At 33.0% G+C, this 129,191-nt stretch overlaps 1 protein-coding gene across 3 annotated transcripts; it reads left to right on the top strand.

Annotated features, from left to right (window-relative positions):
• The first annotated feature begins 8,800 nt into the window (after positions 1 to 8,800).
• CALCRL (calcitonin receptor like receptor) lies at positions 8,801 to 115,059 on the top strand. 3 transcript variants are annotated; one of them, XM_009443842.5, is made up of 16 exons: positions 8,867 to 9,141; positions 26,571 to 26,638; positions 70,215 to 70,305; positions 70,478 to 70,642; positions 72,384 to 72,470; positions 74,707 to 74,839; positions 77,228 to 77,338; positions 77,438 to 77,550; positions 78,982 to 79,073; positions 93,813 to 93,939; positions 96,569 to 96,722; positions 98,050 to 98,110; positions 98,193 to 98,259; positions 105,000 to 105,218; positions 105,371 to 105,412; positions 110,625 to 115,059. In XM_009443842.5, the coding sequence occupies exons 5-16, from the start codon at positions 72,387 to 72,389 to the stop codon at positions 110,838 to 110,840; spliced, it is 1,419 nt and encodes a 472-aa protein (XP_009442117.1). In that variant the 5' UTR covers positions 8,867 to 9,141; positions 26,571 to 26,638; positions 70,215 to 70,305; positions 70,478 to 70,642; positions 72,384 to 72,386; the 3' UTR covers positions 110,841 to 115,059. The 3 variants fall into 3 exon arrangements, with proteins under 3 accessions (XP_515970.3, XP_009442117.1, XP_063646698.1); XM_515970.8 differs by lacking the exon at positions 26,571 to 26,638 and having other exon boundaries at positions 8,801 to 9,141; XM_063790628.1 differs by lacking the exons at positions 8,867 to 9,141; positions 26,571 to 26,638; positions 70,478 to 70,642 and having other exon boundaries at positions 70,227 to 70,305; positions 110,625 to 113,903.
• Positions 115,060 to 129,191: the final 14,132 nt, after the last annotated feature.

Below are 129,191 nucleotides of genomic sequence, written 5' to 3'. Positions count from 1 at the left end.
TCAGAAGAAGGACAATCCAGAAGAAGGCATTGTTTATCATCAGAGATGACAGCTCCATGCATATTATTGCCCCTAAAGACCTTCCAGTAGGACAGGATGTGAGGGTAGAAGACAGTGATATTGATGATCCTGACCATGTGTAGGCCTAGGCTAATGCATGTGTTTGTGTTTCCATTCTTAACAAAAACTTTAAAAAGTAAAAACAAATAAATTTTAAAAACAGAAAAAACCTTATGGAGAAAAAATATTTTGTATAGCTGTACAACGTGTTTGTGTTTTGCTAAGTTTGTGTTTTGCTAAGTTGTGTTAAGCTAAGTGTTATTACAAAAGAGCTCAAAAAATTTAAATTAAAACTTTTAAAATCAAATTTGACTTTTTATAAATTAAAAAGTTTATTGAGTAAAAGACACACAATAAGCTAAGGTTAGCTTATTGTTTCAAAAAATATATATATTTTTACAAATTTATTGTAGCCTAAGAGAACACTATTCACAAAGTCTACAGTAGTATGAAGCAATGTCCTAGGCCTTCACATTCACTCTCCACTCACTCACTCAGAGCAGCTTCTAGTCCTGCAAGCTCCATTTGTGATAAGTGCCCTATACAGTATTCAGTACAGCGACATGCTGTACAGGTTTGTAGCCTAGAAGCAATAGGCTATACCATATACCCTACGGGTGTAGTAGGCTATGCCATCTAGGTTTGTGTAAGTACACACTATGAGGTTCACACAATGATGAACTCACCTAACAACCCATTTCTCAAAATATGTCCCGATTATTAAGTGACATATGACTGTAGAATAGTTGACATAATCCAAAATCAAATTTATTTTTATGCTTCCTTACAATTAATCCAAAAAAGAGAGCCTTTTAATTGTAGCATTTTTATTTTCTGAAGCTAAAAATGCCATGAGAAATGAATTTTAAGAGTATCACATATAAAGGACTGTGATTAAAACTAAGGATATTAACTTCAACTAATACTTTGTAGAAAGTCATAAAAAAAAAATCTAGAAAAAGTTTTTGTAGTTTTCTCCTGACCCAAACCTCATCCAGACCCACCAGCATGTTCCTAAAACATGCTTTGGATTATATGACCCCTTGCACATGGAGTAAAATACAAATTCCTTACCCCAATCAACATGGCCCTACATTCTCTGTCCTCATGTACACATATGTGTCTCTCTTCTTGCTCACTGGTCTCCAAGCTCTAGGAGCAATCCAAGTATAGCACTTGAGCAAGTTTTGCCTACCTGCAACAGCCTTTGTAGTAGACTCTGTTTTGATGCCTCTTCCACATATTTAAAAAATTGTTATATAATAGTCACACATTTTATGGGGTACGTATGGTCTTTTGTTAGGTGCACAGAATGTGTAACAATCAAGTCAGGGTATTTAAAGTATCTACCACCTGAGTACTTACCATTTTCCTATATTGGGAACATTTCAAGTCCTCCCTTCTAGCCATTTAAAAATATATGATACATTGTTGTTAACTCTAGTCACTCTACTTTGCCCTTGAACACTGGAACCTATTCCTTGTATTTAAGTGTATGTTTGTAACCACTACCCAATCTTTTTTTTTTATCCCCCACCCACCCTTCCCAGACTCTGGTAACTATTATTCTAGTCTCTATCACCAGGAGATCAAATTTTTAACCTTTCACATATGAGAGAGAACAGGCAATATTTGACTTTTTGTGCCTGGCTTATTTTACTTAACATAATTATTTCCGGTTCTATTTCCGGTTCTATTCATGTTGCTACAAGTGACAAGATTTCATTCTTTTTATGGCCAAGTAGTATTCCATTGTGTAGGTAAACCAAATTTTCTTTATCTAGTCATCCACTGATGGACACTTACAATGATTAAATATCTTGGCTATTATGAATAGTGCTGCAATAAACATAGGGTGCAGATATCTCTTTGATAAACTGATTTCCTTTCCTGTGAATACTGTGGGATTGCTGGATCATATGGTAGTTCTGTTTTTAAGTTTTTAAATAAATCTCCATACTGTTTTTTATCATGGCTATGCTAATTTACATTCCCACCGACAATATATAAGCTTTTTTTTTCTCTCCACATCCTCACCGACATCTATTGTGTTTTGTCTTTTTAATAGTAACCATTCTAACTGGAGTAAGATGATATCCCATTGTGGTTTTGATTTTCATTCCCCTGATGATCAGTGATAATAAGCATTTTAAAAATATATCTGTTGACTATTTGTATGTCATCTATTGAAAAATGTCTATTCATGTTCTTTGCCTACTTGTTAATTGAGTTGTTAGCTTTTGCTGTTATTAGTCCCTTGTCAGATGAAAAGGTAGCAAATATTTTCCCCCATTCGACAGGTTATTTCTTTATCCTGTTGATTGTTGCCTTTGCTATACAGAAGTTTTTTAATTTAGTATAGTATCATTTGTTTATTTTTGTTTTATTGCCTCTGCCTTCTTATACATAAAATCTTTAACTAGATCAATGTGTCTCCTATTTTTTTCTAGTAGTTTTACAGTTTTGAGACTTATATTTTGGTCTTTAATCCACTTTGAGTTGACTTTTATATATGATACGAGATAGGGGTCTAGTTTCATTCTTCTGCATATGGTAATCCAGTTTTCTGGATACTGGTACTATTTATTGAATTGGTTGTCCACTCCCAATGTAGGTGCTTGGTGCCTTCGTTGAAAACTAGATGGTAGTTTGATATGTAAATATATTTCTGGGTTCTCTATTTTTTTCCATTGAACTGGCTTTCATAGGGGAAGACTTTTTCCTGAAGACATATCTATGGTATTGGTTGGGTAGGACACTTTAGCTTTGATTTTGAGAATGTAGTCTCTGTAATATCTGCAGCTACAAATAACATCAGTGGTGTTTGTGATTTCCTCAGTGGCTTAGGCTGCAGTTGTTATTGCAGGCTGTGGTGAGATTTTGCTGGGAACAGGGACTCTGCTTGGGACCTCAGGACCCAGTGGATGCAGTGGTGGGCCAAGTGTTCCTGTCCTTGGGTCTCTGGTTAGCCTACATGGACATCAATGTTAGCAGGTGCAAACAGGCTAATTTGGGGGCTTTCAAGCAACTCTCCTCAGGTAGTGGCAGAGATAATATTGGGCAAGGCAGGTGGGTGGGCTTTTAGTCCCCTGGGAATCATGTGTGGCATGGGCAATGGCAGTAGCAGTAGTGAGACAACCCTTAGGCTTCAAAATAGTATGCACTGGTGTTAGCAGGAGCTACATCATACTAGGTGGGCCAGTTCCCATGCCCTCAGGTGGCAAATGCAAGTAGGTACTGGCTATGGCAATGTTAGCAGGGTGGGAGTCATTAAGCCAGAGCAGGATCATAGTGAATTAATGATTGATTTTGTTTCCAACAGATAGTGGTGGAACAAATGCTTTCCATGCTTTAACATAGTGAGAGCCTTGTTTATCAGACATGAGAGACATTTATCACTCTGTTGTTAATTTTCAATGATTTGATTTGTATTCCTGATCAGATATGTAGGAGTTAGTCTTCTTTGGCCTAGCCATCTCTAGCTTTGAATCGTGAATACAGATGGAGTGATAAATACATAGAAAGACAAAAGAAGGTATGCCATCTTAATTTGTAATTTTAAAATTACATTGTGATTTAACATTTATTACATCATTGTTTTCCTTTGCACTTAAAATTCGATAAAATACATATTCTCCATCGACTATATGGGCTTTAATTTGTATAGTCTACATTAAGTACCTGCCCCTTGTAACTATATTTAATCAAGTACATAGACTGTTTTCTTAGAAATCTTCCCTAGTTGTTGAGATTTTTTTCATTAGAGAAAAAGCAATAGAATTTCATTTTTATTCTGATCAGAGAACAACTTTTTGTAATTTGAGAATGTCTAACACTAGATGGCAGGACGACACTATAGATTCCTCAAAACTGTAAAAAGAAAGATGTGACACTTTCTCAGAGGTGTTAAGGGTTCCTAGGCAAATCCATCATACATTTCAATATATGCATTACATACAGTTCCATAGTCATTAATATTTCAAGTCTCACTGTATGTTATTGACTAACATTAAATATGAATAAGCTTTTAAAGAAAATAAAAATATAAGTTGTTAATGTTTTTACAAGTTATATAAATATGATGATAGCTGAAGAAAATAGTTCGTTAATACTGGAAAGACATGAATACTATTTGGCATCTTTAGAACTTAATGATTAAATTATTTATGTAAAATATAGGGATTGGTCATTTAATCAAATACTACTTAAGTCGAAATGCCTAAATACAAATATAAATAAACCTTTTATTTTCACAATCAAGATTGATATTTAGCAAATAAGAGGGATTTCAGAATAAATCCACATTAAATGCATATCCAGAATTAAAAAGGGCATCTTTTTTGATGCCAACTAAAACCATCCTAGAAATAGTAAGAACTATTTTAAACTCTTCTGGGAAAGAAGGTTTGGGTTTCCCAAATAAATTACTCACACACTCTTAGTATTTATGTGCTACTTGTCATTGCTCTATTGATAAGTATGGCTAAGTTCACCATATACTGTATAATATTTTTTTCTTCAAACCAGAGCATTTTTGAGCCTGAAATTATGAATTGGGACTGCCCCAGAAAACTAGGACATATGATCACTCTATTGAAGGTATTTCCCCTCAGAAAGTTCATTGTGTGCTCCCATTTAAAGTAAGCATTTATAATTTTGTTGGATTTAAAAATCCATTTGAATTAGTCCATGACATAGCTCACTAGCCAGTACTAGCACTTTATTCTAGCAATAGCCACCCCTCCAACACTTATGAATATCTGTAAGAAAATACTAAGTTCCCAGGAAGATCTAAATCCATCAGGATATAAGAATTTTTAAAATAGGCAAATGTTTGGCCAATTATTTTTTATGTTACTTAGCTTTCTTGAGAAAATACATTATTAAATACTAAAAGAAACTCTACATATAGGCTATAAAATAGTTTTATTTATCTGTATATTAATCTGGTATACATTTCTGTATATCTGACCTGATATATATACTGTTCATTTCAAACATAGTTTTCTGCACCTTCCAAATTCTTATTCATAGTAACTATTTTTAAAAGAATATTGTAATCTTCTTTAAAATGATAGCTATGTGCCCAATTAAAGTGAAAAACGGCCCTTTGGTTTTAGTAATAGATAATAGCATATTCACTCTCATGTCCCAGACATTGTACCCAGACTCTTTTACTAAATGCAATTTATTTTTGCTTTGAAAAGCAACTTGAAAAGTGCTAACAGCAATTGCTAGGTAAAATAATAAAAGGTTGGGTCAACTTATTTCCTTGCTAGAAGTAGTTTTTTAATGTAAAGCTTTTAAACATATAAGCTTCTGATGTAAAGTTTATGTGTTTCTCCTCAAATTATTGGTGCATTTATCATAAGGCAAGCTATATATAATATTGCTGACTGCATAAATTATCACCAAGTATAAGTAATTGCTTTCAGACAATTAAGAACACAGAATTATTATTAACATAAAATAATAACTTCTAAAACTTCAGAATAATTATTTTAAAAGTCTTTCTTTTGACTTATTCTTGCACTCTCACTAGGGAAAGTCTGTCCTTAATATATTTCCTGTAAAAGTGTTCTGCTTTATTTTGTTTGTTCTTGTGGCAAGAATTATGCTCCAAGGCAGTATCCATACAAATTCAAAATAAGTGGTCAGTTTGGTCAGTAGAAAATTAAATTTGTCAAACCACATTTTGGTCTGGTTTAACTAACATATTCAATATAAACAGTAGCCCAGAAACTTGGAGTTAGCCTACTCCTAATTTTGAGTCAACTTGCATTTCACATAGTAACTAGTATCCACTGTTGGAAGAAAAGGTCGCTTGTGAGCCTTATGTGTGAGCACAAATAAAAGCACAAATTCTGCATGTAGGATGCTAAAATGAAAATGTGTGACTGTCCATCATTACATGTATATATTTCTACACTTATACACCATTCCTCACTTCTACAGAAAACCTTATTGCAGTGCTCTGCATCATTACCTCTAGATTCTATGTTAGTAGCATCAGTTGCTAATTTCACAGAATTTGGCCCTTGACTTCTCATGTGCTAGTCAATCTGTTCATTAAAGGACTAGATAGCAGGGAACATTCTATTTTTACTTATCTCACTAAAACACAGTTAGCACATTACCTAGCTCAAAGTACAAATTTGGTCACTACTAATTAAATTATTGCAAGTGGCTTTAATGTCTTCTGAAGAAAGATTATAATATATAAATCCATATAATGCCACGTTGGCTCAAAATCGCTTCATTGATTATTGAAATGTTTTCATTTACCTCTGCTACAGTTGTCCAAACATTTGCCTTCATGTTTCAGTAGGTATTAGAGAAGTTTTTATGATCTATCTTATTACTTGCTGCTACATAACTTTGAATACCCTGAATGCCTTCCTGGAAGTCCTTGTACCATTTATTTTTTCTGAAGTTTATAAAATGGCAGCTCTTGAGGATTACTAGGATGCAATTTTCCTGTTATGTCTAAATAAGAATTAAATATATTAATAAAATTTATCAAGGAGTCTTCATGGACTACAGCCATGGGCCCATGTGTCCATCAACTTAAATATAAATGATACAACTTCTATTAGACACCCCATAAAGTATAGCACTTGATAGAGAGTAGAAGAGAAAGAGCATTGGATTAAGGGTCTCATGACCTGAGCTCAAAACATGAATTTTTTTCCTTCAGTAGACCTTACTAGTATTGGGCAAATGAAATCAATGAATCTCACCAGGCGCAGGGGCTCATGTCTGTAATCCCAGCACTTTGGGAGACCAAGGTGGGCGGGTCACCTTAGGTCAGGAGTTTGAGACCAGTCTGGCCAACATAGTGAAACCCTGTCTCTTCAAAAAAATACAAAAAGTTAGCTGGGTGTGGTGGCGGGCGCCTGTAATCCCAGCTACTTGGGAGGTTGAGGCAGGAGAATTGCTTGAACCCGGGAGATGGAGGTTGCAGTGAGCTGAGATTGCATCATTGCACTCCAGCCTGTGCAACAAGAGCAAAAACTCCATCAAGAAAGAAAGAAGGAAGGAAGGAAGGAAGGAAGGAAGGAAGGAAGGAAGGAAGGAAGGAAAGAAAGAAAGAAAAATGAATCTTTGGAAAGACAAAAATATTAATGCTTTTATAAACATATTGGGAAAAGTTTTAGTTTTCCATGATTTAATTAAATTCAAAAACTATGTATTAATCTCTTTATAGGATTCATATATTACACTTAGCATGGAAGATGAGAAGACATGACCCATTATTACTTTCATATTAAATCTAGTATTTGTTTTTCTCTGAATTTCAAGATGGGAACATGAAGCCTAAAAAGCTTTGTCAAGATCACACCAGACAGTATCAGAACCGGTTCACCAGTGTAACTCAGTTTCTTACAAGTCTTTTCTATTAACCATAATTATAGAGATAAAAGTATATCTATTTTTTATATGTCTGTATTTTTTTAATCAATATTGATCTTACTGGTCTTAAAATCAAAGATTGTATAAACATTTTCTTCCACTAATTCAGACAATAAAGATGTCAACATGAGCACCCTGCTTTAAAAACATGATATTCCTGAATTTATTTTGCCTTTACCTCCTTTGTCTGCCTACAAGGTGTATGGGCACCTCATTTTACCCCGGAATTGCACTAACAATTTACTAAGAGTTGAATGATCCTCACCATATCTTATCTATTTCAAAATGTTATGAAATTTGTCAATTCAAAGCCTTAGAGATAAAATCTATCTCTTCTAGTTTATAGATGAGAAAATGTATGCCCTGATAAATTAAGTGACTTTTAGTGCTGTTTAGGTTACAGGGATTATAATTATTGCTTCATATCGAACATTTACCAAATTATAAAAATGATAAAAGCATTTCAAATTTACATTTTCCCCTGATCATATCCAATGATGTATTAAACATATTCAGGAAAAACTATGCTTTGAGATGAAATTTTGTCTGAGAAATAAAGTATCCTTTGTATTTATATTATTTTATAATATTATGTTTACAACATCTATATTTTCTTTAAGATTATATTGACTTACAAATATTGTATAAATTATTTTTATATTATAAATAACATAATTATACCAAATATTTTTAAATGTGTGCAATAATTTTAAAATTATGAATTATTCAAAAGGCTATTTTGTCAAATATATATACTTATATATTATAAAAGAAACACTATACACACACATACACAAGTTGAATTTATAACACATACACTCATGTTCTTATGAAGAAGGTAAAGGAAAAAATAAAAGATTTAAAAACTGCAGGATAAAGTTTCTTGATCTAATTAACTGATTAGGAACTGCACTTAGGAACTGATGAGGAACAGCACCCAATTAGCAGAGCTCCAAATTAAGAAGAGCCAAATCACAAAACCAGTTATGATGAATACAGTTAATTTTTTTTCTGTGTTGTGCTATGAACACAGATTTGTTAGATTTTTTTTCCTGGATACTTTGTAAGCTATAATTCGACACACACACACACACACACACACACACACACGCCTAACTCCTTTGATTCTTTGAGCAGAATACTATATTCAGATTTCCTTCAAATCACAAGTAGCTTGTTTGGCAAGTTCTAACAGAACTCAGTCAAGGTGAAAGCCAGCCAGCTTTTTACTGGTAACAATGTATTCACACAGCCTATGATCTCTCTCTGTTCAGGCTGCTTCTTGCTCTTGTCTCACAATAAGAAAGGAGTGCTGCTTTCCTGGGGTATGCTATTTGAGAAAGAAAGTAACCTAACACTAACTGCAGGCGGGGTCAGAGTGATGTAACAGGAAGCTCTGATGTTTCCCTTCTGCTGCTGATCACTTACAATCTGACAACACTTACAATCTACTCAGAACAACCTCTCTCTCTCCAGCAGAGAGTGTCACCTCCTGCTTTAGGACCATCAAGCTCTGCTAACTGAATCTCATCCTAATTGCAGGATCACATTGCAAAGCTTTCACTCTTTCCCACCTTGCTTGTGGGTAAATCTCTTCTGCGGAATCTCAGAAAGTAAAGTTCCATCCTAAGAATATTTCACAAAGAATTTCCTTAAGAGCTGGACTGGGTAAGTGCACATTCAAAATAAATATATTTATTCTAAGTAGTATTCTCATATAGTTTGACAATGTTTCTATTATAGAATTTAGTAGATAGCATTGAAATAATGTTGAAACATATTCTCACTTATTTCACATGCTAGAGAAAATACAGCCTACTACCCCAACATGAATACAAAATCTAATACTACTAGATAATATTGTTTACCATGGTATTCTAGAAAATAAATTTAGAAAGTATTAAAAATCTAAATGGATTAAAAGACATATTTCTGAACAAATACCTTAATCCCAGAACAATGTCTTTTAAAATTAGCTCTAATATTAGCTAAGCTTGAATCTTGACAACTGGAAAACATTTCTCCCCCCGGAAGGGTCTTTAAACTTTCCATGTTATCAGCTGTAAGAAAGAGGTGAAAGAATAACTACTTAATGGGTCTCGGAGTCTCACTTACTCTGTGGTTGATCATAATACAGAGTTTTGAAAAGTAATCACTTTGCATTTATTACATTTGCTTTTATTTGCCTTTCACCTTTATTTACACATATATCTGTAACTACTGAACTAATTTTTGTGTTCATTGTTGCCAGATGTGTTTAAATCTCTCTTCTGCTAACCCTGAACTGTTTGCTCTTTATTTGGATCATGGTGTCGGCTACAAAGAAAAAAAAAACCTAGAGTTTAGGAAATGTAGATTTTTAAAACAATTCTTAATTTTGAAATCTTTAAGAGAATACTTCAACTTGACTGGTTCCCCTCTGCAAGATTTTGGAGGGGGGTGTGATACCACGATATCTGTGGATAAAGAAACGTGACAGCTTTCCCAAAGAAGTATATTAGACGATTAAACAAAGAAATTAAAGTATTTATTAAAAAAGAATTTCCAGGATGGAACTTACTGAAATGTTGAGATAAAACATCTGTTAATGCTCATTCCGATAGTACAGACTGTCCTGAACAATTTAAGAAACTAATGTCTGCTTAATAAATTGTTTGTGTAGATATATCACAAATTTGTTGCTGGAGAAAGTTTGATGTCAAATTTTAAATGATGTTGATAGATATGATTTTTAAGTTATATATTTTCTTACCTAAATGCAATTATACTTTCCAAGATGTCCTACATTGGAAGCATCCTGTACTTAATCACTTATATCTGGCACATTAATAATAGACTACAAACATCCTGAGTAACTCCTCAGTAATTTACAACTCAATTTTTCCACAAATTCCTCAATATAATGAAAATTTAAATTAATTCTTAGATTTGTGATTCTTTAAGAGTATCATGGCTGATTTCTCTCTCTTTTCAATCTTCAGTTGTACTGAGTTCCCTGACACATGTGTAGAAATGGGAAAAGTGTTTTTAGAATGTGACTTTAGCCATTATATAAATGGGGGAGAAAGTGGAAACAACACATTTACTAACCCAATGCCGTAGGTTAGTAACAAAAATTAAAATAACATTATTTTTAATTCAGATTATTTTCTTAGGAGGTATTACGTTATGATCATATTTTATAATGAGAAACTCTCCAAACTTCCTTAATTTTTGTTTAATTGCTAGTCCCAAACCCATAATGTTCTTGTATAATTTGATTAAATTTTTATGAGTTTACTAACAGTATGGTTTATAATCTTTGTTTTCCAAAAATACTTTTGAAAAACACTAGGCGATGAACATTGAAGGTCATTAGCCAAAGGAAATATTTGAGGACATAACTGGAAGTTTGAAATAAAAATTCATATTATTGTATTCAAAATGTGCTTTCTTTAATGATAAGAAAATATCAGAATATCAATGCATGCTTTTAGCCATAAAGAAATGAATTTACTTTGCTAGAAGATGTTTCCTTGTAGCATCATAAAATCAATGCATTGAGCCTACAGTCAATTCTAAATATGTAAAATGAAACATAGAATTGAAATATTATGTGAATAATGTGAGCTGAAATATGTTTTACCTGAAATATTCTATTTCTTAAAGAGATAATGTTTTTGGTTATTGTTACAAGATTTTTTTTCTATCTTACATACCAAAGCATTATACTAAAAGTTAAAATATGTAGATTTTTATAATATATGAAACTGTTCATTCACTTTGAAAAATTGGAATAACAAAAACATTGTTTAAAATAATACTGGGTCTGTAATTTTAAAAAATATTTTAAATGAATGGGCAAGATGTATATGCTTTTCTCACTGGTGACTCCGAACATGTAATGAATTTTAAATGAAGACAATACTTAGCATATTTGTAAGAACATTTATGTTCACCTGCACATATTATACTATTTTTTCATGCATAACAGAAATAAAATTTCATAAAAAATTGAAAATAATATAAAGGTAAAATGATTACCTTGTTTGCTTTACAGATTAATGTGGACAAAGTATTTGATAAACACATAAACACTAACTGAATTTCAGTTAATAGCATCATTATATATTTCTAACTAGATCATATTTGGAAACATTGTAAAAATATTTTGCTACCAATTTTATCTACATGGCAAAAGTTTGATAGTAACTTAATTTTAAAAGATTGTTCTAGATCTTTATAGAAAAATATAATAATCTTTAAAGGATCAAAAACGTATTCACTAAACAAAATTTATTTCATACTCTACATATGACTTTGAATACAGCTTTAACAAATAATTCTGGTTTTGGAGATATAATGATTACAGTATCGACTTTTCAGAATACAAATATGTTCAAGAAATAGTATTTAAAATCTTTTGCTTTATTGCATATCTTATGCTTGGCATTCAGAGAAGCTATTAAACCATAAACACAAGCTCTATCATTGCAAGGGTATTAATGAAAGACGCTCTTATGAGAGTCAAGTGTGTAACGTATCTTAGTTTTGACTTAATCAGAATATTGGAGAATACGCTTAAGATAGACAAATGGTACACAGCTATTTAAAACATTTATCTGTACCTGGTTTTCAAATCCATGGGTAAACTATAAACATTCATAATTTCTCAGGTATGTTCTATTTTTCTGACAAAGTACATGTACCATACTGGATTACAAATTATTTCAAGACATCTTCTCATTTAATATACAAAAATATTATGATGCAAATAGGTGGAAAATAAAAACTTACCAGAAATACAAGCTAAAGTCTACATTCTAACCAGATGGATCTATCCTTTTCCCATTTATTCACATGGACCATGTAAATTAGATTAGGTCAATTAATCTCTGCATTTTTCCTTATTGGAATAATCTTAAAATCAAATTAATTTAATTATAATAAGCTATATTACAAAAAAGAGAAGAAATGTATTCGATTTTTAAGGACATAATAAGGTCTTACTTCTTCTTACAAAAATATAAAATAGTATCACTGCCTGTGAACTGAGTTAGGGTCTATGTTTCCTAGGTTACTAGAATTATTATCAGGTAATAAGTTGCAAATATTTTCCTAAAACACATTTCTTCCATTTTTTTCTTCAATTAGTTTGTTTACTTAAGAGACAGTATTATTCAAAACTAATACACCAAAATATTATTGTTTGCAAAAATGGCCCAAATAGTGTATTTACTTTTGAAATGTTAAGCAAGTTTTATTTTTTAATGTTTTCATGGTTTAAATTAAATGTGTTATACACCTTTTCCATTACTAAAAATTAAAAAGACAAAAATCCCAACCCAGTTCAATCTAGCATAAGCCAAAATGAATACATAAATAACCCCTATGGTATTGGAGCTATAGTTTTATATTTTATTAACACTGCTGGATGGAGCCCAATTTTCAGACAAATCTTATTTCCCTTAACATGGAACATAACTTTTTGAATTAAAAATGTTAATATGACATAAACTTTTGTATAAAACTGTAGTTATTTCTCTATTCAGGCTTAGGCTAACCTAAGCTCATTTATGTTTCTCATGAAATTATGGTGAATTTTGAGCATATCATTTGGTATGTTAAATTGCAATGATTTAGTTACATAGAAACTAGATGGTTTATAAGTGCCCATCTCCTTACAGCGTAGTCACATGGAGGATCAATAGCATATTCGTGAGCACACAGGTTTGGTTTTCTTAACCAAAATGAAGATAAATTTTTCTTGTATCCAACTACCAAATTCATAAATTTTACAAATGAGTGTTAATTTGAACCCGCATTCACTAATTAAACTGAGACCAATGATTACACAGATATTTTGCATATGCACCTCAATTTTGCCTTTCTTCCAAGGATAATTTGAAGGAAAAATAGAAACTTTGGTAAGTATCAGAGAGCAATAAATAACATTATAATAGAAAAAGAGAGTTAAAACCATGGGAAAAGAATGTCATCAATACAAAACTGTGATTTTTATTTTGTACTTAGTAATGGAAACAATATTAGAGTAACATGTTTATTGTTTTATTACTCAATGTGCATATGTCTTTAAAATTTTACTTTTAATGATATATTTTGTTCTGTCTTTTCTACAAATATACCAATATACTTTATAAATTAAGAAAAAATATGCATTTATTTTAGAAATTTAGGTATATGGTATTTATAGAAGTGCACTGTGATGCACTTTGGATTTAGATCATCCACATAAGAACCCAAAATTTACCACTTATTAGTTCCCCTTTCTCATCCATAAAGTGGAAGTGATAATCATACTGCTTTATAAGGTTTTGTAAGTAATCCATGAATTAACACGTGGAAATTTTTTAGCACTTGGCATTTAGTACATATTCAATAAATTTTCATGTTCACCTTAAGTCTGTTGTGAATGAGACTGAGGACATAATTTGTTTCTATGCAAAATTTTATTCCAAACAATCAACACCCATACGGATAGACAGAATGCAATCTATCTGTAAGACAGGAAGAGTGAACAAGTGTGATTTATCATTACAGTTGTTAGAGTGACCATCCTTTTGCCATTATACAATACATGCCAGAACCTAATGAAATTGATATTGATAATTACTATCTCCATAGAACTTGAGCACTTAAAAATACCTGCATATTAACAATTTAAAAAGGTATATTAAACAAAAATCATTGTGTTTCTTTACACATGAAACTCAATGAAACCCAAAGTTGCACAATCCTCATTGACAAAACTCTGGTTTTATCCTACATATATTATGAATCTAAATCCTAAATATTTCATTATACTACTGTGTATTATCTATTATTAGACCTCTCATTACTGAAGTTGTGCAAAGTTGAATAGTGATATGATTCACCAAATCCAAACTGAATCTCTTCTAACCCAAGATAATAAAAGTAAATTTATTTACACAAATTTGTTTGCTACTTGTGTGACTATACTACAGTAGAGATAAATGTAGACATCTGTTGGAAAATTTTAGATTTGATTACTATAGCAGCTCCACAATCTCAAAATGAGAACATTAAGAAGGACCCAATAAATTCAGTTTTTAGGATTCCAAGTTGTTTTTGACTTTTTTTTAAAGTTCTTATTATAGGAACTTATTACTGCCACCTAATGGAAGACACTTATATTTTCTTATTTATTATATTTCAAAAATAGAAAGAGTGCCTGTGCAATAGGATGGCAAAAAAAATTTAGGTTTTGGCTTAACATAATTCATTTTAAGAATTTATCATTGAATATTTTATAAATTAAGACCCACATTGAGAATGTAATGAAACCAAAAACTTTTTTTCCATGAATTAAGAAAAAATACATTCAAGGGGATTCTCATTTTGCTTACAGTTGCATGAGTTTCATAGGATCTCCTTTTTGTTAGCTATGTTAAGAGTTCTTCAACTCTCAGTTTAAACACCCATGTTTCAGGTAGTTCACGTGACAGTTACTCTTATAAAATAAGGTAATATATATATGTATATATACACATATATACACACATATATGTGTGCATATATGTGTGTGTGTGTGTATGTATGTATGTGTGTGTATGTATATGTGTGTGTGTATATATATATATAAAATGTTTTTAAGCCACCTCAGATACTTTTATAGATCAAAGAGTAAGGAACAGAATTCAAAAGACAGACATGGACATCAGAAACAAATGGCCAAGAGTTTTCCCAGCAGACAGACAGCATGACTTGCAGGGCGTTAGGAAAAACTATACAGTAAGTACAATCTGCAGTTGGTAATTTTCCATCTGTCTTTTGGTATCCCTCTCCTTCCACTAAGTTTTCTCACTTAGCCTGTCTAACGTTCACTTTTTTCCAAACCATATGCCCAATAGCTGCATTCTGGCCTCAAGTGGTCAAGAGTAGCATATTTTCCTGTATGCTAAAATTGCTCTTTTTCTAAACAAATTAAAATCTGGTAATATTGCAGTATATTTCATTTGGGGGAAGGAAGCAGACTGATTTTTCATCCCAGAGTTTATTTCTGTCAAAGAATATTTATATTTTAACTCATATGACTATACATTTATTTCCTTTAGGGGATACTAGGATTAAACAATATGGTCCATAGAAGTACCTCATAAGAGGTACTTACGAGGTGCCTGGCCCTATGCTAGGTGTCAAAGGCCAACAAGACAGGTCTCCTGCTCTGGACAACAACACCACCACTTCCATGTTATGTAAAGACAATTCCAATCAAAGTGTAAAGTCTTAATCCATACTGGCTGCCACTCTATTTTTCATCTTGTCACAAGATCAAGACTCAATATCTTAACTAGAGTGTTTTCTAAAATGACAAAACCTGGTAAATCAGATCTCTTAATGTCTGATAAATTAGATAAATCAAATACATATAATAAATATGTATATATTTATTATCGTAGCAAACCTTCAGTTATTGATGAAACATCAAAAAACCTGAAATAAACAACAACCAGATTCACTGTGTTCGCAATTTTATGTTTTCCTTGGTTAAGATATTCTGAAATATCTCCCTTTCAATTGCTTCTAATATAATTTTTTACCTTTCTTACTTTGACAAAAAATATTTTTTTGTGTCTAATTCCATTGCAAATACCAAGGTTAAAGAAAGTGATATTCCTAAGAATAAAGCTTTGATGAATATTTGTCTTCATTAATTTGGATAGGAAGGCCTTCAAATGAGATATGAGCAAATATTAAGGTCTGGAACAACCTGGCAGGAGTGAAATTCATATAATGATTTTCCTAAATATTGTTTAATTTTTTAATTAATTGAATTTCTAACAATAGCTAACTTCCTTAATTATGCACTTTCCAAAAGGATTTCCTGTTCTATGTTCCATGTTATCAGTGTGAAAGTCGTTTTGATCATAAAATTAATATATGTTTATATTTAATGAACCAAATTCCAGTCTACTTCCTTCAAAGTAAATACACACCAAAATTAACAAAGACTTTATATTTGAGTTTAGATATAACACAAGCATTCTTCAAAAACATCCATTAAATGTGTAATTTTCCATACTAATCCTGAAAGCTAAGTTCGTTCAGCAAGTTCTCAACTTTCCTGACTCCAGTACCATAAAAGACTGCATATGTTCAAAACCTTAAATATAACTTGTGGCTTCCTAAGCTAGAGGTCTGAATAAGTTAAATAAATTTAGTTAATGGATTCCTAACTTAGAAAAGGGAGACTCCATCTCAATGTTTCATTAAATCTAACTATGGTGTAGGTCTTGAAATGGCATGTGCTTTTTTGAAAGAAATAAAAGATGTTAGATGTTTACACTCCGACAACATTCTACCCCTAATTACTCAAAATAGTTTAGACTTCAAGGCTTGTCCTACATTCTGGTCTACATTTTTCCTTACAGAAATAGTTGCGTGATGTTATCAACATGGAAGGGAAACAGTCTTTATAACAGACATGCTTTTTTTTTTCGTCTGGACATTTTAGTTCAACCTAATATGCATATGGACATCAGTTACTACAGTATATCCATTCCAGTTTAAAAACTATTTGCAATGAAATTAAATTTTTGGTAAGGAACAAAGATCATTGTGCATCATATAATTTTATTGATATAAGATTATAATAGTAATATAATAATAGTATGAGGGAGTATTTATTTGAATAATTTCTAAGTTTATTATTTGTCTTTTTCTCTACATTACATAAGCATCACATTAGCATCTGAGTATGAAAAGAATGCTAATCTTCCTTACTTATGGACCTATAGATCTTGTATTCCAGCTTTAAATGTCTCTTCTTCCATTTATCAAGTCCTTCACCTCTAGACAAGTTTACTTACTGCCAGTACTTCTGATTTCATTTGCCACCAATTTAAAGAAAGATACGCACATTTTCTAAAGGAGAATTAAGAATTACCTGTGGGTTTCTTTCAACTAGCATAAAATGTTCTTATTCCAGATATCCATATACCTAAGTCCCTCACCACCCTGCAATCTTGCTCCAATGCGAACTCTTCTAAAGAGCTTACATCGATAATTATTTAAAATCAACCTACGTCTATACTACCACAGACCTCTTTTCTTTTTCATCTATTTTAGTTTGTCCTTTTTTCCTGTAATACTAATCATCTTGCACCAATCTACTATAATTTACATATTTACTGTTTTTTTTGTTTGTTGGTTTTTTGTTTGTTTGTTTTGTTTAGTTTAGTATTTAGTTAGTTATTTGAAACACAGTCTTGCTCTGTTGCCCAGGCTGGAGTGCAGGGGCATGATCTTGGCTCACTGCAATCTCTGCCTCCTGGGTGTGAGCAATTCTCCTACCTCAGCGTGACCACACCCAGCTAATTTTTGTATTTTTAGTAGAGATGGGGTTTCGCCATGTTGGCCAGGCTGGTCTCAAACTCCTGGCCTCAAGTGATCCGCCCAGTCTGGCCTCCCAAAATGCTGGGATTACAGGTGTGAGCCACTGCACCCAAACTTGCTATTATTTTTTATTTTCCAGCCACCCACTAACACGTAAGCTCCAGTGCAAGGATTTCTGCCTGATTTTCATTTCACTAATATATATGAAGCACCTAGATAAGTGCCTGTATATTAGGTGCCCCAAAACTGTTTACTAAATATTTAAATGAATAAATGAATGAATGTTTCTTTATACTAGAGTCTAAATCACAGAAAACTGGATATTGGCTTCATGTGAGTTTATATATTATTCAAGAGATGCCAGAGTAAAATTACTGAAGGTGTTAGAATCACTGTATATTTCCAAAAAGAAAATATTCAAAAATTAGTTTTCTTTTTTTTATTCTTACTTCAACCTAATATGTATTTCTTCACTGACTTTGAAAGGAAAAAAGTTAGTAAAGATGCTTCCTGTAATATACTTAGTGTTCAGATTTTACTAAATTCCAAGGAATGACCTTTCACATTAGGGTAAATGAGAAGATTGCTCAGTATTTTAACATAAAATGTTGAAGCCTTTCCCCAAATGGCCACACAATGGCTAAAACTGGCAGAATTCTTGTTGAAACTGGCTGACTTGCCAACTCTTGCCTCCCAACAAAAGCCTTATTCCGTTACTTATTGCCTTTCTGGACAATAGCACTAAAGAGCCTATACAAGGAGGAAAAAAAAAAACAACTTAGCAATGAAATTGAGGGAAAGAAAATTAATCTTTTCTAAAAACGTCTATAGCAGAATACAAATTCTGTTTAATTGCCAAAAAGTTTTACGTCTGTTTGGTAAACAGACATGTTTGTCAGTCTGTAATTTATTAAGCTTTTCAGTGTTGATGTATAAATACAGATAACTCTGAAAACAATGCCAACTGTCAATGACCTTACCTCATTGTATTGTTATGGAAGTTTTCTAAACTTACAGCCAAAGGACTCTTTTATAAATTGAAATACATATTTGTGATTAAATAAATCATAATTTGTTTGAAAGCCTCATTATGGATCTTTACACAAGTTATATTCTGAATGGACCCAACTCATATTATAATAATACATCTTTTATTTTCCCATTTAGATTCCCCATTTGTTTGAGATTCAGTGTTAACTTTATTGTTTTCTTTTAAAACAGAATTCTAATTATTCATTTACCAGAAATGTCACTATTAAGGTTTTCTTTCTTCTGAGTTCAAATATGTATGTCATTCAGTAAAACAATAACTTTACTTTGAGAAAAATACTGATTGTCAACATACATCCATAGTATTCAGATAAAATATGTATATAAAATGTGTCAAAGTTGTAATTTTACTGTTTTTCTACATATTCTCTTATCACACTACTGACTGGATTTTAAATCATAAGCAACACACTGGTTTGGATTAAATAACTCTCTGTCTTAGATGAACTATTACTCAAAACATTTTTTAAAATTGTCAAATGGCTTCTTCCTACCACTATCCTTTCCTGTTTCTTAACTCTTATCCCTAAACTTTCTGACTTTATTTGATAGTCATTATCAAACAACATATTTTTGAGAAAGTTATTATTACAAAACATAAACTATATTTTGTTTTTAAAATTAGTCAATTTGTTCTGATAAGTTTATATATGGCAAGATAACTCAGTATTCTACAACACATTTTCTTTATTCTAAGGAGCTTAAAATAGAAAAAAAAATAGGGCTGTCTTTACAAAGACAAGAGAGTGGAAATTTCTAATTTGAATAGGCTTGATGAAATAATGTAAAAGGCACTTAAGATAAACTTTACATAAATAAAAGCCTTGAAAGAAATTTGAATTTGTATACTTTGCCCTTAAAATTTGAGTGCAAAGATGACTAATTTTTCACAGTAAAGAGGCACTTCACACTTTCTCAAGCTAGTACCAGTCCCTGCAATAACAAATGGTTACTCCCAATATTCTTGTTTAGAAAAAGGCCGTGCCAAAATACTTGTTCACTCTCATCTAGATTCAGTGGGGACACCAAATATCCTTGAGAGCCTTTTCCAACAAAATACTACTTGTAGATTGAATTAAGGTTATTTTGAAGTCTGAATAATTGTTTGATCCTAAATTAGATGTAAAAACATTTTCTATAAATTTTAAATAGTTTTGCTAATTATTACAATTTACTCTTTGTTGCAGAGTGGACTTTAGGGTATGTATAAAATTCAAACCTTTTTTAGTAGTGTTTTTTTTTTTAGCTCTCTGTTATGTTGGAGTGCCTTGACTGTGTTAAGTATGTCTATTCCAGAGATTGATAGTAACACCAGTGACATAACCGGCTAGTCTACAGCATGAAATAGAACCTTAAATCAATTTTATAATTCATGATGTAGTTTACAAACAAATGTTATTAAGACTTCTCTGATAAGTCCTGTTTTAATTAATTCCTATTGCTAACTAGTTCTTCACTTCAGATGTTTCTAAAGTAGATGTGCTCTCCATGTTTATATGTATGTATCTCAGCTTTTTTTTTTTTTTTTTTTTGAGACGGAGTCTCGCTCTTTGGCCCAGGCCGGAGTGCAGTGGCGCCATCTCGGCTCACTGCAAGCTCCGCCTCCCAGGTTCACGCCATTCTCCTGCCTCAGCCTCCCGAGTAGCTGGAACTACAGGCGCCCGCCATCACGCCCGGCTAATTTTTTGTATTTTTAATAGAGACTGGGTTTCACTGTATTAGCCAGGATGGTCTTGATTTCCTGATCTCGTGATCAGCCTGCCTCGGCCTCCCAAAGTGCTGCAATTACAGGCGTGAGCCACAGTGCCCGGCCTATATGTATCTGAGTTTTAAATATGTTTTTAAAATTGAATTTAACATTTTAAAATGTTGCACATCCTAAACTTTGCTCTTTTTGAGTAAATCCAGAGCAATGCATTTTGTTTCAGGTCTGGTGACAGTGGCTTTTACAAATGCAATGTGAAGGCTTGGGAGATTGACCAAAAATTAATGAAATTTGAAATGGAAGGAACAAGATTAAAGAGTGAAAAGCCAACCAGAACAAAGTATATCCAAACAAAATTCTCATCTAAAGAATAGAAAGATATGACTTTAAGAACAAAATTAACTTAGTAATTATTGCTCACCAAGTTAAAAGATCAGAGGGAGGCTTGAAATTTGAAAGTAAGAGAAACCTTAAAAGAAAAGGGGAGCACATAGAATAAAGACAAGAAAAGAAAGAGAAGATAAAAGGAGAGGCTGTAAAAGAAGACAAATTAGTCCATTAAGACATTTGATTTGCTAGATTTATATAATTTGTTAGATTATAAAAATCCAGTGCTGAATCACATAAATTGAGATGCTTTGGCCTACATGGCCATGGACAATGGGCATGTCAGTGGGTACCATTTTTAGTTGACATGCAAATATCTTCCAGGTGCTTGGTCTAAACTTTTGGATGGTAAAGCCTTATCTGCCTTTTCGATTGGGACATGGTGTTAAGTCTCAGGGTTATTACTTCTGATCAGAGCTGAAAAGTATTTATTTAAAAAGTTGTGAAAAGTAAATACCACCTCCTGGGTGGTAATAACTGACTTGTGTTTCAGGATTGAACCCAATTGGTCGAGATAATTACTCTGCTTTTAAGTGGAGGGGTCATAAAATCTGTCTCAGTCTCTCAGGACCTCTACAGGTTGGGCTACACTGATCATACCACATTTAAAGCAGCAGTGCTGTTTGGTAAAGTGAAAATCTCTCTGCTTATTCTGAACCTACCAAATTAGTCTGGGATGGCTCAATGGACAGATGGAGATGATGCTTAAATGATGCATGTGTGCCCTGACATAGTGTTCTCTTTTCTGTATTTTGGATGTTGTATGAATAGGGCATAATAACACAATAGAGTCAAACTAACAATAACAAAATAAGTCAGTAAATAGGACGCATGTTTAAATCAAGTGATTGTCTTTACAAATAACTAAATAATAACTATAAATATATATTGAACTACCAATAAATAACAAGAAGTATGTAATACTTCCCATTTTAATTCTGGGCTGAGAATGATTAGTTCTGTGAGTTTGTGTCACATTTTTCCTGTCTGAATCATTCTAACTTAAAAATCTTAGGAACTTGGTAATAATCCAAATTACAAATTTGTAGATGCTTTTCACCTTCATCAGATTCAGGGGTAAATACACACACACACACACATGCACAAACACACACACCTTGATTCAAGGGTTAGTCATTATTGCTGTTCCAAAATTCCTTTGTATATATAATAATAAACTTGAAATCATATATAATTTATACATTTAAATCACATAATAAACTTTCAAATAGGATCAGTACTGTATAAGGCAGCTCCATCTCCAATCCAGATCCCTTGACCTTTCCCTAATAAATTGCATTTCATATATTTTGATACATAGATTCATAACAAATACATCATTCCTTAGGAGAGAATTATACTCTGCATACTTTTCTACAAAAACCTTTATAATTAAGAACATTTCTTGTATGTAGAATATTATGTATACCATACTGATATAGTTTAGATGTTTGTCCTCTCCAAATCTCATATGAAGGTTGAATATTGAAATGTGATTCCCCAGTGTTGGAGGTGGGACCTGGTGGAAGGAGACTGAATCATGGGGATGGCTCCCTTGTGAATGACCTAGCACCATCCCCTTGGTGATAAGTGAGTTCTCGCTTAGTTAGTTCACACAAAGTCTGGTTGTTTGAAAGAGTATAGGACCTTTCTGCTCCCTCTCTTGCTCCCTCTGTTGCCACGAGATAGGAGATATGAGGATATGTCAGCTCCCCTTTTGTCATGATTGTAGACTTCCTGAGGCTCTGCCAGAAACAGATGCTGGAGCCATGCTTATACAGCCTGCAGAACCGTGAGCCAATTCAACCTATTTTCTTTATAAATTACCCAGCCTCAGGTATTTCTTTATAGCAAAACAAGGACATTAACACATACACATATACTGTTTAAATAAATAAACTCCTGTATGCCTAGACCCAAGATTGTCCATCATGTTCTTCCCTGATTGACTCACACGGACATCCTCAGAAGTAAACCTTTATCCTAAGCTTGTACTAATCATTTCCTTGTTTTACTTTATGACTTTACCACATATGGTTTCTGGGCAAACTATTACTTTATTTTTCTGCTTTTATTTTTACTTTAATGAAAGTGGAGTTATCTTGAATACATTCTTTGAAGACTTGCTTCTTCCATTCAGCATTATGTTCTTGAGATAAATCATTGTTAATGGGTATAGCTGTGGTTCTTTCCTTTCACTATTACAGTGTTCCATTGTATGAATGTAACACAATGTATTTATCCTTTTTCCTGCTGAGGAACATCTGGATTGCTTCCACAGTTTTGCTATTACAAACAATGAGGCTATGAACATTTTGTTAACATATCTCCTGGTACACATATGTCCATGATTTTTTGAGGATATATTTTTCTGTGAGATTTCAGGATCCTAGCAATTCAAAATGCTTATGCCAATTTATACTCCCACCAACAGTGTATGAGGTTTCCATTGCGTCATATCTTTTCTAATGCTGTGTATTATTGTCAAACTTTTTAATTGTTGCTAGTCTGCTGAGTGTAACATAGCATCTCATTGTGGTTTTAATCTGCATTTTCCTTATTATGAGTCACAATGAATTTGTAAGCTAAATGAATTAAAATTTTCCTCTGAAACATTTGTTTCTAATTGAATGGCAGTGACTTAATGTTGCAGGGTTATAATTAAGTCACTTTTTGCTCGTAACTATTTAAGAGAAGGATTAAGTATCTCTCTTTGGTTAGGTGGTCCAGGGAAAGCAAAAATATGTTTTATTGCTTTTAAAATTGGATATGTATGAATAACATTTCTCATGAACAAGAACACAGATAGAAAATGTCTTGAATCTTAGCTCTAACTTTCTATTTCTCTTTATTCAAAAACTTTATCTAATATCTATCAAAATCTCCTTTGAAAAATAAAGAGAGGAAGAAAATGAATAATTCTATTCAGGGTGTGTATGTCTTTTTTAAAAATTGGTTGCACATTTACAATAATTTATGAAGCTTACATATCTCCTGAGAGTGATTGTGTCTCTCTACCTATTGTAAAAAATTATTTCTTATGCGTCAAAACATCATAGAAAGCATTGAAGTTTGTGTTTTTCACATAATTCATCATTTTTTAATTCACTTGATTGCCTTTATAGCCATCAGCTGAATTTAACCAGTATATTTCTTCAAGGTTCTGATTTTCTCTTCATAAATATACTTAGGTTTATATATTTTTTCTTCAGCTAAGTTGTTATATTTCACCATGGCAACATTATATCAAGAAAGTATAGGTGTTATCCCTATTTGCTGTATTTCTTTTCTGTGTTTTCCAGATTTAGTTGATTAGGATTTTATTGTCCAACCATTTCAGCCAGTTTTGCTACTTGAACAAAATTAGCTCTTTCTTTTGAGTTTTCTCTGGGTATTTTTATCTTTCACATTGGGGCTTAATAATGTTTTCTTTTTGTCCTTTCTTCTTGCCTATCAATCCATTTTAGTACATAATTTAATACCACAGATAACTGATATTTTTCAGAAGAAAGAGGTAGTAAATACATGTTCACACATACATTGTAATTTTATTAATATATGCAACATGTTTATTAACCAAAATTAACTCATCAATACATTTTCTGATAGCCAGAAGTGACCATTTTCATGTCCCAAACACCAAAAAGCTGGAAAGATTCTTTCATAGCATTTTTGGCTGGGATGAGAAAAGAACCATGCAGAAAAAAAATAATGCTTCTGAGTATTTCTACTTCTAGTGGTATTTTCTAGCAAGTTGGGAAAATACTCAAAATAAACTTCAACTTTGAACTGGGTAAATTCCATATGTATGCCAATAAAGGCTGAGACTAATAGGAACTTTTATTTTTTCTGAAATAGCTTTTAGAAATCCAGATTCTAAATACAGTCAGGTGTCACTTAAGGATTGGGATATGTCCTGAGAAATGTGTCATTAGGCAAGTTTGTCATTGTGCGAACATTACAGAGGGTACTTACAGAAACCTAGATAGGATAGCCTACTACACACCTAGGCTGTATGGTGAAGCTTATTGCTCCTAGAATGCGAATCTGTATCACTGTACTAAATATTTTAGGCAACTGTAACACACTGGTAAGTCTTTGTGTATTTAAACACACCAAAACATAGAAAGTACAGTAAAAATACAGTATGAAAATCTTATGGTACCACAGTCATATATGTGGACCATCTTTGACTGCAACATCCTAATGCAGTGTGTTGACTGTATATGCAGACTTTTTGCCAATGTACAAATACACATCTAATTAATATGACCACATGATTCTAATTATAAAATGTGTTAATTTTTAGTGATATATAATATGTTTTTAAAACACATGAAGGAGTAAACATTTACAAGGTAATTTTTCAAAATAATTGGAAGTGATTTTTGATTTACAAAAGACTCAGTTGCAGAGATTACTTTTAATAATAAGCTTTCTGAATATTTTTGAGGGTTTACATTTTGAGGGTCAACATCTCTGTTGACTTTAAAGAAATTATTGGCAATAGATCTGATTATTGTTGGGTATAGTAGAAAATTGATGCTCCATAAGCACAAGGTCATTAAAAGCCTTTCAAATGTCATTATGACTTAATTAAGATAAATAATTCACAAAATGCAATTCTGACATTTTTCAAGTTCTTAAAATTCAAACAGCGTGTAAATGCAAAGCAAGGTAAACTAGCTATGTCTTGCTTTCAACATTAGTTTGAGCCTGAAAGGATGTATGTAAACTACATTTATGTAACTTCAATATTTGTTTGACAGGGAATGAATTTAACTTGTTAGTAACATCCTGTTTATGGAGATTTAAAACTCATTACTGACAAGATTTGGCCTCTGGTTCCCTCTTTGACCAAGTTCTTGAATGCTCTTTGCCCTTATTCACTCCACTATGACCATATTGACTCTCTTTCTGTGCTTTGAACTAGCCAAGTCATTCCTGCCTTAGAACCATTGACTCAGTCATCCTTTCTTCTAAAAATGACCATTCTCCTGAACATTCCTTGGTATGCTCTCTTACTTCAGGTCCACTGCTCATATACCACCTCTTCAGAGATGCTTTTTGTGACTATTCTATCTAGTATACCACCATCATACATTTCTCATTTCTCCCTATTCTCCCTTAGCTTGCTTTACTATCCTTCATACCACTTATCAAAACTGGCCATTTTAATATTTATTTGTTTCTTTTTTTTTTCTCCTTGTAATATAAGCTCCATGAGAGCAGGGACTACCATATCCCCAGCCCGTAGACCAGAGCCATTCATACATAGATTACACATCTTCCTAGGGCCAAGACCTTAAACAACAGGCACTATCTGCCTCCATGTTTGTGCCTGTTGGAGTTCCTATTCTTAGGACATATGATGCCAACAACAAAGTTACTGATTACTTTCAGGTTAGCATGGTGACAACCTCAATATACCTGGTATGTCTCCTCCCAACTTTCCATTGAAAAGTATCATTTGAAATATATATGTTTATGGTTTTAACAAAGAAACACACTAGTATTTAACTTGAGTTTAAATTCTGAGAAATCCCACCATCCACTCATAATATTACCAAATTCACAGGAATGTTCTCTTGTCATCTAGGGTCCTACGATGATACACCAACCACTTGTGCTACCACCTGTCAAAACTTTGGATGGCCCTACTTTCAGGTATTGCATATATTACAAAAGAACATTCATGACCTAATAAAAGTAACATGTTGCATTTCCAGTAAAGCTGAGGATAAGACCATGTTAACAATAGTAAGAAATATTTCACGGAAAGGTATATAGTTAACTTTAGAATAAAAGAGAACCTTGAAAGGCAATCTAACAAAATATTAATAAAGATGGAATTATGGACATCTGTCAAACTTACAAAATTATTTCCTTGGCACCTTGGCAGTGGACTTAGTCTCCCTATTGCTGTTCTCTTGGCCAGACTACCAGGAGTGTTAAATTAATTTGAATGTGTCCTATTAGATTTATTAATATTAGTTATTTTGTAAAATTAGCCACAGACATCATATATTATATGTACATATACTATATAAAACATATAACCATAATTATATGGATATATACAAAAAATTATGTTTAACATTATAAAACAGGGCTAATTTGCTCATTTGAACTAAATTCCTTTTCTCTATAGAGTTCTTTATTTTCTATTCACATTGTCACTGTTATATTCCTATGAATGGATGTAAAACTTTTTCATAATTGGAACATAAGATGATAACCTTATTTATAAGCGAAGAAAAAACTTTAAATGACTCTAAATATTATTTTTAGAACTCCCTGGCCACTCTGAGAGTCTCGTTTTCAATCCTGGGCATTAACTACAGGCTTTTGGGGCATTGGTGCTTCCAGAAAGACTACTGTTCCAGATGTGTTTGTCTTGTTATTTATGTTTGGCATTATAGTACCATGGCAAATAAAATATTAATTATGCAATTAATGTTACACCTCATAGCTGCCTTTCCTACAAAATTAAATGTCCTGCATTAACTTGTTTTTAGACTGCAAACATTTGACAATTCAATAATGTATCATCGTAATAAATGGTAATAACCTAAATTAAAACTAAAGGCTACTAAATTATTTTCTCCTAAATTTAAAGCTGGGTGACATCATTCCTCCTTCTGTACTTAAGCTGTGATTTTTAAATTCCCAGTTCATACTGCTGGACCCAAAAATAGATCCTCTATAATTGTTCTTTCTCCCACAGCATGTCTTTGGGAACTCATCATTGTTGTTCTGTCCTTTCATGTGTCAGCTTCCTTTGCACATTTCATTTCACATGACTCACTGTTCCTTAGAGCAAGGTTTGAATGCTCAAAATGCCTACTTATATCTGACAGATGGATTTTTCTTCCTGATGGTTTTTATGTGAAGTAATATCAGATCAACTTTCAAAAGGCCCAAAGTTTGCTTAATAAAGGTATATAGGAAAGAGAGCACAATGGGAGAAAATTCACTTACTAGGGAAGAACTGGATTTGGCCTCCACTATCTGTGTGTATCAGTCATGTCTTCATGTGAACACTGAGAGGAATACACTATATTTTTTCCAAGTGTGTTTTTCAACTTATAAATTATAACATATGTTTGAGAGTTTGAAGAAGATAAATTGGAAGTAGCTGATAATGAAAGGTCCAAGTTTAAAGGTGCATTCTCTTCATTAGCCTGGTCTCACAGAACTTGTAGAGCATTGCAAAGATTTTCTGTGAGAAGTTAATGGCTGCCTTTTGAGTTGTTTTTGTTCTAATAGTGCAGTTTAAGGTGTAAATTCACTTCAATTCCAGCAAGAAAGAGGTAGAAAAAATTATCTTTATGGAGATTAAAAATGTAAATGAGAACTATGATTGCAGTTTGCCATCATATTAGTTTGAATTATATATGTTTCCATTTTAACATAATAAAAGGAGTACAGAACAGACACTTAGGAGAGGGGGCTCCCAGTCTTAGCTCATCTACCACTGCCGTGGAATATAAAGCAAATCACAAAACCCTCCTGAACTCCTAATTTCTGTCTCTAAACTGAGAAGATTTTTCTGTGAGATTTCTCAGGTCCATCCCAGCTCTGAATTTCTGAAATAGCTGCCTGTAACTCTCTGACCTAAAGATAATAGCTAGAAATAAAATACCATCTGAAGTTCTTTGTAACCAACTATGTGATTTATAGTAGTTCAATTCCTCTAACTACAAGGGTTTTTTTTTTGTATGGTTTTATTTATATAATCATACAGCTGACCAAAACTTGACAGATGGGTAAGAAGTGGGAAATAAAAAAAAATAAAGGGAAATGTCTCTGGCTAGTTTGAATTTTGGCAACAGAAGCATCTATTTCTAGTTATCAGTAAAGTTTAGTAATCTTGTGGAAAGTTCTTTCAGACTCCAAAATAGTAAAGATATTAACTTATAAATTTCTAATCATTTAATAGATCAATTTTTGCATTTAAATTTTAATCCAGCTAAAATTGAAGCAATATTTATCATATTATATAAACTAAAAATATATTTGTAAATTATATGAAAATACTCCAGAAAAGTTATGCTTACAGTATTTTTTTTTTTTTTTTTTGAGGTGGAGTCTTGCTCTGTCGCCCAGGCTGGAGTGCAGTGGCGTGACCTCGGCTCACTGCAAGCTCCACCTCCCGGGTTCACGCCATTCTCCTGCCTCAGCCTCCCGAGTAGCTGGGACTACAGGCACCCACCACCACGCCCAGCTAATTTTTTGTATTTTTAGTAGAGATGGGGTTTCTCCGTGTTAGCCAGGATGGTCTCAATCTCCCGACCTCGTGATCCGCCCGCCTTGGCCTCCCAAAGTGCTGGGATTACAGGCGTGAGCCAATGTACCCGGCTGCTTATAGTATTTTGAAGTGTTGCTTAATGAATCAATTTTATGAATGATCATCTTATCATCTCTTTAAAATTTTATAGCACACTGTCCTATTTCTCAGAGTTCAAATTAGGTATACTCCCATGTGTATGAGAGACACAATTAATGACTTGTAGGTCATAATTAAAGATTCAAAAGATTCATTTTTGTTAATAGAATGTTTACAAATACTTATTCTCATTTTGCTGTATAATGAGCAGTGTCTCCAATTAAAGTAATTAAAATTCAACCAAATGAGGTCAGTGTGACTTGTCATTTATGTTAACTTACATGTTCCACAGCAAAATAAAGCTGGGACTTAAATATGACACTGGCTTAAATAAGTACTGGTAATCGTCCTTGATCATGTGCCTTGAGGGTCTCATCTTAAGTGCCATGAAAGTCTACCAGTACTTCTTCATCACTAAAAGATTTTCATATTATTATTATTTCTGTAAAATGGTGGAATCCCTCATGAATATGCTTCCCTGAATGTCCTTGTTAATTTGCCCTTAATCAGACTCTTCTTTAGTGCATATAGTTGTTCTGCTTTGCATTGATCCCTGAAACAGCCCTGGTGTTGATCTCTGTAAAAAATTTCACTCACACAGACAGTAGACTTCATTAAAGATTTACATGATAGCAGATATGGGAGAGGTTCACATACTACCAATGCAAACAACTTCAAATCAAATAGTAGAAATGACCATTTTTAGGTGTCACTTATTTCTCCCAATAATCTATTTTGGCCTCTCTCTATCTTTTTGACTTCATTGTGTCTTTACCCCATTCTTTCTTTTTGTCCCTCATTTTCCAGCTTCTGTTGCATGAGTAAAAGTAACGCATTTTCTAATTTGATTCATGGAGAGGAGAATTCTTCCCCTGATATTTGAGCACCTGATAACATTTATGACCAAGAGTCTGCTCTACTCTAAGTGGATTTTTAATTTCTTTTATCAGAAAGAACAGTTCCTCTCATAAGAGGAATTATGATACCAATGTAATAGCAATTATTTAATATGGTAGGTAAACATAAACTGCCATTGAAATTTAGTAGAAAGCATATTATATGCAGTGACGATAATACCTTCATGAAATTCTTTACTTATCATTTTTTCTTTTCAAATTTGTTTTACATTAAATTAGGATGAATGTCTTATCCTTTTTACTACATTGCCCACCATAATGGTTCTCAAATGCAACAACATTTTCATTTTTGATAGAACTGAGTTTCATCATTTACTTTGTGTTACACTTTTCCCTAGACCAAGGATCTATGAAGTGAGTTATCCATACCCTTACCACATAGGCAGAAACAGCTTGTTTTACAGAAATCAATTTCCTGATTCTCAAACTCGATTTGATCTCCTTCCTAAAACTGATCTGCCAGAGAAAACTTCGAAGCTACAAGCTTCCAGCTAGTTATCCTTTTCCACTTCTCTTTTCACAATCTTCCTTTTCCTCTTTTACCTACGTCTCCCTCCCCACACAAAAAACACAAGTGTTGTATCACCCATTCTGAATCTTACTAGAGAGCATTTTTGGAAGGTGTAACAATCTCTTAGGCCACAAACAAGGGGACAGGGATGGTCGATACATTGATGTTTGCCAAGCCTCCTTTCAAAAGGACATGTGAGCTTCCCCTTTCTTCATCTCATTAAATAATATAGGGTAAATAAAATTTTACTTTTGTTTAAGATGAATTATGAATCAAAATATATATCAAAGTCTATAATGCATTTTGATCTTGAGTGTAAACTTTAAAACCAGCCTGCCTGATTCAACTCTTGAATTAATCAATTTTTAATCACATGTTAAAGTTAATAAACTGACTGAGCTTCAGGTCCCTTATAGGTAAAGCTGGGTTAAGCATAGTACCTACCTTACATGATTGTTGTAAGGTGATCATAACTCTAGAAAATCAAATATTACTTTTTGAAAGTATTACAATCTAATATATATCAGTGAATCATTTATTATATATCATTTGTGTTTCCAGACCTGGTGGACACTCTATATAAATAGCTAGCTACAAGTAGAGGTATAAATAGGTAATGTATAGATTCGTGCTTGAAGCTTAGTAAGCCTTCCAGACGTGTTAGCCACTATTATTATCAACATGATAATTATTGCCATTATTTTTTATAAAAGTTGTAGTGATAATGCAATCTGGAAGAACTTTTTAAAAACATTCATTTGCCGCCATTTGGACAGGATTCTTTCAAAATAAAATGTTAATCTGTGTACAAATTTTGTTGCAAAACATTTTAGAGCAGGGTAAAGATTTTCACGAGAAAAGATTAGAAGAGATTTACATCACAGCAATGCACACATCTGCAAAAAAAAAAAAAAAAAAAAAATGACAGACACCATAACTTCACAGATTTTAAAGTGTTACCTGCTCATCTAATGATCTATTTCCCTGTCACTTTATCTTCTTTCTTGCTCCGTGCTACCTTTATTCCTTTTTTTTTCTATATAATGAGTTTTCCTGGCTCTCTTTCAGGGTATCACTAAAAATAATTTAAAGTATAAAAATACATTTTAATAGAATAAAATTCTATAAGAGGAAGGGTGGGTAGTGGACTGGGATATGATTTCAAGGAGAGAAAGAAATGAAGTACCATTTCCAACTGCTGTGAAGAACTCATTTATTTTAAATGAATGTGGTAGATATTGAATTGCTTTTATATTTATGTTTCATTGTGAATTTTTAAAAATGATATAACAGTTATACTTTAGAATGTCAACATTTAAAATGTGCCAAAAGTTACATGCTTTACAACTGATCTGTCAGTTGAAATGGCTGAAGTTCTTTCAAAATTATTTTACACAAGGTGTCAACAGAAAAACTTGAAGCACACTGCTCTTTACTAGAGTGTTTCATTCATCTTTGCACTTCCCGCACTATAAGGAATACACTTCAAATACGTTTATCAACAAATATGCATACTTTTTTCTTATCATGAAAATATAGTGAGTTATAATGTCATGCTTTTCATTGTACAATGCATTTGTGACTAGAACAACTAACCTTATTTCATAAACTTCACTTACAGAAGGAATAATTGGATCTAGAATAATGCAACCTAATATTACATGTGTCAGATGGAAATGTACTACTAATAAGCAAATAAATATAAGACTTTCAAGCTATGGGTGGAAGACACCAAATGGGTTTCTCTTGTGTTTTAAAATGATAATAAATTATAAGGAAGTTAAGAAAGGTCCATTGCAACTGGGACTGTATAATTCTTTGTATAATAATTATATTTGTGACATGACTATTAGCAAATAGCTTGCTTTTGTTTTTGTTTTTGATAATGAATAACACTATACATTAACAAAAACATAAGTTGTCAACATTTATGTTGTCATAAAATGTGAGAAAAATCTATAATCTTTTTCCAAAATGAATTGACCTTTGAAACAAGCAATCAGTTAAATAGAGAGTATCTGAAGAGATTTTATTAGATTCCAAAACATTGTTCTTTGAGACAAATTCAGGTCTACCATTAATAATCTGACCCCTCAGTCCAAATTTCAGGAATAGTCCATTAGACCCCCAAACTAATTCTAATAGTCAATGCAGTGTTGATTTCCCTTATGTAGACATTATAAAAAACTTTATTTTTTAAAAAATGACATTATAAAAAACCTTATTGCACTTAAATATTATTATTGTTACATTTGTTGTCCATTTTGTCTCCCAGGCCTTCCTTAAGCTTCCCTGCAAAGTATGTTAGTTATATTTTATGGGATATATCAGTTTTGACAAAATATTTCTTCTTCCCAAATTATGTAGACTCCAGTATGAATATGATGAAGTACAATTTTTAATCAGGCCATACCACAATTCATTTATACCTATCACGGTTTCAAATCTGCCATTTCTCCTTAATTTTCAGCCAGCTCTTTGTAAACTGCACATCTTCATACTTTTCCAAGGTTATCCAATTTTTTTGTCTATATTACTCCATCAGTCACAATACTTAGGAATGGCCAGATGCCTTTTGACTTGTTGCATTAAGCTATAGGGTCCTGCTAATATAATTAACAATATATTACTGCTATTTCTACTAGTTAATGAAAACAAATGAAATAATATTTGCATTTATTGATTTTTGTTAAAGTGAACACATTTCTATGTAAAGTATTTGAGAAATGCCTAGGAAGGGTGTGGCTTATAAGAAAAGCACAGTCATTTACTGTGATTTTATGGGAAGTTCCTGCTGTGGCTAAATGTACTCGCTCTCTCACATTGCTGTAGATAGCTCACAAAGGAAAACCCAACACAAATATTTGCAGCTTTTAATATGCTGAATCTAAAACATTCCTGCCAAGGAGAAACAGCCCCTCATTTAAAGGAGGGTAAAGCTTGATTCAATAAGCCTGGCAAATGGGCCTGCCAACCATTAGTTAACTCAAGCAAGCCTTTTAAACCATTCTTATTTTTTTTAGGCTGTTTTATATGACACCTATCTCCAGATGGGAATTTGAAACTCCTTCCAAATGTTTTGTCTATATGGCATCAAATATCCATTAAACTTTAAATAAGAGAAATTGGGTAACCAACACCTAACCAGCGATTCCCATTGTGAAGAACTACCTCATTGGGCATATCTATATTTTGAAATCAGATGTGGCTATGTTAATCAGACTTTAAGCATGAGAGCCCCTTATCTATAAAGAAAAAATTATGGTCATGCTGCAGTTTTTTATTTTTTGTATCACACAGGGTAAACTTGTTTATCACATTTACTGTGTAACTAATAATAAAGTCTAACTTCAAATCATTTGGGATTCTATTGCATGGAGTAATCTTAGTTATTTATTTCTGAAAAAGTTCATTATTCTCTATTTATCCTAAGTTTTTTCCCAAGCCTTTGGATATGCCAATAAATAATCCAGAAAACAATGCCTTGACACATAGGTTTCCAGGATACATAGGTTTCCCTGTCACTTCAAACACTATCACACACACAATTGCAAAATACTTTAGAGTAAATTTTGCCGTCCAAGAGTAAGTTTTCTAAATCTTGGGAAACCTTAGAATTTATAACCAGATAATTAAAATATTCCTCAATAATATCCTATTAAGGTCAATTTTGTGTTTCCTTTATGAGGAAAATATGATTTTGAATGCTTTTATAACATCTCAGATTCTACATATTTGATACCATATTTGGTGGGAAATTGTAGACATATGTACAGTTGGTGAAAAAAAAAACCATACATACATGTAACTTTGAAGCACATTGGTTTAACTTCAAAGGCATTCCAAGTAAAAATTTATGCAATGAAAATGAGGAAGAAGTATGCTTGTTCACATAGATATATTAAATTAAAAACAATATAGACCATACATTCTGGTTTGCATTTTGAAGTGACTGTTGGGAAAGGTCTATTTCTTTGCAGTCAGAACAATTTTTCTATTATGTTCTATTATTATTGTTCAGACATATCTTTGAAGGTCAAATTTGTCTGAAATTTTAAACGAGAAATAAGGAAGAGCTATTTATTTCTCTTACAGTCCTATCTAAATACTGTAATATGAATTGTAATTCCTTTTCTCTATTGGAACTTTATTACTTTGATGCCATTTCTGAACACAGAGCTTTCAAAATCCCTATATTTATATCTTCTAGTAGACTATCTTCCTAGCTTCTTAGGATTACAAAGATCCTTTTATCTTTTTAATATACCCCCCTCATATTTTACATTAAAAATTGAGAAGCAAGAAAGTTAAAAGAAACAGAATAGTAATCTAGTGTCACAATCAGAATTATACCATTTCTCTTCAATACATTTGTACTGACTATTCCATAAATGTCCACAAACAACCTAATCTTGTCTCTTAGAAGTTATCAGCAACACAATGTTGCTGATAATTTCTAAAAGACAAGATTAGGTAATGTCTTCTGGACATTAATGTGTTCTTCTGGACATTTTCTTATGTGTTGAACTTCAAATTTAACAAAGCATTCTGTGATATTTACTATAAGAGCCTCACTATTATTAGACAAATTTGAGAAACCTTCTCTTGCACAATGCCCCAAAGCAAATTGCCACATACAGTTAAGTCTGGGCTTCAGGAAACTGCCTCATTTTAGATTCATATCCAATCCATTGTCCATTGAATTAGTCAAGTTAGTTTCTAATTTAAGAAACTGAGCAGATAGTAAATGGAAATGAATTCAGAAAAAATATATTCTATTGTACTAGATGAAGCTGGATTTGTTAGCAGGGCTATCAAGCCGGACTTGTTATTAGAGACATCAAGCTGGCACATTAGTAAAGCAAAAAAAAACAAAACAAAACCATAAAGCACTCTGTTCATTAAATGTAATTTTTAAAACTCATTGATTTTTTAATCTGCCTGAACTCAGATACAAATATCTATTTTCTAGAAACACTAATTTTTTATTGGAATTTTAGTAATAAAAACACTTGCCTTGTGGATACAATTGGGTGTCAGTCCTTTATCTTATTTCCTGCTAGCTACCTTTGATCTCTTGGTAATAGATTTTTTAATGCTACATCAGTGAATTCCTGAAAATGTCTACTTTCCTTTTATTCATAAGGTGGAGCCAGGATAAAATACTTGGTCCAAATATCTTTCCTTTTGTCCACTTCCTATTACACTCCCACCAGCATCTGTATGCTTGAAATAATGTGCCAAGAAGCTTTGAATTTTGTTGAAGAGGGAAAAGAAATTTGGATGGTTTTCTTTTGTTTGGGAGATCCAACTTGTGACGATGAGAATGTAAAGGCTCAAAGGGTGGCATGGTGTCTATGCTTACTGGACACTGAACTGGTTTGGAGCATCTAGACAGCTGAAGATGAAAATGGTGTTTTTATGAGGGAATTAATAAAACACTTGACAGGAATTGTGCTGCCGTAGGGCCCAGATAGCAACACAGCAGAGGGTAAAATTGAAGGCCATTTTTCACCAGTTGTGCACAGAATGTAGCAGGACTCTGGCAGCCCAAGAGTTGATGACTTTGAGAGCATCAGGAGATAGTGTCAGCATAAAATAGTACATAGTAGCAAGAGTAAAGGCATTCCAGTTGACTATAAAGGCAGAAGTCATGGACAAATTAAATCGGACTGTTAGAGAAAGAATGGCCTATGGTGGTCCTATGAAAGAGGCTGGCTTGCAAACCATCCCTTTAGAGAGTTTAAGAAACACCTTGAACTTTCCAGGGTGCTGGAAGTCTCATGTTCTGAGGTGCAAATAAAAGTAGGAATTTATGAGTTATTTTGATATCCAGAGGCTTCTGAGGCCTAACAAGGTTTCAATCACAAGAGTAATTATGGAAGAGATTATTTAGATATAATTAAGATAAACATTTACTTACCAACAGTAAGTTTCAAAGTGTTTGAAAATAGTGCATGAACTATAGGATTATGTAGCTGATTTCAGTTATCTTGTACTTTCCTATGAGTCACCTGGCTGGCAATAAGAAGATATGTGATATTTTCTAATAAAGTTATTTTCAGATGACAAAGATGAATATAGCTACTTCCACGTGGGAGGTCTTGCTGCCGATCTATGTAACCATAAGGATTAATCTATTCCTGGCACATACAGTTCCAGCTAAGAAAGGCAACACGTAAATTATTGTAAATCAGCCATGATATAATAAGCCAGTATTCACAGATACCCTTTAGTGTGTTCAAAGGAAATTCTCAAATGGCTTTGAAACCTTTAACTCAATCTTTTCACAAAACTCATGCAAAGTATCCAATATTCAGATATGTTAAATCTATTTGAAAGTAAAACTCTAGATATGGATTATTACTGTATTTGTCTATCAATAAACCAAGACTAGATATTAAAAATTTACTCTTTCTTCCTCTGTTCTGAACCTAGTGTTCCCTACACCTCTACTCTCAGAAGAGTACATCTCTTACATGCATATTTCAAAATTATTATTTTTTCACTCACAAAGCACTTGAACATATATTTTTCTGAAATGTAAATTCATATTATAATATTTACCATCAATTTTGGACTTCCAAATAAGTTGCATGAGGCCCTACTGATTTATTGTTTTTCCTGGCAGTAGTGGACAAGAATTTATAACTGGTTTTAATGCATTCTTTTAAAAAACTTTTAAAAAATTGTTTTCTTTTGAAAAAAAATCAAAGAAGAAGAAATCTAAGTATAACTATTAGCCTATATAAGTTATACCTTCGATGAGCTTTACCATAATGTTTTTCCTATTCTTTGAAAAAAAACAGTGGTTCAGTAAATAAGAGATTTTTCTAAGATATTATTATGTCATAATCTTATAAAAGACCTTTGACTTCTTCCAGATCTAGTTCATTAAATGATTATTTTAATCAAAATAATACTTGATATGAAAGACAGAAACCTCTCTTTTAAAGATACTCACTGGCTGGGAAAGCTGTGATCGCTTAAGCACATGAAATACCAGCAGATTTGATTTACTTCAAGCACTACATGAAAATGATTTTTTAATGTTCTTGTCCTGAAGGCTTTCTTGAAATGTTAGCATCTGTTTCATTTCCTAGGTTTTGGAGTAATTTCTGTTAGGAATTTGTAGTTCAATGTGACAATAGCAACTAGGGGTTGAATTATTAGTAGGGCAAACAGAGGTTGTCAGTATATGAGCCAGCTTCTGCTTCCACAAAGATTAGCATATGACTCCAGAACTAACAGTTATTAATCATATCATTTAAAACTGCTATTTATAATGGCATAATATGCTATTTATATTCATTATGCTATCATAGAACGTTTAGAGACAGATTTATGCTTCTAGCTAAAATAATTTAAGGGAGGCTCTTTTAACACATTTTACTTAAACTTCATATTCAGTAAGCATTTTCTTCAGTTAACGTAAGTTGCTCTTCTGCAAATTAAAATATATTTCTTTGTTTTTATCTTTGAAAAAAATGAAATGGCCTACTCAATAATAAGGAAGTGTCTAAAATTAGATAATTTTAAAAATTCCACTTATAAAATTTTCGAAATTTTTGCCAGCTTTCACTTTGGAGTTAAGTTCTGTGAGCTGGCCCAAGCTAACTGTATTAATTTGCAAAGGCTGCCATAATGAAAGCCATAGACTAGAAGGTTAGACAACTGAAATTTATCTTGTAACAGTTCTGGAAACTGGAAGTCCAAGATCAAGGTGTTGGCAGGTGTGGATTCTCCTCAGGCCTCTCTTCTCTATTTGCAGAGGGTCACCTTCTTATTGCATCCTCACAGGGGTGTTTGCATATCCCTGACATCTCTTCCTCTTCTTGGGAAGACATCAGTCATATTAGATTAGGGATACGCATTTATTACTTCATTAACCGTAATCACTTTTTAAAGGTGTCATGCCCAAATATAACCATATTGAGGGTTAGAACTTAAATATATAATTTGGGGGCAGACACAATTTAGTCCATAATATCAGCAGGGCCTGGTGGCTCATGCCTGTAATCCCAGCACTTTGTAAGTCCGAGGCGGGTGGATCATGAGGTCAGGAGATTGAGACCATCCTGGCCAACATGGTGAAACCCGTCTCTACTAAAATACCAAAAAAAAAAAAAAAAAATTAGCCAGACGTGGTGGCGCGTGCCTGTAATCCCACCTACTCGGGAGGCTGAGGCAGGGGAAATAGCTCGAACCTGGGAGGCGGAGGTTGCAGTGAGCCGAGATCACGCCACTGCACCCCAGCCTGGTGACAGAGCAAGACTCCATCTAAAAAAAAAAAAAAAGAAAAAAAGAAAAAATAACACAAGTTTCTAAGAAATTATTATGAAGAAGGTGAAATTTTCTAGAATATAGGAAAAGCTGAATAAAGATAAAGAACACATCTCAGAACCTTAATAATATGTAATATTGACAGAATACACAAATATAATTCAGCTTTGCAAAGGTTGGTAAATTACTTAAACAATTGTATTCTACGTCATTTAAATAGCAATTTAACCAATCTTCCAATGTCTACTATGAGCTGTCTTAAATGCTAAAACAGAAGGTAAGGTAAGAATGAATAAACCTTGACCTATACCCTTAGGAAGATTCAAAATAACAATAGAAGTCGATATTTAAGACACGATTAGTTTTATTTACTCTCATGAAGAATATATAGGCTAATGAAAGAAAAAAGACAAAATCAACATGATACAGTGTCATTAAATAGATATGGGAATGTACACAGAAAAATAAATATTTTATATTGACTTATAGATCCAGTAAAAACAGGTTAAATTTTACATGATTCTCAATTCCTTTTAGAATGCTCTATTTTTATAAAATTATATGCCCAATTGAATATTTTTAAGCTTCAGCTGCATCTCTAAATATAGGTGCGAAGAATAACTTTTGAAATTGATGCAGAGAATGATATACACAATTTTTTTTCTTTTAATGACCAGAATTCCAGGATTAGCATGGATAATTCCACATTTTTAGTGAATAGAAGTCCTGGGGGTATGGGTGAAAGGTCAGAACAAAGGCTTCTGCAGGAGGACTCTGAGAACAGAAAACGTCAAAGCTTTTTACATTTAACCTCAAACTAAGCTGGGTAGTAACTTGACTGCATGGAAATACACTTGGTTACAGTGGGAATTGGGCAAAGATGTTAAATAACGAAAATGTAGGCGATATTGATGAAGAAGTAAACACTTGACACTTTGTAAATGTGAAAAATCCTATACTGTGGGTTACTTTTTATTTTATAAACTGTTACATTAACAAGTAACTGTTGAAACATTATCCTCTTTCCTGTGGTGGTTTTATAGTTCATACCTTTAAATTAACTTTTATCACAAAATCTAAATTTAAATACAATTATTTCAATATAAAAATATTTCCATAAAACAAAATATTGAAGAGAAAAGTATTTAGACCTTTTGTCTTCCCTGACTCCCATGGCCTATTTAAATAGCTTTAATGTAGTTTACATTATTTTTAAATCAATATTTTACCACAAATATTACTTATGTTACTACTGAATCTTTAATCATCTTTCAGGTTCTGTAGTTGTTCATTACAGGTCAAAGGCATGTTAAAATTGTTTTAAAAATTATTAAGAGTTATGCTTAAATTGGAAAATAAATAAGCATACATTATCTGTAACACAGGCATATATTTCATTAAATATTTTAAATCTATATTTGATTTGGATTGAAATAATTGAAGTCTATACAATAATAAACCTCACCAGCATAAATGTCACAAGATGTTTACTCTGGAAGCTATTCCAAAAGTAGCTTTTCTGGGTTCCATTGATGCTTTTAGTATTTCTTTTCTTTCCTTTGGTGTGTTTATGGGTTTGTTTTTTGTTTGTTTGTTTGCTTTTTGTTTTTTTGTCATAGTTGTAGTTGTTAACTATGCTACTCTGAGTATATCTTTGAAACATCAATTAGTTTTTTCATCTATATATTAGTTTTGAAAAACGTTGTCTTGGGAATACATTTTAAAATTCACTTGAGTATAGAAAGTAAATGGCCTTTATTTTCAGACACAAAAAGCTTTCAATCTTATTCCAGTAAGAGAGCTTCACCCTCATTATTCGTCAAGAATTGTATTTATCAAATATATATTTACTAAAAATCCCTTTCGAGAGAAAGAATATATAGTCAGGGTTACTCAAAGGATATTTAGTGCATTTATTTTTTCAGATAATTCAAAGTCTATTCCTAGGTGAAGTCAAATCAACAGATTGAAGGACTACATTATATTTAATTGCTATAGAATACTTTTTTATGCCTGATTATAGGTCTTTATTGATGAACATAAGAAACAGCCCTTTGCAACTTGCCACATTTTTTATTATTGAAATTCACATGAGAAACATATACATTGAATTACAGAATGTTCTCTTTGAGAGAATCCTACATTTTCTGTTTGCATTTAGTTCAGAGTATAATAGCATTTCTTCCTAGAAATTGATTAATTTCATACCACAGACCATACACTTGGTAACTTGATCTACTAGAAGGATCAGACTCAAAATTTTAGACCATCCCGCATTCACAAGAGTTTTTAATAAAATACAAGGCCTTTTAATGTCTTATTTCTAGCTCTTCTTTACATTTCCCAATATTTTTATTTTTTCTCCTTTTTCATGTATGTAATATTATCTGTGTTTAATAAGTTTTATTTAGGTGTAAGAAACAGGGCCACTCTTGTACCTATTTGGATCTATTACTAGGATAACAGGGAAATTAGGAGTACAGAAGATATTCTATGTCATTCAGTATGACATGGTAACTCTGTATCATTCAAGATGAAAAATTTTAGATATTTACACACAGAAATTATAAGTGCTGAATGTCCTGCTTAAACATTACTTTATTAGATTACCATTAGTAAATTTGTTTATTTTTAATTGACAGATAAAATTATACACATTTATCATGTACAACATAAGGTTTTGATTTATCTATAGATTGTGAAATGACTAAGTCTATCCAATTAATATATGCGTTACCTAGTAGAGTTGCATTTTGTGCTACAAACAACATCCACTCTGTTAGCATTTTTCGATAATACTTTATACCTGTATTAGTATTATTGGCTGAGCACAAGGGACTTTGTTGATGGTACATGACGAGGTCAGGTTCCCTAGGCCCCTCCGTCTTCAGGGGGTCTGCATGGAAACTGTGAAGAGGGGAGATTCTTAGTGTGGTGGGAGACTGAGTGTGGCAGGGACTCTCCAGCAATGAGGGCCTCTCTCTTCCTCTCGTGCTCTTGCTGGGGCTGGTGGTCCAGGGGTCTTACTTTCTGGAGGCCATGTGGACCATGATCCACCACCCTGTTGGTGTAGCCAAATTCATTGTCATACAAGGAAATGAGCTTGACAAAGTGGTCGTTGAGAGCAATGCCAGCCCCCTCACTGAAGGTGGAAGAGTGGGTGTCACTGTTGAAGTCGGAGGAGACAACCTGGTGCTCAGTGTAGCCCAGAATGTCCTTGAGGGGGCCCTCCGATGCCTGTTTCACCACCTTCTTGATGTCATCATAATTGGCAGGTTTTTCCAGACGGCAGGTCAGGTCCACCACTGACACATTGGCAGAGTTTCCTGTCCCAAACATTGTTAGATACCACAAAAGTTTATATAACATTTCAATATTATTAAGTACACTTCAGATGTATATTTTTCCTCTGATCCCTTTGTGTCTTGATATTTTTCAAGCATGCCACCTTTTAAATGTTTGTTTTATTTTGTTTGCTAATCATGGCCTGAAGACAAATCTGCTTGCCCACAGACACGTTTTGTGAATTGCCTTGGCTGTGCTCACTATTCGCTAATGTTCTTTCAAAACCCGTTTTCATGTGAGAAGTTCAAAAGCAGGCATATAAGCACAGCTTTTAGCAAAAGTCCTAACATTTAGGAAGCATTTGTCTAAGCATTTACTTAGTGTGGACTTTTCATATATTCTATATCCCTTTTATCTTATCATCTGGAGCTCTCACACTTTTACCAGCAGGATGCATAGAAAACTCTTCCTGCAGGAACCTTAACGTATTGCTACTTTATTCCTTGCCTATCTGGCTTTGATTTGTGGGATTAACATTTAACCACAGAGATTATTGTGACAGCACCAGTGACCACACCTAACCAACTAAATCAATCAACAAACAAAATGTATTTCTTGTTTTCTGGGAAATTCATTTTCTGGATGGATGGGGGGAAAACATTTGAAAAAAAATAGACTACCTTTTAAAAAAAAATAATTTTCTGGTGGCACAGCTCAGTTCTCTGAGATTCAAAGAAAATAGTAAATTTGGGATGATGTGTGTGCCAATGTTTGTCTGGTGGGTAGACACTGGTTGTTTCTTAGTCCAGTTTCACATTAATAAGAATGCCTCTACAGTCCTAGGAAAATCTGTCTTCAATGTCAGTATTTCCATAAGTTTTTCTTCAACTTCTGTGTATCACTGTATATTTGGCATAAAGATAGAAGATGGCATATCATGAATAGGATGCCAGTCAGATGTCATTTTTTAGCCAAGATTCACATATATACTTTGAGTTTAGGCATTATTATATTATGGAAAAAGAAAGGTTATGTTTTCAATCTCTTCCAGGCTTGGCAGCTAATAATTACAACTCCTCTTAATGCAAAGTGAATTTTAAATAAATTCAGTATGACATGCTGCTGCCTACATTAAGACGTGAGAGTGATGGGTTTAAAATGTGGCCATGCATTTATACTTTTTAAATTTAAAGTTATTTTTATAATTAAGAATGGAGTAGGGTTGACTACTATTGAGAAATTCAGAAAACTTCTTAGATAAAAATTTGCAAATTAACTTTCTTAGGCAACTCTAATTACATGCCTTTCCCATACTCACATCCTAATAAAACATGATAGACAAAAGCTTCCGGCCTACAAATAAAATATGCACATAAATAAAATATTTATTATGTTGCTGTCCCAATTTAGATACGATGCTTTCCTTTCCTCCTGTTAGATGACAGGTAATGATATCCAATATGAAATTTTCATTATAGTAATGCCTAACGTTTATTGAGTGTTGTGTGCCAGAAAATGTTCTGAGTTCTCCTCATTCCAATATGTCAAGTAATAGTCACATATAGGATATAAAATGAAATATAATATTATTATCCACATTTTATTTATGTAGATATTGAGTCTAGAGGAGTAAAATAATTTGCCCAAGTTACATAGATACAGAGAAAGCCTCAGTTTACATTCATAGCTTAACACAATACAGCCTCAATCAATGTCCAGCTCCATAATTAGAAGCAAATTTCCAGTCTTTGCAAATGCCAAATAACTCTCACTTCCCTTAAGATGTAAATGTGACCAAAGCAACTCTGGATTTCCCTCTCTGGTATTTTACATCTACTGAAATATAAATCACAGTTTTTTGTGTGCCAGCCCTTGTACTGTCAACATACAAGTTATAGTTTAAATAAAGAGGATTATTTCAAGGTCAGGCCATTAACAATTACTTTGCAGAGTTTTTCTATAAGAATTGCCAAATGAAAGAATCATTTCTATCGTTTGCTGGGGACTTAGTCTTCCCCTAGGTTTGTCTTTTTGACACGTAAATTACAATGTCTTCTATTATAGTCTTATCGCATTCTCTTGCTTTTCTCATATGGGAGGGAAGATATAATTACATTAACTGGTAAAATATATAACAGTTATAGATAGAGCAACAGTCAGATAAAAATAGTGAGTCACTTACAAGGTTTAAAATATAACAGCTGATAATTATCACATATAATTATATATGATATCAAAGAAAACAATGAATGTTTCAGACTTGTTGAAATCCTCAGATGTAAGTGCTATGCCCATGTGATGTTCACTCTTTTTTTCCCTGTCTTTTGTCTTCACTCATGTTACCTCTTCTATCTAGAATTCTCTTTCTCTCCCTCTGTCTCTTTTTCTCCTACATTTTCTTTAAGGGCAAGCTTAGATTTCCCCTCTCCCTGGAGCTTCTATTTCCATAACCCTAAGCATTCCAGCCTTCTTTGATAATTCCTTCCCTGAAAACATACAGAGATAAATCCTTATATACCAATAAATTGAATGCTTACTATGCTTATGTTGTCTTCCTCACAAATTGCAAGTTTGCAGAGAACAAAGCATATTTATGATCCATAGCAACTCTAATAGTACTAGTTGAGAGAAAACAATCAACAAAGCATATTTATGATCCATAGTAACTATAATAGGACCAGTTGAGATAAAATAATCAATAAAAACTAATTAGTTATTGATATATGTGGAATTAGTCACCAAAGGACAAATATTTTGAGATGTCCTAGGCTTTAAAACCTGAAAGCCATTTACAGTATTTAAATATTCCATTTTGTATTAGATTAAGCCTTAAGGCCTTGAGGCTTGATTCAACTCTCACTCTTCACACTTGCATCTTCCACCAGCTATTTTTAAAAAAAGTTTTAAAATAGTATGTCAAGCAGAGGCTGCCCTTAGCTTGAATAATTCAGATAATAGTCTATGATTTAAATTCCAGATACAGGCATATATTTTATGAAGATCTGCTTAATACAATAAACATGAGATTTTCCGTGTGAAACCAGAAAGAGTTAGAATTAGAGGGAGACAGAAATCATTTCGCTTAAATATTTAACTTCATAGATGAGGAAAGAAAAGAGTCAGAGAGATAAGCGAATTTGCAAAGGTTGCCCAAGTCAGATGCCATAATGAGACTGGTGCCCATGCTCTTGAGCCCACTTTTCAGTACTCAGTTCCAAGTCTACCCTGTGGATCATTTCTCTTGTCTTTGGGCCACTTCAAGAGAAAAATAATGAACATTCCACACAGACTATGGATTTGAAGAAATGACACCCGTTCAAGCTATCCTGACTAGTGGAAATAGGAAATGTAAGAATGTTTCTGAAAATCAGGAAAGATTTAGAGCAGTATCTCACGCAGACTGAAACTCAATTCTAAAACTGGAAGGATGCAGGCAGACCTTCTCTCAGTAACTTCACTCCCATTAAACCTGTGCCATTACTGTCCCAGATCCCTGTTCCTCCTCTGCATCTCTGTCCTTAATGCCTCTCGTTAGAAAGGTGCTAATTCTTTCTCTGCACACAGGATGTAATTCTTTTTTTTTTTTTTTTTTTTTTTTTTTTTTTTTTTTTTTTGAGACAGAGTCTCGCTCTGTCGCCCAGGCTGGAGTGCAGTCTGCAAGCTCCACCTCCCAGGTTCACGCCATTCTCCTGCCTCAGCCTCCCGAGTAGCTGTGACTACAGGCACCCGCCACCACGCCTGGCTAATTTTTTGTATTTTTAGTGGAGATGGGGTTTCACCATATTGGCCAGGCTGGTCTCGATCTCCTGACCTCGTGATCTGCCCGCCTCAGCCTCCCAAAGTGCTGGGATTACAGGCAGGATGTAATTCTTTTTACTACACCCCCTACTTCCCTGGCTTATCCTTCTATCTGCTTCTCCTGTCTCTGTCACAATACCTCATAATATTTAATGGCCCTGATTCTGTATCCTTTATCCTATGTTTTGACACCAATTCTACATCTTAGCATTTATCTAGGTATCCCATTTCATGATCCATCACTAAATAATTTTTTTTCTCAGTTAAAATTTTGAAAGAGATTTAAACTGGCTCAAATTCATCCTTGTAACACTAAATCATACCATGGGTCATTTGCTACCTTATATATTGCTGCTGTTGGATAAGGGATCTGCTTGACTAAACAACTATAGCAATGTGTGAGGCTGTTTCACCTAAAAACTCTTTAGGTGTAGCAGATAATGTTATCAACATGGTTAGTACATACACTCATGAACAAGAATCAATTTAGTAGTATTTACAGTAGTCTTATTTATAGTTATACAGAGATATTACATAATGTTAAGTTATTACAACTTTTGATAGAGTTTATATTAATTTTTTTAAGATTACCTCAACTGTCTTTTTTCTCCATGTGCTTTCAGTACATTTCTTTCAGTATTTCTAGGGAGATCTGAATTCAAGAAGTAAAAAGGGTACCATTTAAAAGAGAAAATTTGGTTAGCAAGGTTTCCAACTATTAAAGCTTTCATGAGTAATTGAAGTTGATTTTTATTTCATGCAATTCCTTCTTCTGTCACCCACCAGACAAAATAATGAGTCTTTTATTTATTCTTTTATATAAAAGTCGGAAGGATAATGCACCAGATAAAATATTTAAATCCCATTAAATCCTGTGGCCCCACCTACCTCTCCCCGCCCCCTGCCCCGACACCAACACACACACACACTTTGAGCCTCTTGAGACTACCTCAACCATGCTCTCATCCCAAAGTACAAAGGCACAGATTATCAAGGCCCACATGCACCTCTGTCTTGAGCCATAGTACCTCATGATCCCCTGATCCCACCTTCAGCTCTTCTTCATCCTTAACATTCTTCCCCTGTGGGCTGTGGAACTGATGTTACACCCACCCACCAGCAAACTTTAAAATTAGCTCAAACCAGTTTATTCCCTGCAAAGAAATCCTACTTGGTTTAGTCAATACTTTCCTCCACTGTCTAAAACAGGCTTTCAAACCTTCTGTTCTTTCTACAAAACCCTAACACCCACTTCATATTTCCCTTCTCTCTCAACAGCCAGTGCTTCAAAACAAGAGGTTTACAGAATACAGCTCCCTCACCTGCATATTTCCACACCTATAAGCCTATCAGAATCAGTGTCCTTTTTTTTTCTCTCTTTCTCAACTTGTGAAGTAGAGCAGATATCTCTTCTCTTCTGTAAAACAGATTGCCATTGCTGCCTTGTACCTCATTTCCTCCAATTTGGTAAAAAATTGAATATCTGTGATGTCTTTTAATACATTCAAACTCTTCCACTCAAATGGATCCCCCATTAATATTTTAAAATGTTCATGTCACTCTCATTCAAAAACAAAACTCTTCTTTCTACCCTACAGATTCTCCCACATCCACCACTATACCCCATTTTCTGACTTTACAAAACCAAAATCTCAAAGGAACTCCTTATTCTTGTTTTCACCCTCACTTCTTAACCCATTTCTCTCTGATTTTTGTTGCTCAGTGCTAAACCACCTATTTTCTGGTCAGCTACTGAAAACACAGGTTTGCCAGTGTAATAAGACAAAGGCCAGAGTCTTTAACAAGTCGTCTAACTCCCTGCTTAGTGTGGTCCCTGCATCTTCCACAGCCTCACCTGACACAGCTCTCTCCCTTGCCTTCTGCCCTCCATTCCTTTCCATAGAAGGCATTTGCTTATGTTTTTCTCATCCCTCCAAATCAACTCTCCTTGTCCCACCTCCAGTCTTTCCCTAGTCGATGAGGACTCAAATTTCAGATATCAAGTGAGTAAAATACCATTTCCTCTGGGGAACCATCCTTAATGCTCCAGATTAGGTCATCTTCTTCCTTCATAGGACTATCTTGTCATTTTGAATTTGTATGAATATTTGATTAATACCTGTCTCCCCTATTATAGTTTCACAAGGGCCTGCATCTAATCTTTTATTCACCATTATTTTCCCAACACCCAGCCAAGTGTTAGGCACATACCAGTGGCTCAATAAGCATTTGTTGAATGTGTGAATAAAGTTAAACTTTTCCAAGGTACAGCATGACATTTAATAATTTCACTGCAGGTTATGCTTTGGACAGTTGCTGTCTTCAATGGTGTATGCAGTCATGGCACTAAACTTACATTTCTATAAACTCAAATATTTTGTACCAAATTTCTTTTGCCTACAGTTATTTGAGCCTAGTATTTTAGAAAGAAAATATCAGAAAATAAGTATTTCATAAATATCTTCTGACAGATGTTTAGATCTTAATAACGTTTCCTTTATTGATCCAGAGAGAAATCCTGACACCCTACTAAGGTTATTCCCCGAATCAAAGCAAATATATTTGAAAGGCTGACCCAGTGGAAGGAGAAAAAAAATGACTTGATGTTGTAAACACTTTCCCAGGGAGACCAAGGCTATTATCCATCATTATTTGGTAAAGGGAGTCAATTAACTGCATTCACATGTAAAAGATTTCTTTACAAAAAGCTCACAAGGACTGTTACAGTGTTGGAAGAAAGAAAGGGAAGAAGAAGGAAAGACTTCAGACCTCTAACCAAGAGTAGTTGTGAACATTTTATGTGCTCTGAATTAATTTATTCATGCTCCCTTTAAAATGTAATTGCTACTTATTTTTAGGAAAAAAGCAAGTTCTATATTTCTATAAAATATTATACAGCACAATGTGACTATAGAAAGCACAGAGAAAAGGAGAATGGAATAAAAATGATTAAAAAACTGCATTTATAAATATTATTTTTCTTGGTGTAGCTATTTTTTAACTCTGGCTGGAATATAATTATCTCCACTGTACAGTTATTAAATTACTTAATTTATTTCATTAAAATTTTCCTGGTAGGTTTTCTGAGATGTGAGAATTTGTACATAAATTACAATAAAATTAAAATCCTTAGTTATCCCAAGAGCAAAAACAAAACCAGCCATAGAAGGGGGTTTTATTATTTACTATTAATTTCTGTACAGAACAGAGGACTCTAGCACAAGGTTAGAGTAAATACATTTATTTATTTCTGCAATAGGCATTTAGGCTTCTGTATCATCGTAATGTTTTAAAGGAAAGATATGTAGTACATAATATAATTTTATGAACATCATATTAAACATCATTGGGTTTTATTTCTAGATTCTCTATTTCTCAATAATGTTTTAAATAAACTTTAATATATACTGTCATGCTTCTGAGAATGTTGTCCTATTCATTTATTAATAAGGGATTGGAAGGAGAAAGAAAAACCTCACCCTAGCTGAAAACAAAATCCAAAAATGTTTCATAAATATATAAATAAACATGAAAATAGCACTGTGTTGCAAACTGTAATATTTTGTTTCACGTATATCTGAAGTAAATTAACCAGAAAAGGTTTTCTATTTTTTTAACTTTGGCTTTCAATACTTAATGTATTTATATTAATATATATGTCTTGGATGTAATAGTAATGACATTTTTTCCCTCAGAATGATAGAATTAAAGAACAAAAAGGACCTTGAGAATCTAGTCTAGTATCTTATTTTACAAATTAAGTAAAAATAATCTGAGGCCACCAAAAGATAAATGGTGTGATTTTGCTCAAACTATGTAGAGTTTGCTTAGTGTCAGAAACAAAGTTAACATATAGAGGTGGGAACATTAGCAAAGCTTAATGCACCATGCAAAAGAAGTCTTAGAATCACACCTGTTGCTGCTGGAACCAGCCTCAATTCAGTCTCCTCTGTAATCCCCAGGTTTAGTTAAAATTAGAACCTGGATTTATTCATATTCAATGTAGTGCTATTTGAATTTTTTAAATGCAATATGTTACCTAAATATGTACTTGTTGCTAAAGAAAGATTTAGTGTGAATGCTTTGTATATTTATCTTTCACTGCACAGCAGTCCTTACCTTATGCCCAAAGACTTTTCATTCTTGTATTATTAAAATTGAAGTTTTTCTCTCGTAATATAAAAGTCAATGTCAGCACAAATTTCTAAGATTAATAGGCGAAAATGCACTACTAAAATTTTGAATATGCATTATTTCTGAATTAAAAGAAATAATTCATTTGAAATTGTTTACAATGTTCCCATTTTAACTGCCACAATATTATTATTGCCTACTATTTTTTTGCTTGCTTTCTTCAAAAATGTGAGAAAACACTTCCTTTGAGTAGTTCAAGTGCTTTTCCTTATTTACTTTACAAACGGACAAAACAAATTATCTTAACCAGTCTTTATTCTCCCTAAATATACGTGGGTTTTACTGTGATCAGACTTCGTAAAGTATAAAACAATGTTAATTATCATCACTATGGATGCATATTTGTAATGGATAATTATTTCATGTATTTATTCATTAAAAAACTTAATGAAGATTAATGAATACCAGACAATACCTTGGGGAATCCCAATGATTAAAAAGGCAATGCCCTCAAATAGCTTTTACCTTTAGTGGGGAAGATAAAAAAGAAAACAAAACAAAAACAGACCTAACTTTATCTAGTGTGATAGTGTGCTGTTAGAAGGCACGTACAAAAGGCACATTCAGCCTATTTGTGCTGTAGGCATAAGGTGGAGCGAAACTAAAGAAGTTATGAGTTCAAATAAGGTTTTTTGGGAATGATAGTTAAGTCCTAAAAAGATAGATGGTAGACTTCACAAACACTACTAGCGTTATTGTACAAAATAGCTCCATTTTTTCCAAAATTCTGTTCTTCATACATCTAAAAGATTTTTCAGTTTTTAATTTGTGTGTATTTAATAATGTTGATTCCATCACTCCTATTCTAGTAGGAAATAAACCAAGTAAGACTGTCGTTCTGTCTTCTTTTTCTTTCTCTGTCTCTTTGTCTCTTTCTCATATGTACACAGCAAAAAGTGACCAAACCACATCTTTTTTCTAACAATTATTGGATCTTTATTTTGAGTACCAACCACAGCATTACCAGGAATGGTTAGTTACAAAGACCATAGATAAAAATAACATATACATAGATAAAAATAGATAAAAATAAAAATATACAGTTAGATTTCTCAATACTTCCTTTTCTTTTATTTTCTTTATTTATTTGCCTTTCCCTTTTTCTCAGCAACTGGTGTTCTACATTTGCAGAGACAGAATTCACCTAAGATATGTTTTATGATGACGATATTTAGTAGAAATTTAAATTTGACATGTGTATTGAATATTCTGTACATTTACACTAGTACATTTACTCCCATTTTTTCAAGGAACATGTTTGCTTACAAATAATTTTTATAAAATAGAGTTAAAACAAAATATATGCAATATTACAGCCAAGAAATTATTTGAATTGCTCTTGAGCTTAAACAATAATTTTAGATGATGAACTGATGTTTTTCACATACAACATATCAGATTTGTGTTTTTTTTTTTTTTGGTTGTGTTTGGTTTGGTTTGTTTTGTGTTGGTTGGGAATGGTGGTTTGGTGGTCTGGTGTCAAGTTTTGACAAGTCATTCTGAGTGAGGTGATAAAGCCCAACTGCTTCAGAGCCCCACACTGGTACTATTTTATATTAACAGACACAACATTGGTTTGTCCCAAATGGTTAAAACATATGCACATGTGGATGCACACACACACACACACACACCCCTACATACAGACAACACAGGTATACACACACAGGACTTAAATAGTCCAATGGAAGTACTTCATAAGGACAAAACTTCTTAAGTGATTTCCCTAGTTATTGCATACTAAGTATCTCAGGAACACAGCAGCCATTCCTCCAAACTAACAAACTTTCTGCTAAGCTTAATTGCTGGCTGCAAGCTTTTCTTTCTTACTGTTTCAGCCGTCTGCATTTTATCTCCTTGCACAAATTTATCTCCAACTAATAACCGAGTGCTAATTCCAGGTAATGAATCCCACACCTTCAGTTTCACTGGTTTTCCTCTTCCTCTAGGAATTGATGAAACAAATAAAAATCAAGAGTAATAATGCAAATACACAAGTCATTTTAGAGTCTGTGTTTGTGACAAGACATAAATGTCTTCACCTCCTTAACAATACTGTCCTCGGGATGATGAGAAAAGATGAGACTTTAACTGGTAATAACTGGTGTTTATTACCACTCTTAGAAGGGAAGGTTAATATATATTTAAAAGGTACTCCGTAACAAAGCAGAGTGTTATGCATACAGAGACAATTAGTATTGGTGAGAAAACAAGTGATTTTGGAGACAGTGCCCATCCTTATTCACGCTAAAATATGTTAAAATCCTACCATGTGTTCATGAGCTCACAAAGCCTCCTTTACAGAAAGCTGGGAAAGTTGGCATTGTTAAATGTTCACATATAATTTTACTCACAATTATAAGTCTTCTAACTGAGGCCAATTAAAGCAAACCAAGACATTCCATTTCTGCTGCAGGGGAGAGACCACCACTTACTTAGCAGTTATCACTTCCTAGTCCTTGTGATATGGAATTGTGTGGGTTATTACATTTAACCCCCACAATATACTTATGAGACATGTATTTCCCCATCTTAGAGCTACAGAAGGTAAAGCTTACAGGTTAGGTTTCTGCCTGCATTCCAGTTAGGAAATACTGCAGTTCCACAGCTGGTATCCAAACCCTAGTATCCAAACTCAGAGTCGTTCCGTGTGAAACCTGTGCTCTCTGCCCCGTGTCTCGCTTTCTACTGCTCTATCTTTTTTTCCTCTGGTACAAGTCCCTACTGCTATTATTTTTCATTGTTGTTATCTGCTGTCTAAAGCAGCATACTATTCAGATACCCATACTGACTCCTGCTCCAGAAAGCCTCATTCATGTGAGTTTTCTAGCCATAGCCTCCACCAGTGTCCATCAGATGGTGTTTCTTTTTTACTTACTTTCGTCGTCTTTTTTTTTTTTCTTTTGAGATTGCCATTGTTATTGCAGCTCAGAAAGAATTTAGTAAGGAAACTCCTCACTGGAAAGACAGACACACACGGTAAACTACGAGCCAAGCTGCAGTTTGAGAAAAATACTCCAGTAATGCATGGGATTCATTTTGAAATGACCAAGATAGACCCCAGGATGTTATGGTTGTGTTTTCTACAAAAAATAATAATAATAATAATAAAAGTGTTTATAAGATACCTAGGGAACCATTTCATATCATTAATTTTTTAGATGATTTGAACTTTTATAAAAAACTTTATTTTCTGTAGTGACATTTTTCTCTTTGTTAGGAAAACAAAATCTTACTTTGGTGGACAGATTTTTCACTAGATGTTTTGATTTAATAGAGTAACTTTTTAAGACACTATTGCTTCTTTAGTTTCTTCAGGGTATTTTATATTTTGATAAAAATGCACCATCTTAAGATTCGGTGAGGGAGGGACAGTCACGTTAGGAAAATGTTTCGCTGTTGTTGTTAAGGTCTATTAAACTCTGTCAAGCATGACGGGGCATTTTTTTTAACACATCCTGGTCCAGTTAAGGGTGCAAATCAGAAAAAGTGCTTGGCACAACAATTTAGCAGGAAAGAAAGCTATTTTAAAAGTCTTTTGGGAACATGTTTGTGAAACAGGAAAAAACATACAATTGAGTTGATAATAGCACTTGGTAAAGGTTAGGCTCACTGAAATGGATTTGCCATCTTTTTTCACAGGGAACGTGTTGTTCTTAAGCGGCAGTTCTCACTTAAGCACAGCTTAATTCAGCAAGGATCTCCTTCCTGTGCAACTTCTTTTACACTGGAAGATCTATTTTTAAATTATAACCCAGACTTAGTCACAGGAGTAAATGATTAAAAATAAGCTGCGTTTGGTATGTGTAAAATTACAGCAGTTCATAGAGTGCTTCATGGTACTTTGTCTAGCAAATGACTGAAGTCACATTTCCAGGTTTCCACTCATTAATTTCCCCAGAGACCTCAAGCTTCTCACAGGCCTGTCCTTTTACCTCTAGTTACACAGCTGCACTCACTTCTGTACCCATGCCTTTGTACTTTTAGTTCCTTGTACCTAGCAAACTCTGCCCTTTATCCAGTTCACCTTGTTACTAACTTTGAATTCCTTAAACACGAATGTTTTGAAATATGTTATAATTCAATTCCAATACATGTTTTAGCACACACTGCCTTTCCAAACAAAATGTCACCTTTCTTTAACTGCAAATGACGATGGGTGTGAAACTTCTATTTCAAGGCCCTCCTTTGCTGATCTACAGAACTGTGCAGAAAAACCCTCCTGGACAATTTTTTCTTCAAGATGTGAGAACTGCACTCAGGTATTTCCCCACCACCCATTTTATTCTATGGTATTCTCTATAGTAGTGATTGGAACCCACTCAGATACCCATGATTGAATTTCAGGAATCCATTTACTTTGCTTGCACTTGCCAAGCTCTCACATCCTTATACACGAAACCTTTTAAAATAACTCTTTTAAATATTTTTCTGCATCATACCAGTTTAAGGCTTCTGTAACAAATTGCCATAGACTTGGTGGGTAAAACAACAAACATTTATTTCTTACATTTCTGGAGCATGGAAGTCTGAAATTAGGGTGCCAGCATGGTTGGATTCTTGGTGAGCGCCCTCTTCTGGGTTGTATCTTCACATGGTCTCTCCTTGGTGCATGCATGCAGAGAGAGATTGCCTATCTCTTTCTTTCTCTTTTCATAAGGATGTTAATCCCATCACTTCGTCTAAACCCAATTATCTCCCCAAAGCCCCACCTCCAAATACCATCATATTTCATGTTTCTAAAATGAAAATCTTGTCATATGGCTCTACTGCATAATTTTCCTACAATTATTATTCATTTTATGCAACAGCATTAGCAAATATATGGAATACATGCCATTCCTTCTCAGGATGCTGCCATGGCAGACATCGTTAATGACTCAGGAGACTCTTTCTGATTCACTGGACTAGATTAACTTTAACATTGCTCAGTGTAGCAGTTCTGGCTGCCACTACCAGTAAATCAGAGTAGATATTCAAAATGAAAATATCTATCCTAGAGCATTAAATCAAAACTCCTCAGTACAACAGAAAGTACCATTAATTTGCTTTTCTGTCTTACTGGAAAGCCTCATCTCTCATCTCATGTATCCTGCATCTCTCAAGCACCTGGTACGTCCACACTCCAGAAAAGTATCATATTCTCTACGTAGATGTCTCTCTCTCTCTCTCTCACATACACACACACACACACACACACACTCACAAACATACTTCCTCCATGTAAAATGCATCATTCCAGCTGATCAATTAGACACATAAAATTTAATTGAGTACCTATAATACTTTATTACTCATATTTGTACATATCATTCTACTCCCACAAAGTTTTAAGTATCTCTGAAAACAGAAATTTTTAGCATTTCTGGATCCCTAGAACTTAATATAACTTTTGGAACATATGAGGTTTTAAATAAATGTTTGAATGAATGAATGTATTAATATAGTAAAAGGTACTAAGATGGAATTATATCTAGTATTTGTAAGAAATTGAGACACACCAGAGAAACAAATTTTAGTATATCAACATTTTATTTACTTTTAATAAAAATAACAATTTTTAAAGTGTGCATTTACCTGAGACACACATATTGATTTCTCTCCTTCCTTCCTGCCTTCCTTCCTTCTTTCCCTTCTTCCTTTCTTCCTTCCTTCTTTCCTTGATTTCTTTTTTCCATCTTTAGTTTTTTTTCACCATGTAATAGCTCCATAGAAGGAGTATAGTTAGGATGTAAAATTTCTAACTTAGGTCAAGTTCCAAGAATAAACCAAAGTTCAACATTTTTTCTTGCTAATATTTCTCTTGTATTTTTGATGTTTCTATTTGTAGTAACACAATTAAAATATCAGAAATCACAAATGTAATAAAATATCTACATTTTTGTTTGTAAATTGTCAGTGCTCCACTCCTATAAGAAATTAAAATCTGTAAAGTGAAATCACTGACAGGAGAAAAAGATAAACAATTATAGATCCTATCTAAAATTAAGGGAAATTTTCTAAGTATGTATATAGATCTTTTCCCTCAACTATGTACAATGGTTATTTTTATAAACTTAAATTTATTTATCAAAGGAAAGACAATATTTTGTGCATGAATTAAAAATTAGTTGTTGAAAATAAATTTCAAGAAAAATGTATGTTTTTCAAATCAAAACAGTTCTATATATATAAAATAGAATTAATTTGTTGTTGAATATGAAATAATGTATCCAACTGAAGGAGTAATTCACAGTTTACATGCATGATATGCTGTGTTAGCTAGGCAGGTTCTTTGGTCGATGTGTTTTGTTTTACAATGTGAATATCATCTGTCTCTTAACTAAAGAAGGCAGGAGAGGTGAGAGAGAAGACTAAATGATCAGCATTAAGTCTTTCCTTAGATACACATGGCCTTTTGGCATTTACTTTTTTAAAAACAGCTTTACTAAGCTATACCCGTACACTTCATGAGAACACTCACTTAAAGTGTACAATTCAATATGTTCCCTACTTGGGCAATAGAATCATTAGAAGCCCAATCTTCAGCATTGCACAATACACCCATGTAACAAGCCTGCACATATACCCTCTGAGCCTAAAATATAAAGGAAAAAAGAATACAATTCAATGGTTTGTATATATTCTCAAGGTAGTACAACTATCATTTTAGAACACATTCATTACTCTGAATAAAATCCCTGTACCCATTAGCAATCACTCTCCATTGCCACACTCCTTGAGTCCTAGGTAACCCCCAATAGCTCCTCCACCTTTATAGATTTGCCTATTTTGGATATTTCATATAAATGGGAATCATATAATATGTTTCTTTTTTTTAACTGTCTTTTTTCACTTTGCATAATGTTTACAAGGTTTATTCATGCTGTAGGTAGCATGCATTAAGTACTCCTTCCTCTTTATTGCCAAATAATATTTCATTATAGGGAATATATCATATTTTGTTTATCCATTCACAAATTGATGAATATTTGAGCTGTTTCCACTTTTTAATTATTATAAATGATGCTAAGAATATTCATGTGCAAGCATTTGTTTGGATATCTGTCTTTATTTCTCGAGTTTATAACTAAAAGTGGAATTGCTGGGTCATATAGTAACTCTATGTTTAACATTTAGAAAACTACTAAGGTGTTTATCAATGATTACACTATTTTACATTCCTATAAGCAATATATGATGGTTATAATTTCCCGTATTCTTTCTTACACTTGTTATTATCTCTCTTTTTTATTATATCTATCCTAGTGGGTATGAAGTGGTATTTTATTATGGTTTGGAATTGCATTTTCCTAATGACTAAGAATATTGAACATCTTTTCATGAGCTTATTGAGTATTTGTTAGATCCTTTGCCCATCAATTTTTTTAAAAAAATGACACATAATTATTTTACCTATTTATGGGGTGATATTTCAATACATACAATGTGTAGTGATCAAGTTAGAGTAACTAGCATATCAATCACCTCGAACTTATATTGTTTCTTTGTGTTCAAAGCATTCAAAATCTTCTCTTCTAGCTATTTGAAAACATAAATTATTTTTAACTGTATTTACTCCATAGTCTATACAACACCAGAACTTACTCCTCCTATCTAGCTGTAATTTTGTATTCTTTTACCATTCTCTCCATATCACTCTCTCCCTGCTACCCACCCCAGACTCCAGTAGTTACCATTCTACCCTACTTCTATGAGATCAACTTTTTAGCTTCTGCATATGAGTGAGAACATACAGTATTCATCTTTCTTTTCTGGGCTTATTTCACATGACATAATGTCCTTCCAGCTCATCCATGATGCCACAAGATTTCATTCTTTTTTATGGCTGAATAGTATTCTGTTTTGTGTCTATACCATATTTTCTTTATCCTTTCATCTGCTGATGGACACTCAGATTGACTCCATATATTCTCTGCCCATTTTTTAATTGGGTTGTTTTTCTTTTTATTATTGAGCAGTAAGCTTTATTTGTATATTCTAGCTATAAGTTGCTTTCAAATATGTGATTTGCAATTTTTTTCACCCATTCTGTGTGCTGTTGATAGTATTTCTTGATACTATCAACAGATACAAAGTTCTTCGTTTTCTTGATAGTATACTTTAAACACAAAGTTTATAATTTATATGTCATCTAATTTACTTGTTTTTTGTCACTTCTGCTTTCAATGTCCTATCTATAAAGCCATTGCCTAACCCGAGGTGACAAACATTTTACCCTTACGTTTTCATCTAAGAGTTGCATTTACTTTTTGAGCTGGGTATGAATATCTCGCCATAGGTACATATTAGTTGTGGATTATCCAAGAGCATATACTGCTAAGACTATTTCATCTTTAGAAAAAAATTACTCCGTAGATGTATTTGGATAAAAAAGTCAGTTTTGAACTCCTATTTGCTGGGCATGGAATGTGCTTTGGGTGTAAAAGATGATGTTCTTCTTTTGTGAAAAAGAAAACAATCTGTAAATATCTACATTACAAGATGAAAAGGTGCTTGAAGCCATCTCATTTTACAGGTCAGGAAACGAAGACCCAGCAAAGTGACTAACCTAAGAATATTCAGGGCATTCAATCACAATCAGAATGCAAAATGGAGCCTTCTTATTCCACACATAGTGATTATTCCACTACACTGCTCCAAATAAATCAGTTAGGCATAAATCGTAATTTAATGGCTAATTTGTGAGGATTTCTAGAATTGTATCTGCCTTCAAATATGGCCAAATTAAAGGGCTCTAATGTTATTGGATTCTCCACCAATCCTCAATCTCAGCTAATTGCCTTCACTTGACCACATTTTTTAACATTTTCTCTGTATGATAGGAAGGATGCATGAGAATCGTCTGATATTCATGCCCTACTTGCTTTGCAACCCCAGCAGAAAGAAAAAGCTTCCCTAATAACAACAATACAAATGTCCCAGGGAGAATTCCAGTGGTGTTTGTTGGACCACACATGTCCATGACCAAGCTAAATTTAATCAGAGGATTGTGCTAGTCTGACCAGATTTCAATCAGTTCCTACTTCAGTGATCAAGAGGGAGGTCTTACTTGAACCAGAGAGAATGGATTCTCTATAGGGAAAAAGGTTCATTTTATTAAGAGCAATAAAGAAGATGTGCTAAACAGACAGTATCAACAGAGTTCCTCTACCTCCTAAAAGTTGGAATGTGCTAGTAGGTGCCATATAAATTTTATTTTGAGAATGATTGGAAAGCTCAATGTAACAAGAATATCATAACTTTGCTTATGGACTGGTATGCAACTTAAAATTATATCAGAATTATATATTTTCTGATTTTATTGTTGGTGGGAAGAACAAAACAAGACATGTTTTCACATAGCATTTGACTCCTGACTTTGTGGAAGGAAAATAGGTATAAAGCTCTTATTCCAAAGAGCTGGAAAGATGTGTTTTGTTTCAGTGCTCTTTGAGCAATTAATTCTTTCCATATTAGATCTCCTGGAGGGAGAGTGTTCCATCAAGTACAAAGCATTTTTTTCAGGCTCCCTTCCACCTTTTGCTAATTGGGCTGAGATTTGGCCGCTTGCCTCTTTCAAATAAAAAGAGGGTGACTAAAATCACCGGAAAATGGCTAATTATGCCCACAATGGGAAAATCAGTCCCGTGAGTAAGTACATTACAGTGTAAAGTGAAGTCCCAAACTTAATCACAAAATTATCTCTCTTTAATAGTTATTCAACTGTTCAATCTGGAATGTTCATTAAATAAGCAAGTAAGCATAGGGTCAATGTTTTCTTTTGTTGTTCCAGTACAGTGTTAGGAAAGGCTATTATAACCAATTTAAAATAAGTGAAACAACTCAAAAAGTCAAATACTGTATGTTCTGACTTATAAGCGGGAGCTAAACAATGTACACACAAAGACATAGAGTGTGGAATAATAAACTTTGGTGGTTTAGAAGGGTGGGAGGGTTGTAGCTGGGGTGAGGGATAAGAAATTATTTAATGGGTACAATGTATACTATTCAGGTGATGGTTACACTAAAAGCCCAGACTTCACAACTACACACTATATTCATGCAATACAAGTGCACTTATAACCCTTAAATTTATACAAATAAAAAACAAAAAAATAAAGTAAAATTTGGGAGGTTTTATGTCTTATTTTTAATTGGCTTAGCATTATATTCTTTAAGAAGTCCATATTTGATTACAATGTTATAAAAAATTTGCTAGAGCTTTGGGTTATATATAGGCTCAGTATTAGTAATTGTGCAGTCATATTAACTAGATTGATATCCTATCTGGGAATATACTTATAATTCACTTTATTTGATATTTTCATAACTACTTAAATGACAGAATAAAAAACAACCACATTATTTCTGCAGAAGATAAAAAAAAAAAACTCAAGATGCATGTGACCACCACCTTGAAATACAGTCAGTTTTCCACATACAGTGTTATTGAAATTACGGCAAATAAATGAAAATATGTATAATAAGCTTACTTATATTTACAAAAATTTTAATGTGGTATAATAAGTCATATTTAGTGCATTCTAAGAAGTTTATATTATCTAATTTTATTTTACAATAGCTTTCTGGTGTAGGAGTTATTTTGCAGAAAAGAAAACTATTCTTAAAGAAGTTGTTTAATTTGCTAGTGTGTGACTGAGTTGGATTTTAAAAACAAGAAGTCTAACTCATATTTATAACCAGTACAACTACTGTTTCTACTTGTAACTGGTATTAGACATCATCCCTTCATTATGTGAATTATTAAATATCAGTTGGATACTACTTTAAAAATTTCAGTATCTCTTTGGAAAAAGAAAAACTGTATCATTAACCAGTGAGACGATATTAACAATATATACTTCCTTATATATGAATTTTAATGTGGATTTTAATAGTTACAATTAAATTTAGGCATCTCTTCAAAAATAAAATACTTTCTAGAAGTTTTCATGAGAGTTTTTGATGACTTTTAAAAATTGGCAATTTCTATACCAGGTCATCCACAGGAATTTAATGGCTTAAATATAATAATTTTCTTTTTTAAAATTACTTTGTTGAGTTTAGACATTGTTGAATCATTTTTTAATGTGTCTTATAATTTCTGTTACTCTGTATATTTAAAAGTCTTGGCTTAGTGATTTTCTCTTAAATGCAAAGAAGATAAAAACTCAATGTAGCCAAAATTCAGAAAATGTTAATTTCTAGTCCTGTGAGCATTAAGCCTGTTCCAATGATGATGGTAATAAGTTTAGCTTAGGGTACATGAACTTACCAGATTCCATTCTGAGACATCTGGAAAGGGGGCTAATGAAGAAGTGTGCTTGCTTTTCTAATTTGGACTTTCTGCAGTGGAGAAGAGAGAACTAGACGTTTCTTGAATGGCCTTTCAAAAGTAAGAATAGCTCTAAACAGAGGCAGTATATGAAGAGGTGAGAGCAAGATAAGTGATTTTTTTCTTTCTTTATTTTTTTTTGGCCTAGATATGTTTTCCCTGAATTCTCATGTAATGAGAGAAAAATTAGCCAAATGGTCCACTTTTTCCCCTGAGCTATTAGGTAGTAGGAGACATACACAAAGTCTTCCTGAGCCACAGGAAAAACAACAACAACAACAACAACAAAAAACAGTGTCAGGAGAGATTTGGTTTTAAGGCTATTTTGGCTTTAGGTTACTAGGAGTAAAAACTGTTTCTGTATAACAATCATTTTTTTCTTTTCATATAAATTTTGAACTCTTACCCAAGGCTTAATCCTTTTACCCTAATGCTTTGTTTGATGAGTAGGAAACACCTGGGAAGGCATGGAATTTGCCCAGGTTCAATGAATGACAGAGATAGGACTGAGGAAGACACTAATTTCCTGTTTTAAATGTTGATAAAATCATCCCTTGCTAGAACCTCATGAATGAGTTCCATGGAGAGTGTTTGAAATCAATGAAGTAAGCCTCAAAAGCAGTAGAATACTGTTCTCCAACTTGATAAATACTTTTATTGAGGGCAGAAATCTTAACATATCTCACCACCTTCACCCTACCAAACTAGGTAAAAGTAGATGCTCAATAAATAGGGTAGGATAACAAATTTAATTTCTAGAAGAAGTTTTCTTCATTTAAAAAGCATTTTTAAAGTGCTAGAAAACGAGACAGTACATGTGTTTTTATTTTGGGACCTTGCCAGAATGGCAAGTATGAGTTGTCAAGCCATTTATTAATGTAAGCTTTGTAAAAGAATCGAATATGACATTGCTAAGAAGAGGAATGAAAAGAAGAAATTGTTGGGAAAAAGTATAAATGTGTTTGATGAGTACAAGTGACATGTAATGAGAAAACTGGTGGTTAAGCAAAATAACTGAATAAGCAAAATAGAAATGTGTCCTTCACTTTATGCAAATAAACAACTCCATTGTCCGAGTCAGTATGATACAGGGCAAAGGGTAGAAATTTAAGGTCAGAAAACTTGAGTTCTGAGCTTGGAGTCAGACCTAAGCATCTTTGTGACTTTGGCCAAGTCACAATTTGCATGCTGGATTTGCCTGGTTTGTTCAGTCAACATGATTACTGCCATGACTAACAGAATTATAGAGGGATACAGAAAATAGCAATAGCTAATGCTTATTGTGTATTTATTATTAAGCAAGTTTTTTATATCTAGCATGTAATTTAACACTTAAAATAATCCGACAAGGTGAGCTATGATAAAAGTTATAGGCAACATTGATTTAGCCAGGCATTGATTAGCATTATCTCATTTACTGGTCACATTAACCTTCTAAAAACAGCCACTACTTTTATGCAAATTTTCAGGTTAGAAAATCGGTTGAGAGAGTTTAAGTGTATAAGAACTGGCATTAAAGATATGTTTCTTTGACTTTAGTGTGTGTCTTCTAATAAGTATGCAACAGAAAACAGGAAGCTCAATTAACGATCAAGTTTTATACTCATTATCTAGTTGAGTAAACCAAGCAGAAAATAGTTGAGTTGATTTTCTTAAAATTACACAGCAGTTTAGAAGCAGCTTAGAAGAAACACTTCTAGCTAATGGGATTGTCTTGCAGGAGGATGAATGTATTGTTAAGGTTAAGAGGAATGACTGGCTAGTTGGGAAGCAGAGTTACTACTTTGGTTTGATGGAAAAAAAATGTAATTTTTGTCAGGTAAGGATTTTTATTAGTTTTCTATCCTAGCTGTACCAAATGACCATAAATTTAGTAACTTAAAACAACACTTATTTACTATCTATCTCACAGTTCTATTGGTCAGTTCTGTTGCCTTGGCTTGCTTCTTTGTTTCAAGTGTTACATGGTCAAAATAAAAGTAATGGCAGGGCTGCATTCCCTTTTGTAGACTCTGGGGGAGAACCTGCCTCCATACTCATTCAGGTTGTTGGCAGAATTCAATTCCTTGTGGTTGTAGGACTGAAGTCCCCATTTCCTTGCTGGCTTGAGGCCACTTTCTAGTCCTTGCATGTGGGCTCCACAGCAGAGTCAGCAACAAGGAATCAACTCTTTCTCAGGCTTTCATCTTTTCTGCTTCCCCTTGTGCTGCATCTCTTTGACCCTTCACCCTTTCTTTTCTTCTTTTAAGAGCTCAATTTATTATTTGAAACTAACCTGGATAATTCAAGATAACCTAGGTCAATCATTCTATTTTAAGATCCATAACCTAAATCACAGCTGTAATCAAAGATTCTGGTGAATAGGGCATGGAAAGTTTTGTCTGCCTATCATTCTGCCTACCACATGAATCTTCTATCTATTCCAGGTATCCTCAACCCTAGCTATATATTAAAATCACCTGGGAAACTTGAAAAAATGCTTGTTCCTGGTCCCCAAGCAAGATGACCTGAATCAGAAATTTTTGGAGTAGAATTGAGGCAATGATCTTTTTTTATGACTCAGAAAATTATAATAGGCTTGAAAGGGTTAGGAATAACTAAAAACATCAGGTTTCTTCAACTTGATTAAATTTATTTCATAAGCAATCTACTTTAAAAACACTTTCTGTATACCCTCTTTATGTGATCACTTTGTTCGGGTGTGTAGCCCCGGAGATGAATATGCTGCCTGCCCTATTCTTACTGTGCTCACAATCTCATGGCAGAGACACATAAAGAAATAATTATAAGATTACATGGTATGTTTTAAAATAGATATTTGAATAACTTGCTTTGGGAGTTCTGTGACATTAATAATGCCTGGGAACACTGCAGAATATTTTGCTTGATTTATACTTTATAGTTGCTTTTAAAATAGTCTGGCTAGTACCTAGAAACAGTGAAATACAAATGTGTTCAGGTTTCGGCATGTCCCAGTGAGGATGAAGTATTTATATTGTGCTTCCCCAAGTATAACAGGCCAAGAATTTACTTGGGTGCTTACTAAACATGCAGATTCCTAAATTCTTCTCCAAAAGGTTCTGTTCCAGAGTGTCCTTTGTGGGGCCTGGCCATTTTAACATTTTCACCAAGTTTTGGGGGTGATTCTGATGCAGGTGGCCCACAACCTCACACTTTAAGGACATGGTGTTTACTACATCAGTGATTTGGCACCTGCTCACTCAATAGCTTAAAAAATAATGCATGACTCAAATGACATCCTAAAGAGGACATACAGCTTGAGTTATAATCTTATATCCGTAACATATCTTCAGGAAAGTGAAGCTTCTTTATGTTTTGTTTCACTAACTGCTTTATATATTACAAGTGTGAGTGACATTCCAAGCTAGGTTGAAGTGGGCACTAAAACCTTACACTGGAATTTCTTTTTCATACTTTATTGGAGGCCAGGTGCAGGAGCTCAAGCCTGTAATCCCAACAATTCGGGGAACCAAAGTGAGAGGATTACTTGAGACTAGGAGTTCAAGGCACCAGTGAGCTATGATTGTACCACTGCACTTCAGCTGGGGCAGAGTGACATCCTGTCTCTAAAAAAATAATAATAAATAATAAAAAGACTCTATTGGAAGTAAAGATAGTAACTTGCAACAACAATTCTAGCACAAAGACTTAGGTTTTCCAAAAATAAGCAGTGAGAAAAATAAGTTAACCAGGCTCTTGAACTTTGACATTTTTTAGATTGTGTAGAATGATTGAAATAAGTTTCCATTTGCCATGCAGGTGTGGAACTCTGCGATTGGAGTAGAGTGTTTATTCCTTGTTTTGATTCAAGAGATATGTAGCTTGTTTAATATGCCATAAGTAAGGGAAAGCATGTAATATAATATATAGGACATAGCTCAACTTTGCTCACACAAAGGTTCAGGTGGGTGAACCTTATGGCAAATTAAATATGTGTAGAAAGTACTTCTGTTAGCCAACTTTTAGTGAATGGATACATAAATGAAAAACAGAGTATGGTTTAGAGCCTGTAAAAATCGAACTTATTTCAAAAATACAGAAACAAAAGATTAGGTTATTATTTTTCTTAATGTTGGAGTGAACATACACTTTCAATATTAGGGTTAGGTGACTCAATGAAAAATAAGAATTATTATAAAGAAACATAAATTAATGGAAAGTATGTATAGGAATAATACACATTTTAGAAAATAAGAAATAGGCTTGCAAGGCACTGGTGCATGTTCAGGATTTATGTTTTTTTGTGTTCTTATAAGTATTGATTAAGTCACATTGGTTTCTAATGCTTATGTACAATAAAACATGCTTTTACACTATTGCATGTCAAGAAGATTGCCCTCTTAAAATTTAAGTATTTGGGAAAATTGTCTTGGTAGATGTATAATATATTAAGAAATAAAACCAGAATTGTAAGTTACATAAATTTTTGAGTGACTAGGCAGTAATATTTCAAAAGGTATTTCAGATTTTAAGACATTTTTATTTTTCACAGTTCTTTTTGTGATGAAATATATCATTTTTATTTTAATATGGAAGATGTTGGGGGCCAAAGCATGGAAAACATTTTGAAATAAAGGGCTTTTAAAATTCTTTTTGCATAGTAAAGAAAATTATCTCATTTCCAGTAATAAACCACTTTGTTTAATTTTTAAAAAGGAAAATAAAATAGTACTTATAGAAACTATGAGACTAGCAGCTCTTGAAGAGAAAATGCCGGTAACAACTAGCAGTGCCAATATGATTACAAATTTACTTAACAGTATAAATTAGAGCTTTCACAACTCTAAAGTTCTTTTCCTACTAAACAAACCTTGGAACATATGGAAAAATTCTCTGGCTGGCTTAATCACTTAACTTGACCTCTTTTCATTATTTGCTTGGTCTGGCCTCAAAATTAAAAGGAAACTATTATATTTCATGATGTAACATGCAGTTCAATTATCAGTAAATAATTTAACAAGATCTGAAAGAGATTAAAAATGATTTGCTTAACAGCTTTGGTTAACTAGCATCAATTGTATTTTAGTGAAGATATATTTAGAAAAAGCTAAATATATAGAGAGAAGTACTTGCTGAATCAGCCAATTAGAGGCAGTATGCAGAGAACCAGTGAGCTGAAACCAAGGATTACAGTTAAACATAATTCTCCTGAGAACAATGTCATCATTTCATCTCCCAGTATGAGAGTCTATCTAAGTTGACTTTCAGCTATATTTGCAATGGCATTATGCACATGCCTTGCCATGATTCATCTATTATGGAATTTGAGACCTCTTGGTGAAAGGGATGATTCCTCCATAACTACCTCTCACCACATGTGTCTGCTGGCAAGGAAACTTTGATAGGTCCTTTGCAAAGTAGATGACTCAAGTGAATTGTACTACCAAATGATTTGGTCATTGCTAGATCTCATGGAGTGTACAGGTGCCCATTATGTGTTTGAATGGCTGCTAACCTAAACTTGCTGCTCTATCTTTGACAAACCCAGGGGCCATACACCTGCCCCCTTGATTAGGAATACACAAGTTTACACAGTGAAAAATACCACCTTATTCCTAGTAGCACAATTTTCAGATCATTAGGGAATAGGGTAAAGAAGGAAAGCTATAAAAGTGGAATTATTTGCATTAATAAATATTTTGTGAGTTGAATACTTTTTAATTATTGATGTCAGGATGATTTAGTTACCACTAAGAGATATTTCACTAAGATACTTTTTGGAATCTGATTTTGAAGCCTATTAGATAAGCAACAAAAATAATGGTAATGTTGGATGAAATGTGTTTCAAATATGTGGGGTTTGGAAAACCTTCAGACATGACTTTTGAAGCACTTTGCCCCTCAATATTTGGAGTTCATGTGCATATTAAAGGTAATTTAATCCTGACTCATGTGTAAATCATTAAAAAATTATTTCGTAAAACATACGTGATTTTTACATAGAATAATATTTATTTACATTGTTACTAGCATATTTAAATATATATACTTTTATTCAGAAAAATATGAACTACTAATATCTTAAATATGTACTACAATGCCCTAAATGTGGTTTAACCTTTATGTCTTCCAAATGCAGTACAGAAAACTACTGTTTATTTAACATCTAAGTAATCACAAATTCAAAACTGAATAGTTTTCAGGATTTTATTTTGTAAGAAAGTAGACTTGTAGATATAAGAAACATCCCAACAATTTTCATTGTCAGTACATATTCAAACACTGTCTAAAACTTTCTAATAAAATAAATTACAATTAGTAGTTATGATCAGTGTTCTTGATTGTGACTTTAGGATCCTAAAGTACTTTACTGGTTCATGTTTTAATTCATTTACTCATTCATGTATATGGTAAACATTTGTTAACTGTCAGTCACAAAGGATGCAAAGATAAATCAGATATGAAACCATATCTGCAAGGGAAATAAATACGTTACTAATAATAATCATACATTCCAATAAATTCGTAGATAAAGTTAATCAAAGGAAGATCAAACTATAGTTTAATTCAAAAGGCTTTTTGCCATACTTTAGTTCTTTAAAATTTACTTAAATAAAATATTCAGTTAGATTACCCAGTGTCCCCACCATCCTGAAAAAATGAAAATTGATGTAAGTTTCTCCATCTAATAAAAAACAACAAACATTTGTAACAAAATTATGACCAAATATTAAAATAAAATATATCTGAAAAAAAAGTTGCTATGCTTAGCTGGTTTGGGATATTGTTGTAACTTTTCTAATATAAATTATACTTTAAGTTCTAGATGGAAAAATGTGATAACTTCAGAAATGTGAGCTCTGCTTCATTGGTTTCTACATATTTAGGGATAAAATGGTTGAGTTTACCACATTAACTTGTTACTATCTATCTTCATTCATACTAAGAAACATACTAGTGATTATTAAAGAAGTAATAGAGGCAAGGCACGGTGGCTCACGCTTGTAATCCCAGCACTTTGGGAGGCGGAGGCGGGTGGATCACCTGAGCTCAGGAGTTTGAGACCAGCCTGGCCAACATGGTGAAACCCTGTCTCTACTAAAAATACAAAAATTAGCCAGGCGCAGTGGTGGGCGCCTGTAACACCAGTTATTCGAGAGACTGAGGCAGGCAAATCTCTTGAACCTGCAAGGCGGAGATTGCAGTGAGCCAAGATCATACCACTGCACTCCAGCTTGGGGTACAGAGCGAGAGCATGACTCTTTCTCAAAAAAAAAAAAAAAAAAAAGAAGAAGTAATAGAGAAAAGTATGATATATTTATAAAGTGCAGACAATGAGAAAGAAATTAGCCCATCAGAAAGAATCCTTAAATCTCTATTAATCAATCATTTATTTAGTATTGAATCTCTTATTTCTTTAGCAAAAATTTCTTGAGCACTCAGGTTGTGTCAGGTACTATGTTAAACACCAAACAGTGATTTGCAAAAGCAATTTTGCCTATATAAAACCATGAATACAAAAATTAATTACTTTTTTATATTTAGGGATGGATTAAATGATAGAGTTTTGCAAAATGCATAATTATAAAGAATGTGATATTGTTTAAAATAATCAATTTAAAATAAAATATACTGTTCATAAATATAGAAGTGATTTTGTATATAGAATCTATAAAGTAAATTTTTATATTAATCTAACAAATAAAGCTGAATAGGTTGGCATTTCATTAGGTTAGATTAAATTGCATGGGAAATAGAACTTAGCCAAGAGTATGCCATGAGTTGGGAACTTTCAGGGCTCCACAATATAGTCAAAATCATTTAATGGTCACAACAAATCTGTAGTGTCCAGTATCATTCCCTATCACATTTCCAGGTGAAATGTGCATGTAAGAGTATTGTCTAATAATGAACTGTTAATTGCTTTAATTTTTTGTTAACAGAAATCCTAGTAAATTATCATTAATATGATAAGGAGAGTTTTAGGAGTTACTGTATCTGTTAACTATTTTCAACTCTTCCACAAAAAATGTGTACAAAAATAAAAACCAAAAACAAAACAACTTTCTTTCACCTTGCTATTAATATTTGATAGTAATTAAAGCTCCACTGAGAAGATTAAAACACAAAATTTATTTTTAAAGGCAGTATAATTTAGAATGATTTGTGGAATTATATGACTATAGATACAATAAATAAAGAAATATTTATCTAACTTATAAATGCCTAAGGAAAACATTTTAGTAATTCTATGAAAAAAATGTAAATATCTAAAATCAACAATTTTTCAAGTGAAAATGACATAATTACTCTTTAAAAATTATTTACTCATAGAAAATATGTACATTTCTAGACCAAGTGTGTTCTCATAATATAGATCTATAATTCATACTGAAACATCACATGCTGTGAATAATGCTATATAATAACCCAAATATATTGTAAGCAAAAGAGGCTTTTAAAAGTTGGAATTGTTCAATAAAAATATGATCTTAGTAGCAGTATTTTCTTTGAAGTTTTTAATTTATCATGGAAATAATTTTGGTCATTAGCATAAGATTAAATTATTACATTCATCAATATTTCAGGTCTTGACCCCTGAATTTAAGAAATTCTTAAAGACAATGTCAAATATGATCCAAGAGAAAATGTGATTTGAGTCTGGAGACAATTGTGCATGTAAGTATTGGGAAATTAAATTTTCTCATGGTAAAATGTAATAAAAACTAAAATATTAACTTATTAATTACTGAATTAAATAAACTGATTCATTGTTTTCTGTCTACAACAACACTACTTTTATTAAAATTAATACAATGATTCATGGTATTTTGGTTATATTTTTCTCAAGATCGTCTAATAATAAAAACCCATACTAGCCGATAGAAAACAATATTCGAAAGATTGCTACCACTAAAAAGAAAACTACTACAACTTGACAAGACTGCTGCAAACTTCAATTTGTCAACCACAACTTGACAAGGTTGCTATAAAACAAGATTGCTACAACTTCTAGGTGAGTCATTGGCGAGGGCTAGCAATGGCACAAATTCTGTGTGACAATTAATAGTGTGCTGTCATTGAATGTCATAAGAAAAATAATAAGCAAAACCTGTGAACACGTAAAAAGGTTTTTATAATTATTTTTCCCAAATTAGCCCTGTCATAAAATCATTACTAGTTTCCTAACAAAATTAAATCTAAGCTTACAGTTCAGTGGCAAATATCTGTTGATCGGAAATTTTTTCTCTCCTTTAAAAATATTGTTTGCGTGTTCAGTGTATTAGTCCGCTTTCATGCTGCTGATAAACACATACCCAAGACTGAGCAATTTACAAAAGAAAGAGGTTTAATGCACTTACAGTTTCACGTGGCTGGGAAGGCCTCACAATCATGGCAGAAGGTGAAAAGCACATCACATCATGGCAGCAGATAAGAGAAGAGAGCTTGTGCAGGGAAGCTCCCATTTTTAAATCCATCAGATCTTGTGAACCTTATTCACTCTCAGGAGAACAGCAGTGGAAAGACCCACCTCCATGATTCATTTATCTCCCACTGGGTCCCTCCCACAACACATGGGAATTATGTGAGCTACAAGATGAGATTTAGGTGGGGACATTGAGCCAAACCATATCATTTAGTTAAATGAATATTATATTTTATGGCTACATCCTGAAAATATGTTGGAGTAGGTTGCTCCTGGACTTCACAGGGTGTAAGCATTTGGAAAAACACTCCAGCATTTCTTGTCTCTTAGAATTAGGAAGCTAGTGGGTAGCATTTTAGAGGCCATTTTTCATTAGCTCAGAATTGTACTTAGTATTAAAAATATTCAAACAAATATTTTATTCGATACTCTTCACTCCCTGAAACCTTATTTGAATAATGTAGATGACTTAGGGAATCTTTTATTTCCTAATTTTAAAAAATTGATTTTCAGTAGTGAAGAATAATTTCTATTAAATTATAAAGACATTTTAATGATGTATAGATGTTGATTCTCAAGAAATTGAGAACAATTTCCTTCCTTAAATTACTGAAGAGTCAGAAAATTGAAAATGAGATTAATACTTACAGGAAATAAAGGTAAGCTTTATAATAAAATATGCTATCAAAATTTTTTATGTCCATGAAAAACTCTCTATTGTAATACCTTTATAATTTGATCCCAATTTTGGTAAAGGCAAAAAATGCAAGTTGTTTTCTAATTACTTATCTATCTATCTATCATCTATCTATCTATCTATCTATCTATCTATAAGAAGTTTTTCTGTTTGTAAGTCTAATTAAATTAAATTAAAATGTATTTATAAGCTCCTTAACATTTGACACCATAATGTTCTTAAACATTTGACACCATAATGCTCTTAAACATTTGCAGTTTTAATATATTTTAATCTGCTGGGCAGGGTGGCTCGCACTTGTAATCCTGGCCAACATGGTGAAACCCCATCTCTACTATAAATACAAAAATTAGCTGGGTGTGGTGGCGCTCACCTGTAATCCATCTACTTGGGAGGCTGAGGAGGGAGGATCGCTTGAACTCGGGAAGTCCAGGCTGCAGTGAGCCAAGATTGTGGCACTGCACTAGGCCTTGGTGACAGAGTGAGACGTTGTCTTAAAAAAATGATTTATCAAATCTTTAAAGTAAAATTATTGAATTATTGTGTAGTTTTAAAATAAATTTTCTGTTGAGAATCACCTGCATTTATTTCATAAATATTGATGAATTATATTTCTTTTATTTTCTGTTGCAGTTTATGTTATACAGCATATTTCATTTTGGCTTAATGATGGAGAAAAAGTGTACCCTGTATTTTCTGGTTCTCTTGCCTTTTTTTATGGTAAGCATAAAAATATATATGATTATGTCTGTTATTGCTTCCAGTATACCTATAATTGATAAAGAATATTAATGAAGTTACTAGATACAGAAATTAGTTACATTTTTATATCCAATTGATACAGCAATAATGTGTTTTCATTCGGTGTATGCTTTTAGTCCTATAACAGGTATAGAGTGAGAAGGAATTGGAGGGGATCAGAATGGGAAAGATGAATACACACATGCATAAGACACCAGAGGAAAGTAATCAGAGATTGAAAAAAAATGGAATGACTCTATGGTACATGTTGTACATAGTAGAGAAAATATTTTCAACCAGAATTGTGATTCAGAGTTAGATCTGTTAAAAAATGATTCTCTCATTGATGTTTCTCCCATTCTGCCAGTTGATTGACATATCTTGATTGCAAGGCAATTTAGAACCATACACTTTGTTTTAAATTAATTTCCTCAATCATTCATTCAAATTAGCAGACATTGATGTTAAATTTGAGGCAAGTGTGTGCATAAGTCTGCACACTCATCTGCCCCTCTACATGTATACAATGGGGATATGGGGCCCAAGGTGGAAGGTAGGCAAATAAGACAAAAACTCAATTGCTCTGCTGGAGGAGTCACATACTTCATACACTTAATTTTATGTTTAATTATAGTAATGAATCACCCATGTTTTTCTCTACCTCAAAATAAAACAGTGACTGTGCTCTTATCTCATTATAAACATGAAAAACCAAGAGACATACTCTCATCTAATCCTGTGGCAGCTAAGAATTTTCTTGAGGTGTTTCCAAGCAAACACCACAAAGATGGAAACAAAGAAACTTGGGAGAATAGAGAAAACCTAAACGAGAAAAAAACAAAAAACAAAAAAACAAGACTACATTCCTGTCCGCATTTGTATTTGAAAACATTTTCAAGTCTAGGAGCAAATATTTCCAAGTCTAGGAGCAGTCCAAATCCTGCACTTCTTAGACGGTATCTTTAAGTTGACTTAAGCTCACACCCTCCACTGAGCGAGCTGCATAGAACATTACTTTCCTGCAGGTAATTCTGTAACAGATTAGCAACTGATTATTGTAATTAAGAAATTGTGACTCTTCCTCTTGAACTCATGTATGATCGTGTACAAATCAGAGTCTGTGTTCCAAGTAGGGAAAAAAATCATATGGATTTTTGCAATTTTATGGACTTTTTGGGAAGAACAGGAGTTACGTGCTTTTCAAATACATTAATTTTCTTTATGTTCTACATTTCCATGTATTACTTGTGTAGCACTACCACTGCATAAATCTTTATTTGGAAATTAAAACAACAAAGGAATGAAAGAGTTATTGTTAAATGGTGGTCACACAATGGTAAAACTTGAGCTTGAGAGGTGCTACCCAGTGAGGGAATGTCATTTTGACTTTACTAAATTCAACTTCCTGCTAGAAAAAAGAAATACTACAATGAGGAGGCAAAGGAAGGATAGGAAGATAACAGCTTATGGGATATAGTTAATAGAAATTATGCAACAATTACTGCTAAAAGTGTTAAAAAGAGGTCTATTCGGGCTTCATATTGTAAATCAGAAAAAAAGTCACGTGGAAACTAAAGTAGAATTGAAGCTTAAAATAGTGCTACTATATTGGAAGAAAATAAGTATATAACTTGTCCAAAAACATTACTGATGTGCATACAAGAAAAATTTCTATTTACCAACATCATAAATGATGTTGCCATTATTTTGATTATCAAAATATCATGACAATGGCAATACATTGTAAGTACTTCCATGTGCCAGATACGTCTCCTCTGTTATCTTGATGCTATTTTATACTATTTTACAATAAGGAAGCAGAGGCTTTGGGGGAGGGGACAGACAATATCTTGCCTTCATTCATAGAGCCAGGAAAAACATTCGGGTCAGATTGGAAGACATCTCTGTCTACATTCCAAAACACATATTAAGGAATGTCCTGGAGCTGGCTACCACAGGCTTCTGAGAACCAACTGTGGTTTCCCACTCTGCCAATGGTGACATCTTGTTGGTGTTTTGAAATTGGACATGGTGGGGATATTTATACCATGGAAATAGCAAACACTACAAATTGGGGGTTTTTCCCTAGAGAGCCAGTTTATCTTCCAGTACATCACCACACTTGCTGTTTTCTACTGTGACAGACTGCCTTTGACAAACACATTTTCATAATCCTTTTCATGAAGTTGATGTTGTTGTTTTTTTAATCCCTTAGATTCTTGTTACAGCAGAATTAGAAGAGAGTCCTGAGGACTCAATTCAGTTGGGAGTTACTAGAAATAAAATCATGACAGCTCAATATGAATGTTACCAAAAGATTATGCAAGACCCCATTCAACAAGCAGAAGGTAAGCATGGCTACTTAGTTGTAAATGCATTTGACATATTTTTAAAAGAAAACTACTCCCATTATATCATTATAAGTGCTTTAGGTCCATTATTAAAAATAGATTGCTACCTTTTTGTATATGTGCAGTTTTAATTATGTTTGAAGAACATTTTATGACATCATGTTATATCGCTTTTTAAAAACAATAAAAATATGTGACAGTGATCTTTTTAGTATGATTCTTTTTATGGTACAAAGATATTTAAATCAAATAAGTATTAATATTAACACAAAAACACAAATCTTAATGACAGTTGACTTTTTCAGTTTATGTAATTGTGTATTTCTTTTTTTTTTTTAACAACCTGCTTGACAGGAGGTTGCATAATAATATAATGAATACAAAAGTGTTGTTTTTCATAACACACACACTTTGCATAGTACATTTGGTGGCAAAGTTAATGAAATCTAAGTGCTTCTGTTTGCATTAAGATATTCTTTTGCTTTTTTGGGTAACATTCATTGAGAGCCTGCTAAGCACCAGATACTTGACTAGATTCTGAAGATAAAAGATGAGTAGCACAAGCAGAGTTGCCAGATAAAGCAATAACAAAAACAGGTCCTATATTTTACCTGGCAACCTTAAAGAAAGGGTTATCTTCAAAATATCAAATGTAAAACTTACAGTAAAATAAAATTTAACACTCTTTAGATATTTTTAACTTTGAAACCCTTCCAAGCCTTCTTGCTGTATATTATGTAAAAGTAGATTTTAAATTTAATTGTTGAACAATAGGAATATCTTTGTAAAGTTTCATAATAAAAGTATTCTGTGGTAAGAGAAGTTTGGAATCATTGCATAATACACCTTCTTGAAGTTTCATAATGTACTTTGTAATTTTAAATACTCTAGAAAGTCCTGCAATAAAGAGCTATTTTTATTTCAACTTTGTGTCTCTAAAATCCATTTGACCAGCGAAACTTTTTTCATGGAATACCTACTTAGATCTCACTCAAATGCCATAAAACACAATTTCAAAAATTCTGGACCTTGCACTCTATCACATTACCAATGCTGTAGTGAATTAGATACTTTTGGAGCTGTGATACGGACATATCTGAGATGCTTTCTAAAACTACATCAAGAAATTTTTTTCTAATAGGCCATAAAATGTATTTTATCTAGAAATATATGGATTCAAACTATTTAAATAATTGTCCGAAAAATGACATAGCAGAAAACATTATCTGGGGAAACATTAAAATTTTGTTGGTTTTTAGTTCAATTTACTTGAACTTACAGGCCATCAGAATTTTGTTCTATTTTCATGAGGGCTAGATAAATGCCGATATTGCCTTGCAAATCTGTTAAAAACAATAAACATCTCATGCAGCAATCAAGGTTCTATCTCTATCTGACAAGTTAGAAAATTACTTTTGGGCCAGGTGTGGTGGCTCACACCTGTAATCTCAGCACTTTGGGAGGCCGAGGAGGGCGGATCAAGAGGTCAAGAGATTGAGACCATCCTGGCCAACATGGTGAAACCTCTTCCCTACTAAAAATACAAAAATTAGCTGGGCGCAGTGGCGGGCACCTGTAGTCCCAGCCACTTGGGAGGCTGAGGCAGGAGAATCACTTGAACCTGGGAGGTGGAGGTTGCAGTGAGCCGAGATCACACCACTGCACTCCAGCTGGCGACAGAGCAAGACTCAGTCTCAAAAAAAAAAAAGAAAATTACTTTTTAAATTATAGACTGTTACAACATTAGAACATTGGTTGGTTAATTTACCTACGCCTTAAAAAAACTTTATATATTTTAATGTAAGAAGTTCTTTATTTAATTATGGAGAAAAATGTGAGATTATTGAACATTCTACCTTATTTGAAAAGAAAAGGAATGAAGAGCCAGAATTTGGTGGAGGGGCCTAAATAAGTATCTTTCAGGGTTACAATGGTATAATAGGAAATATTGGAATATTTATTGGCTTGCTTCAGAAAATACTAACACCTTGCCCTAAGCATATAGTTTCTAAAATTAAACATGTTTCTAATTTCCCATTGTTTTCTTATTTTAAGCACAGGGACGCTAATCACTACATTATGGCTAAGGACAACTAGCAAAGACCATTTGATTTATTAAACAAATAGCTACCTTTGACAATTAAAATTAAATCTAAACTTTATATATTTAGATATTTTTAAATTTAATTTAGAATTTAATTGAGAAATTATTATAATATTACTTGGTGGGAAGCCAAATAATTTCTATATATAGATTTTTATATAATGTCTGCATTTTCAGTAGATAGCCTTTACTCCACATCAGTGTGAAACCACTTTTAAAACTATGTCTTCATGTATAAGTAGAAGGATTTAATCATCCCTAATTATTATTTCCCCACTAAGGCGTTTACTGCAACAGAACCTGGGATGGATGGCTCTGCTGGAACGATGTTGCAGCAGGAACTGAATCAATGCAGCTCTGCCCTGATTACTTTCAGGACTTTGATCCATCAGGTAAAAGCAGAAATGTATCTACATATCTCCTTGACATCTATTTAATAAATCCTAGGTTAATTAAATTCCTGTTTTCCCTTTTTTTTTTTAATTTTAAAGAAAAAGTTACAAAGATCTGTGACCAAGATGGAAACTGGTTTAGACACCCAGCAAGCAACAGAACATGGACAAATTATACCCAGTGTAATGTTAACACCCACGAGAAAGTGAAGGTATGTCATAATTCTGAATTGAAATTTAACTTACAGTATCTGTTTAAACAGCTCCTTTGTCCAATACTGTATTGAAGAAAATAAAGTCATTATTCCATTCCCTTATAAAGCCTTTTCATAATATAATTTGAGAAGAATAAAGAAGAAATATATCCGTGGAAAAAATTATTATTGATTTTGTCATTACACTGAAAAAGCAATCCTTTTAGGTAATAGTATAATTTACAAGTCAATGTTTCAGTATTGGGGTTTCAAATTTTCCAAAGAAAACATACCTTAAAAGTGTAAGAAAAGGAAAGTCTTCCATTTGTGGTGGAATTTCTAGAATGACCTCTGAAACTGTGCTCAAGTAAACAGGATAAGCCCAGCAGGGTTTAAAGAGTCCTGTCTCTCCCTCAGCAGAAGGATCTCATTCTGACTGGCTCTTGGGTTACTCGCACTATCGCATCCTTAAACACTACACATTGGAGTCAAGGTTAATTACAGTTTGGCACTATAATATAGCTTCGATAGAAAACACTTGCATGTATTTGCATGTGTTTGTAATAGAGGCAGTTTATCACAGTGATTACAACTGTGAGTCCTAAAACCTGATTTCTTATTTCTACTTCTTACCAGCTGTTTGACCTTGAAAAAGCCATTTTACATCTCTCTGCTTCAGTCCCCTCATATATGAAATGAGGGTAAGAATAGATTCCATCCTCATTATTTTCATAAGGATTGATTTAACACAAGGGAAATACTTAAAAGATTAGCATATAGTAAGCTCTTGATAACTACCAGCTATCATTATGTTTATAAATAACATATTCCCAGCTTATTCAGGTAAGAATTGGAAGAGAATTATACAAATACACAATAAAGTGGTAGGTTACAAATAAATGGAATGCAGACAAATAAAAATAAAAAAGTGAAAACCATGAGAAAGAACACATTTGTACAGATCATAGAATCTTCTAAGTTAACAAATTGAGATTTGTCTCTGAGCTTCAAATTTGTCAAAGGAAAAAGAAACTCAGTTTGAAAATAAACCTTTATCTGGCATTTACATCTGAACAAAACAAATCATCACGTAGCATTTGTTTGAAGGTGCACAAAATATAAAATACTAGTTTCATATAGTATATAATCTAGATCAATAAAAGTTTTGCCTCATAGATTTAATATTTGACTTCTAATTTTTAAAAAAATTATTAAAAAAATAAAAAGGCATACAACTTATAAATTTTGATAATTTCACTGGATAGATATTTTTCATTCCAGACACGTTCAAGTATTTATTGGTTTGCAAACTCATCATTGTAAGGCTATCAGATCACATATTTCTAAAAATATAGTTTATTCAACTGAATTTGAACTTCTGCATGTGTAGGATTATAGATACTTATAGTATTGATATGAACCAAATTTTTTTGTTTATACAAATTACAGACTGCACTAAATTTGTTTTACCTGACCATAATTGGACACGGATTGTCTATTGCATCACTGCTTATCTCGCTTGGCATATTCTTTTATTTCAAGTAAGTAAATTTAAAATATTTTAAGAAAATTACTAGATGTCTTGGGTGAATGCCCCATCATGTGCATATTTACATCATGTCTGACAAAATATACCAATATAGATGATTTATAATGCTTAAAATAAGTTGATCTTAGCTTTGTAAAATATGTAGACTGATGAAATATCTTAACCTGAATTTTACAAAATTAGTAGGCATATAAAAGTGAAGACATATAATAAGAAGGGAGTCCAAACTAATATATAAACCTAACTGTATTTGCTTTGGGAACTGTTAAATAGTATAGGCCTTCTTAATTGTGTGTTTAGCTTTTGGACAATTTTAATAACAGAATAAGTGTCCATTTTAGAAACCGGAATTTTGTGCAAATAATAGCAAAGGCATTTAACATATATCATCAAAAATATAATCTAAATACACTTTGTTTAGGGTTTTTCCTCGTTTGGAGGGTCATCATTAAAAAGGTTTAATTGTACTTTCAATTTTACTTGTAATTCACTCCGTTTTGAGGAGGAAGAGTCAGCTCCAATTTTTTGAACAAAGCAATCAACAACCAATTTTAAATTTATAGAAAGTTAAATTCTAAGTCATGCATGCATTATTTTATCCCTTCACATGATTTTCATAACTTTGATCATCAGCATATATATAATCATAGAATTCAGCGTGACAAGAGTAAGTAGCTATGTTTCATTGTATCTTCATCGCATTGTAGTCATCTTCTGCTCCTTCTGCTCCTGTGGCTGCCACTGCCACCGCTGCTCCTTCTCTTTCTTCTTTCTTCTTCTCCTTCTCCTTCTTCTTGTTCTTCTTTTTCCTCCTCCTCCTCCTCTTCTCTTATTCCTCTTCCTACCCCTCCTTCTTCCTCCAACTTCCTTCTTCTACTAATTTTAAACAAAGAAGATATATATATATACCTATAATTTTAATACCCTATTAAGCAATTTCTTACATTTTTCTAGTTTTATTTCATATTGTTTCTACAGTTTTAATTACAGTATTTAAAATATTTTAACTATTTTTATAACAGCATTTTATAATTAGCACTTTATATGTTACTGAACAGTTTTTAAACAATCATTTGAGCAGCTAAATAATTTTTCATTTAGTAGGTGTACAAAAGTTGTTATTATAAATTCTCTATTTTTGACCATTAACATTGCTTTCATTTTTTCAATTAAAAAACACTGCAATGGACATTTTCAACTATAACTTTTCCCATAGTTTGTACTATTTTCTCAGGCTACATTCCCAGAGTCTTGGGATTTCTTGGTCAAAGGGTATATATCTTTTTATGGCTCTTGAAACACATCATCTCAAAAATATTTCAAAATGAACATGTTCAAAACAAATTCATATTATCTACCTCCTCCTAACCCAAGCTGGTTTTCTTCCAGAGTGACCCATCTTTACAAATGACACTACCAGAAATCCAATCACATTGGCCAGAAATTTAAGAGTAATCTGTGATACATTTCTCTCATTTTCTTCTCTGTCACTCTTTCCTTATAACCTGTGAACTTAACCTTTTGAAACCCTTCTAATCTATTCCATTTCCTGATCACTACTGCCATCACCAGCAGTCTTGTTCTATCTAGCCTCAGTAAATTCACTTTCTCTCTTCATTTAATTCTAAACAAGGCAGCCAGAATAGTAGTTTCAAATATTTAGATCAAATATTGATCTGATTTTGCCATTCTTTGCTTTAAAATGTTTAGATTTTCCATTGTAATTAATATAAAATCAAAATCATTAACTTGCCCTGCCTGTTCTCTTTGCCTCCTCCCTAGTCTAATTAAATGTATTTATCTTTTGGATTTAAATTTTAGCATCACTTCCTCAGTGAAATCTTCCCGAATTACTTACTGTAATATTTCCAGAATTGCAATTAACGATAGTAGACATAGGGTAAAATTTTAATTAACATTTGGAAGACCACTATCTCTGCAAATTAAAAACTAATACAGCTGAAAGTCTTCAGATTAAATGGTCTCTTTTTATTTTGCATGTCATAAGTTGAAATATCCGAGCACATTAAATTTTTGAAGAAGATAAAGTTGCAAAGTATAACAATTACATTTGCCTGTCAAAACCAGTGGCTACAGGGAGGACAATGGTTTCTAGAATTCTAAGTCATACAGTCCCAAACAAGTTAGAATTTAGTAAAGATAAGTAAAGTCCTGCACCAATTTCCTAAAGTCAAATGCAAAATTATTTATGTTCCTTCATGTGAAAGAGTCTAAGATTTAATGGAAAATGCTTGCTGTGAACTAATTAGATAAGAGTAGGGCTGCCAAGTGAAAACAATGCTGCAAGCCAAATGATACCAACAAATGTAGAGTATTCAATTTTAAATCTCAAATCAGGCCACTTATTCTCCTAGTTCACTATATGAGAGCAAAGCAAGATATCATAAAAATTAGCTTATCAAGTGAAGAAATTGAAGAAAATATCAACTGATCTGGGCGTCAAGGTACCACACCAAGAGTGTTAAGCCAGAAAAAGACAAAATATATAAGGCACAATGTATGATTTCAAGAATCCAAATTACTATAATTGAGAATACAGTTGGTATAATAAACAGAGAAAAAAATAGCTCAATTAAAAAAAATTTAAAAAAACGAATATAACTAAACAAAATTTAATGAACCTTGCATTTGCCTTCCTGTCACTCAGGAAAGTTGAAGTAGATGGCTTTCCTATACTGGGTTCATAGCTAGACCTGAGGATCTTTAATGCTCTTTCCATGCCCAAGAATCTATGAATGAAACAGTACTTGAATAAAGAGGATTAGAATGAAAGAGTTATCTTTTTAATCAAAATATATAATCTCCATATCAGGGAAGTTGGTATCTGTTAAAGTATTTGGCAAGCTTAAAGCAGTCTACACACATAAACTGTATTTCTTATTGATAAAGAATTGGAATAAAATCATGTTCAATATTTTTATATCTGTATTTATGTATGTTTTAGTCAAGAACAAATACTGTTCAACTGATATTCACAAGTAATTTTAAATTTTAATTTAAGGGTTAAAATTTAAAACCAGAGAATGTTTATTTCATTTATGGAGAAGTGCTTTTTAAAAATGATATTGTGTATATATTTACAAAATTATTAACTTTAAAGATGCAACCTGTAGGCACATTCCTCATTCCAAAAGAGAGGCCAGAAATTTGGTTCTCCCAAATACTGTCCTCGTGTTTTACATATAAATAGGCCAATTTTTTAGAAAAATAATATTTTTTAAAATAAAGATTACTATGTGCAATAAATACATGCATTTGTTATTTGCTAAAATGCCCATGCTTTTAAACAAGATGTATAACATGCTACATTGGCAACACTTTGTTAAAGCAAATGAATGTCTTGCCAATATAAGAAATTTGACCTCTACATAAAAGAAAAAATATGTTTTTCAAATAATTACCTTACTTCTACTTGAAGTTTTCACTGAAAGTACAACTACCTGTTTTATTCTATATAGTGAACTGAAAGGAAAAAAAAGAATTTTTCAGTGGCAAGTTAGTATAAGAGATATGCACTTGAATTCAGGCATAACTCAATTTTAATGGATAGAATAATACAATGATTAAGACATGGGATGTATTCCAAACTTGTCATCACTACTTGCTAATAGTATGGACTTAGCCTGATTTTGCTTTAAATAAGCCCCAGGGATGTGTGTGTGTGTGTGTGTGTGCGTGTGTGTGTGTTTACAGTGGGTCATGATGTTATTTAAAATACTACGCAAAGTAGACTCATATAGTACCTGGCATTTAGGAGCCCGTCAATGAGTAGTAAGAGTTACTGATTTTTTCATTAGACTATATCAATCATATAGGCACTCAGAATACATTTATGTAGTCATCTGAAATACTCATATAATAGTAATACAAAGTAAAATAAACAAAACAAAACAAAAAAATGAGTGCTATTCTGGAGCTACAAAGACCTGGGGAACACTGAGAAAGGAAAGAACCATTCTAACTCATAGAATCTGAAGATTCCTGAGGTGATACTCTAATTGAAGCAAACACTTCAATGATGGGTAAAACTTCAACAGATAGAAATTATAAGCCATAAGCAGTGAAGAGATTGTCTAGTCTCACACCTAATTTTACTTATTTTCTAATTAAGTAACATTTTCAAGATTTCTCCTGATCTGTGTTCTAGCTCACTTCATTATTTTAATTGACTCTACAAATCTTTAAAAATGAAGAATTTGAAAAGAGAGAAGCAAAACTGCAAATTTTCCTTTATTATTATCATTCTCAGGCCTTAGGTAAAACATGAGAAACCGTCTTCAAGTAAAACTCATGTATAGCATTTTAAATACTTTCTGTATGTCTAGATGTCATTACAGGAGAGTGTGTTCTTTCTTTCTTTCTTGTTTTAGAGATAGGCTCTCACTGTGTCACCCAGGCTGGAGTGCAGTGGCAAGATCATAGCTCACTACAGCTTCAAACGCCTGGGCTCAAGCAATCCTCCCCCACCCAGCCTCCCAAGTAGCAAGGACTACAAGCACACACCACCACACCCAGATAATTTTTTAAATATTTTTTTCTTTAGAGATAGGGTTTGATTATGTTGCCCAGGCTGGTCTCAAACTCCTGACCTCAAGTGATCCTCCTGCCTCAGCCTCCCAAACTGTCGGGATTACAAGCATGAGCCACTGTGCCCAGCCTGAGAGTGTTCTTCAGACAGGCAGTATTGGTCTCAAATTCCGCTTTGTCACTTACTTGCTGTGTAGCATGGAACATGTTCTTTCATTTTTCTAATCCTCAGTTATACATATTAAAAATGCAGATCATATTAGTATCTACATCATAGATTTGCTATAAAGGCTGAGATTATGGCAGTGTTATCAGTGAGATGCAGTGTTAAGCAGAGCATCTGATTCAAAAAATGTTATCTATGATTGGCATTGTTCTCACTTCTTATTAGTCCATTACGAGGTTTGAATATAAATATTTAGCCCTGGTAGGTATGTTATACCATTAAGATCTTTAAAAACAAAATTAAATAATACAAGTTCTGGTTTTAAATGGACCATGTTTATAAAGAAAATATTCATGTAGAAAAATAAGTAAACATTGAATGAACATTTTTATAAACAAAATTAATAATTATGTTAGAAAAAACTATGGTTAAGTAAATCAGTCAAAAGTAATAAGATTTTTTTATGACCAGAAGATACCGTGTAGCTTACTCAATTTTTGAATCAATATTAAGGAATTTTTAGTCTTTGAATTTAGATACTTCTAACATTTATTCCATAGAATGATCTACCAGATATGCCACTAGAATTAACGAAAATAATTTTATAAAGCTAGCTTTGTGAGAGCAGGAGTCTCCTCTGCTTTGTTTCTTTACACATCTCGGGGCTTAGCATAGGATCTTGCACATAGTAGGCACTCAATAAATTTTTAAGGAATGAAGACATGAACTGGCTTTGAAGCTTACATATAGGACAGACTTGCCCATGCCTTATTTGTGACCTTCAACATGTCCCTTAAGATTGTCTGGCCTTATTTGTCTCCATCAACAAAGAAAGGCATTAGACTAAGACTCTAAAATTCAAATCAGTAGAAGCATCTGTGTAAAACAAGATGAAAGACTGCAGCTAGATCCAAAGAAGAGTAGGGCCACCTCAGAAAATATTGAATTTGAATGGTTCATGAATCATGTTCTTGTGGAGTCAGGGGCAATAGAAATTATTAGCTTTCATCCAACTAACCTGAAAACAATTCCTAGAGGAGCTGATGTTTCACATAAAATCATTCACTGTGTATAAAAATACTATTAGCAGATCCTTTCTGTTTCTTAACCCAGTTCCTTATACTGTAGTTATTCTTGCTTACTCGGTATGGGAAACTTTTTTCCTCTTCTTTGGTAATTGAGGGTCACTGACCCACCCTAATAAAAACCAAGAACCATACAAAAAGTTGATTTAGGGTACTGTTTGTTATTTTTTATTTAGAGAGAGAAAAGTCTACCACTCATCCATTCTTTAAATTAGAAACAGAGAACACAAAACAGTATTCACCAGATATACTTCAGTTTTATATTAGAGCCAATTAAAGGAACAAGTCAGAGCAGGAGATAAAAAGAAAGGGAACAGAGAGGGAGGGGAAAAGAGAAAGAGACGTAACTTTAGGGCTTGCCAAGCCCTGAGAGGCAATGACTCTTACTCGTAATGATTCTTGGAAAAACAAAGTGGAACCCTTTAGATAAAAATAAATAAAGAAACTCTACTGGAATTAGTTACAAATTATATTTTAATTACCGTTTAAAATCAGAGAGCAGAGCAAATCTCACAACCTAGACAAAAGGCTTCATCTTTTTCCACAGAAAAGAGAGCATATGACATCTACTCAACTTTTATAGGAAAAAAAAAAAAAAGAAAATGTTGTTTGTTTGTTTTTTTAAAGAACGTCTTTGCTAACATTCAGATACTGACCCCAAACAATTTAAAAGCCAAGTTGCATATTTGGAACTATGTAGACAATGATATCTTTTGTAGGTACTTGCTATAGGTCCCAAATAAAATTCAGAAAAAAATAACCTCTATCCAATTGGTAGACCAAAGCATTCTCAATTTAACTTATTAAAATAACCTGTTAGTGCTTGTATTTCTGCTTCTCAGTACAAATGACCAAAATTCTCATTTTTTCTTAGATCACATCTGAATATATTTAACCAATATTGTGAACTGTTATCTCATTTCCAGTTTCTTCATATTTTTCTTCAATTAGAACAAGTATAGTTTTTCTTTAAGCTGTAACTTTTCTCTGAAAATTGTGCACGATTAATCTTTTCTTTAAAAAAAAAAAAAATGGAGTCTTGCTCTGTCGCCCAGGCTGGAGTGCAGTGGCGGGATCTTGGCTCACTGCAACCTCCGCTTCCCGGGTTCAAGCGATTCTCCTGCCTCAGCCTCCCACATGATTAATCTTTAAACCATATTTAAACACAGCTAACTATTAATGAAATCCTACGTTGAAACCTATAGAGTTTGCTCTACTAATTACTCTGATGTTGTACCTGTTTTGACAAATTGGAACTTTCACTTTTCATTTATTTAAAACCTGGCAATACTGCACTGTCAGAGGTTTGACAAGGACTGAGTTCAAAAGTAGTCATCTAGTATTCCCTGAACAGCATACCTGTCACTGCCTACCCAGCATCACCCTTGCTCTCTTAACTCACGGTACGTCCATTTGTTCATTGTAAATTTGTTATACACTATGGTCCTGAGATATAGCCTATTCTGCGGTCTGTATCCCAGGCTTTACATTAGATATTATTTATTTAACTTTTTTTTTTTCTTTTTAGACGGAGTCTCGCTCTGTCACCCAGGCTGGAGTGCAGTGGCACGATCTTGGCTCACTGCAAGCTCCCGCCCAGGTTCACACCATTCTCCTGCCTCAGCCTCCTGAGTAGCTGGGACTATGCAGGAGCCCGCCACCATGCCCGGCTACTTTTTTGTATTTTTAGTAGAGACGGGGTTTCACCGTGTTAGCCAGGATGATCTTGATCTCCTGAATTCGTGATCTGCCCGCCTTGGCCTCCCAAAATGCTGGGATTACAGGCGTGAGAACTATAGGTTTTCTTAAATGTTCTATTGGGTCTATCTCCAAATTAATGAATTTTAATCAGTTAGTGTACATAAAAATCCATCCCTCTCCAACTGAATGTTGTGAGAGGTGACAACATTCTTATGCCATAAAGTGAGATGGTGCCAAAATGTTTCTAATATGTCCATTTTAGTTGTATAATAAAATAATTGCATTTCTACATAAAGTATACGGTTTGAATGCAGACAGAGTAGTGCAAGAAGTAATAGACATGCTTTAACATTAACCTGTCTGCTATAAGGTCACTGCTATTACTGGCTTATGGAGAAGAGTCCCAGGTATGGAAATATAAATACAGTAACTGAATTAGATAATTTGGACTTAAGATATAAAAAATATAAAGCTATAAATCCACATTAAATATCGCATATCTTTATTCCTACGGATATATTTGATAAATATGCAAATTCTGAATCATGAATTTCATCTTTTCTGTTTGAGCTAATTAAATGTGCTATTTAATTTAAGCATACCTAAGTTTTCCTGGCAATAGAATGACAATAAATTTTGAAAATTATATCATTATTTGAATAGATTAAAACTTCGTTATTTGAAATAGAAAATAGAAATAAATAACATTTTTTCTCCCAAAAGTCATAATATATTTTACAATCAGGTTTTCCATTATTATAGACAGTTTATTTTTCTCGATCATACCCACAGACATATATGAGAAAGTCAAAGCACACTCTCAAAACTGTAGCATATTTTTAGTATTTAGGAAAAAGAAAAAACAGAATGACTAGATATTATGCTGCTAATATTTGCTGATGAAACATTAAGATGTCAAAAACCAAGAAGGTCTTACATGAAAGAGATGGGAATAATTTAAAAACAGAATAAAGTAAACAATTTTTCATTAATTGTTAAAAAAGCTATGTAACACAAAAGAGTATGAACTTCAGAATCAAAAAGCCATTCAGTAAGTGATGTTCTTTGAATTTAATTTACTCATTCTGTAGAATGGAAAAAAAGCCATGGTGGACGTTTACCTTGTACTCTGTCACATGGCCTGTTCTTGCCCCTCAGAAACTTTAAGCTCAGGGCTTTGACAAACAGGGATGTCTTCCCCGTTTGGAATACTTCTCTCCTCTATACTCTCTTGTTTCAACTGTATGTTAAGTATTCTTCTCACCCTGGCCACATTCTTTATGTATCCCTTAGTCCTGTTTTAATTTCTAAAAAGCACATACCACTATCTGGGATTACATTGTTTATGTGCCTATTTACCCTCTGCTATAGTGTGAGTCACATGAGGTCAGGGTTTTGCTTTGTATTATTCACAACTGTTTCCCCAGTTCTAGTAACAGTGGCCAAAATATTACTATCCAATAGTAAGGGACTAGATGGATAATAAAGTAGTCAGAAGCCTTATTGCTTCCTTGAGAACTTCAAAATTCAAACTCAATAGATCACTTTTTATAAGAATGTAACCTTGAGAAACTTACCTCCATTTTATTAAAAGACAATAATACTTCAAGGAGTTGTTAAATATGATAGCGACTTTAAAGTGCTTATCTCTATGCTGGGGATAGTCTAAGGGTTTCAAAAATCGTGGCTGCTATTATTATAAATTTTGCCTCTAAAAAGGTTTTTGTTTGGTTGGTTGGTTTGGGAGCCCAAGAATCACAGGTATTCAGAAAGACTTTCTTCTGTTGGTTTCCTGCTCACTAGAAGACCAGGAAAAGCAGTCTTACCAAAGCAGTTCACAAGTGGTAGAAAATCAGTTGTCCATACAAAATGGACATGGCTGTTCCTTATGCAGTCTGATACTCCTATATTTCATTAAATAAGCAGCCCAAGGGCATGGGAAGAGGGAGCATAATGGAGGAAGAGCAATCATTTCTCCTCTAGGACCTTCATTGAGCACCTTGGTTGAAATACTCACCCTCTTTCTAATCTGGCCTAATCTAATTTGGATCACCAGCAGCCTCCAAAAGAGAGCTATTGAAAGAGGTTATATCTACTTCTCATATGTAAACATGTGATTCCATCAACTTGAGAGTTCCATTGAATAGACAAAAGACAGTCACACTACTGATTCTTTTAATATACTTGTTGTTTTCTGCCTATGGTTTGTGGCGGTGTTCAGATTGACAGGGCTTTCCTTTTGGATATGTTGCTAGTGTTTTTTGGGGGAAAAGATCTGAGAATTTGGAAATTAAATTACATAAGCTAGAATAAGAAAGCAATACTTTGTAGACTGTGCTATTCTTATATTGCTTGTACTTTCTCCTTTCATGATTCATTTTGCTCATAATTAGTATTGAGAAAAGTAGTTTGGAAGTTTTTAGCTCATGTCAAAAGCAAATGGAAAACAGAGGCAAGGTTATTGTCCATACTAGTGGCAGAACTTTGAAGATGAAGTACTATAATATTTGGGATCTGCATGATAGTGAACCTGGCAATTTGGCAACAACTATAGAAAGAATGAAATTTCTTGGGAAGATAATTTAGGTTGCTTTATGTGTTGCCCTTCATCATATGGAAATTATGTCTAATGACAATTCTTGTTTGGTAAGAAAAAAATGACTATTTTTCTGTTTGATTGAGTTACTTAAAACATACTTATTTTAATATAGAGGAAGTTTGACATTACTGAGGTAAACCTGGATGCTATTTTATTATTTGTACCTAAAAACCATTAGAGCGTTTGATTAAAATCAACCATATGATAATTATGTTAAAAAACAACAGCTAACTTAACATGGAGTGTTTATCATGGGTTAGATGTTATGCTAACATTTTAAGTGATTTATCTCCTCTAACTTTTAAGCCAATCCTATGAAGTACAATTGTTAGCCCTAAATTACAGATTAGGAAATTAAAGATTCAAGATCTTAAATAATTTACCCAAAGTTATACCATCAATAGATGGCAGAGTTCAGATTCACTGTCTGAACTACACATAGTGACTTGACGCTACTTACTTCTAAAATTGTTCCAAAAGTGAATTGAAAGACACGGTTTCATTACATATAAAGCATAATGATTTTGTTGACACAATAACATCAACTGCCTCTGTAACTCTGCTTGCCAAAATTGCATGTTGAAATGGCATTTTAAATGTTGAAATGGCATTTTAAAATAATTATATGTAAAAAATATGAAATACAAACAATCTGGACCCACAAACCCCATTTTCTGTTCTGTGGTTATGCGGGGATAGAAAGGGATATTATAAAATTTAAAGAAATCGAAGGATTTTTGTAAACATTCTCTAAGACTCTAAGATAATTGCTTTCACTATTTTGAATAAAATAAGAATATTTAAGAATTTAAAGTAGGTAAAATTGGTTACAGGTTAATATTTGAAAAAATATACAAATATTTTAGGGCTTCATTTGAACAAACCATGTGTTTACCAATTACATGTTTTTGGTTTTCACTTACAAGTTGATTTTATTTGTACCAATCTACTTACATGTGTTAATGAATATGTTTAGAAGGAAACAATATGCATCATCAGAAAAATCGGTGCCATTTTTACACTAGACATTGATAGAAACCATATGTTACTTAGCATCTGTCTGCATTTGTTTAAGTTGCACAGTGCCTGGAGGTAGAAATGGAAGAAACTAAATAGTATTTTAGGCAGTAGGACATATTTACACAACACAAAATGAAATGATGTGGCGATGGTCCAGTTTACTAAAATTTGGGCAGCTAAACTGGATATCAGAATTTCCAAAGCAGCAGTCTTTGGTTTGAGTTGTATAGGGTGGACTATCTAGTTTGACCACATTATTTCAATAATTGTATAAAACACTCTAAATTAATGTCTTTGTAATGAAATTATTTAATGCATCTTCTTAAGAACTTGTTTTGTCTTGGTATTAAACATTCAGTAAATTTCAAGGGAATTTCATTCCATTATTTCAAAACTTTGCCCATAATGATATTGTTTGGGTCTTAAAAAGGGAAATATGGTATATCCTTTTATCCCATAATAAGAGAATAAGATGTCGTGTGTGTGTGTGTGTGTGTGTGTGTGTGTGGTTATACTCACAATAATGACATTTTTGGAAGATAATATATACCAGCAGCTCATTTTTAAGTACTTACCTTTCAAGACAAATTGAGGTGGGAGCAGGGTAAAAAAAAATGGAATTCTGAGAGGAACAGAAATATAGACCATCATAGAGGACATTGAACTTTATACAAAGAGGATTAACCTTTAACTGTATACAAGAGGATTAAATTTTTTATCAACTAACTACAGTTAGCATTTTATTTTACTCCCTTCCAATCTTTTCACATGTGAATATTATTAATATAAACAGTTAAAATATAAATGTATTTATTATGTTCCTAGCTCCTATCTTTCAGCTCTTCTATCACATGTTATTTATTTTATTTCACTTTTTAATTGACATGAAATAACTGTGCATATTTATGGGGTATATAGTGATGTTTAGAAATCTACAATATATAGTGATTAGATCAGCATAATTAGCATATCCATCTTCCCAAATATTTATAATTTCTTTGTGTTGGGAAAATTCAATATTCTTCTTCTAGCTATCTTTAATTTTGTTCTAATTTTTACTATCATGCAATATGCCCACATAATCCTTCTAGCTATTTAAAACTACTTATTATTAACTATAGTCATCCTACAGTGATATAGAACACTAGAATTTATTCCTCTTATCTAGCTGTAATTTTGTATCCTTTAACAAATCTCTCCCTATCTTGACTCTCCCCTTACCCTTTCCAGCCTCTAGTTCTACTTTTTTTCTTCTATGCAATCAACTTACTTAAAGCTTCCACAAGTGAGTGAGAGCATGCAGTCTTTCTTTCTGTTCATGGCTTATTTCATTTAATGTAGTGTCCTCCAGTTGCATCCGTAATGTGGTGAATGAGAGAAGTGCATTTTTTTAATGGCAGAATAGTTCTATTTTTGAAAGTCTTCTTTCATGTTTGCTTTCCTTTATTTCAACTTACTTCTTACAAATATATCTTACTTGCTGTTTAAGCAAACCTTCTCAATCTTTTCATCATAGTTTTAAAACTATCAAATTTTGTTGTTTATAGATATGGACTTAGCCAATGGACTTAGATATATGTGTGCTCAGCAGAAAATGACAAAATCACCCAGTTAAGAAAAATGCTTTACTTTTTTTCCCTTGATGGTAGCTGAGTTACTTATATTGTATTACTAAAAACATGTATATTTGCATGGATAAGCAGTTCCTCTCTAAACAATACTTGGCACTCAATAGACATGGGGTAAGCTCAAAGCAGGCATTTTAAAATAAGACCATATGAACAAATGTTATATGTCTATAACTTTCATAATGGAACACTGATGAATGACAGAAATAAACCACACATAATATAACTGATTTGAAAAGAACATTATTTACTAGACTTTTTCTGATATTCATTAACTCTCTTCATGCTCAATGAACAGAAAGTAATTATGTCACTGCTGTGGCATTTTATCAAAAATACGATTGTCTTTCTCTTAGTGTTGAATTTCTCTAAGTAATAGCAGGAATCATGCCACTCCTTTGTTCAAAAGTTTCAAAGATTCTTTTTTTCTATAGAATATAATCAATAACCTGTAGATAAGCCCTGATTACTGTCTGCGTCACTACTCCTATACACTACAAAGTCAAGCCAAAGTAAACCACTCTTTAATATGAAAATACTAGCTGGTTCCAGTTGTTTCTATTTTGATGGATTCCAGCTGGATTTCACATATTTGTTGGCATATGAATGTCTTACACACACTCAGCAATCATTCCAAGAGCCATCTTGCCCATGAATCCCTTCATAGAAGTCTTGTAGAAGGAATATATTGACAATTTATAATATTGATTTGGATCAAATATGCCTCCAGGCTCTTTAATTACTAGAGCTATATATAGAATCACAGACCTGTGGCTGGAAGAAAGGTAATTTCAGAGGCAATATACTCTAAACTGAATTTTTAAATATAGAAAACCGTGGCATCCCACCCTAATTCCAATATCCTGGGCACACAGTCTATTTAAGATAAAGAGATTTAGTGATAAAATTAGGTAAAGATCTCCTTAAAGTTTCCAAAATAGAAGCCTTTGGCTTGAATTATATATGGTGGATTATATTGGTTGACCATATTAATAGCATATTTAAAAACACACACACACACACACACATCATGAAATTTTTTGCCTCTGTAGTGAAATAATTCCTCAGGTCTTCCTTCATATGAGTTCACACTTGACATTAAGTATTCAGGTTCAAGTGGATCCCATACTACTATTTTAAAACTTTATCCATAATAAGCCTTTGAGTAAATGCATTATAAAGGAAGTAGCGCTTGAACATGGGCAGGCAGTCATATATGCACAATCTTCTTAGAGTGGAGGTGGATTCAATCTAAGAGTGACATCAGTTATCATTAGTGACACTTTTTCTTGAAATCTACTTCTATGTGAACTCCACACAGTGAACTCTCTTTTGTTTTATACAAGAGGAACTCTAGTAAAAGGTGGTACTATTTTTACCTTATATATGGCTGCACCAATTAGAAAAATTCAGTAAAGCTGTGCAAATCTCATTGGTTGCTAAGTTTACATTTTTATCAATTCATCTATTCTGAATACTTTGCTATTTTTTCCAGATCGGTCTGTGTAATCACCACCATCACAACAAAACACACAGTTATATTTAAACAGAACAATATATATGGTGTAATGAAAAAAGTTATCCACATGAGAATCTGACAGCAAATACAAAGTGTTCAAATTAATTAGCTGCAGGAGTTTTGATCAATTATCTAACTTAACTGAATCCCAATGTTTGCAAAATGAATTAAACTATTAATTATGTTCAGAAATTAATAGAGAAAGTCATGTAGAGGACTTGTACAGGCAAATTTTCTATCCCTATGTATATCTACCTCTTCTGGAGCAACTCATTTGTCTCTAGGTTTTAAGTACTTACAGGTTTTCCCTAATTAAGATTTTTGTAATGAGTGGATCTTAGGGAGAAAAAATAATTGTTTCAAAAGTGGATCAGCTGCTATGAATTGGGAATGTATCTTATTTGAATAATGATTAATAAAAAAACATTTCATGATGTCAACACACTTGTTTTTCTTGCTTTTTAGGAGCCTAAGTTGCCAAAGGATTACCTTACATAAAAATCTGTTCTTCTCATTTGTTTGTAACTCTGTTGTAACAATCATTCACCTCACTGCAGTGGCCAACAACCAGGCCTTAGTAGCCACAAATCCTGTAAGTAAACCAAGATTGTGCCCTTGGTTCAAGGGCCTAATGGGAAAGGGGGAACATGGCTGATATATGCATAATGTGTATAATTAAGTACACATATATGTATATTTTCAAGTCTGACATATATGTATATTTTCAAGTCTTTATATCTTGGGGAATATTGAGAAATATTTACCTTTCTACATTGGAATATAGCTACATATACTCTACAGAGTATTCCCTCAGAGTATTCTCAGTATTCCCCAAGATACAGAGTGAACATAAAAAAGTGTAATAATTTCTTTGCTTCAATTATTTATACATGTACACATATCTTCACTTCATTTTATAGCTGTAGAGTCCTCTCGCTATGGCACATAATAGTTTATCACTACATAATATTTATTCAATCCAAATGAAAAACTCAAAGCAATGAACTCTGCGTAATTCAAAAAATAGTACACGCACATGGAAAATTTAAATAAATTATATTTTTTGTATCAGGCTGACTTTAAAAAGTCAATAAAACCAGGAAAAGAATGAATTGTACATATCCTACATAAGATTAAACTTCATAGCATAATGTTTTAAAAACTACAGTGTTCGGTCTCAATAAACATTTATAAATTGTTGCCTTACAGGCTATATTTTTCAAACATAGTTTAAAATTTACTTATCTAAATGTAAATATTTTGTGTAAGCTATATGCATATGTAAAATGTTTAAATTAAAATATCTGCATACATAAACATACATTCAAATTTTAAAAATTATCTGCTTTTATAATGTTTATGGGATATTTACTATATTTTGTGTGTGTGTGTGTGTGTGTGTCTATATAAAGTGTTTTTTAAAAGAAAAAATTATCTAGTGACTGAAATCAGGAAGGGAAAGAATTTTTACCAAGTGGGTCAATAAACAGTCTCATGTGTGTTTTATGTGTGTTTTTAGAGTAATTTTCAAAATTCTAAAAGTCCCTGCATTGTTTGCACATGTGCATCCGGATTGCTTAATCTTGTATATGTTCCACTCTAAAGTCATTGGATTAGAAAACACACTGGGGTATAGTTAGCAACATAAAAATCTGGCTAATGTCCTGCCATTTTAGAGTGAATTTCTGTAAGACAAGGAGATTCGGAGTTTTGTCTTGAAGCTGCAGAGCATGAGATTCTAAATCTCATATTTGTACGCAAAGATGTGTTTAATAAACACATTATAAATTGTCATATATTTTTGTTTTGTCTCTGTTACTAATGCCCTGCATAGAAATATTTTTCTGCAGTATGCTCTTAATTCTTTTTTATTGTAATGGTTTATCGATTAACTTTTTTAATGAAATCAAGAATTAGAAGCCGAATTAAATATAAATACTTAAAAACTCTTTAGATAAAAAGTTGAAGCTGAAATTTATGATTTCTCTCCATATAGTAGACTATCTCATTTTCACCTTTGAGTGAACTTTAATATAATGCTGTGTTTTACATACAGTTACATTATTTAAAATTTAATGTTACGTATTCTGCAGATACATTTAATGAATAAATAGGTTTTACAAATATCCTTTAGTTAGGAGGCATCGTATACAATGAAAACAAAATTGGAATGTTCAGGTTGTAGATTTGATTGATGTATAAATATTAGCAAATCATTTAACTTCTCTGGTACTAAGTTTTTTTATCTATAAAATATATGCCTGTGATAATGTACACCTCATAGGACTACCGTTAAGAATTAAATAAAACAATATATGTAAAAGTATTTTTAGGCTGACTCCTATGCAGATGCCATTATTACTATTCTGTGATAACCCAATATTAACAATCCAGTGCATTTTCTTTTCAATTTTATTTTTGGTTAAAAAAACTATTTCAAAAATAATGATAATTGCCACTAAACTTTTATTGATTTTCAGACTAGAAACTGGAGCCAATAGGAGTAACAGGTCATGTATTTTTGGGAAAGCTTTAATTGTATTCTCCTGTTTAAGAGTAAACTCACTCTTACTCTTTTGTGTTTTCTTTACTGTAATTTGAATGTCTCTCTTCCTGCCTGTTTAAAAGTAGAGAAGCAAAAATGGAGACCTCAGGAAAAATGGAAGGGAAACCATAATTTTGTCCTTTTACTTACCCTCAGACTCCATATTTGGATAGGATAACCTATGGATGTATTAGATTATTTCTTAATAAGCATTTGCATGAGGAGCATGTAATATGCAAAACTTTTCAAGTATTTGGGCACTTTTAATGAATTGGTTTTAAAATTACTATTATTTCCAACAGAATGTAACAGTCAAGGGATTCATGATGATATAAATAAGTGTAAAGTTATTTATGTGTGACACTTTTATACTTATAATTACATAATAACAAAAACACATTCAGAAAATACACATTCACTAAATAAAGTAGATTTAGAAGTTACACTTTTTTTCTGGAAGATATACCATTATCAATCTTTGGAGTCTGTGGCTAAAAACTAAAGGCATCATTACATGAATACGAAGACTGGCATTCCACAAATCCTAATCATTAATGTATAGGATTTTGTGTGTAGGGGAGAATGTTCGTTCCATGTTTCCTGAGCTAAACTAGAGTATTGCTTTACATGTGAATTCATAAACAAGTAAATATTGGGGTTTTTTTTTTCCTCACAGGTTAGTTGCAAAGTGTCCCAGTTCATTCATCTTTACCTGATGGGCTGTAATTACTTTTGGATGCTCTGTGAAGGCATTTACCTACACACACTCATTGTGGTGGCCGTGTTTGCAGAGAAGCAACATTTAATGTGGTATTATTTTCTTGGCTGGGGTAAGTGTCATTATACATACTTGTTGATTCAGTGGATTAAAGAAGCCTTTGGAGGATGCCAGGTTCCTTTGTAATATGAATATACCAATGAGTAATCATTTTTAAAGAATATCAGGTGATTAACTTTTGCTTATTCTTGTAAACTGCAACATTTTAAGCAAAGTATCACTGACTCATCCATTGTTTTCAGTAGTCACAAGTCAATATATAATAGTGTCTTTTTTTCTATTGAATATGCCAATGTATAGGGTATCTTGGCTGAATATGTAGTGACTAAAACAATAGAAGTAGAATCATAAATTAAAGATTTAGTCTTTGTACCATTCTGAATATTCATTTTTGCCATGTGTAAAATGAGAGCATTGGGTTCAAACATCTTTGAAGTTCCATTCTAAAAATATTTGTTTAAAATATTGTCATTTTACGGTAAGAGTAGAGGGATTAGTAATTGAATAAAGGCATGCAAAAGATTTATTTTTTCTACACAATATCCTGATGTGGTATTATTCACAAAGCAAACAGTGATATACTTCTGACATATTAAAAATAACTAGAATAATACAAAATATGAAGTGCAGAAATGAATTTAACAGGACTAGTTTCCAGAAACAAAACTGAAGTTGTACTTATCTATTATCATCTATCTACCCTATCATCTATCTATCTATATCTCTATCATCTATCTAAACTATCATCTATATCTAGAAAGAAATACATATACAGAGTTGTATATATACACACACACGCACACCCACAATTTTAGTGTATTCTGATTAACTTTATAAAGCATTGCTTAATTACGTATTTGGAAGAGCTGATTTAGAATGTTCAAAGGCTGCCAAATTTTTGGTACATAAATTAATCACTTTTTTTCTTCTTCTCTTCTTCAAATAATGGCTTACTAGTAGTAATCTCTCTCATAGTGGAAGTTCTTGTGATTCTCCACTTTTTTCCACATCTGATAATGTACCAAATGTTGGCCAATTCCATCTCACAGAAAGTACATGAATGCTGAATTTCTTCTAATCCTTGTGGCTTAGGAAACACATCTTAAGAGTTAAGCTCTGAAGTCCACTGATTCAAAATGACTTATGAATTATAGTAGAAGAAAACATACACACATATACACACAAACATAAAAATGTAAATACCTAATACTTTATAATGTGTATTGTTGACGATACAAATAATGTTTATTCAACAAATATATAGTGGCTAGTTTTTTTGCTCCTAGAGTATCTTTGAATTTTTGTATTTAATTACATATTTTCGAAATACCATCTGTAGAAAAAATGCCTATTTATTTTCTTTTTCTTTGTTATTACAGGATTTCCACTGATTCCTGCTTGTATACATGCCATTGCTAGAAGCTTATATTACAATGACAAGTAAGAAAATCTCTTTTTATTATTTCTACTGGAATAATGTAAAATAAAAATTTTCAACATAATGTTATTATGTTTTCTCTAGTTGCTGGATCAGTTCTGATACCCATCTCCTCTACATTATCCATGGCCCAATTTGTGCTGCTTTACTGGTATGTAACAAATTCCCCTTTCCTTATCATTGCTCACATTTCAACTTTATTTCTGAATCATCTGGCCTATGGTATCCTTCAGGGTCCCAGTGGACACAGATGGACATGCATGTTCACAGTGCTTAAACGAATAGCGTTTAGTGAAGGTATCATATCTGATGTATGCGCAGGAAAGGCAAAGGAACTAATTAGTAAGGGATGGTGAGCCATTAGGGACCAACAATGGAATGCTGTTATCACAGCTAGACCTGAAGAGAGAAATGTTAGTGCAGTGAAATGAGCACTGGGAGGAGTCACCCAGTAAGAGATCTGATCTTGAGCAGAGAAAAACAACCACTGCCAAAACCACAGCCTGGCAGAATAGAAGCAGCAGAAACAAAGACTCAAATTTATCTTTATTCCCATACTCTTATCTTTTGGTTTTTCCAATTAGCCAGATGCAGCAAACGTCTCAGGGCAAGGAAGTCTGGGTGAAGCTGTTCACAGACATCATCCTCCTGTGGCACAGAGAGGAATAGAGGATGAATCTAGCAGGGGGTGGTGGGAGGTGACAAATAAGAAAAAACAAAATACCTATGCAAATTTTACATTATAATTATTATCAGTTAATGTGAGTGCATGAATTAGACATTTTAGTGTGATTGCAGGAAAACAGAAGTCACATTTGATGCTTTTATTACACTATTATTATTTTTATTATTTTAATTGAAAAAAGGTCTTGCTCTGTTGCCCAGACTGGAGTGCAGTAGAATGATCACAGCTCACTGCAGCCCAACTCCTGGGTTTAAGGGATCCTCCCACCTCAGGCTCTTGAGAAGCTAAGACTATACGTATACACTACTATGCTTGGATAATTTAAAAAAATTTTTTTTATAGAGACAGGATCTCACTATGTTGCCCAGGCTGGTCTTGAACTCTTGGGCTGCAGTGATCCTTCTGCCGTGGCCTCCACAACTGCTGGGATTACAAGTGTATTACATTATTTGAATGAGAAAGTAAATTAATACAAACTAGCAATCTAGCATGCTTTGTCTCAGAGAGTATTAGAGATCATACTGCAATTACAGTCCTTAGGAGTGGTATTTTAGTTACAGCTGCTATTCATTTTTTTGTTGTTGTTGTTATACTTTAAGTTCTGGGATACATGTGCAGAACGTGCAGGTTTGTTACATAGATATGCATGTGCCATGGTGGTTTGCTGCACCCGTCAACCTGTCATTTGGGTTTTTTTTTTCTTTCATTGTTGTTGTTGTTTTTATTATTATTATACTTTAAGTTTTAGGGTACATGTGCACAATGTGCAGGTTAGTTACATATGTATACATGTGCCATGCTGGTGCGCTGCACCCACTAACTCGTCATCTAGCATTAGGTATATCTCCCAATGCTATCCCTCCCCCCTCCCCTGACCCCACAACATAGGTGGGAATTGAAAAATGAGAACACATGGACACAGGAAGGGGAACATCACACTCTGGGGACTGTCATTTGGGTTTTAAGCCCCACATGCATTATGTATTTCTCCTAATGCTATCCCTCCCCTCACCCCCACCCCCCGACAGGCCCCAGTGTATGATGTTCCCCTCCCTATGTCCATATTTTCTCATTGTTCAACCCCACTTATGAGTGAGAACATGCAATGATTGGTTTTCTGTTCCTGTGTTAGTTTGCTGAGAATGATCATTTCTAGCTTCATCCACGTCCCTGCATAGGACATGAATTCATTCTTTTTATGGCTGCATAGTATTCCATGGTGTATATATGCCACATTTTCTTTATCCAGTCTATCATTGATGGGCATTTGGTTTGGTTTCAAGTCTTTGCTATTGTGAATAGTGCTGCAAGAAAACATACGTGTACATGTGTCTTTATAGTAGAATGATTTATAATCCTTTGGGTATATACCCAGTAATGGGATTGCTGGGTCAAATGGTATTTCTGGTTCTAGATCCTTGAGGAGTCACCATACTGTCTTCCACAATGGTTGAACTAATTTACACTCCCACCAACATTGTAAAAGTGTTCTTATTTCTCCACATCCTCTCCAGCATCTGTTGTTTCCTGAGATTTTAATGATCACCATTCTAACTGGTGTGAGATGGTATCTCATTGTGGTTTTGATTTGCATTTCTCTAATGACCAGTCACGATTAGCTTTTTTTCATATGTTTGTTGGCTGCATAAATGTCTTCTTTTGAGAGGTGCCTGTTCATATCATTTGCCCACTTTTTGATGGGGTTGATTGTTTATTTCTTGTAAATTTGTTTAAGTTCTTTGTAGATTCTGCATATTAGCCCTTTGTCAGATGGGTAGATTGCAAAAAATTTCTCCCATTCTGTAGGTAGCCTGTTCACTCTGGTGATTGTTTTGCTGTGCAGAAGTTCTTTAGTTTAATTAGATCCCGTTTGTCAATTTTGGCTTTTGTTGCCATTGCTTTTAGTGTTTTAGTCATGAAGTCTTTGCCCATGCCTATGTCCTGAATGGTATTGCCTCGCTTTTCTTCTAGGGTTTTTATGGTTTTAGGTCTTCCTTTTAAGTCTTTCATGCATCTTGAGTTATTTTTTGTATAAGGTATAAAGAAAGGGTCCAGTTTCAGTTTTCTACATATGGCTAGCCAGTTTTCCCAAGACCATTTATTTTATAGGGAATCCTTTCCCCATTGCTGGTTTTCGTCAGGTTTGTGAAAGATCAGATGGTTGTAGAAGTGTGGTGTTATTTCTAAGGCCTCTGTTCTGTTTAATTGGTCTATGTATCTGTTTTGGTACCAGTACCATGCTGTTTTGGCTAATGTGGCCTTGTAGTATGGTTTGAAGTCAGGTAGCGTGACGCCTCCAGCTTTGTTCTTTTTGTTTAGGATTGCTTAGTCTTGGCTATACAGGCTCTTTTTTTGGTTCCATATGAAACGTAAAGTAGTTTTTCCTAATTCTGTGAAGAAAGTCAATAGTAGCTTGATGGGGATAGCATTGAATCTATAAATTACTTTGGGTAGTATGGCCATTTTCACGATATTGATTCTTCTATGTATGAGCATGGAATGTTTTTTCATTTGTTTGTGTCCTCTCCTATTTTCTTGGGCAGTGGTTTGTAGTTCTCCTTGAAGACCAGGTCCTTCACTTCCCTTAGAAGTTGTATTCCTAGATATTTTATTCTCTTTGTAGCATTTGTGATTGAGAGTTGACTCATGATTTAGCTCTCTGTTTGTCTATTATTGCTGTATAGGAATGCTTGTGATTTTTGCACATTGATTTTGTATCCTGAGACTTTGCTAAAGTTGCTTATCAGCTTAAGGAGTTTTTTGGCTGAGTCGATGGGGTTTTCTAAATATACAGTTATGTCATCTGCAAACAGACAATTTGACTTCCTCTCCTCCTATTCAAATACCCTTTATTTACAGCTGCGATCAAGTTATTTATATATGTGCTTGTGTATGTATGTGATATTTTTCATGTAAAATTCAAAGCTTCCTCATTCGTCTCTTCAGACTCTTTTTAAATACAGATATTCTATTATTTAACTATATTTGCTAGCTGCAGTTTAGTATATGGTTGTGTTGGATCACTGTTCAAACCATTCTCAAAATGTATCATTGTTAAGCCATTCTTATAGAATTTATTATGACTTTCATAACATTTTTTGATATACCTTAATGTAGATTATAGTGAAAATTTCAAAGGCAGAGGCACTTGCCTCCCTTCCTTCTCCTACATTCTAAGGGCATGAGTGACATACTGTGTTTAAGTTGTACCCTGAGACTGCCTGGCTTTGCATTGTGTGCATAAAAGAGTCAGCACTGAATCCTGGCTCTACCACAGCTGCCTGTGTATCATCTCAGAGCAAGTTTTCTGTTTTATTTTGTTTTTAACCTCTCTGTGTCTTTGTTTTCTCATCTGTAATGATGGAATAATAAGAATATATACCTCACAGGGTATCATAAGGATTAAATGAGATGCTTTCTGTTAAGTGATCTGGCACAGTTAGTGCATAGAATATTATAAATTCTTGAAAAAATGCCTTCCAAGTTTCCTCACTTGTAGTTTCTGCATACCATGCTTCTACTCTGAGGAGAGCTTGAAGAAATTATAATATATCGTTTGGGCTACCCAGGAGATTCCAGAACAAATGCAAGACAATATTTTATTACAAAAGATCTGGCTGCACAGAGGGGTACATGATTCAGACTTCTAAATCAGTAAGGTTCAGGAAGTGAAAGCACCTAGCAAATGCAAAATGTAACATCATCTACACTATCCTTGGAAACATCTGTTCATGTAAACTTTAAGGAAGAAAAGTAAGGATGAAATACAGGAATATAGCCCATCAAGCTGGTCAGTAAGAAAAGAAACGAAAATCCACATTATTTGCCTAAAACTTTCCCATCTTGTTGGCCTAAAACAAGATTAGGAACCTATTTTTCTGTCCGGATAAATCATTCTGTCCTTGTTTAAGCTTCAGAGCTCCTTCTTGGTCCTGGCCAATTCCAAGCTCCTCAGAAGAGCCCTAGTAATTGTTCTCATGGTTATCATATGTTTTTGCACAACTTTTATAAATAAGATATTTTAATCACAAGTCATTCCACTCAGACTTCCTCCATCACATTTCCATGTGAGCAGGGTGGTACTGGAGTGACTACAGCATTTTTGAGATCCTGTTGAGGGGAAGTTGAGAGATGATACATTTAATTTGGGTTCAGTGACAGATATTTAGGTGACTTCAGTGCATAGTTAAGTGATTGTTTGGGAATGACTTCCAGAAACTGTCCTACAGCCACTGTATAGATTTACCCCAGTTCCTGTCATGACCCAAGCATGGTACTGTGATATCAAAATAGCCTGATGGGCCTACTAGCTATGTAAACTTTATGAGTATGTCAGTTAAAGGTTTCTTCTTTTCTACTGAACTAGTTTTGCTCAAGGGTGGGTGAAATTCAGACATAGTTCTTCTAAAATTTAAAATTCTTCTTTTATTTTTGCTTATAGTAAATGGAAATATTTACAGAAAATAAAGTAAGATGAAGGGATTATAATTCTCAAAACTATGTTGTGTGGAAAAATAGCATGGAAAATAGCATCCAATTCATTCTAAGACAATTATTTATAAAATAGCTAATAGAATAATTAACTCTATTGTCAACTCTAGTTTCTAGTTTCACATTTTAAATCAGACTTCCCATTTGGAGAAGCACTTTGCATTTAAAAATTTTCATATAATTGGGATCATCTAAATTGCAATGTTTCTACTGTCTTTTTATAGTTTATGATTTAATGTATTAAGATTATAAAATATTTGATATTAAGCAGATAAAAGAGCATTTTTATCTTTTTTAAAAGAGCAATGGATGCTTATGAATGGAATATATTAGGATGAGTGGAATAACAGCTGACATGTTGATTTGTCACATTTCATTCTCACACCTGTTGAAATGGCTTATTCTGCTTTTGCCTTTATCGTATTTCTGTGTCTGCAAACATTGCTTTTCATAGATGTGTTTCCATTAGGATTATAGTGAGCTGTATATTTTTGAAGCATATGTTCTATTAAATTTTCTAAAAATAGTGGTAGAATATTTTTGTGCCCAGTTATTTTTATGACACATGTGTCCATTTAGCAAATGCATGCTCTTTGTTAATTCTTTTCTATAATAAATGGGAAACTACTATTTTTTGCAATTTTTAAACTGTGTGGATATAAATTACATTTGGTGCATAGATTGAAAATTTAAGATTATTAAACAAAGGGCAGATGCCAGAACTAAGGGTGAGGAAAAAGAAAAGAGAATAGCCATTAGCCCCTGTGGAGCTCTTCTGGAATTAATATTCATGATTCTATGGAAGGCATAAGGAATGGGCATAGAGAAAATGGACCAAAGTAAAAGATATTGACTGGGTGAAAATAAGAAAGAGATAAACTCTAACTTGGGTGAAAATAAGAGAAAGATAAACTTGTATTATGCGAGAGAAAGAGAAATAAATATGTTTCAGTAGGACCCTGTTTGCTGAGTCACATTAGAGTGTCAAAGGTTTATGTCTCCCATCCAAAGAAACTACTGTCTCTTCGAGAAAGTTGTTAAGGCACAAAAATAGTGAATATTATGTCATTGCAGACAGTAATTAACAGGAAGTCTTATAGAATGTCAAATTATTTTAGCTCTAGAATGACTGGGGTTGAATATCAGCTGGTTCAAAGTTCCCTCATAAGTAAAAGAGGATTACAGTGATATTTTGGAGAGGTGTTGTAAAGATTATTGTTACTAGAAGAAACAGGAAAGTTTTTGGTTTGAAAGATGAAAATGGTTATTATGGTATAATATACATTTAGAAAGTATGTCATATGGACATGATAAAGAGGGGATGCTTTAAAAATTAGCATTTTTCTATAAACAATTATTTTCTTTGATATGAAAATGTTCAAAATCTTTAGTTTTTAGACCACAGATTTTTTTAATTGCACGTGAAAATGAGCTGAGAAAAACTGAAATATTCTTCAACTGAATATGTTCCACAGTAATTATACCATAATTTAATTTTACTTTTTAAAAACTTGTTTATTAAAATTGATGTACTTGTTAAATTGATAAATCACAATTCCAGAAATATAAATTAATGCCTTAGGCAATAATACCCTTTAAAAATATTCTTGTACATTAAAAATATCTTAAGATTTATAAAATTGGAGATACTTGAATAATGCTTCTTAATATTAAATATGAAATGATTTTCAGATGCCATTTTATTTCGTTTTTAGGTGAATCTTTTTTTCTTGTTAAATATTGTACGCGTTCTCATCACCAAGTTAAAAGTTACACACCAAGCGGAATCCAATCTGTACATGAAAGCTGTGAGAGCTACTCTTATCTTGGTGCCATTGCTTGGCATTGAATTTGTGCTGATTCCATGGCGACCTGAAGGAAAGATTGCAGAGGAGGTATATGACTACATCATGCACATCCTTATGCACTTCCAGGTATGGCATTCTTGATAAGAAGGCAGCTTGAGAAGTTTGGTATTAAATATACATATAGCTTTGGTTTACTCCTGACTACTTGTACAGCTATTTGGTTACAAATACATGTATCTTTCCATTTGGATTCAGATCATTCTATTTTTCTTTTACAGGGTCTTTTGGTCTCTACCATTTTCTGCTTCTTTAATGGAGAGGTATGATAATTGATTTTATTCCTTCTATTATTTTATATTTACTGTCTATCTATCCATGTATTTAAATGAGATAAAATTATAAATTCCCCAGGAACAACCATGTTAAATTCTGTTTCCATCAGGGAAAGAACCATAGAATCTCTTACCATAGGTTTAACTCTCCTTCTCAAATGCTCAGGTCATATTGGAGTTCAAAGCCAGGGAAAAGTCAACCTCACTTAAAAATATTTCAAATGCTATTCATCTAATCTTTTGAGATACCTTTGAGTCCCATTAAGTCTGAGCTTTTCCCCAGATACAGTGCCAGGCAATCCCAAATCTCATAGAACATACACTCTAATAGGAAATAAGAAATAGGATCATCTCATTTTCCCTCTTTCTCTTTTTTGCCTGTCTTACAATGTAGCCTATGGAAACAACTTTATGGCAAATACGAAAGGATTTTAAAAATTAAACTCTTGGTTATACAGGGAAGAAATTCAATGGGTTAGGAAATTTAGAAGAGAATGCTCTAATTCATAACATGACCATGTACTCTTCAGTACTTCTAGATTTTTATCCATGCGTTTCCTACTTGGGAAGTTTCAGGCATTTTGAAAGCTGGTAACATATTTCTTATGCATACAAATGTGTTATAGCTCAGTAATCTGAGCTCTATTGACTTAGCTCTTTATATGTTTTTAATCTGCTCGACACAATTTAACCTGTAGGAGGATTTTGGCAAAATTGAACAAAGTTTAGAAATCCAGACAGCAGCTGAGTGAGACACAGACACTTGATAATGTGAAGCTTATCATAAAGCTTCAGATGGGGAACACATGGGACCAGTTGGTATAACCTATGACAACCATTCCTATGAAAAAAATGAACATTGGAAATCATGCACACATCATGAAAAACTATAACATGTTATTTGCGCTTGCTTAAGTAATATTTTTACTTCCTCATCTTGACATATAATAAAACTCAATGTTTAGTTTTTAATTAAAATATATCTCAAGTTCAACACGTATTTATTTATATTATTATTATTTATCTATATTTATTTATTTGTAATGAGGTGTAGAATTGCCACACATTGTAGACTATATTTCATACATTTAAGTGGTACTTCCATAATTCTTCTGCTATACAGAAGACAAGAGCAACTTTTTCTGAAATCAGAGAAGCATAGACAGAGAATGCAGTTACAAAAAATAGATAAATCATTTGTTTGATAGTAAAATTCAAATAGATTTTATTATATACCTCTATAAATTTAATGTTATATACACTGAATTAGACAACCCTAAATGCTACTTGTATAGGATGTAATAATTAAATATAGATGAGAGTGATATGGACAACATGCTAAAGAACATGCATGAAATAGGAAAGGTAGACCTCTGTATCTACAGAAACAGATTTTAATTCTATGAACTAATTTTTAAATATTCAAAACACACTCACTAGTAAAATATTTTGTAATAGGAGGCAGTGTAGAATAAACACAGCAATGCATTTAATCACCAAAGATGCTACTTTTCATCTTGGCTGTGATATTTTGGCAAATGCTGGCAAATTTCAGGAGCCTGTGTCTATCTTTCTTAAAGGGAAATTAAAGCAAGTTCTCTACACAGGTCTCAGAAAAATAAATACAAGCTAAGAAAGATAAAGTTTTTAGCACCATGCCCCACTTCGTGAGATTCTCAGTATACTTATTATTTGATTTGTCAAATCACTTATTTTCAAAAATACATGTGCAAACAGGAACATTAATCATTTTGGATCAAAATCCCAAATTGGCTCTTTTATTTAGAAAGAGTGCCCAGGGAATATCTAAAGTAATGCCTAACACTCCTGTTACACTCGATCTGTGTAAACAAAAGGGACACAGAACCTTGATCTTCTGCCATGTCCTAAAATTGAGAAAATTTTGACATTGGAAAATTACAATAATACAAAATGTTTGAGTTAGGTTGTTGCCAAATCTTTCAGTTCCTCACAACATTTCTAATATCTGTTCCTTTTCTTCATCTCTGGAGATACAATCCCTGTTTCAGTATGATTCATTTCTCTTCTTAAGAAATACTATGATCCCTCCCTTTTTGTCTCAATGCCTCTTACTTTTTCCCACTCTCATAACATGAAGAAACAACTGCCAAATTCATTTTGTTCCAACTATGTCATGTACTTCTTAAAATCATTTGCTCAGGCTTAGTTTCCTTCTTGTTTTCCACATTAGGTCAAATGCCTGCCTTTAGCTTAATATTTGTGTTTTTTTCTTTCCCATCTTTTATGTACTTTTTAGCCAACATCTTGCTATTAGCATTTCTCACTAGTTAAATAAATGTGGCTTGACAAGTGCTTGGATTACTTTCACTTTATCCCTAGTGCCCTCAGACAAAAATGTGCACTGTGATCATAAACTAGGGACTCTAGTCATCAGAAGATTATATTTAACAACACCTGAGGGTAGATATTCCATAAGATGAGCAAAAAGTTTTGTTGAGAACAATTATACCCAAATTCTTTAATGAGAACTACGTAGAATTTTTATAAAAGTTTCGTAAATATTTTAAATTGATTCCCATTAAGGAGTATAAAGTTAGTTCCTTATTGGGTGTTAATGGGTATATAAAGTTGTAATGTTACATTCTAAACATTTGCCTTACTACTTATACATGGTCATGCATAAAACAATAAAAACATTCATATCTTTAATAACACCCAGCTATCTTCCCTTACAATGGAAATTTGCTCCCACTGATTTTTTCTCATTAAAAGTTTATTAAGAGTAGCTGCTTTAATGTCGTATTTAACAGGTGTGATATTGTATTAGAGGAAGCAGAAGAAAAATGTAACATCCTTAGAGCAAATAACATAAACAAACAAGTCTACAAGGCCTGTGGATCTTTAATTAGGTTTATTTTTAACTATAGTAAGACCTCACAGTTCATGAAATTGGCTTTCTATGGTTTTTCTGATGATTTAGCTGCAAGGAAGAAATAGAGTGATGACCTTAATCAAAGTAGATATTTTAAGAGCAAACAGTCATATATTTCAATAGCCATTTTCCTTCCAAATTGAATTTAAGCTTTCCTTTTTAAGACTATAAGTACTAGACTCACAGCTAAGATATTACTTCCTGTCAGCTTTTTCTCATACTTTATGTAGAATTTTTTATACAAAGCTATATACCACTTCCCCTCAACCAGAAACTATATTGATTATGTACTCAACCAATTCAGCATTTAGTAACAAAATGAGGAGAAGTTTATGAAACAAAAAATAAGGATCAAAAATATTTCTCATCAGATGTATCTAGATAATTGGTCAATGGTCATTTTTGTTTTGAATCTCTGAATATGTATTTAAAATTCACAATCTGAAGCCATTCAATTTGTAGTTTGCTCATGATCTTGAGGTTGTTACATATGCAGATGTTATTTTTAAATTATCTTAATTTAGATATTTTATATGGAGGATTTAGAATTATATTACTAAATTGAGAGGAAAGTTTAATTTTTGCAAGATAAATAAATTTGTTGCCTTATAAATGCTTTTATTTTCAAAGCATATTTACATGAATATAAATTGTTTTCTTCAGATATGGTTACCATATATTTTTTTTAATTGAGCTTGAAAGGCCTGAAGTTACTGAACTTCATCATAATGTAACTTTCAATACGAAGTTATTTCATTTTAATTATATAATTTTTGAACTATATAGTAGAGTGAAATTAACTGATAATTTTAATACCTCATTTAATTTTACCTAAACACATTGTTGGCTTTATATTTGCTCCTTCTTTTTTCCTACATGAAATGAGACAATAAAACTTTGGGTTTATTTTAAGTGACAGACTATAAGATACTTTAACAGGAACTCTGAAGTATCCTGTAAAGCTGCAGACATCCTGGGACACCTATTTTCTATAGAATGTTTGTAATTGGAGGAATTGAGGTTTTGTGTGTGTGTGTATGTGTGTGTGTGTGTGTGTGTTTTAATCCATTAGACTAGGAAATAACAAGAGAGAAGTAAGCCCTTTTTAAAGATTTAATATTGATTTGTATACATGGATATAGTGAAGAGAAAGTTGAGGAATTCTATATAAGTAGTAGAAAGTTAAACAATTATACTTCAGTACGTAGAAAATGAATTACCAGAAAATTGCTGTGAGATGCTCAGATTCCCTTTGGAAAAGCACTGAAAGAGCCAAAGAGCAATAGAGAGCTTGGGGAAGACCATTCAAAGCAAACCCACTCTGGGCAGATATAGATCGGGTCACAAGGATTTGGCTAACACATTCATAACCTAAAAGCAGGCTGCTCCAAGCCAGTGTGCTCACTCATCAGACATGGAAAAGTCCTCAAGGTACTTGAGCTAGAGATGTATTTAAATATTCTCATTTGTGCCTGTTGACTGACAATGAAGAAAATTCACTCTTGTGCCTTACATTCCATTATGACCAATATTTTACTGTATAGGACCCACCTACCCCTGATCTCTAGCTTCAAACAGAGGGGAAGGAAGTCATTAAACTGCAAATTTATTCATCAGAAGAGGATTCAAATATATAAAAATGGAGTGGTTACATTCCTAAATTTATTTTTCACAATATTCACCAGATTTATAATTATTTGTTCAACATTTTTCTTTCCTCTATGTAGTAAGCTCCATGAAGACAAATATCATGCTCCCTTTTTTAGAATGTAGCACAATTTCTGGCATATGGGAATCACTCAAAAACAAAGGTTGCTGCTACTGCCCTGCTGCTGCTGCTGCTGATTTGTATTCTTCGTATCCTAACTTCTTTTCTTTTGTGTATCTTTCGCTTATCCTGTCACGAATTGTCTTCTCATTCTATTAATAAAGACATTAATATAAAACTCAATGTTGTACATGAAATCTTGTAAATGGGGGTCCAGATTACCTATTTGTTTGGCAACAATAAATACATATGCATTATAAAAGCTTTGAAGACAAAACATGCCATGAAAAATATTAATGGAATGTAAAGTACAATGTAATTGTAATACATTTCCTAATGTGAAGATGGTACACTTAATTTTTTAAATTAAGAAAATGAAGCTATATTATTCACTAATTAACATAACTTTTTTTAAAAAAGCTCTTCTCCAAGACCTATTTAATTGTGCTTCAAAAACAGTGTCTTCATTTCAATTAATGGGTTGTTCTTGTTCTTTCTGTTTTCCTTTTGATTGATAGGTTCAAGCAATTCTGAGAAGAAACTGGAATCAATACAAAATCCAATTTGGAAACAGCTTTTCCAACTCAGAAGCTCTTCGTAGTGCGTCTTACACAGTGTCAACAATCAGTGATGGTCCAGGTTATAGTCATGACTGTCCTAGTGAACACTTAAATGGAAAAAGCATCCATGATATTGAAAATGTTCTCTTAAAACCAGAAAATTTATATAATTGAAAATAGAAGGATGGTTGTCTCACTGTTTTGTGCTTCTCCTAACTCAAGGACTTGGACCCATGACTCTGTAGCCAGAAGACTTCAATATTAAATGACTTTTTGAATGTCATAAAGAAGAGCCTCACATGAAATTAGTAGTGTGTTGATAAGAGTGTAACATCCAGCTCTATGTGGGAAAAAAGAAATCCTGGTTTGTAATGTTTGTCAGTAAATGCTCCCACTATGCCTGATGTGACGCTACTAACCTGACATCACCAAGTGTGGAATTGGAGAAAAGCACAATCAACTTTTCTGAGCTGGTGTAAGCCAGTTCCAGCACACCATTGCATGAATTCACAAACAAATGGCTGTAAAAGTAAACATACATGTTGGGCATGATTCTACCCTTATTGCCCCAAGAGACCTAGCTAAGGCCTATAAACATGAAGGGAAAATTAGCTTTTAGTTTTAAAACTCTTTATCCCATCTTGATTGGGGCAGCTGACTTTTTTTTTGCCCAGAGTGCTGTAGTCTTTTTGTAACTACCCTCTCAAATGGACAATACCGAAGTGAATTATCCCTGCTGGCTTTCTTTTCTCTATGAAAAGCAACTGAGTACAATTGTTATGATCTACTTATTTGCTGACACATCAGTTATATCTTGTGGCATATCCATTGTGGAAACTGGATGAACAGGATGTGTAATATGCAATCCTACTTCTGTATCATTAGGAAAACATCTTAGTTGATGCTACAAAACACCTTGTCAACTTCTTCCTGTCTTACCAAACAGTGGGAGGGAATTCCTAGCTGTAAATATAAATTTTGTTCCTTCCATTTCTACTGTATAAACAAATTAGCAATCATTTTATATAAAGAAAATCAATGAAGGATTTCTTATTTTCTTGGAATTTTGTAAAAAGAAATTGTGAAAAATGAGCTTGTAAATACTCCATTATTTTATTTTATAGTCTCAAATCAAATACATACAACCTACGTAATTTTTAAAGCAAATATATAATGCAACAATGTGTGTATGTTAATATCTGATACTGTATCTGGGCTGATTTTTTAAATAAAATAGAGTCTGGAATGCTATATTTGGTAAATATTTTAAAGACAACCAGATGCCAGCATCAGAAGTCTGTTTGAGAACTAAGAGAACAGAAACATCTATCATAAGATATATTTATTTTAAAAACACAAGGTCACTATTTTATTGAATATATTTGTTTTGATAACTCATACCTAAATAATAGGTGTGTTTGACATATTTCTTTTTTCATTTTGACAATGAACTCACATTCTAATCCAGAAATTTTAAACAACTACTGTGATAAATACCAATCTGCTACTTTTATAGATTTTACCCCATTAAAATATTACTTTACTGACTTTTACTATGTGAAGATATATAGCTTTGGAAATGTCCCAGGTTATTCAAGAAATATAAAAAACTAGAAGGATACAATATATACCATATACAATGCTTTAATATTTTAATAGAGCTACTGTATATAATACAAATCAGGGAAATACTTGAATATATCATTGAGAAAAAATTATTGTCAGATCTTACTGAATTATTGTCAGACTTTATTAAATAAAGATAGAAGAAAACCTTGCTAATGAATTAAAGTGAAATTTGCATGGGATTCAGTTTCTCTAATGTCATTTTCCGCTGAAATCTCTAAAGAACAAGAATGACTTCAATTAGTAAAAGTCAATTTTGGGAAAAGTCATGGGTATCTGTTTTTTAAGTGTGTCAATCTGATTAAAATGGATGAAACAAATTACTCATCATAAGTTGTTTCTTAAGCTGTCAATATGTCAATAGATGGTGAGTTCAGAACTTATTTCAAATTGCTAAGACAAATTATCTAAATTCGTAAGAACTAACATATAGAATGGTCTGGTCAATACATTTATAATTTATCTATGCATGAAAAAGTATTGTTTTGTTTTAAACATGAATTTCATAGCAAGCTGCCATAGAAAGGAACGCAGGCTGTTCTGGACCTTCAACTGCCTAAATTATACAAAAATTCATTTTAATAAACTCAATTATTAGCTATTTATTATTCAAAGACCCATATTTAAATCCTTTGCTGACCATGTTGACATATATCAGCCTTCTTCTAGACAAACTGTCAACTCTCAACCATCTTGACAGTAGAAGTGACAGTAAAAAATGTTGAATGATCAGAGATTATATTAAAATGAACATGTAATTTTCAAGTATTTTTGTTGTGCTTTTATAATATTAATTCTAGATCAGATTTATTTTATAGCCAGGGTTTGTCTGTTGTACAGTCTTGAGGCGTAGCAGTCATTCATGATTAATCACTGTTAGTTTTGTACCCATATATTTTTAGAATAGTTTTAAATGTTAGATTTCTCAAAAGCTAAATGCTACTTAATATCTTTGTATCATACTCATAAAGCAAAGTAAATCTGACACTTTTTTTTAAAGCAAACTTCTTTGCTGTCAAAAAAATAAATTTGGGGGAATTTCTAGCTTTTAAAATGTAGATCTGCATTTTACTGTGATTACTTGTGAAAGTCATATTTTAATTTTCTAAATTCTAATTTGTCATTTTATTTCCTAAAGTTAATTTCCAATGCATTTATTCATAAAATATTCATTCTGGAATGCAGTGTTTGTTTAAATGTAATCCAATTTATATAGAATTAGTGGTGGCTGTAGTGCTGTATTTATTGCTTATAAATTTTTTTAAATGTGAACTTACTTTTAATTTTCTCTTGGTTTTAATCTGCTAGTAGAAACCACTAGTTATCTGTAAAAATATATTCAAGATATTCTGATCAATTATAACAATTTATGTTATGCCTAGAGTATATCTCTATTTTTTGATTGTATGAAAATATTAAAGTTATGAGTTAAAGTTTATTTTCATTGATATTTACTAGAGTGCCAAATAATCTAATTTATAAACATAATTCTTACAGTAATCAATGGGATACTTCTCAAAATTAACAAATCTCTTAACAAAATATCGCTTTTGCCCTCTTTAAAGTCTTCAGTAAACCAGTAAATGAATTCAATAAACCAATTAAGAAAAAGTCATGATTTGTTTTTCAAACTAAAAAAATCCAACTATACTACAATGGATGCAAACTCCTTCTTATGCTGAAAGAAGAAAAAGGATGTCTCAAAATAAGAAAATGTTCAGAAATTCATCTCCTTTATCTACTATATTTCATTTTGTAGTTTTGTTTAAATATTAAAAAGAAAAATAAGTATTTAAAGGTAATTTTTAAAGAGAGCATATTCATGGCTTTCACACAAATATAAAATGAAAATGTTTCAAAGATTTTGTTTAACTCATTAATTAATGAAGGAACAAGTAAGATGTTACAAAAATTCAAAGGAGAATTCAAAATATCACACTTATATGAGAATATTAAAAATGTTGAAATAAATTTATAAATAAGTGCAAAACCACTCTATCCTTAGGGCAATAATCAGTTGCATTCCACTTAATAACTAATTTTTATTTTTATGATCAATAATAATGTACATCATTTTCTGTTTTCTGGAAAAAATGCCCATTTAAAACACTTGCGTTTTTTTCTTATAATCTCTCCTCCTTGTGATTATACTAATCTCAAAGAAAGAATATTCTTGATTAAAAATATTGCTAGTTTAATAAGGTTTGGCCTATTGTTGAGATAGGTACATGAGAGTGTTAATTACAATATAGACCTCCTCAAGTTGGTTTTACAAATCTAGAACCATAGTGCACTTTTTAACAGCTTCATTGAGATATACTTGACATATCATATAATACTTCATATTCAAAGCAGTTTTTAGTATATTAGTAGAGTATATTTTAATACATCCATAGAGACACGCTACCATCACCAATTTCATTATATTTTTATGACCTTGAGAAGAAACAGTGTATCCTTTAGCCATCACTTCTCTATCCCTCTATCTCTACTTTCATTTCAGCTATAAACATCACTAATTTACATTCTGTCTCAACAGATTTCCCTATTCTAGACTTTCATATGATTGTAATCATATAGTATGTGACCTTTTGTGACTAAATGATTTCACTTATGTTTTTAAAATTCATTCATGTTTTGGCATGTATCAATGTTTCCTTTTATTCCATCGGGTGAACATACCACATTTTATTTATTCATTTGTCTGTTGATGGATATGTTTGTTTTGCTTTTACCTTTTGGTTATTATAAATAATATACCTATAAACATTTGTTTGCAAGTTTTTGTTTGTACAAAAGTTTTCATTTCTTTTCAGGACATTTGCAAAACAGCCAGATCATTTTACATTCCCACCAGCAGTGTATGAAGGGTTCTGAATTCTCCATTTTTCTCAACACTTGTTATTACCTGTCTTTTTTATTTTAGACATCCTAATGGATGTGAAATGGTACCTGGTAGTTTAATTTTCATTTCTCTGATGGTTAAAGATGTCAAGCATCTATTGGCTATGTGTAATCTTTTTTGGAGGAATATTTATTCAGATTATTGGTCCATTATTAATTTGGTTGTCTTTTCATTATTTATATATATATATATCAATATGTATATATATATAGTCTCACACACTCACACACACGTATCTGCAAATATATATGTATAGGTCTCTTTTCAGATAATTTGCAAATACTTTCTCCCATTCTGTGAATTGTCTTGTCCCTTTCTTAATTGTGTCCTTTGATGCATAAAAGGTAACATTTATTAAGTACATTTTTTTCTTTTGTTGCTCATGCTTTTAGTGTCACATCTAAGAATCCTTAGCCAAATTCAAAATCATGAAGATTTACTCCTATAAAATCTTCTAAGAAATTTATAGAAAATTATAGGTCATTGATCCATTTTGAGTTAATTTTTGTATGTGGTGTGAGGTAAGGGTCTAGCTTCATATATTTTTGAATGTGGCTATTTGTTCTAGGATCATTTGTTGAAAAGACCATTTTCCCCATTGAAAGGTCTTGGCATCCTTATCAAAAAGCAATCAGCCATAGATTCATGGGTTTATTTTAAAATTCTATTTCATATATATATATATGTCTGTCCTTGTGCTCAAACCACACTGTCATTATTACCTTTGTTTGTAGTGAGTTTGAAATCAGAAAGTATGAATTCTGTTTTATTCTTCTTTTTCACAATTGTTTTTGCTATTCTGGATCTCTTGCAGAATATACTAAATATATACTATAGTATATATACTATAAATATAAATATATAACATAAATATGTACATATATATTTAGTAGAGACAGGATTTCACCATGTTGGCCAGGCTGGTCTTGAACTGCTGGCCTCAACTGACCCATCAGCTTTGGCCTCCAAAAGTGCTGAGATTTGTGTAGTTTTGATATTAGAGTAATACTGACTTCTTAGAAAATTATGGAAAGTAGTCCCTTCTCTTCCAGGTTTGCAAGAATTTGTGAATAACTGGTATTAATTCTTCTTTAATAAATTCAGTGGTGAAGCTATCTAGGCCCTAGCCAGATATAGGTAGTTGTCTAGTTACTGATTTAATCTTTACTTAATACAGGTCTATTTAGATTGTCTATTTCTTCTTGAGCCAGTTTCAGTAGTTTGTTTTCTTCTGGAAATTTGTCCATTTCATCTAATTTACCTAATTTGTTAACTATAAAGTACTGAGCAACCACTATGGTTACAAATTTAACTTCTGCCTGGAAGTTTTAAAACGGAATATTGAATTGGATTTTTGAAAGCCTATATTATTTGCTATCTTTGACAGTAATAAACTATGCACAAGAAGTCTATCAGATTTCATCTGCTATGTCTATAAATTTGAATATATTTCTTTTTCCTCAAAGTCCCTAAAATTTGTTGTAATCTCTAGCATTCCTGAAATTGACCTTCTTTATCACCTATAAGGCTGGGACGTGTAGCCAGTTACCAGGCGATTTAGATACCAGGCCAGTTTTCCTGGGAGAGCATTATGGGCATTGGCTCCATAAAATAGTCAAACTTTGTTCTCCAATATGAGCATAATTTGATGACCATTATTCTGATATATGACACTCCACATAAGTCCTTTAGTGTATAATCCATTTGTCCTATTATATACTGGTAGAAAGGAAGGTACATTCTTACTGGATTTATGCAATTAACTATATTATCATGAAAAGTAAGGATATTTAATATGTTTTTTCCCCTAAAATTCTGAGGGTAAGTTAGAATCTACTATTATTTCTAAAGGTATTGTTTCACTTTAAAAGCAATATTTATACAATTATTGTGGATTAGAGATCTTAAGATGAGACAGAAGAGTTTGAACTATATATCCAGTAAGTAGAATATGAAAACAAAATGAACATTTCACACAAGTAACACAATAAAATTGCCCTCATCAATTGTTTCAGTCTTATGAAATTAATTATTGTTCAACTGGATCTCAGATTAGCAATCTCATGAAGCCATCTCCTGTGCAACCAAAAAAGCCAGATTCCAGAGAAAAAATGCTCTCAAAATCCTGGTTCACTCCACTTATATGGAAAGTGCAAGCGCGTACTCATGCATCTGTTTTTCACATGCCAACAGTCTGAAGTGCCTTGTAAATTTTTTTCCCAAGGGCTTGTGTGTTTATCCTTCAGTATTAAAGACAAAATTCTTGTCTATAGCTTACAGCAGAGCATCAGGGAAAGCATCAGTGTAAAACAAAATGATCAGATATAATATGTGTATGACAGAAATCACAATGTCTGTGGTTAATATATTAGTGAAAATTTTCAAAAGTAAAAGTTCTAATGCAGGTTCTTAATAAGAATAATAATGCAACTGAGAAGAAAATGTAGTTTCTGTAGGAAGAAAAACAACAAATCCATTTTTTAAAAATAGACAAAATGAAATACACATTGAGCTATAACATAATAATCTTGAGATGTATTTTTATACAAAGAACATTAAGCAAAGTGATGCAGTAAGTTTGGCATAAGACCTAAGTATTATCTTTAGTTTTCTAAACCTTCATGACTAAGTCTGTCTCAGTTGAGAACCACTGATGTAGAACAGGGTCTATGCCCTCTTAGGAACCCTGGCTGCACAGTAGTGATGGCAGTGGCAGCCCGTCTGGAGTAGCCTCTGCTAAGATGCTGGCTGCAGCCGGGGCTGCGGTATCCTTGAAGCCGATGGCAGCCAGGAACAGGCAGGAGACCTGCCCCCTACTGAGTAGGCAGGGCAGGATTCCTGTGCCCCTGGGCGCAGCTGCAGCTGCCCAGCCATGGCTCCAGACCTGGCATCCCTACACTCTCAGGGGCTTGGGAAGTCCCCTTCCCCCACAGGCTTGGAAGTGCCTGCTCCCACTCCCTGGCCTGTCCCTACTCCCAGTGCCAACTCCAAGGCGGAGCAGAGTTGTGGCCAAGCCTGGGTGCTGTCACAATCTGGCAGGGTGTACATGCACTCAGGGCAGTGCTGACACACCAGCCCCCTGCCACCTCTGCCCCTTCTGGACTTTGGGTGCCAACAAGCATGGGAGGGAGGCAGCGGTGGGGCTGAGCTCAAACCCGATTGTGAACTGCACATGTGAGAGATCTAGTTTGTCAGTTCCTCATGAGAATCTAACTAATATCTGATGATGTAAGGTGAAATAGTTTCATCCCTTCATCCAGAAACCATCCCTTGCCTCGTCCCTGAAAAAATTGTCTTCCACAAAACTGGTCCCTGGTGCCAAAAACGTTGGGCACCACTGGTGTAATAGATACTAGATTCAAATTAAAGAATTAAGACTGTAGCCAAACAATGTTTTAAATAATAACTGAAATTATGACTGATAACATTTTATTGTTGTCTAATCTCATCAGGCAAAGCACTGCCAGAACAGTGATAACTATAGGAAAACTTGGCAAATTTTTTTTACCAGTGTTTCCTCCAAGATTAAAATATATTATGGAAATGGAGTGCAATGATAAACTTCTAAGGACTTTCCATAAAGCAAACAATTAGGCTGGAGTGCAGTGGCGCAATCTTGGCTCACAGCAACCTCCACCGCCCGGGTTCAAGTGATTCTCCTGCCTAAGCCTCCCGAGTAGCTGGGATTACAGGCGTGCACCGCCACACCTGGCTAATTTTTGTATTTTCAGTAGAGACGGGGTTTCACCATGTTGGCCAGGCTAGTCTCCAACTCCTAACCTCAGGTGATCTGCCTGCCTCGGCCTCCCAAATTGCTGGGATTACAGGCATGAACCACCATGCCCGGCCTCTTGCATATTTTTTATCAGGTGAAAGAATACATTTTTGCAATTTCCAGGGCACTCTGGCAAATGTCAATAGTAGTTTTAAGTGTAAAATATGTCTTGAAATTTTATTTTGCTTTTTGTATATATATAATCAGATTTTTAGAAAGGCAAAAATTTTTAAAAGATATCAAAGGAAATTTGGACATTTAAGATATGATTATGGGAGCCTGAGAAACAATATTTGTTTACCTATTTAATCAAAGAAACAGTACATATTTTAAAATGAAGTACCTGGTAACACATTTTTAAAAACATTTTAGTCTCTTCATAATTGGGGAAATTTTATGGTCATTTTTATGGTTTTGTTATTGTTTTTGTTTGATCAAAGACATAAGCAATGTCAACCTAAAGTATAAAAAATTAATTTGATAAGACTTGAAATCTATTCTGTCTAGGCAGATTACACGGAAATTAAATAATATATTGTTTCAATGTATTGAATATATTCAGTAAACCAAGGAACCAACCCTGAGGGCAAACAAGATTGCGCAAACTCTGCTAACATTTTAACATATTCCGTGGCTTCTTTGCAGACAGGTCTTATAAACTAATGGAAATAAAATTTATTTTGCAAGTTTTGTTCTTCATTATGTTCTTTATTATTCTGTACAAACTAGTAATTTAGAAGAGATCTCAGAGAACCCAGGAGGTAATAACCAATTTTATATTATCACTAAGATATTATTTTTGTTAATATGCAATGTGTTTCTCATGGCTATTTTCAAATTGATCAAAATATAAATATATTTTTAAAATTTCTCTTTTATTTACTAATACAATAAGTACCAATAAACAGAATCCAGAAAGAGAAGCTCTTTGAGGTCCTCACTAAGTCCGCAAAGTATAAAGGAACCCAGAAACAAAATAAGCAAACACAAAGCGTAAGTCTGTCACTATTGCCCCTAACTGTAGTCTCAAGCATTTTTCTTAATTGCAACTTTTAATCAAAGTAACCAACTTCTATTTCAGAGAAAACTGGGGTATAAAAATTGAGAACTGTTTGTTATATGCAAGCAATTTAGCAGATAAGAAAAGCTCATGAATACAAATAAAATGATTTTCTACAGCTACATACATCCCTTTTACACCATTACAAAGTGGCAAAAATGAATGCCACCCAAAGAAAAAATGATTCTATATACATAAAAATGGCAAGCAAAAACTTAAAATTATGCTTAGAAAGGAATTGTTCAATATTTTCTTACATAGAAATTAACCATATATCCAGTGATTTTCCATTAACTCAATGGATATCAGTCCAAGATTTAATATCAGTCCAAGATTTTAAATCACTTAAAGATCTTGGAAATTTTCTTCAAGTTGATGTACCACAAAATATAATTACTGCTGAAATTAAAAATGAGTCATGACCATAATTCAATTCAGTAGAACACAGATATATATTTATGATCTTAAACATTATGTAGAAGTAATGTTAGCTTACTGGATCAGTAAGCCTAAATAAGTTTATGACAAACAAACCCATGTTGATATAATGTATGCTCTGTGATCATTAATACTAATAAATGAGAGAAAAAGACAGTTGTGTTTATTGAACAAAAATTAATATGCTAATATCATATGCCAGTGATTTACCTTAATAAGAAACTTGCATTCTTTAAATGTTTCTTAGTTTCTCAGATTCTTAGCATGTTTCTTAATGAATATAGATATTAAGCATAGCACATTTAAAGTAATTAGAAGTTCAATTTCATTATTTTCTGAAATATTAATTTCATGTAAGTACTTATTTATCTTTGTAAGCCAATAAAAATGAAACTATTTAAGAGATTTTTATGTGTCATTAATAATCCCCAAAGACAGGCAAATATTAAACACTCACACAAGGAGAGGTAAAGGCCATGCCAAATTATATGTAGACATACAAAGAGTGTATAGATTCAGTCTACAATTTTAGCCACAGCTCAAAAACACAAGCAACTCAGAAAAACAAAAGTTTATTAGTCTATCAGAGTCCATCAGAGCCATTCTCGTTCCAGATGGGCATAAAAATGTTAAATAATTTGGGGTTAACATAGACAAATAGACAAAAAGAAAAAATGACTAGCAAATCAGAATCTCTTTGTCTCTCATCCAATAAAGAATAGAGCTCTATAATTTATTAATCCATTTACAATGATCAACAAATCAGAGAATGAAACTAAATTCCCAATCACTGCTGCCGCCAATGCAAAATAATTTCCTAATGAAAACAAACCAACACCCCAAGCAAACACAAAATTATTAAAGGGGATAGGTGAAAAATTTTTTAAAAAGAGAAACAAAATGAAAAAAATGTCTTTGCTTCTTAGGATTCACTTCTCGGAGCCAATAAGAAAGAGACGCCTAAGATTATACCATTCATGAGGTACATTACTCTGTCAAAGCATATAACACTGCTCTATCAGGGGAATCCACTGTTCACTTTCTTGAAAAACATGTAAGACTTAAAAAATCCAAATAAACTACAATGCATGCCAATTCCTTTTTATTTAAAAAGAAGGGGAAGGAGCCCAGAAACTTGAAAATGTATGATGACTTATTTTCTTTATCTATTACAGATTCCATTGTGTATTTTTATATCAAATGGCAGAAAGAAAAAAAGAGAAAGAAGTGTTTAAAGAGAATCTTTATTTTATTTTATTTTATTTATCTATAATTAGGGGTACCAGTGCAGTTGTGTTACATGGATGTATTGTAAAGTCTGGGCTTTTAGTGTCACCATCACTCAAATAAGTATACATTATAATCAATAGGTAGTATTTCTTCGCTTATCTTCCTCCCACCTTCCCACCTTTTAGAGTCTCCAGTGTCTATTATTTGTCTCTGCATGTTCATATGTACCCACCAATTAGCTCCCACTTATAAGTGAGAACATGTGTTTTTGTTTTTTGTTTTTTTTTTACTTTCTGTTCCTAAGTCATTTTACTTAGGATAATGGTCTCAATGTCCAACCATGTTGCCACAAAAGACATAATTTTATTCTTTCTTAAGACTCAGTAGTATTCCATAGTGTGTGCATGTATATATGTATCTATACCTACACACATATCACATTTTTAATCCAATAACCAGATGATAGACACTTAGGTTGATTCCATGACTTTGCTATTGTTAAAAGTGCTGCAATAAGCATACGAGTACAGGTGTCTTCTTGATATAATAGTTTCTTTTCCTTTGGGTAGATACCCAGTACTATGATTGCTGGATTGAATGATAGATCTATTTTTAGTTGATTGAGAAATTTTCATGCTGTTTTTCATAAAGGTTGTACCAATTTACTGCCATCAACAGTGTATAAGCATTCCTTTTTCTCCACATCCTCAACAACATCTGTTGCATTTTGACTTTTTAATAATGGCCATTCTGATGGTATCTCACGGTGGTTATCATTTGCATTTCTTTGATGATTAGCGCTGTTGAGCAATTTTTTCATGTGGTTGTTGACTGCCTGTATGACTTCTTTTGAAAAATGTCTGTTCATGTCTTTTGTCCACTTTTTAATAGGGTTATTTGGTTTTTCTTGTTGAATTGTTTGAGTTTCTTGGAGATTCTGAATATTTACCTTCTGTTGGATGTATTGTTTGCAAATATTTTCTCCCATTCTGTAGGTCATCTGCTTACTTTGTTGATGATTTCTTCTGCTGTGTAAAAGCTTTTTAGTTTAATTATCTCATTTGTCTATTTTTGGTTTTGTTGTATTTCCTTTTGAGGACTTAGTCACAAATTATTTGCCTAGGCAGAAGGATCTTTCCTATATTTTCTTTATTTATAGTTTTGCATCTTACATTTAAGTCTTTAATCCATCTTAAAAAGAAGGTATAATTATGATTCTCATACAAATATAAAATGAACGCATTTCAAAGATTTTGTTTAACTCATTAGCTAATGAGGGAGCCTGTAAGATGTTATAACATTCCAAGGAGAATTCAAAATACCCCACAAATACAAGCAGATAAGAAATGCTGAAGTGGATTGACAAATAGATTAAAAAAAAAAAGTCTATCTGTGGGCAATAATCAATTGCATTCTACTGAAAACAAGGAATTTGCATTTGTATTATTATTCATTTTTCACAACTTAGTTGTAAAATGTCTCACAGAAAATAAACAAATAAAAATGAGTAACCCAGAAGGTTGCACTAGAAATGATCCCCTAATCTTTCTAAATTTTACACCATTTTAAAGTCTTACATTTTAACTCACAGAAGTACATGTGGAGAGGACAGGAACAATGTAAGAATATAAAAGCTCGATGCAGATAGTAAGGGTAAGTGTTTATTAAACAATACTTTAAAAACTCTACATGTGGATATTATTTTTAGCTCCCAATATCTGCAATATGATAATGTTTATTTGCAACACGCAACACTGTGACACTCTATTCTTCTTTGGAGTTTTATTTCTTCTATTCTCCCTAATTTACCCATTGATTTTCATATAGTTGTTGATGATATATAAGAAATGCTTATGTCTTAGGCTTTTCATAAATCTAATGTTTCACTTTCAGAATATGAAAAATATTTATTTCAGATCTATTTTATGAGTTTGAAATGTCAGTTTGAGATATTCAGTGTATTATAGCCACAGTATATTGATATTTACTATATTATTGACATCGTATTAAGCTTGTTAAAATGTTACACTCTTTTCATAGGTAATAATACTGTGGCTCAAAAACATAAGCTATTTTCTCAAGTTGACAAGCTCTAGGAATCTTTGAGAATAAATACCTTCAGAAGACCATGACTTTTCTTTTATGCACACCAGACATTCACATCTGCAATTATTAGAGTTTATTTTTAAAAAGGTAAGTCCTAAAATACCCATCAGTTTGTTACATGGAGAATTATTTAAAATAATAATATCATAAACTCAAGAAACAAATCTGAAAAGATATCAGCTTAAATATAAACTTGGTACAAGTACAGCACAAAATATGTGAGCATTATTATTATCTACACAGTTGGGTTTGGACATTTATTTTTAAGGTAAACATCATTCTGACAGCAAAATAATTGTGATATTCAGAATACAGGAAATATTTAGTACATACTGTTATCAAGAATGTTAATTAAATACACTTGTCTATGAAATTAAGGTAGGCATTAAATATAACTATAAATATAACTATAATTAGACTATAAGCACTCAGAGGAGGCAGGGAAACCATTAAAATGACCTACTAATGCTGATATTTGATAAAAATGACATAAGAATAACATCATATAAGAGTAAAGTACTTGTATTTAGTTACAAAACCAAAAAACAAAAAAACACTCAAGCATTCAGAGGGGAAAGTGAAAATATGTAGTAGTATTACATAGGCACCAACCAGTCAATACAGATGCTACCTATTGTGTATTTGCTGTCAGCTTTGTTTTGTTAAAAAACAAAACAAAACAAAATCTAAGTATAATATATACTAACCAATGGTAATAAATTCCCAATGTCCAGCTAATAATGTTATCTTATAACAGAGAAGAGATTATTAAATAAATTTAAATCAATAAAGTGTACTGAGCATCGTCTATTTCAAAAGCACAATAGTAGGAACATTACAATATAAGAAAGCATTCCTTCATAGGGCTTCAGCAGTTTAAGTGGTATTTTACAATCTAATATGTTTCAGTTTACTTTCAAACTGACATTTCTAAACTAAATCCTTTGCATTATGCAACTTTCTCTTGAATCTATGAAAGACAGCATTCAAAGCTACAGTTCAAACTACACAAATAGTTTTTCAACATAGCTCACAGAAGCAGATGTAGTTATTTAAAGCAGTTGAGTTAGATCTGGTATCATTGTTTTCAAGCACAAAATGAAATTTTCTGTGTTCCAATTGGAGGCTATATCAAAGAACTTCAGAGTATGACCCAGATACAACACCTCCCTTGGATGAAAACTCCCATGCTATATTCCAAAAGTGTTATAAACAGTACGCAAACTAGTGTGCAACTAGCTTACAGCATGCAAGAGACAAAGGATGAAATTATAACAAGTAAGATGACAGAAATCCACATCTATCTCATGTCGCCCTCACATGGACCATTTGCTTTACTTGCTTGTGTATGGTAGGAACACTATAGGTCTCACAGTGGAGCCATATATCTGCTGACTTCAGAGAGTTTTACAAAGTCTGCATTCCTGGCTGCACATCCATGCTCTACAAAAGCAGGATACACCCAACAAACAAGCAACCTATTTCAACTCAAATGCAAAGGGAATTTATTTTCTTTTTCTTTCATTTTTATTCTTATTTTGAAAAGTGTGGTGGGACAGTAAATAAAGAACCTTAGCTGAACCTTAGATCTACCTACAGATTCATTCAGTCATTCAGCAACTACTTATTGTAAAGGAATAGTATTGCCTTTGATCAGGTGATCAGGTGGGTTCCCTAATGGAGTGACAAAGAAACAAAGACATGAGTAAAAAGACTAAGAGGGCTGCAGTTATAAGGTACGATTATGAATACTGATCAATAAAAAAGTAAGTAAAATATTGGCAAACAATTTAATGCATGTTACAAGATATTTTATGACCAAGTAAGATTTATTTCAAGAAACCAAGGATGAAACAAAATTTAAAAATTTATTAATTTAATGCATTATATTACTAACATTAAGGATAAAAAATACCAAATAACCATCACTGAAGATAGTAGAAAAGCATTTGACAAAATTCAACAAATACAGTTAATTTTAAAAAATAAAAACAAGTAAAGAATTTACTGAAACTTGGTTACATGATCAGAGATACTTAAATCAGCCCCAATGTCAGTATTATATCAAGACAGAAATATTGAAATCTTTGTTCCTGGAGTTAGGATCAAGATGTGAATGCTTAGATGTCATAAATTAATATTTAATATTCAACTAGATGAAACAGTCAATGTAATTAGACAATGCAAACAAATAAAGCTAAACAAAATAGAATTATGAAATTTGAAAAGGAGAAAGCACTAGAATTCAGAAATGTACCAACATATAAAATAAATGCACACAAATCAATTTTTTATATACACATATAACAGAAGATACAGTGGGAAAGAAAGAAGCAAACTTATAATGACACTAGAGAAGATAAAATATATAGGAAAAAATTAAACAAGAATGAGTAACTATATAAAATACATCTTAAATACTACTAAAGGACACAGCAGAGGTTATCAATACATGGAAAGATACACCATGTTCTTGAATAAGATTATAAAGATGTCCATTTTCCCCTGTATAAATTATAAAATAAATGTGATCCAAATAAAAAAAGAGAGAGTAGGTAATTATTCTGAAACCAGATGTGCTGATTTTAGTTTCCATGAGAATAAATAAAACTAAATAGCAATGAAAGCTCTAAAAAAATAAACAAGAGAGGAGAGGGAGATAAGCCCTGTCAACCACTATGTAACTCAATAATTACAACAGTGTGGCAATGGCATATGAATAGAACATAGAGAGCAGTGGAGAAGAGGTGTGTAGACCATGCTTTTGAAGTAATTTGCAGTGAAAGGAATCAAAAAATGATCATTGGAAGGTGGAGTAGGATGACATTATGCCCCAGGAAGCATTTTATTTTAAATTTCTCATGTTTTCTTCTTTAAAATTATGCCACTTCTGGAACACCAGGAGTAATAAATGGGCTTATAGGCAAGGCTCAAAGCTGTTTTGCTTTGTTTTACTTTTATTTGAGGTTCAGGGGTACATACGCAGGTTTGTTACATGGGTACATTTTGTGTTTCTCAGGTTTGGCATATGAATGTTCCTGTCACCCAGATAGTGAGCATAGTATCCAACAGTTAGTTTTCCAACACTCATCCCTCTTCCCTCCACTTTCCTCTAGTAGTCCCCAGTGTCCATTGTTCTCATCTTTGTGTCCATGTGTACTCATTGTCTAACTCCCACTTATTAAGTGAGAAGATGCAATATTTGGTTTTCTGTTCCTGCATTAATTTGTTTAAGATAATGGCTTCTAGCTGCATTCATGCTGCTGCAAAGCACATGATTTTTTTTTATGGCTGTGTAGTTGTCCATTGTATTAGTTCATACTCACATTACTACTATAAAGAACTACCTGAGACTGAGTAATTAATGAAAAAAAAAAGAGGTTTAATTGACTCATAGTTCCACAGGCTTAACAGGAAGCATGACTGAATGGCCTCAGGAAATTTACAAACGTGGCAGAAGGGCAAAGGGGAAGCAAGCACCTTTTTCACATAGTGGGAGGAGAGAGAGCAAGCGAAGAGGGAAGTGCCACACACTTTTAAACCATCATATCTGTGAGAATTAACTCACTATCATGAGAACAACATAGGGTAAATCTGCCCCCATGATCCAACCACCCACCTCCCACCAGGTTCCTCCTTCAAAATTGGGAATTACAATTCAACATGAGATTTGGGTGGGGACACAAAGCCAAACCATATCATTTCACCCCTGGCTCCTCCCAAATCTCATGTCATTTTCACATTTCAAAACCAATTATGCCTTCCTAACAGTACCCACAAATCTTAACTCATTCCAGAATTAACTCAAAAGTCCATGTCCAAAGTCTCATTTGAGATAAGGCAAGTTTCTTCTGCCTAAGCACATGTAGAATGAAAAACAAGTCAGTTACTTCCAAGACACTATGGGGTAGAAGCATTGAGTAAATGCTCCTGTCCCAAAAGGGGGAAATTGGCCATAACAAAGGAGTTACATGCCCCATACAAGCCTGAAATCCAGCAAGGCAGTCATTAAATCTTAAAGCTCCAAAATAATCTCTTTTTACTCCATGTCTCACATCCAGGAGGTACTAACACAAGGAATAAATTTCCAAGTCCTTGGGCAGTTCCACTCCTGTGGCTCTGTAGGGTACAGGCCCCATGGCTCCTTTCACAGGCTGGCATTGAGTGCCTGCAGCTTTTCCAGATGCATGGTGCAAGCTGTCAATGGATCTGCCATTCTCAGGTCTGGAGGGCAGTGGTCCTCTTCTCACAGCACCACTAGGCAGTGCCCCAGTGGGAACTCTGTGTGGGGGCTCCAACCTCACATTTCCCCTGCACACTGCCCTAGAGGGCTCCACCTCCACAGCAGACTTCTGCCCGAACATTCAGATATTTCCATGCATCCTCTGAAACCTAGGCAAATGTTCCCAAATCTCAGCTCTTGCCTTCTGCACAGATTCAGGCCCAACACCATGTGGAAGCCACGAAGTCTTGGGGATTGCACCCTCTGAAGCCACAGCCTGGGCTGCACCTTGAGCTCTTTTATCCATGGCTGGGGATGGAGTGGCTGAGACACAGGGCATCATGTCTCAAAGCCGCACAGAGCAGCTGGGCCCTGGCCCTGGCTCATGAAACCATTTTTCCCTCCTAGACCTCTGGGCCTGTGATGGAAGAGGCTGTTGTGAAGGTCTCTGAAGTGACCTGGAGACATTTTCCTTATTGTCTTGGCTATTAACCTTTGGCTCTTCTTTATTTATGCAAATTTCTCTAGCAGGCTTGAATTTCTCCCCAGAAAATGTGTTTTTATTTTTCTACCACATTCTGCCAGGCAGCACATTTTCCAAACTTTTATGCTCTAGGTTTCTTTTAAATACAAAATCCAGTTTAAAGTCATCTTTTTGTTCACACATGTGAGCATACACTTTCAGAAACAGGCATGTTACTTCATAAATGCTTTGCTGCTTAGCAGTTTCTTTTGTCAGATACCCTAAATCATCTCTCTCAAGTTCAAAGTTTCACAGATCTATAGGGTGGGAGCAAAATGCCACCAGTTTCTTTGCTAAAGCATAGCAAGTTACATTTACTCCAGTTCCCAATAAGTTCCTCATCTCCATCTGAGACCACTTCAGCCTGTAATTCATCGTTCATATTACTGTCAGCATTTTGGTCAAAACCATTCAAAAAGTCTCTAGGAAGTTCCAAACTTTCTCACATCTTTGTGTCTTCTGAGCCCTTCAAACTCTTCCAATCTTCTACTCATTACCCAGTTCCAAAGTCACCTCCACATTTTCAGGTATATAAAATAGCAATGCCCCACTTTCCTGGTACCAATTTTCTGTATTAGTTCATTCTCACACTGCTATAAATAACTACCCGAGACTAGGTAACTTATGAAGAAAAAAGGTT

Source organism: Pan troglodytes, chromosome 13, assembly GCF_028858775.2.
Source record: "Pan troglodytes isolate AG18354 chromosome 13, NHGRI_mPanTro3-v2.0_pri, whole genome shotgun sequence".
Classification (NCBI taxonomy): Eukaryota; Metazoa; Chordata; class Mammalia; order Primates; family Hominidae; genus Pan; species Pan troglodytes.
This window is presented reverse-complemented; position numbering and strand designations above follow the sequence as displayed.

Bases quoted from the DNA above. Each gene is read 5' to 3' on its own strand.
- CALCRL (XM_515970.8), top strand. From the start codon at position 72,387: ATGTTATACAGCATATTTCATTTTGGCTTAATGATGGAGAAAAAGTGT. The intron at 72,471-74,706 runs GTAAGCATAAAA...TTAATCCCTTAG, and splicing joins TTCTCTTGCCTTTTTTTATG to ATTCTTGTTACAGCAGAATT. The intron at 98,260-104,999 runs GTATGTAACAAA...TTTCGTTTTTAG, and splicing joins CAATTTGTGCTGCTTTACTG to GTGAATCTTTTTTTCTTGTT.